The 144,179-nt window shown below is 34.8% G+C and overlaps 1 protein-coding gene across 1 annotated transcript; it reads right to left on the reverse strand.

The window, feature by feature from the left end:
* Positions 1 to 41,127: 41,127 nt before the first annotated feature.
* GABRG1 (gamma-aminobutyric acid type A receptor subunit gamma1) lies at positions 41,128 to 115,374 on the reverse strand. Its single transcript, XM_026508826.3, has 9 exons — positions 115,271 to 115,374; positions 102,169 to 102,317; positions 85,687 to 85,754; positions 67,049 to 67,269; positions 66,158 to 66,240; positions 62,287 to 62,424; positions 62,018 to 62,170; positions 51,854 to 52,065; positions 41,128 to 41,397 (listed from the first exon to the last, which is right to left on the reverse strand). The coding sequence occupies exons 1-9, from the start codon at positions 115,372 to 115,374 to the stop codon at positions 41,128 to 41,130; spliced, it is 1,398 nt and encodes a 465-aa protein (XP_026364611.1).
* Positions 115,375 to 144,179: the final 28,805 nt, after the last annotated feature.

Consider the following 144,179-nt stretch of genomic DNA (forward strand, 5'->3'; position numbering starts at 1 on the left):
AATGAATAGATATTATAATCAGATATTTTCACTCCTCTCTTACTGGTGGATTTCACTTGCATATTTAAGAGCTTATTCTTTCCTAGGGATTCAGTGGTCACTACTTCACCAATAACAAATGTAATCGCAATGCTTTATGATCTCTGTCTCTTCATGCCTATGCTGAGTTGCCAAATTAATGAAGCTTGACAGATGCCAATGTAGTTCCTTTCTGTCCCCAGGCAACTAACAATGACCCTGGTAGTGCATTAGAAGCCTTTGGATGCAACAGATAGAGTCAGCCTTTTGTTTTCTGTCTCAAGCCCATTATCTAAAATGGTTAAAGTGAGGCCCCAGGCTTGAATTGAATTGCTCCCCATTCCCTTCTCTCTGCCAAGTATACAAAATGGGCATGAAGAGATTTCTGTCACAGCATTTTGATTATGCCCTCATTTCATCCTGAACTTGTCAGGAGCTATAACAACTTGTTAAAATCCTCATCAGTATTTTCTCCATGGTTGAGAAGATTCTATTCACTATGATCTCAGTGAGACTTAGTCTCATTGCCTCCCTCCCCCCAATTTATACTTAGAGATGCCTGTGATGGATGGGTGTCCCCTGCCAGACCAGTACCCTCACATATTTAGTGGGTGTGAATCAGACCAAAGCTTATGTATTCCACATCTCTGGGTGCATGTTCTGGGTCCTTCTCTTGTCAGTTCCTCAAATCTTGGCTGTATCAATTCCCAAGCCACTTCCCTCTTCCTGCCTGCCTAATTCCCATGCTGATTTGTGGTTGGGCGTCCACATATTAACATGACAAATTGTCTGTGTAAATGTGTTTGCTATTTTCTTTTCAATTATCAAAGATTAGCAACCCCAACAGAACTCTGTTAATTAAAACAGAACATATGAAAATGAATATGCTTATGTCTTGAGTTGTAACTATAATAAGCAGCATTTTTTCCCTGATGAGAACATTTATTGTCGTTAGTATTTGAAGAACATAAAACTTCCACTTCTGGGGGCGCCTGGGTAGCACAGTCGTTAAGCGTCTGCCTTTGGCTCAGGGCGTGATCCCAGCGTTCTGGGATCGAGCCCCACATCAGGCTCCTCCGCCGGGAGCCTGCTTCTTCCTCTCCCACTCCCCCTGCTTGTGTCCCCTCTCTCGCTGGCTGTCTCTATGTCAGATAAATAAATAAAATCTTAAAAAAAAAAAAACAAAAAAACTTCCGCTTCTTACCTTTAAGTCACTTCAGTAATATATAATAATAAAATGTTGTTTTGTACTGTATAAAATATGTCATCATTAATAGTCCCTTTAGCTCCTCTTATTCTTCATATTTATTAAGAATTTAAAACACAGTTTTGAAATTTCCTCACTGCATAAATCTGACTTAGTAATTAAATTTATCATATGTGCCTTCAATATGTATCAATTACTAATTATGGAATGATGGGAAAGATGAAAACAAATACAGCAGTAATTATAGGTTTTAAAGTTGAAATATTATGTTTTAGGATCAACAAAAAGTCTTATTGGCATGTGTTAATTTCTCTCCAAGTAGATACTAGCACCACCTATCACTGAGGATTGCTGTAAGAATTAAATTTGGTATATATTAAGTGTTCAATACATGTTGTATATGATATCAATATATACAACGGTGCCATATAATGTATAAGAGAAAATAATCAGCACAGTTTTATATTAAAATATAATAGCAAAACAAGCCTAATATGTGGTAATAGTATTCATTTAGGAATTACATTACTGATAATAGTAGAGAAGAATATTTACCATTTCCTGTGGGTTTCCTTGAAGCTAGCCAATCTAAACAATTCATTGTATTTGTGAAGATGCTAATCGGGGCTTTAAAGATTTATTTATTTATCTTAGTGGCGGAGGGGGAGAGGGAGAGAAAGAATCTCAAGCAGACTCCCTGCTGAGCACAGAGCCCACTTGAACCCACAATCCTGAGATTGTGACACAAGCCGAAACCAAGAGTCCGTCACTTAAGTGACTCTGCCACCCAGGCACCCCACTAACCAGGGCTTTAGAGTTGGAATTTCATAACAAAATCTCCTTCTGACATCTCTTGTGGTAGACATTACCATTGGTCATAAAAAAAAAAAAAAAGCCCATCTCATCATGCTATGAAGGAAAATAACATGACAGATTCTTTTCCATGTTGTATTGCTTAATGCAGTTTGTCCTTTATATTCAAAACCAAGGTCAGAATTTTCAGTAATCAGGATGATTTTGTGCTTTTTTTCTTTTTCAGTGAGAGAGCTGTAAGTAGTATCTTTTATACTGATGTAGTTACATAGCCTTTGTTTCATGTACAAAAACTCAAGCTGCAAGGTTTATTTTATGCACTCACTTGTTTATTTAATGTGCGTTATAAATTATTCTGCCACTGTATTATCTAATAAATCAAATTATTTGATGTTTACGTAGTACTTGCTATCTCAGGATTGCAAATAATTTCTCAGGCAACTCATGGGAAGTCGGAGAATCTCTATGAAATGGTAAATCCAATATTTATGAATAATGACATTTCAAAAAATACATAGTTGATATTTTTGAATTCCACTCCTGAGAAAATAAAAGTCAAACAAGATTCCAGCAGACCATTTTAAGCAGGTATAGTTTCACTTTACCAAAGCCAGATCTGTATATCAAGTTGAAGTGCATGGTGAGTTTAGAAGAGATTCTTTTCTTCATGTTCCCCAAATCTGATGAAAATTCTTGCTTTTCTATAGTCTTTTAAGTGATTGCAGGCATGTGAATTCTTAGCAATTTCATATGGACATCTGGGACCTATAGAGTTCAGAATTTGGAATTTAAATATTTTTTATGTTATATAGCAATATATAACAATCCAAATTGGTGGAACCACATAGTTTACTACTCAAAAAAAAAAAAAAAAAAAGAATTGACAGTTTTCTGACTAACATCAAGAATGGTAGCAAATTGTAAGATGAAATAACTCTTTTTTAAAATAATCACTTTTTTTTTTAATTTGGATCTTGAGACAGGATGACATACTACCAAACAGTATAGTTTTGAAGCCACACCCCTTGGTGAGAATTCTAACTTATCACTGCAGATTATGCAATTTCTCTGTGCATTAGATTCTTGATATCTAAAGAAAAGAGTGATAACATACAATAAGCACTCAAAATAATTTTTAATATAAAAAGCCAACATGAAGAACAAACTAGGATAAATGTTTGCAATAAATATGATGGTTATACTAATTTTTCTCACAAATCTATTAGAAATAATTAAAATTGGTCGATGGAGAAAATACATAGATAAAGAAAAGAACATATATCATTTATGGGAAATACAAACTTCACTAGTAAGCAAAGAAATATATATTGAAAACAATAAAATATTTTTTGGTCTTCTAAAGTAGCATAGGTATAGGAAAATATAAGAATATATTATGCAGGAAGTTTACACTTAAAAACGGTCTTGCACAATACTAGTGGGAGTATAAATTTATATAGCTATTTTGGAAATCAATCTGGGAATATTTATCATGAACGTTAAAATGTTTTTATTATTTGACCTAAAAATTAAATTTTGTAATTTTGCTTTTAGGTTACAATAACTTCAGGCAAAAAAATAGTATAACGTAATTTGTAACTATGAATTTTTTGAAACAATATGAAAGTACACAAGTAACTGTTAAGTATGTTAGTTTAATTTCAATTATTAAAATGTATTTTAGAAAAATATGATCTCTTCTTATGGTGAATTATTAATTTAAAAAAGAAGAATATAATGTAGACTATGTGCTATGTTCATATAGATGCAAGGCTGAGAGAAACACATCAAAAGGTCTGAGTAATATTCCATCATGTATATACTGCCTCTTCTTTAATCATTTATCAGTTGATGGACATTTGGCTCGTTCCATAATCTGGCCATTGATGCTGTTATAAATAGCAAGGTGGATGTGCCCCTTCGAATCAGTATTTTTGTACTCTTTGTGATAAATACCTAGTAGTGCCCTTGTGGGCTGTAGGGTAACTCTATTTTTCTTAATATCTTTTTTTTTAAGATTTTATTTATTTATTTGAGAGAGAGTGAGAGAGAGAGCACGAGCAGGGTGAGGGGCAGAGGGAGAAGCAGACTTCCTACTGAGTGGGGAGCCTGATGTGGGGCTCGATCCCAGGACTCCAGGATCATGACCTGAGCTGAAGGCAGACACTCAATCTAACTGAGCCACTCAGGCGCCCCATAGGGTAACTCTATTTTTAATTTTTTGAGGAATCTCCATACTGTTTTCTAGAGTGGCTGACCAGTTTGCATTCCGACCAACAGTGTAAGAGGGTTCCCCTTTCTCCACATCCTCGCCAACATCTGTTATTTTCTGTATTGTTCGTTTTAGCCATTCTGACTGGTATAAGGTCATATCTCATTGTAGTTTTGATTTGTATTTCCCTGATGATGAGTGATGTTGAGCATCTTTTCATGTGTCTGTTAGCCATCTGGATGTCTTCTTTGGAAAAATGTCTATTCATTCTTCTGCCTATTTCTTAACTGGATTGTTTTTGGGGTGTTGAGTTTGATAAGTTCTTTATAGTTATTGGATACTAACCTTTTATCAGATATATTATTGGAAATACCTTCTCCCATTCCAAAGATTGTCTTTGGTTTTATTGATTGTTTCATTTGCTATGCATAAAGCTTTTTGTCTTGATGAAGTCCCAATAGTTCATTTTTGCTTTTGTTTCCTTTGCCTTTAGAGATGCATCTTGCAAGAGGTTGCTACAGCCAAGGTCAAAGAGGTCACTGCCTGTATTCTCCTCTAGGATTTTGATGGTTTCCTGTCTTACATTTAGGTCTTCATCAATTTGAATTTATTTTTCTGTATCATATAAAAGTGGTCCAGTTTCATTCTTTTGCATGTTGCTGTCCAGTTTTCCCAACACCATTTGTTGAAGTGACTCTCTTTTTTTTCCATTGGATATTCTTTTGTGTTTGTCAAAGATTAGTTGACCATATAGTTATAGATCCATTTCTGGGTTTTCTGTGCTGTTCCATTGATCTATGCATCTGTTTCTCTGCCAGTACCATACTATCCAGAGCACTGTAGCTTTGTAATATAACTTGAAGTCCAGAAATATGATGTCTCAAGCTTTGCTTTTCTTTTTCAAGATTGCTTTGGCTATTCGGGGTCTTTTGTGGTTCCATACAAAGTTTAGGATTGATTGTTCTAGCTCTGTGAAAAATGCTGGTGTTATTTTGATAGAGAGTGTATTAAATGTATAGATTGCTTTGGGTAGTATAGACATTTTAATGATTTATTCTTCTAATCCATGAGCATGGAATGTTTTTTCCATTTTTTAATGTCATCTTCAATTTATTTCATGAGTGTTGTAGAGTTTTCAGAGTACAAATCTTTTACCTCTTTGGTTAGGTGTATTCCTAGGTATCTTATGGTTTTTGGTGAAATTGTATATAGGATCAATTCCTTGATTTCTCTTTCTGCTGCTTCATTATTGGTGTACAGAAATGTAACAGGGGTACCCTGGGTGGCTTAGTTGGTTAAGCATGGGACTCTTGATCTTGTCTCGGGTCATGGTCTCAGGGTAATGAGATCGAGCCCTGTGTCAGGCTCCATGCTGGGCATAGAGCTTGCCTAAGATTCTGTGCTTCCCTCTCCTTCTGCCCCTTCCCCCACCTGCTTGTGCTCTCTTTCTCTTTCAGAAAAAAAAAAAAAGCAACAGATTTCTGTAGGTTGATATTGTATCCTGTGACTTTACAGAATTTCTGTATCAGTTCTAGCAATTTTTTGGTGGAGTCTTTTGGGTTTTCTATATAGAGTATCATGTCATCTACAAATAGTGAAAGTTTGACATGTTCCTTGCAGATTTGAATGCTTTTTATTTCTTTTTGTTTTCTGATTGCTGAGGCTAGGACTCCCAGTACTATGGTAAATAATAGTGGTGTGAGTGAACATCCTCGTCTTGTTCCTGACCATACAGGAAAAGCTTTCAGTTTTTCTCCATTGAGAATGATATTAGCTGTGGGTTTTTCGTATATGTCCCTTATTATGTTGAGGTATGTTCCCTCCAAGCCTGCTTTGCTGAGTGTTTTTATCATGGATGGATGTTGTACTTTGTCAAATGCTTTCCCTGGTTCTATTGAAAGGATCATATGGTTTTTATCCTTCTTTTTTTATTAGAGCGGTGTATCACATTGATTGATTTGCAAATATTGAACTACCCTTGCAACCCATGTATATATTCCACTTGATTGTGGTGAATGATTCTTTTAAGGTACTATTGGATTCAATTTGCTTGTATTCTATTTAGAATTTTTGCATCGGTGTTCATCAGAGATATTGGCCAGTAATTCTGTATTTTAGTGGAGTCTTTGGTTTTAGAATCAAGGTAATGCTGGCCTCATTGAGTGAGTTTGGAAGTTTTCCTTCCATTTCTATGTTTCAGAATAGTTTGAGAAGAATAGATATTAATTCTTCTTTAAATGTTTGGTAGACTTCCCCTGTGAAACCATCTGGCTCAGGACTTTTGTTTGTTGGGAGATTTTTGATTATTGATTCAGTTTCTTTGCTGGTTATTGGTTAGTTCAAGTTTTCTATTTCTTCCTGTTTCAGTTTTGGTAGCTTATACATTTCTAGGAATTTGTTCTTTTCTTCCAGAATGTCCAACTTGTTGATATATACTTTTTATATTATTGCATATAATTTTCATACAATTTCTTATAATTGTTTATATTTCAATGGTGTTGGTTGTGATTTCTCCTCTCTCATTTGTGATTTTATTTATTTGGGTCCTTTCTCTTTTCTTTTTGATAAGTCTTGCTAGGGGTTTATCATTTTTATGAATTTTTTCAAAGAACTAGTTCCTGGTTTCATTGATCTGTTTTGCTGGTTTTTTAGTTTCCATTTCATTTTTGCTCTAATTTTTATATTTCCCTTCTTCTGCTGGCCTTAGGATTCTTTTGTTGTTCTTTTTCTAGCTCCTTTAGTTGTAAGGTTAGGTTCTTTATTTGAGATTTTTCTCGTTTCTTGAGGTAGATCTGTACTGCTATGTACTTCCCTTTTATGACCACTTTTGCTGTATCCCAAGGTTTTAGGCCATTGTGTTTTCATTTCCATTTGTTTCCTTGTATTTTTTTAATTTCTTCTTTAATGTCCTGATTGACCCATTCATTCTTTAGTAGGATGTTCTTTAACCTCCATGTATTTGTGGTCTCTCCAATTTTTTTCCGCTGATGACTTCAAGTTTCATAATGTTGTAATCAGAAAAGATGCGTGGTATGATCTCAGTCTTTTTGTGCTTGTTGAGGCCTGATCTGTGACCTAATATTTAACATATTCTGGATAATGTCCCATATATACTTGAAAAGAATGTGTACTCTGCTGCTTTACAATTAAATGTTCTGAATGTATCTGTTAAGTTCATCTGAGCCAGTGTGTCAGTCAAAGCCATTGTTTCCTTGCTGATTTTCTGTTTAGGTGATCTGTCCATTGATGTAAATGGGGGTGTTAAGAACTCCCACTTTTATTGTATTATTCATGAATTCCTTTATGTTTGTTATTAATTGTTTTATATATTTAGTTGCTCCCAAGTTGGGGGCATTAGTACTTACAATTGTTAGATCTTCTTGTGGGATAGACCATTTTATTATAATATAGTGCCCTTCTTCATCTCTTGTTACAGTCTTTGGTTTAAAATCTAGTTTGTTTGATGTAAGGATTGCTACCCCACTGCGTCTGTATCTTTGGGGTAAATACCCACTAGTGCAATTGCTGGATCATAGGGTAGCTCAATTTTTAATTTTTTAAGGGACCTCCACACTGTTTTCCAAAGTGGCTGTACCAACTTGCATTCCCACCAACAGTGTAAGAGGGATCCCCTTTCTCCACATCCTCTCCAACATTTGTTGTTTCTTGCTTTGTCAATTTTTGCCATTCTAACTGGTGTAAGGTGGTATCTCAGGTGGTTTTGATTTGAATTTCCCTGATGGCTAATGATTTTGAACATTTTTTCATGTGTCTGTTAGCCATTTGTATGTCTTCATTGGAAATTGTCTGTTCATATCTTCTGCCCATTTTTTGATTTGATTATTTGTTTCACGTGTATTGAGTTTGATGTTCATAGCAGCATTGTCCACAATAGCTAAATTGTGGAAGGAGCTGAGATGCCCTTCAACAGATGACTGGATTGAGAAGATGTGGTCCATATATACAATGGAATATTACTCAGCCATCAGAAAGAACAATTACACAACATTTGCAGCAACATGGGTGGGACTGGGGGAGATTATGCTAAGTGAAATAAGACAAGCAGAGAAAGACAATTATCATATAGTTTCACTCATTTATGGAACATAAGAAATAGGAAGATCAGTAGAAGAAAGGGAAGAATGAAGGGAGGGTAAACAGAAGGGGGAATGAACATGAGAGACTGTGGACTCTGGGAAACAAACTGAGGGCTTGAGAGGGGCGGGAGGTGGGGGATTGGGATAGGCCGGTGATGGGTATTAAGGAGGGCACATATTGCATGGTGCACTGGGTGTTATACACAAATAGTGAATCATGGAGCATTGCATCAAAAGCTAGGGATGTACTGTATGGTGACTAATATAACAAAAAAAAATTATTTAAAAAAAAAAAAGGATTGCTACCCCAGCATTCTTTTGATGTGCATTTGCATGGTAAATATTCTCCTTTCCTTTACTTTCAATCTGCAAGTGTTTGTATGTCTGAAATGAGTCTCCTATAGGCAGCATATAGATGGAACATGTTCGCTTTTTTTTTCCCATTCCATTATGGCATGCTAAGTCTTTTGATTGGAGAATTTAGTCCATTTACATTCAGAGCAACTGTTCATACATATGTATTTACTGCCATTTTATTACCTGTTTTGTCATTGTTTTTGGAGATTTTTCTCTGTTCCTTTCTAGTCTTTGTCACTTTGGTCCTTCCTTCCCACTCAAAGAGTCTCCTTTAATATTTATTGCAGGGCTGGTTTAGTGGTTATTAACTCCTTTAATTTTTGTTTGTATGGGAAATTCTTTATCACTCCTCCTATTCTGAATGACAGCCTTACTGGATAGAGTATTCTTAGCTACATATTTTCCTATTTAAGACATTGAATATATTATGTCATTCTCTTCTGGCTTGCCAAGTTTCTGTGGATATATCTGCTGTTAACCAAATGGGTCTTCCCTTTTAAATTAGGGACTTCTATTGTCTTGCTGCTTTTAGGATTTTTTCTTTATCACTATATTTTGCAAATTTAACTACAATATGTTGTGGTGTTGGCCTGCTTTTGTTGATTTTGATGGGAGTTCTCTGTGACTCCTGGATTTGTCTGTTTCCTTCCCCAGATTAGCGAAGTTTTCAGCTATTATTTCCTCAAATAAATGTTCTGTCCCCTTTTCTCTCTCCTCTTCTTCTGGGACTCCTATGATACAAATGTTATTATATTTCATGGAGTCACTGAGTTCCCTAAGTCTGCTCTCATGAGCCACACTTTTTCTTTATCTCTTTTGCTCAGCTTCATTATTCTCCATAATTCTTTCTTCTATATCACTTATTCCATTCCTGACCTTCTTCCATCCTTGTGGTCATTACATCCAGTCAGTTTTAAATCTTGGTTATTGCATTTTCCATTTCTGCCTGATTGGTTTTTTAGCTCTTTTATCTCTGTGGTAAGGGCCTTCCTAAAGTCTTCCATGTTTTTCTCAAGCCCAACAAGTATCCTTATGACTATTTCTTTAAATTCTGCATTACGTGTATTTCTTATATCTGTTTCAATTATATCTCTGGCCATGACCTTTTCTTGTTCTTTCTTTTGGGATGAACTCCTCCATCTTGGTATTTTGTCTAGGTCTCTGTCTTATTCTGTGTGTTAGAAAATCCTGTTATGTTTTCTGCTCCAGAGAGTAATGCCTTTATGAAGAAGAGGTCATACAATGTTCAGGGCCTGGTGTTTCAGGAAGTGTCTTTGATGTTTGCTATGTGCACTCTGCTGCTGTGTTTTGGCTGCTCTGTCCCTCAGCTCAGTCACCTGCAGAGGTTCTCCTTACTTGCAGTGGGCCATATTTGGACCTTGGCCAGAGTGTGGTGAGTTTTAACTAGGTGTGCTCTGGTCTGCTTGTTTTTTTGTTTTTTGTGTGTTTTGTTTTTGTTTTTGTTTTTTTAGAGAAAATAAACATGCGTGTACAAGTTGGAGGGGGGTGGTGGTGGGGAGGGGCATACTGAGAGGGAGAAGCAGGCTCCCCCCTGAGCGGGGAGCCTAACATGGGGCTCAATCCCAGGACCCTGGGATCATGACCTGAGCCAAAGGTAGGTGCTTAACTGACTGAGCCACCCAGGCGTCCCTGGTCTGCTTATTAAATGAGACTTGATGCTATTTCCACTAGAATTGAAGTTTTGCAAAACTCTATGGTCAGTAGACATGGTGCATGTGGGGGTTTGTCCTGGTCTTCTGGGGACAGAGACGTTTGTGCTGGTCCTTAGGTACACTTGCCCAAGAAAAGCAGTACCAGCAGAGCACAAGGGAGGTGGGCTTGGTGTAAGGATGTTAGGCCACCACTGTTGGTGCTATGCTGTTTACTGAACTTGGTTTATGCCAGGGGTGGGGGAGGGTAATGATGCCAGCAGCTCCTTTGTCCCTGGAGAGGATAGTCCATGCTTGCTGCTCTCAGGGAAGCCCTCTCAGAAAAGCGAATAATTTTCCCCCAGGCATCTTAGGCATTTGTCAGATTACTGCTTTCACTCTGTGTCTCCAGGTTGCTTGCTTGCCTGGAGCATTGCTGTGCACTTTTGGCTCTTTCCAGCCAAGCCAGCAGATTTTTAAAACCCCAAACTCTAGGGACCTGGTGTGGCAGGGACCTGTGCTGGTCCTCTGGTGGAGGGGTTTCATCATGTGAAGACCGATGCAGGTTTGACACAGAAGGGCAGTTGTGCCAGAGTGCAGGGGTGTGGGATTTGGAGCAAAGCAAGCTAAATAGCCAGTTTCCAGGTTAGCCGCGCTCAGCAGGTGTTTCTATGCCTATACTGAGGGGCTGGGGAGGGAAATGATGCCTGCTGGCTACTTTGTCCTCAGAGAGGCAATGCTACCTCTCACGGATGCCCTCCAAGAAAAGTAAAGTCTCCAGACATGTGCCTTAGGAAATCCTCATATCTCCCCATCTGTCTGGGGTTGCTTATGTGCCTTCTCTTCAGAAATAGGGCTGCACTATCAGTTCTCCATCCCAGCCACGTCCAAGGACCTCTAAAACTCCAGTCTTTGAGCCCTACTGGTTGCAAAAATTCATGAGAATCATCCCCTTTCATTTTCCCACCTTCCCAGTGGCTTTAAGGAAGTCTTCTCCTTGTGTATATTCTCATGTGCTGCATTCTCTCTTACCTTTCTCTAGGATCAGGGTTCCCTCTCCTCTGCAGCATCCATGATCTCTTTCTCCCCCAAACCATGTCTCCACTATTCCTACCTTCCTCTAGTGGCTTCTTCTCTCCCTCTAGTTGTGCATTTGTTCTATCAGTCCTCAGGTCTATTTCTTGAGTATTCAGAATGATTTGATAGTTATCTAGCTGTGTTTGAGGGACAAGGCAAGCCTAGGGTCCTCCTACTACACCGCCATCTTAGCTTCTCCTTCGGATATCATTTTTAATCTGTGTATTTCTAATAATAACATTGGAATATCACATCACTGGTTAAAAAATTATATTTATTTTCATAATGGTCACTATGGATTCCCTATAAATATCTTAATTTTGAACTTTATTTACTTATTCAATTATTTATTTTCAACTCATTAATCAGGAAGTTGAAGTTCAGAAAAGTAAGATGAGTGTCCTCAGGTAACTTGAGCATACAAATGGTAAAACTGGAACCCTGGGGTATTCTGATATTAAATGTATGTGTCTTGCTTTATACTATGTGGGTGCTTTTCCTCTCTTATTTGTAAGAATTAAAAGGACAAGGAACAGGTAAAATATTATACCCATTTTGTTATTTATTCAACAAGTATTCACTGAGTATAACTAGCATCAGACCATGTGATAAATATCGACATTAAAAAATAAATCGTAATCCTAAATATATGAATTTTGAAGTTTTTACAGCAACAAGCAAATAGAAATGTAAAAAATGTCGTCATGGAAGTATGTGCCAAATACGTATAGGAAATGCCACCACGGAGGTGTGTGCCAAGTACAAAGAAAATATAGTAGATGCATAAGAATGTCAACCTGGGGAGTCAGGGAAGGCTTCATAGAAGTAGTGATCTATGAACGGGATTTCACCAGATTGAAGAGGAAGTAGAGGAACAAAGTCTCAAATCAGGTGGCACGTTAGAGGAACAGTAGGCAATCCTCTAAGCTGCAACCACAGTGCACTGAAGAGGTAGTACATAAAGCTGGAACATAAGCTCATTGTGGAATCATAGGTGATTCAAGTGAGATTAAAATATATGAAGTAGTGAAAAGACATTAGACTGAAAAGGAGAAAAATTCGTTTCCAATATTGCCTTTTTTTTATAAGCAGTTATTGTAGGTCTTTTATGTGCTAGACACTGTACTACTTGCCGAGCTTATGGTAGTTAGCAAGGATAAGTAAAAACCCTGCCCTAATGGAGTTCATTGTCTAGTGGATAAACACACATTTTTAAAAATATTTACAAAATACATATTATAGTTGCTAAGTGGTATCTGGGAAGGGGGTAGGTGTGTGCAGGGAACTAAGGCAGTATGCAGGAGGTATTAGCGACATTCAAGCTCTGACCTCTAATCTTTATGAGTTAGATTTAAAGGGAAGGTAGAAGTCCATTTAGAGCAAGAAAGTACCATTTATAAAGCCCAGAGGCATGCAAGAGCATGCCGAGGTCAGTCTGGGTAGAGAATAGCCCTTGAGAAGAGAGATGAGAAGAATTCAAGCAGAAAATCAGAACTGGTCAGATGAGTCACAGACTTGTACTGGAATTAGAGGTTATTTTAAGGCAACGGTAAACCTTAGAGACTTTATGACATCACTGTGAAGAACATATATTTGAATGATCACTCATTTATCAGTGTGGAGAGTGGATTGAAAAAGGCAAATCTAAAGACAATGGTATCACTTAAATAACGGTTGTAGTGAAGAAGGGAAGACATGGTGGCAGTTTCAAGTCACTAAGGTCATAGAAGTAGAGAAGCCAATTTCACTTAACCTTCCTGGGCCTCAGGTTCATCTTCTAGCAAGTAGAAATGTTGGCTTGGATGGATTCCCATCAGCTTTCCAATGGAAGAATTCACCCCAGAGTGTTCAGCTCATGTACTACAATGAAAGGAGCATCTTATCCCCACGAGGGGCATTCAGAGAGTGGTGCAATGAAAATTTGACTTACCACATAGCTATGAGGGTCTAGGCTGTAAGAGTTTGAAAGAGAAAAATAAAAAGCAGCCACAAGAGAAAGAGGGAAGCTAATAAAGTGGAATGTCTGCTGGGAACTGCTTCACACAGGCTCATTTGTGAAGATTCCTAGGGGAAAACAAACTAGAACAGTGTGAAATTTTTATCAGAAAACCCTGAACCATAGGAAAACTGCCTCCTTCCAGTTTATGCACAAATGTCACACCAAAGCGAATTCATTTAGATTTGGGGAATGTTTTCCCCTCAGCCCAGGAACCTTTCATCTAAGCAAAAAAGAGAGACCTGTTACCCTGTCCAGAGAGTGCTCTCTCCAGGTTGGTTGTCCAATTCTCCATTCTGTGCACTTACAGTCTAACAAGGAGTGGAAATGTTGATATAGGTGTTTGGCTTTTCTGTGTTACCACATGGAAAATCAGACAAGCATTTTTTAATAATACGTGATAGGAGAACCAGGTTCCCGCCATTCATGGTGGAAATGGAGAAAGAACTGGATAAGAGTCCTCACCTAGCCTTCTCATTCTTACATAACACTCCTCCAACTCTGTCACCACCCTCCCCATCATTTATGGCCTTTCCCCACAAGGGGTCCATACACTTTTCTTTCCACCTGGTTGTCAGAATTTCTTTGGTCTGGTGATCTACTGGGCCCACCTCCAGCTCTGATGTGCCTCTTTTGCATTCTGCCTTGTTCATATTTAATCTGTTATGACCAGATATATAAAATTGTAAACTTCCAAGACTCTTTAAGAATCGGATAATCCAACAGCTTCATCTTACTGCTATAACAACTGAGTTGGAAGTCTGTGCATCCTCTGCCTTCTCAACCCTGTTCTGAACCAGGACTGAATAAATAGGAAAAGGATGCTGCATGCTGAGTCACAATACTGATTAAGGCTTCTTCCTTCTATTACCATGAAGGCATCCTCTTTGCCATCATTCTGAATTTAATATAAGGAAATAAAATGGTATTTCTGTTTCCAAAATTTTCTAATTCACATATTAGTGTTTTTCCTGAATGTTAGAATTCATTCTTCCCGTCTTCACAGAATTTTACCCTGGTGATTAAGGTGAAGTTCTTGATGAAAATTAATTCAGAAAAGCATTAGTGTTTATAAACATTAGAGGTAGTTGATCTATTTATTCCCTACATCTCATAAAGTTTAATTCATTATATTTTTTTCATTCATTATTTTTTAGGGCTCCTCTGGCACTGTTCACTCAAATATCTCATTACATGCCTGTCTTCTTTTTAAATGTAAGCATCTTGATGGCAAAATCCATGTAGTCTTCATTTTTGTATTCTAAACCTCTAAAATTGTATCCAGCAAATAGGGCTGAGTGCATATTTGCAGAGTGAGTAAAAAATTTGGTTTTGAACTGAAGAGTTGTCACCTATATCAAATAAAGGCAGTGTAAAAACCATGCGAAAATACATATGTCAACGAATTTCATTTAAGAGATCTTAACTTTAGGGCTTTGGTGCTTATAGAGGCATGAGAGAAATTTGAAAAATTAATTTATGCTACTTTTCTTTATGCTCCCAATTTCTTCATATAAAACCAGGAGAAAAATAGTAAAACAAACAAACAAACAAAAAACCCCAACTAATTATTTAAATTGTGTATTCTCTCATTTATTAAAAGTAGTATGCAGTTTTAAGAATTAGTGGCTTGAACTGGTTCATCATCTCTACCAGAGAAATTATATATCTATCTAGGGTCTGCAGGTCAGTCTGAGTTTTAATTTGTATAAGATAATCATGAGCATAGTCTTTAGCAATTGTATTACATAACTAACTTCAGTTTCTACATTTCCAATTACTCTTTATTCATTCAAGGCTGACATAAATTTTTCAACAGTGGAGATAGATATGTAGTAAATGGAGATCTCACACATACAGTAACATTTCTCATATTGTAATTCCAAGTCTGCTAATGCTTAAATCATTGCTGTTACATAAGAAAGACAAATTCTTGAAGGTTGAGGAGGCAGCAATTTATTTGTTTCCTGGATTTGGTGTTAAAAAGAGGTTTTGTATAAATGATCCTTTAGTCACTGACTAGGATTGCCTAATACATATTGAACCATCACCTAAAAGCTATAATCTGGAGGTAGTGAAGACCCTCCTCGAGCGGCTGAATTTGCCTTTTGATCTTGTCAGAAGAATTTATCCTTGGATGTCTCCTTTCTCAAGGCAATAAAGAATCCTTCTGTGCAGTTTGCACGTGTGAAAATAGTATGTTTCCTCTAGCTTTGCCCCTGCTGCTTAAGGGCCACATGGACAAACTGGGAAATGTGTTTCTGTAGAAATGATCTAGAAGAGCATTCTTAAAATGTGTATTCTGTGTAATACTAGTTTGATTAGATTTCCCCTTTTCAAAAGGGGAAAAGAATTCTGTGATCAAATAGTTTAGGAAAACTGATTAGACAGGTTCCTTTGCTGATGGATTTCTTAGGAGTTTAAAATTCTGTTATGCATTATCTATCTCGTGTAAGGAGTTAGAGAACATGGTGTTTTCCAAACTTAATGACTACACAATCTTTATTCAACTCTAACACATATTGTGGGAATAGTGTTCTGTTAAAAAACACTTGCAAAAATTGAATTCATGTCAATAGGAATGAAAGTGCAAAGAACAATACTCCATTAGCTGAGAAAACTGAAATGAGTTCAAAAGTTAAAGGCTTCTTTAGAGAAATATAATACATTCAAATGACAAAAAATATATCATTTTATTAAATAATGCCAACCAAATACAGTAAGATTTTTTCTTTCTCTGTTCTGTATTTGTCTTTTCTTCCATAGTAAGAATTCTGGCTCCCAACAATACCATTGTGTTTGCTCATTTGCTCAGTCCTGTAATACAACATGGTTTAATTCCTGTTTCTATATTCCCAAAGAATATAGCAGCAGTGGAACTACAGTCACAGTGAGCACACCTCACAGCTTGTCTTGTAAATACTGTTCCTCATTAAATGCAAAACAGGAGTACTTAGAGTAATGGCTGATTACAAGATGATTCTGGAATATCTTACTGAGCCAGAAAATATGCAGTCACTCAAAAATGAGGTGTCATGTACAAATGACACAAGAACCAACTTGACAAATTTCCCACTGAACAAAGCTGGGGAAGGAAATCAAAATAAGTAATGACAGTTATGGATTAAAACCCATTGAGTATTTTTAACAAGTATTGCAGAGAGCAGAGATATGTAGGAGAACAAAATATATATACATTATACATATATACATATAACACACACACACACACATACATACAGTTGGCCCTTGAACACGTGGGTTTGACCTGGGCAGTGCACTCATACACAGATTTTTTTTTAAAGATTTTATTTGTTTATTTGACAGAGAGAGAGAGACAGCAAGAGAGGGAACACAAGCAAGAGCAGAGGCAGAGGGAGGAGCAGGCTTCCCGCTGAGCAGCGAGCCTGATGCGGGGCTCAATCCCAAGACCCTGGGATCATGACCTGAGCTGAAGGCAGACATTTAACGACTGAGCCACCTAGGCGCCCCCAGATTTTTTTTTAATATAAATACAGTACAGTACTTATTTAGAAAACAAGCTGTGAGGTGCACTCACTGTGACTGTAATTCCACTGCTTCTATATCCTTTCAGAATATAGAAACAGGAGAAGGGCCAGGCTGGCTCAGTCTATAGAGCATCCTGACCCTTGATCTCAGGGTCATGAGTTCAAGCCCCATGTTGGGTGTGGAACCTACTTTAAAAAAAAAAAAGAAAAGAATATAGAAACAGGAATTATGCCATGTGTATTGTAGGATTAAAGAAATGAGCAAATACATTGATATTGTTGGGAGCCAGGGTTCTTACTATGGAAGAAAAGACAAATAAATATAGGATGGGGAGAGAAAACCTTCTGTATTTACTTGGCATTATCAGCATAAAGGGATAATTTTTGTTATTTGAATGTATTTTCTCTTTTTATGATTTTCTTAATAACATTTTCTTTTCTCTAGCTTACTTTCTTGTACCAATGCATATAACATACAAAATATGTGTTAATTAACTTTGTTATCAGCAAAGCTTCAGGTCAAAAGTAAGCTATTGGTAGGTAAGTTTTTGGCGAGTCAAAAGTTTTATGTACATTTTCTGGTTCATAGGGTGTTGGCACCCCTAATTCCTGTGCTGTGGGGGGGGGGTTAAACTCAGGTTACACAGGGAGCATCTTCTTATAAAATTAAAAATAACTGAGAAGAATTACATTTGTTGTTATTTACTATATACTAAATATTTTGAGTGACTCACTCCTTTATAGTTTTCTAAATGATTAGTTTGCTACTACCCACGGATGCTATGAAAATAAATGAAAAGAGATTTGGTCAATGAAAAACAAAAAGGCCACAACAAGCACAAAAGAATTCATGAATCACATATTAACACTAAAGACAAAGCAAACAAATAAATTCAGGGAGAAGGGAAATCTCTTCTTTATAGTTGAATGCCAACTAATAATTGCCAAAAGAATGATGCAGTCAGAAAAGTCACTATTTTGCAACAAATATAGTAAGAATAAATTCAGGGAGAGCTTGGGTGGCTCAGTCAGTTAAGTATCTGATTCTTGATTTCGGCTCAGGTCATGATCTCAGGGTTGTGAGATCAAGCCCAGCATCAGGCTCTGTGCTGGACATGGAGCCTGCTTAAGATTCTCTCTCCCCTCCACCCCTCCCAGCACGCGCACTCTCTCTCTCTCTCTTCCAAAGGAAAAAAAAAGAATAAATTCAGATCAGGATGCTTTTTCATACAGTGTTTTTCTACATTACCTTTGGCTTAATTCTTTGTGAGTGAAACTATGAGCCATAATGGCTGAGTGTAGTCCACACAAATATAAAAGGAGGAGGTTTTATAGAAAAGGTATATTAAGAGTCTGGCTGCAGTGCTGATGGCTTTCTTTTTTCATAACTATTCTGAATGGCATGCTGTGAGTTAGAATTCTTAGCAGTATTTTGACCAATTATCTAAATTGAGTAGCTTATTCTCCAATTCTGTCTCTGATCTTCAGAATCATTAACTCTTTTCTTGATGAATTCTAATGTACCATATGTTCTTTCTCAATTTTTTTTTGTATCATTTCAGCGAACTACTGCTAACATTTAAGTATAAGATTGGGTATTTTACCTATAGATTCTATTTCTTTTCTTTTTTTAATAGTTGTTTTGTTTAGATAGTTCCTTCCTAACTGCCTGATGTATAGTACTTTTCCTCTGCTTTAATTTTTTAAAAATTGATTGTATTTGCTGAGTTGTTGAAAATTAAGGAAATGATAAGGAAGCAATAAGGAAACCTATCAGAAATAATATTACTCTTATAAGAAAAATTTGTAGTAGCTTTCTGAATTTATCCATGACTTTTCCCAAGTTGAACATTTTTATAATACTGATTAAAAACATCATGTAATTTTCACATTCTAAAGAAATTAATGATATGTAAGCTGACTTTGTCATAATAACTAACAAAATTGTAAGTTTTTATAATTAAGGGGCATCATTTCATTCTTTTCTATATCTCTTGTTTCCTTCTTCATTTCTGGGAAAATGCAAGTATGCACCATGAGCCTAGGAGATAATTTGACTTGAGATTAAAAACTAAAAGTTAGTTATAGAAACAAAAAGTCATTTGTTAATTTTTTGATATGATTCAAACTTTGCTGTAGGTAGGTATCCTGTCATAATGAACATTTGTTTCATCGCAACTTAAAAATTAACCGTGAGATATCTTTCGATGCTACAGTCATAAACTGACAAGTATTAAAAAAAAAACCCTTATTTCAGTATGGATAGTTTATTAAAATTGCTGGGTCATTCCTTGATCTACCAGATTTCCTTGTCTTTCCTGGAGTTGGGAAGTCAGACATCAAGGTATTTAAAAACAGATCTCTATAACTATAACTAGAACATATGTTATAAAAACAGCTAACCTACATGTTCTAATATCTAACTTCATATCCTTGTGGATCATAATAATTAATATCATGTGATAAGAGTTTTTAGGACTCATCATTGCTTTAAATAATGGAAAATCTGATTAATGAAGAAAATATAAACATTTTCTATTAGTGTATGTATATCCAAAGTCAACTGGATATGAATTTAGTCCTCCTTGGAAAACAAAAAACAGTGTTAAGCAGTTCTGTTCTTCGTAATTGAAGAATTACAGCAGATACTGGGTATCCATCTTGCAAAAGCTGTAGGTAGAAGAAAATTATGTCAATTAGCTTGGCAAGATATTGCAAGAACAAATTAGTCTTCTTTTAAATGGCCCCAAGGCAGTTTCTTGCAAGGGAGAAATATAAATGTTAATATCAAATTTCACTGATGTGGAATTAGGAAATGCTATCTGAATTGCTGAAAAATCAGTATCTTTGAAAAATTAAAGACAATCAGCTTCTACAAAGATCATAAAATATGAAGTCATTTTAAATGGTATTGACACATAAGGATAGTTTATCAGGACCTGCATTGTTGATTAGATCACAATTATGATTAGATTGGACATTTCACATTCTGAAAAAGATAAAGGCAAGAGTTATGCTTTATTTTTCTTTGCATATAGGAGGGTTGCCTAGAGCCTGATGTATTTACAGGGAACAGAGTAGAAGTTTCTGCCTATGTAAATGGTTAAGTAAATGGCAAACTGAATGACAATGTTTGAGGAGTTTGTTTCAATTGAACAAAATATCTCACAAATTACTTTTTCCCCTGTAATAATTCTTTTTTTTAAAATAATGGTACACTTTAGCCCCATATATTGACTTAAGAAAATTAGAAAGCGCTTCATCTTACTTAAAATGTAAATACTAAAAGAACGTACATTCAAAAGGATTTGTTGAACAACAGTCCTGTATTGTAACACAATAGTTTTATCCATTAAAATCCTACGTAAAAAATACTTAACCTTGGTAATACTTTAATAGAATATTTAGAAAAAACAATCAGGGAGTGATCATTTGATTTAATCCACAATTGTCACCAAAAGTCATTGAGAAAATTCAAGCAGAGTGAGGCATTATCAACTGCAGTGGAGAGGTGGAAAAGAGGTTTTTATTTTAGTTAGGGAAGGCCTATTTGATCAGGTGGTATTTGAACAGTAACCTGAAGAAAGTGAGGAGGCTAATCATGAAGATATCAGAAGGGCTTTTTAGGCAGAAGAACCAGCAAGTACAAAGTGTGGCCTGGAGTATGCATGTTGTATCTGAGCAAATTGCAAGGAAAATAGTGCAGCTGAGGTGGAAAGAATGAGGAAGGGAATGGAAATAGATAGTCTGGGATGTAGTACCACGGCAGTCCATGTAACTTCGTAGCTTATTTTAGCGATTTTCGATTTTTACTTGAAAAAGATGGGAAGCCATTAAAACATTTCAAGCAGAGGACTGGAATGATCTGATTTACTTTCAATTCAAAAGGATAACTCTGACTGTGATGTGGAGAATAGAGGAGGCAAATGAGTCTATTCAAGCCAGGCAAGATATGGTGGTAACTTGTCACCATGGAGAGAGTTTTGGAAGTGCTAGGAAGTAGCCATAAATGTGACAAATCTTTAGGAAGAACCAGCAAGATGTGTGCTTAAGCTTAATGTTTGGTCAGACAAAAACCCAAGGTGTTTAGCCCAAGTAACTAACCAGAAGGATGCAGTTATCTTTTATTAACATGGAGAAGACTAAAGGAGGAGCATGTTTAAAGAGACAGAAATCAAGAAACTGGGGCAGGATTATGATGTCTACTGGAGAACCAAGGAGAGATGATAATTTGGCAGCTGAGTATGGAGTTCAAGGAAGAGATATTAATTGGGGAGCCATTAGCATTTAGGCAGTGTTTCCTGGTTGGAATCACTTAGGAAGTGACTTAGTAAAGAAAATAATTTAACGGTTAACATCTAAGTGCACATTCCTATATCTTAAAAACAGAACTCAAGATTAAAGTTCCTTCATCAGACCTATCAAGTTCCATACTTCCAACAATTGAAAAATAAAGATATATCTTGAAAATAAAGGAATCATTGATTGTTTGCCCTCATTATGAATTGTCATGTGTTTTATTATTTTAGAATTAAAAAGAAATGGAATATATTTTGCCTCCACAGAAAGAAAAAGAGAACTATGCATGAGGAGTTTGGCTTCTGTTTACAAACCTAAGTTTGATTTTTTCAGGCCCAACCATGGGCAATTACAAAGGCTTTAAATGGCAGGCCTTATGGGGGAAGCTGCTGGCCCTAATACCAAATTTGGGGCACAGCCACTGCATTGCAGTTTCTGGGGGGAGTTGGAATCAAGAGTTCAGGGTCCCACTGGCTGGTCATACTCTTCTCATATTTGCATTCCTAACTCTAGGATCTTCTTTCCTTATGCCTATATCTTGAGGTCTTGGACAGAGGTCTTCTAGTGGCTCTGCTAAGGCCTCCTTATAGGGGAAGGAGGAAGGAAACCTAGTGGCACTCTTACTCAGATTAACCCAGTACTTTCCTCCCCTAAGCTTTCTCTTTGGTCTCCTCCCAACCCCAAAGTCCATAAAATTGCCAGTGCCTTTTGTTCAGGGCTTCCTCAACAGTGAGCCAACCCAACTCCTATGTCTTTGTCTTTATCTGCTCACCTGACATGGGACTGGTGTGCTGTTTGGAATGGGGAAATGTAATGGGGGATTGACACTTTTTCCAGTTTCAGACTCTCTTTTAAATTGTAGCAGTAAGTAATTAAAGGCTTAACACCTTTATTTTTGGTTTGTTGCTTGAATGGGCTACTGTAATACCAGTGGCTCTGTTCTCTTTCTCAGTTTAGCTGAGCTCTTGACAGTGTCAATCATCTGTTTACATTATTTTATCAGAATAAATTCAATATATTTTACTAACATTGTATAGATTAAATTTTATCAAGATATTTTTCTACATTTGAAATATGTTTTCAACATTTCTTGATGTTCAGGTAATTATTTCAAAAATCCTATAATCATTATTTTTGAAGGCAAATACTGCTCTGCCCTTATGTTAATGCTAGCATGTTCTCATTGATGCCTTGGCAAAAAAATTAATAAACAAATCATATTTTACTGCAAATTCTTTCTAACAGCTTTGTTAAATAATTATACCTCCAATGAATTAATGATAAGCCACAAACTTGGTTTTATACAAATTACTTGAGTATAACTACAATTAATCAATTTTCCCAAACTTATTTTTATTGCTTGTTTAGTACTGTACTTGATAAACAAAATTTGATCTACATGAATATCTGTCATTATTGAACATACAACATGCTCTAAGATTCTCTTGAAAAGACAAAATACTAAAATTCAGTCAAAGCCAAATCCATTTGATTCTAGATATGTAGAAAAAAAGATTACTTATGCATCATTATGAAAAGTGAAATGTGACTATTAAGATTACTTAGCTTTTACCCAATACTTCGTATTTCATAAGAATTATAGTGTTATTTAAATATTATTTTTAATTCTATTTTTAATTTTGTCATTAGGACTCAAAGGACCAAAATGTCTTACACATGACAAGTACAGTTCACTGAGATTTATGTAGAGAAAATTAAATGGGGATTGGTGTAAAAAGCTGGTTCTGTTTTCAACTCTGGAACTTGGTAGCTGAGGAGTCTATCGAAGTCACCAAACCTCTCTGAATTTCAGTTTTCTTAGATCTAAATTAAATGTCAAAACATTATTTTATTTCAGGAATCAAATTAGTTGGTATAGTTTAAAATGACATGTATTGTGACTACTCAGCCCTGCAGTATTTTTATTACAATATTAGATTTGTAGAGTTTCTTGGTAAAATGTATTAGATCTCCTATGTGGCAGTAGGTCGGCCATACCTAGGGAAGTTTGTAGTTTTCTTTTTTCACTTCTCAATGCCTTCAGCTCTTCTCCACTTTGCTTCCTTGCTGCCCACCAGGCCAAATGATCTCAGATAGTCCTTTATCCAAAGAATATTTGCTCTTGTGGACCCAGTCCCTTCTCTCAGACAGAACCCTCTGTCTCCTTCCTCACATCCCACAGGGCTAAATTATCTGGGCTGGTCAAAGTGCAAGGTCACTAGTCAGAAAGGAATGGTGTTGTGGTAGAAAGAATTCTGGAATTAGCCCTAAAATGAGCTCGAATCTTTGGCCTTCAGTGACTGCTTTTCTAACTTTCAGAAAATAACTAGTTCTTGTTTTCTTAACTGTGCAGTGGGGCTAGTGACAGTCTTTAGCTACTCTTCACATTTGAACATCAAATGAAATAAGGTTCCCTGTAAGGAGCCTTGTAAACAGTAAAACGTATAAAAAGCAAGTAGGTATTACAGTTCAGATAAACATATCCACACCAGTGGAAAGAGAACACCAACAAGTTTCTGGAAACCTTCTGTCATTATGAAGAGGTGTTTGAGTGTTTAAGAGAGGCCTTCCAGAGATAAGATCTCTTCTCTATTGTTGAATTGAAAGGAATGGCATAGAACACTGCCTAGGAATGAGATACATTTAGTCAAGAAGATGTATGGGTATCATTTACATACTACAAAACTGATATCCTTGAAGAAAACTGATAACCTAGGTGTAGAAATATACCATTTAATTACAATATATCCAAGTTTTATTTTTAAAAAATCATTCAAGATAGTGATGGTAATGGTAATTCCTCTGACATCACCCCCAATAAATCTCTTGCATAACTTATCCTATCATGGCTTTCTCCTTCCTCAAAAACCCAGCCATCCCTCCATACATTTACAGGGGCCACCCCACCATGTCACACACATTACTTCAAAAAGTTCACGTTAAAAAAATTAGATAAAATATTCCTGTAGTTTGGAACCAGTAATAGGAATAAAAATTATTGACTCTCTGGTGAGATGAGGCTGTCATGTTACTCTTAATAACATCGACTATATTTGAAATTGTTTGATGGTTCTTAATTTCTAAGGTTAGGTCCTATGACTTCAAGTGTTTCTACACTAATTCTCAATACTAATAGATTTCATGCTATATCTGGAAGAAGTTTCTGAAACAGAAATGAATAACAGATGGTTTTTCATAGATTGGAAGGACTTTTGATTCAGATATTCAAGATGAGATTCAAAACACTTGGGCTGTATCTAATTGTTCCGGAAATAGGAAATGGAAAACTCAAGTGGTTTATTTAATGTGATTGGATAATAGTAGATGGTTAGTGGTCTGTTTGACTCTAATTGCACATGTTTTCCCAGTGTATATGAAAGCACTATGTATAATATATGTCAAATGATTACCATTAGAAGTATAGTCAGCATTTCACCAAACAAACGTAACAGAAAACTTTTTCAAACTTGAAAGTTGTCTATATCCTCTTGGATAAATGTCCATCGAAATTCAATGTTGAATATTTAAAGAGGAATTTCTTATTTAGTTATTTTTCATTCTTATGGTTTTTAAAAGTCTTATTTCATTAATAGGTGCTCTCATCAATCCCTAGGGCAATTTGTCTTCACTTTATGAATTTTACTTCACTTTTATTACTTATTAATGCACTTTTGAAATGAGGATATGTTTGTATTTATGGTATTTCAGCAATCTGGAAATAAAATATTGTTCTAAAACAGTATCATTTGAGAAAATAATCCATGATGTTTATAATATTTCACATTGAGAGCCACTGTTCCTAATGTTTCTGTAACTTGATTGTCAATTTATTTTGCTTTTTGTGGACATAACCACATTTCTTTTATTTTTCTCTTTATAAAGCTGTGAAAGAAGGAAACACACAAACACATACTGTACTCTGCCATTTACCAACAACATGACCTGAACAGGTAATTCTACCAAAACCTTCACTACATCATTTTATTTTTAAAAATTTTTTAAAAGACTTTGTTTGTTTAAGAGAGAGAGGAGGAGGAGGAGGAGAGAGAGAGAGGGAGAGAGAGAATCCTGTTGAGGGAGGAGCCCAACGCGGGGCTCCATCTCAGGACCCTGACAGAGATCATGACCTGAGCCGAAATCGAGAGTTATCATGCTTAACAGACCGTGCCACCGAGGTGCCCCTTCACTACCTCATTTTAAAATAACGTAGGGAAAGAATGCCTGAGTGGCTCCATTGGTTAAGAATCTGCCTTTGGCTCAGGTCATGATCCCAGAGTCCTGGGATTGAGTCCCACATCGAGCAAGGAGCCTGCTTCTCCCTCTGCCTGCTACTCCCCCTGCTTGTGTTCTCTCTCTCTCTGCATCCCTAACAAATAAATAAATAAAATTTAAAAAGTAACGTAGGGAAACTCAAGAAATTAAATGAAATAATGTGTAATATATGTATATTATTTATATATATACACACACATATCTGTCGTAAGAATATATAAAGAATGTGTCTTAATGTATTTAATCCATGTCTTCATGATTTCTGTGAGGTATTAGCGATCACAACCCTCTTGTATTATCACCTCAGAAGATCTTAGTGACAGGTAGCCAGTAATATTCTGTCAGTCATGGAATTATGGTTGCTGAATTTTGTTTACTGGAATTTCATATAAAATATATTACTGTCACCTACACAACAGGCCTATAGTTTTCTTAGTTCCTCCTTTTTCCCAGATTTTAAATAAATTTTGTGTAGAAGTCAAATTGAGAAATTAAAAAATTTTATTTCTAGTTTTTTCCTTGAAATGTAAAATAACTCCTCGTTACATTTCTCTGGCTCCAGTGCCTTTCCTTCTTGATTCAATTGTTATTGCGATAGTTAATACTTCCATGTCAATCTTGGGCAGTTCTTATTGCCTTGTTATATTGTGTAATTGTACAAAGTACTGTAAGATGGCTCAAGTCTTTCTTTATCTGATGCTTTGTCTTGCTTACATTTCCAACATGGATTACATGAATTATCTTTTTATTCTCACTTGTTTTATCAGTGCTTTTTCTTCTTTACTTTTTAATTGCTTGCCTGTGTTAATCCATTCAATTCATGTCATGTTTATCAATTTATAATTTTCTGTTTTTGTCATTTTCCTCTCTTTTTTTGCATTTGTTATAGTATTTGATTGGATTTTTATTCAATCCATTTTCTTTTTTTCTAGTTGATAATGATACCATTGAATACTGTCCATTTGCTTGATTGACTGTATCTTGCATTCCATACTTTTTAAAGGAAATTTTTCACACATTTGTTGTCTTATAATCAGGGTATCATTATAGTTTTTCTGTCTTTGAACCATTATTTCAATATTTTTTTCAAGTAATAGTTATTAATTTCCTCTTATGTGGCAGCTATTTTGAACCCTGACTTTGTGAAGTTTACAACATAGAAAATAGACAATCAATTAATCTATAGATCAATATTTGTGTACATATATATAAAAGTTACTGCTTATAATAAGTGCATCAAAGTGAATAAATGGAACTCAGATCAGTCAGATATAGGGAACAGAGAATAATTGTGGGGTCCCACATTTATAGAGTAGTCAGAGGATGTCTCCTTTGGATTACAATTAAACTTAGATATAAAATATAAGAAAGGGCCAACAAAGCAAACTGTAGGAGAAAGAATAGTCTAAGCAAAAATAATAAATTACGACAAAGTTCTTAGTTATTAACAACCCAGGATCTTAGATTGCAATGAATAGGGGTGGAAGGGGAAACATCAGAGTATTGAACCAATTTAGGAGCACACAGTGGAACTAGAGACAAATAATTCATGAAGGTAGAAACAACAGATATGTAGTATATAGCATGTATGTTTTCCCAGAATATTGAAACGAATATTAATTTAAGTGCCTTACTTAGAATATATGCTTTTCAGTTTACAACTCTATCTAATACTAGTCTTGGGTAGGCTGTTTCAGAAATTGTATATTTAAATAACCCACCTGGCCTAGAAAGCATTTAAATTAAGAGATGCATATATATGCCTGCATTCATGAGGCTCACATTTATTCAGAATTGGAGAGATGATAGTATATATAGATTATAGCATTACTATCACTAAAGAATCCAGGTTCCATCACTTATAGCTCCTTCATTTCTAAAGAAGAAAAGTTATAGTAGTTATTATTACTGCCTAAAGTACCTCAAAACTTACTGCATGAAACACTCCTGTTGATATGTTCTCAGTTTTTGTAGATTAAGAATTCAGATATTGCACAATTGGGATGATATGTCCTCATTCCACTATGTCTGGGGCCTCAGGGAAGAAGATTAAATGGCTCGAAGCAATTCAATGCCTGAGGACTGGAATTAATCTGGGGACATCTTCACTTACTTGTTGAGTAGTTTGATACTGTCAGCTGGGACCTTAGTTGGCCTAAGGGCTAAGAACACCTACATATTATCTCTCCATGTGATTTCTCTGTGTAGGCTATTTTGGGCTTCCTCACAGCATACTTGCTAGGTTGTAGGACCGAGTATCCCAAGAGAACTAGGTAAAAGTTGTATTATTTTTTATGATCTAACATTGCAGTGCTTGTAAAATTACTTCCACTAGAATTATAAGCCTTTCCAGATTATAAAGAAATAACAAGTCCTACCTCTTAATCGGAGGGAGGTCAAAATCCCATTGTAAAAAGAACATGTGCATTGGACAATGTTATTGCAAACATTTCTGAAAAACACAATCTACCATGCAATTGATACAGTAAATAATGGAACTCTGGAAGTATAATTTGCTTTATATAGTACCTGCAAAGAACCAGCCACATCATTACTTTATTGCATGTTTCATCTTAGTTTAAATGTTATTTTAATTTTCCTCTTGATAGTTTAAGGAAAGCAGGTCATGGTTGAAAACCACACCATTTAAAGACCATTAGGAAACACATTTTTCAGAATAGTCAAAGAAGCATTTCAACTTATTAGCTTTCCTATGATGAATCACAAAATGAATCAGCTTTATACTAGGAAGTCAGCACGGCTCAATAAACTAATCAATGAACTAAGGCTTCAGCATATGGTATATACACTCTACTCCCCCCAAGATATTTTAAGCTCATTATAATGGTCCAAACCAGATGCACATCCAATTTTTTTTAATGCAACAGTGAAATCCTTACCAAAAATGATTTTTTTGCAAACCCTTTGAAAGTTCTCACAATATATTCACATGCATTCTTGAATGTCTACCTTCCTTACTGTTCAACTAATCAGTCAAAATATATTGGACAACAGCCCTGTAAAAAACTGAGGAAACTTGTAATATAGTTGTCCTCTTACAATTATGTATTTATTGGCAAAAGTTAAGGAAGTGATAAAAATATTGAATTATGTCTTACATGGAGACTGATACTAATGCATTCCCCTTCTAGCATATATTCTGTGTCATAGAGCACAAAACCGAAGGGTTGAGAGATGCATATTCAACTTGGCACACATGTCTGTCAATCTAATTTGCTGCAGGCAAGTCACCGTGTTAAGTGCTTTCCTTCCTTTGCTTCATTTAATGTTTACAATATGCCTGTACAGTGTCTTTAAAAATAGAGGCCTATTTTTTAACTCATAAAGAAAAGAAATCCTGGGATAAGCAGTCTAAGGCTTATTTGGCAGTGGTATGATCCCTGTTCTTCCTATACATCAACTTTTACACCTCCAGGTCTTGTGTCTAAATTCAAGGGAAGAAGAAGGGAAAGGCCAAAAGCTGACAGATCTAAGGACTGAATGTACACACCAACCTCATATAATTCTTAACAAGAAAAAGAAAAGTTTGCTGGAAGGAAGACTCAGGGACTTTCTTACATCTAATTAATGGGGATTGGATCACGTGGTCACCTTTAAATTACCAAAAAAAATTGTGAGGAGACAAATATTTATTTTCTTCTTCTGCTTCTATAGAAGAGTAAGGCTGGGGGAAGAAAGGAGCTGTGAATCATCTTTTCTGGCACTCACTTCACATTGTTTACTGCACATCCTGTGGAGTCATTGCATTTATTGTCATCCATGTTTTACAGTTGAGATGAGGGTGGCTTGGCTGGGTGAAGTAGTTTCCCCAGTGTCATATAGTCAGTAAGTAATGGAGCTGGGCTACAACCTGGGCATCTAAATTCAGAGTCACATTTTCAACTGCTGCACAATGCACACTTGTGCCTATTAGCACCCTGGATCAGAAAGTCATTATTTCAAGAAATCTCCTTTTCATAACTCTTTTCCCTCAGTAATCATCAGAGCAGATATTAATAATTTTGGATCATCTGAAAGATGCCAAAAGTTTATATAAAAGCTATCTTTATTAAATCAACTAAAACAAAACAGTAAGGCTTATAAGTTTAAGAAATTTGTGTATGGTCACACAAAAATAAGGGAGGGCTAGGATTTGTTTCCAATTCTACATAATTTCAAAGCCGTTTTTTGTTTTTGATTTTGTTTTTTACTACACAACAAGGGTTGCAATTTTCCTAAATCTAATGACTGTTCCAGATGCCACCCACTTATATCCATTCTGCAAATATTTTAGAAATGATTTATCTATCTATCCATCGTCTATCAATCTGTCTAACATCTACCTGTCTACTAACAGATATATATTTAATTATGGTGAAAAACATAGAATATAAAATTTATCAGTTTAACCATTTTTTAGTATACAGTTCAGATGTGTTAATTATATTTACATTATTTTGCAACAGATCTCTAGAACTTCTTCAGCTTGCAAAACTGAAACTCTGTACCCATTAAACAACTCCCTATTTTCCCCATCCCATGGCAACTACCATTCAATTTCATGTTTCTGTGAATTTGACCATCTTAGATACATCATATTAATGGTATCTACAGTATTTATTTTCTGGTGACTGCTTATTTCACTTGTATATAGTCCTCAAGTTTCATCCATATTGTAGCATGTCACATAATTTATTTCTTTTCAAAAGCTGAATCAGATTCCATTGTACGTATATACTATATTTTCTTTATCCATTCATCTCTCCATGGTCATTGGGTTACTTCCGTCTTTTAGCTATTGTGAATAATGCTGCAATGAACATGGGTGTGCAAATAATCCATTTGAGATCCTGCTTTTAATTCTTTTGGATATAGATAATATTGCTGGGTCATTATAGAAGTAATTTTAATTAATAAAATAATTTAAAACATTAAATATGTAGATTTCATTTGGAGATTGACCTTTTTATCTACCCTTGCATCCTTATAGTTTTATGTTAGAACAATTAACCTGTGGCCTTTGACTCTCCAGTTATACAGATCCATATAAATAATCTTGTTTCTCTAGATTGTTAGACCATTAATGAAATCTTCTGCTTTTAATCCCGTTCTGAACACGCATGTCCTGCTGATTCTATCATTCAATGTCAGTGATTACAAAAGAAATGCATTTATAGTATACTTTAGGGTTTAGGCTGGGTATGTGGAGCTTAAATGCCTAGAGAGGCAGTCTTGTAGTGTGATATAGAGGACAGGCTCCAGGCTGGCATGCCTGGGTTCAATCCCAGTTGTACCGCTCACTTTCTCTGTGTCCTTGGGCAAGTCCATTTATGTAAATTGGAGATAATAATACCTGATACTTCTTAGGATATTGTAAGGATTAGGCTAGTTATTATGAATAAAGCTCTTAGGACAATATCAAGTGAATATTATGTGCTAGCTATAATTACTTTCTTATTGTCATATTATTTGTTATTGCCCACTCATTTTTCATTCTCAGAAGCCATTCTGTTTTACAGGTCCTCATAGAAGAACATGGTTCTTAGTTTCACCATAGTTATTCAACATGTCACTTGCAATTTCCTTTATTAATTATTTGTCAAAGGTGGTTAAATTAGAATTGAACAATGGTGTGTTCATGTTGAGTCATAAATGTTCAATTGTGGGGCCAGCCGATACTACTGACGCCTTTTGAATTTGCACCCTCTTTCATGATTGAATTTTTGTAAATAATTCTGGGCACATAGTAAAAGCTGAGTGTATACTATTTTTTTTTTCTGGTTAAAATGGTAATTCATGCTCAGTGTATACTATTTTATTCTGCTTTATAACAATTATCAAACTCAGAAAGTATGTCATATTCATTGTAATCTTAACAAGAAAGGAAGAGCTAGGAAGATTCAAGTCTTGTCTTTCTTGGTCTAGCTTCTCTTTCTCCATTCAAACTGTCAAGAAAAAAATTGTACAATGGAGACAAAGAAAAAATAACATCACTAATATTAACTGGAACTTTGGCAACAAATATCAATTTTTAAAAAAAATCTAGCAAAGTAGTCCTTGGCTCTTAGAGCAAATATATACTTAGAAATTTACTGCAGCAATGTGCCAAAATTTTTACCTGCCAGTATCGGAGAAAATGGAGCTGGAGAGATAGAGAAGCTTCCTTGATGCGTGAGTCAAGCTTGCCAAGACATCTTGGCCCAGTTATGGCTATTGACCCTGCAGTGGGAAGCACAGAAATCAGAATTGCCTGGGGTGCTTCTAACTCTTATTTTCCAGGTAGAGAGAAAATAAATATATGACCTTAAGGTGCGTTAATTGTAATCAATTCTTCCCAGTAGTGTCCTCAAACATTATTCTGGGTATGTTCCATTTCCCCTCCAAATCCCTCTAGCCTTTTGCCCTCTGCTCTGTGTCCCAGAAAACTGACTGTAAGGATTAGATCAAAGTCCCCCTTGACCTCTGGCTTTCAGTAGGGTTTGCCAATGATAAGCACTAGCAGAAAATCAAAGGGAAGAAGGGAAGAGATGTCAGTGGGATATTTATTCTACAGATTCCCTCCAGCAGAGTTGCCATGAGATGCCCGTGTCCTTCAGTTAAAGGTTACCATGCCTGTCAAATGTCCTTTTGCCTACAGCTCTTTCTTTCTAGCTTCCTGCCTATTCCCTTCCCCTTGGTCCTTTAACACCCACTTCTGTAATTAGTTTTAGGACTCTAGAAGATGCCTGGGGGCTTTTCTAACTCTTATCTGTACTTTCAAAATTGTGCTTTTATTAAACCCTTCTCAAATTACACAATTCAAATATCCCATCATTCTCTTTCTGGGATCATGACTGTAAAACACATCAAAAACACTGAGGTGGAAATACATTTTCTTACGAAAAGGGAGACAGAGTTAGGGAAGATGGGAGGGATTATGCATGCTGTACAGATGGTTCAAATTCTTTTATAACATGCCTTAAAATCCAGAGTTTACGTTGTAAACACAGAATTTCTAAGAAAAAGGCTTGAGCTTGATGTGGGATGTTCACTAGGTCTCCCACACTGTCTAGTTCACTGTTGTCTTGTTTGCCAAATGGAGTGCTTACTATTGGTCCCTCACTTCCCATAGACTTTGCTAATGGTCAGCTGAGATCATTAATGTAAAGATACTTGTGTAGTAAAACAGTATGCTAATATTAATTATTTATATTTATGCAAAATGAGGTTTTCGAAATTTTTATTACGAGTGTAATCTTTTAAAAAGACAAGTCAGAATGAAGAATTGAAATGTTAGCACAATAATTTGAAGGTTAGAAGCTAAAAATAATTAAAAATCTAAATCTTGGTTTGAATATAAGAAAATTTTAGCAGTATACTTGAATCAATATTCAGAAATTTGATTTATGCTAAATGTTGAGTATGTCTTTACTAAGTTACTTCTCATATAGTATTTTCTTAAAGAAGCATTCCTATTTTTCCAGAGTGTACAATTTTTAACGAACTACTTTTGGTGACTATTTGAAATGTAAATTTTAATAATTAAAGTGCACATCCTGAAATGCAGAGGGAAAGTACATGAGTAATGTGCATAGTAAATTAAATATTTATTCTAGTGTAATTATTTGGAAAGGGCTGCTTAGATTTTAATACTGTGAAAAATGTTAAAAGCAAGATTTTATTTTGACACAAACAATTTTAATGAGGAAACATACTTCATGGTGTCTCAAGGGGGAAAATATTAAAATTACTTTAATATTTGCATTTATCACTTCTTTTACTTAAAGCATCTTGTGTCAATTTTAGTGGCAACAGCAATCTTCTCTCTAGATTAATCTACTTTTTCTGTTTCAAATAACAGTGAGATAATTATGAGGAAGCATGTATTTTCATTAATAAAACAGATTTACAACAATTTTTTTTACAAATTCTAAATGAGAACATAGCCTCAATTAATGTCTCTTCAGGAGGGGCTGAAATTATGAAGTACAGTGGAGAGCAATTAAGTGCATTATTTCACATAAAACTCTTTTTAACTAAGATCTTATTCTTCTAAATTAAAATTAAAAAGGGGCACCTGGGTAGCTCGGTTGGTTAAGTGTCTGCCTTTGGCTCAGGTCATGATCCCAGAGTTCTGGAATTGAGCCCCACATTGGGTTTCCTGCTCATCAGGGAGTCTACTTCTCCCTCTGCCTCTGCCTCTGCCCCTGCCTCTGCCTGTGCTTTCTCTCTCTCTCTCTCAAATAAATAAACAAAATGTTTTTTAAAAAATAAAATGAAATAATTAAGAAAATTAATTTTTTAAAATGTGGAAATTTTCTTGTTGGTTTTTAAACCCTTTATTACATTGATGTAGTGTTTTGGATACTGAGAAAATGAAACATTTCTGAAACTCACAAAACAGTGTAGCATGCAGACTACAACTAGTTATACTTTCATCTCTTTATGGAACAGCCACTGCAAGCAGTACAGTACATCATAAGAGCCTTTACTGCTGCTCTACAGCTTAAAGGAGACATTGAACACTTCCTTCATTCCTAATTCAAAATTTCAAGTTAACTACCTTTCTGTTAAACTGTCACTGTAATGTGGTACCTTATAAATGCCACAAGTAAAGTTATTCCAAAATATAAGTTGGCAAACTTTCTCTGTAAAGTGCCAGAGAAAAATATTTAGCCTTTATGGGCCACATGATTTCTGTTGTACCTACTCAGCTGTGCTATTGTAGTACAAAAGAAACCATGGACAATACATATATGAATGGGAGTGGCTGTGTTCACATCACCAGTGTGGTAGCCATAGTTTGCCAACTCCTTTTCCAGAAAGTCAGCAGTCTGTATTATATTTGATTGGATGGCAGGAGAATTTTTAGAACATTTTTAGTGTATATTTAAAATATTTCAGCTGAAATGAAGTCCGCATTGGAAATAACAAATAAGCTGGTAAAGATCATGCTCTTACTAAATATTAGAGTATTTTTGTGCTTTAAACAGAACTGAGTAGGTTGTGTTTTAGGTCTAAACTTCTCTTTTGTGAAGAAAACCTGTTCTAGTGTTAGAATATGAACAATCATTTCGTCATTGGAGTAGTTTCATGTAATTGAAAGGTAAGGGTCTCTAAATTTAATTTCAGGTTATAGGCATTTGAGCTTGGAGAATGAATCTAATATACCGAGCCTCAGTATTCCCATCTGTTAAGTAGAGCTCTTTGCTCTGGATACTACATTATTAATATAGAATGCTTAAAGTTCCAGACAATGACAGGTGCTCAATAAATATTAAATCTTCCTCCATCTTCTTCAGTATTTTATAGAAACAACATTGGACCTGAAGGAAAACTCATTAACTCTTTTTTTAAGTACTCTGCCATCATGGCAGAGAAGAGAGAACTGCAAGGGTGAAGCAGAAAATACCCTCTTTGCTGATTTTCTGACTTGAAATATTCCGTCACTATTTCCTCAAGTGAAATAAGACATTTTCATGACAGGGAGTATTTGGAATGGTCTGGGTACGAATTCATGTAACATATATTGCTCTCATTGACTCACCTGGGGAAGAGTATCTCACAGTTCATATTAGGATGAAATCACAGGTTGTTAGAATTATCCAGAAAATCATAGTCTTTGTAAAATCATGGATAAATATGAGCTATTCTTACCTACCTTTTTATAGTTCAGTTCATTTTCAGATCTCTCTATTAAAGAGAAACCCTTACATTTATTTTCTTCATTGGGAAAACGTGAAACAACACTGATCAAAAATTAACTTCAACACTAAAGTCATGATAATAGAGTATAAAACAATAAAGGGACATAGTTGTGTGAAAACTATTTTAAAAAACATGTTTTAAGAGAACATAACACTTTTTTTCATTAGAAGTTACTGACTTTATTTTGCACTTAGAATCATGAAAGTACAGAATACTTTGAAAAGTTGAGATACCTTTGCCACACACTCAGAAAATGCTCCCCAAAATGCTAAGGCAGAAGTAGACAACAAAAGCCATTACAATCATAAGCCATAAGACTTTATTATATGAAGTGACCGGATATACTTAATGGATGCAAATAGCTGTTATTACAGTAATTTATCGAGATCCAAACTATTTCCATTTAGGTCAGCCATGTCTTTAAAATCTGTTCATTAGCCCTTTGTGTTTAACTGCCTTACAGTTATCATAGGCTTATCTTACCCATTCACAGATTCAAACTATTCATGATCCAGGTACATTTCATGGTCCAACAATAAAAATTTATTTATTTATTTTAAAACAAATATTTCAGAAACTGAGAATATAAATCAACTTCCTGGATTTGTCTGGTCCCACAGCAACCTATTTCTATTGCCAGTTTTCCTTTCTTCATTGTCCAAATGCATTATTTTTTTCTTTCTCAGGAAGAAAGAAGAGAAAATTACTTGAAGAGAAAGCCCTTTCAATGAGAAACAGATTTAAATATACTACTACTACAAGGAAACATTATTACTACTAGTAATTATTACTACTAGTAATTATTACTAGTAATAATCTGGACAGACCTGCTTTATGATTTGTATGTTAGATTATTCTTTTCCTCATCCCTAATGTGGGAAAAACAGAGATCAATAGAAAAAAATAAGCATTTGATTAAAATGTTCAAAGTAACAGCAAACAAGATTGTAATGCATCCTTAACTTGCTTTTAATGTTTTAGTGTCTATTTACACACACGTCTGTACTGTTCACTACAGGACCCCTGCTCTCCTCACACACACCGTGTCACTCCGTTAATGCTGCCTGTTAATCACAGTTCCGTCTCCATTTTCCTTTCTTATTCCGGGGCTAGCTTTCCTTCTCCATCACTGAACTACTGTCACCGCAGTACTAACCTTCTTCCTCCCTCACCTCATGTTTTAGTTGCTCCCTAACTGGCTTTGGCTTTTCTTACTCCAAACATTGCACACCAATAAGAGGAAACATCTACAGTATTAATAATGGCTATATTCTACTTAAGTATCTTTGTGCACTCTCCGTGAATTTAGAATATCACCCAGCCCCCTGCAGTTTGTATTCTTGCCTCTTTACTATAGGGCCTGACCTATCTTTGTTTGTCTCATCTTTAATTGTCTCTATTTGCATCTTAACTTTCAATTAAAATGGAACTTTTATTTGTGCCCATGCTTCTGTTTCTTCATTCAAGCTGTTTACTCGACTAGAAGTGTGATCTCTATTTAACCTCACCTAGTGACATATTGAATTCTCAAGCTCCCATCTGTAGAAACTTTCCCAGTTATCCTCCCTCCCTTAAATTGTATAACTCATCCTCTCACTATATGTTTCTTGAGAGTTCATCATTATATATCCCCTGTTGTGCTTCATCCATAGAAAGTGCTGCATAAATATTTTGCATTAGGTTATGTCTCTTCCAAAATGCAAAGACAAAAAAAGGCAGAACTGACTTTATATTTACTAGAGCAATAATTATGGTCAATAGTGTTTGGAAACTCCATTTGGAATCTTTTTTTTTTAAGATTTTTTTATCCATTTTTAGAGAGAGATAGAGAGAGAGAAGGGAAGGCAGAGAAAGAGAGAATTCCAAGCAGACTCCATGCTGAGCACGGAGCCCCAGGGCCTGATCCTATACAGACCCCGAGATCACAACCTGAGCTGAAACCAAGAGTAGGATGCTTAACCCACTGTGCCACCTATGTGCCCCCATTTGGAGTGTTTTTGGCAGTGATTTGGTAATGGTTTCTGTGACTTTACTGTGACTTATCAAGGGCTTTATAACACTGAAAAAAAAAATGATGACCGAGAGAAACATGAGACCAAGTATGTCTGGACTTCATATGGCAAGACATTGAGAAATTAAGTAAATTTGATGATGTAAAGAAAAATAGCTTGGTCAGAAATTATTTTCAAAAATGTTTTTAGTGGGACAAATGTTAACTCATTAAATGTCCACTGAATCACTTCAATTCCAGTGCTAAGTAAGATCAATGAAATAATTGAAATGTGGTATCTTGCTATAGGAAATTTTCCAAGTGAAAATGGGCCCTGATATAGAAGTTTGATAATTTTATGTATGTACTTATTCATTTATTAGGTGCTTATTCAATTATTAGTTATTAATTTAAATTTTACTTGAGCAAATGATCATATCTAAAGCCCCATTTGTGTAATCAAAGTACAAAATGCATTTTGTTACAATATAATGACTTGGGGGAGCCCCTTAAGCTTCTGCCTTCAGCTCAGGTCCTGATCTGGAGTCCCAGGATCAAGCCCTGTGTCAGGGTCCCTGCTCAGTGGCAAGTCTGCTTCTCTGTCTCCCTCTGCCCCTCCCCTTGCTTGTACTCCTTCTCTCTCTCTCTCTCTCTCTCTCAAATAAATACATAAAATCTTAAAAACAAAACAAAACAAAACAAAAAACAACATATTGACTTGGAATACAATTTCCCATTTTACAGTTATGGGCCCCTTGAGAGTACTATCAATCATTCTTTTTGAAGCTAGATCATTGACAAGCATGCAGCCCTCAATTTTGGCCTTGCTATAAAGCAAAATTGCAGCATATTTTATGACTGTATATTAAAGTCAGATATGGGAATACTAAAGGAAAAAACAACCTGGTGATTTTATAGTTACACACAGTTACTGTGTTTTAACCTATATTTGATCAGTTTTAGTAAGTCCTTAATGAAATCTATGTCTTTAAAAACATCCAATAAATTGTCTGATTTCTATTTACATCAAAACTTTATACTTAGATTTACTGAGGAATTTTGCCCTTTCCCTACCAAATTCTCAAGGAGGCTAAGTTCTTTTTTTCTTTTCTTTTCTCTTGCTTTCCTTCCTTCTTTCTTTCTGTCTTTTTTTTTCCTCAGAAACTACCTGGCATTTTAGGAATTAATTTCAAGCGAGCCTAAGTTTTTCTGTGCAATTCAAGGATAAATAAAATATTATCATGCAATTCTGAACTCGAGAGAATAAAATTGTGCCAGTCACAATTTCCCTTCTCAGAACTTCAGATCCTGGTCACATATTTAAAGGATGGGTCTATATGAATTAATGTTTTCCCAAATGATTCTAAATCCTTCTGTTCCATTTATCCTTCCTAGCCTCTATACCCTCTTCTTTGGTCTATGTTAGTGTTAAAACCATTTAAAGCAGCTAAGAAGCGCAAATTCCAGTGACCAATAAATTCAGATATAACTCTGAAAGGAAGATTTTTTAGAAATTTGTTTCTCAAGATGGTAAAACTTCTTGAAAGAAGAGAGGGACAGGAATTAGACTGCATTCCCTTTGAAAATAAGTTCCGCATATTTCCTGTAAAGAGTCTAGCTGCATTTTCACCTTTTTGTTCTCATTTTTAGAAATACTAAGATTTGTGCACCTTTCTTTCTGATCTATATATTTGAATAAAGCTGCTCAAAATTCCACTTGTTTTGAAAACAAAGTGCTTGTTTCGATGATCTATACAATGAATGTATATAGTAAAGCATCTTTCATATTTTTATTAATTTAATTTCCACTTGTTAATATTGCCAACATTTAAAGCCAAGTTAATGGAACACCAATGAAAAAATCAAAGCTATTTATATTAAGCATTTTAAGTATTTTAAAATACAGTCATGCTCAGATAGAGTTGAAGAATCCCAGAATTAAAATTGCCTTCATGAAAATGAACAGATTATAGCTTAGAACATGGAAATAGCCATAATACATTTTAGTGAAGTGTTTTATTCTTCATGGATACTTCATTTTCCATTTATCCATAAATGAATGTTCACATTAAGAATATCCATCAATAGTTATAAAAATGAATGCATGAATAATTTGTAAGTGAATATATACATGGCCAAAGTTTAATTTGGCTCTCCATTCAAAAAAGGTAGTGTCGGTGGATATTGGGGCATTATCACTCAATTCATGCTTACATTTTTTCAGAGGTTTATAATCAAATTTAAAAAAATTCTGATTTAGTTGAGGAATGTACAATGAAATGTATTTAGATTAAAAAAAAAAAACCTCTATATTCTATAAAGATAAGCATACCCATGCCAGAGCCTTACTCATGTATTCACTGACCATGTGGGGGAATCACTGTATTAAAAACTAGTATCAAATGCTCAGGTATTATCTCCCTCCACATACCATAGGATAAGCTTTGATCACAAAACTCTTTATCCTCATACTTGCTCTTGGCAATGGAAACAATTTTTAAAGGTTTTCTCCAAGATCACCTTGGTGATTTCCTGAAAAATTAGGTGGTGGTGAATGAATGTGGAGTTCTTATAAACAATTGATATGCCAAACTATTTACAGGAATGTAATAATTAAGCCTAAATTTAACTCTCCTTTTAATGAAAGAGGCATTGGGGAAACTATTAACCAATAGGCTTTACACTATAGTGTGTCTTGCTCTGTTCCTATCTTAAGAATTTAGAGAGCTCCAACACTCATGTTCCTTAGAGGTACCTCTAAAGGAACTCCACTTTTAACATGATCTTTGAGCCTGCTCTCATTTTTTTAAAAAGAGAACATCATAACAATTTACAGCAAAGATATAAAACCGACAGTGTCCAAACATAGGACCTGGCAAAGACAATATACGACACACACCTAAAACTATATTTCTAGGATGTTTTTAGTCTGACAATTATTAATAGTACATATTTAAGACCATATCCTCAGTATGAACTGTTACTCAATTTGCTAGATAATAATTCTTTGCCCACAATGAGTAAATACAAGCACTGTTCTTCAGTGTTTTTGTCAATTTAGAGAATGTAACACTTTTGTAGAACATAAAGAAAAAATCAATTCTTCCTGTATTTAATTTCAGTGTTGGTATATCTAAACGTTTCAGTGTTAACTTCATACTTCATAAATGCTGTGAGGCAGAGAATAAAATGGTTACGTGTAACTTTTTTTTGGTCTGTATTTAAAAGAAATTACTTTGGCGGTTTCCATCCTAGTTTGTAAATCACCAAAACTAAAGTAACTACAGTTCTATTTAATATTGAATCAGGAAATGGACTTGATTAAAATACAGATAAAAATTGGCCTTTTAATAAGGTAAAAAAATTGGCCTTTTCTCCTAATTTGATTTGTTCTTGGGAGTAAAACATCTGGATAGAAATGCCGGGAAATCATCGCTTTCTGGTTTTAATTAGCTCTATTCCAAACTGGGCATACAAATAAAAAGTAAGAAAAAAAATCAAAATAACAATATTTTCTAAGCAAAAAATTACTATGTAAACATTAGACATGAGATTAGGTTCCCATTACAAACTATGATAGATTATATTTAAATAAAATATTATTAAAGTTATTAAAGTATTCCATCTTTAAAATATGAATGACAGAACTTATGAATTCAAAATCCTAATGGGATACACATAAAATAAATAAGATTAAAGTAAAAATATATAATAGTATTTTACTATACTGAATTTTGCAACTTACTTCTTTTACATACATTTAAGTAAATTAACATGAAGGCTGCTACTTTATTTACCTGTGAATCAATTGAATAGTTACAACGCTTTTACATTTTAACCATTGATTTCTCTGCATTTTAAATTTAAACTTCATATTATTGAAGTGCAATAGATTATATTGGATTTAGTTAAACTTCTTATGATTTTTGCCTGGTAAATAGAACTTACAAGTAAAGATAACCAACCCAATAAACCAGATTGAACAGGGCAAAAGCTGTTGGGAAAAATATTCGAGAATAGGAGTCAATTTTAGCAATGCGTATGTGTATCCTTCCTTCCCTCCATGACCCTGTTCTGCAGTCTTCAAAGCAACAGAAAAAGCTGGCACAATCTTTACCCTCCAAACACTGATACCCATAATCCTCTTCTCCATGTGGCAGAGAAATGCTATTCATTGGAATCAGAGTGGATCCAGGATGGAGTCCAGGAGACACCTGAGTAAAATAATAAATGAGTTTTTGAGAAAAAATACCGTAAAGAAAGATCAATTTGTCTCCTCAAGGCAAAGTCTAAAAGACTGATATGCAATAAAAATAATCTTAGTTTACAGAAATCAAAGAGGTGGTCAATCCTAATGTGTTTTTAGATTATAATTTACTTTGTAAGACATAACTTAGTATTATTTTACATTCCAAAGACCGTGCAGAAAATATACCCTTCAAATATGCAATATATCTTATAGCTTTAGAAAACTGACCCACTAAAATATTGTTAACCATGAATCTAATTCTAAAACAAAAATAAACTCTATATTTCTCTATTTTACACTAAAACATTCACAGTGCTATATGTATCTGTTTGCTATTATTATATTATGTAACTTATTTTAGTGATAATGAGAACAAATAGCAGAGATGACAATTTGATAATGCAGAAAAGCTTTGGGGAGCTGTGAATGAATAAAAAAGACATGGGTTGGGTTTGTAGCAGTGGAGAAGGCATCATATTTGGGAGACAGAATATGCAGGAGTTAAAAACTCAGGTTAGAGAACAACTGTGTCCAAAATTCCACTCATTCTACCAATATAGCTATCCTTACAGCTGGAATTATATTGGCACCTAATCTTTGTGATGGCTGCGATGAGTAAATGTCATGGTTTATTTAAATGATGAGTGCTCCATCTTGCCCAGTTATAATAGTTACTATTATCAGGATTATTTGAGACACATACCAGATTAACTTTTTATGATACCAGGTTCTGAATAATACTTACATAATAAAAAGATTTAAAAAAAAATGTTTAAAAAAATCAAGCAAATCTGGGATGCCATGAAACACTAAAGCAATCACTTTGGGGTCAGACAGGCTTGGACAGAAATTCCAGCTCTGCCCAGGAGAGTTAAGTCACTCTGAACAGAAAATGTTAGTGCTCTTCTTTCTATCTCTGTGTCTTCTCCTATACAAAAGTCACAATAATTCATAGATCCATTTGATAATTAAATGAGAAGATGTACATAAAGCACAAAGCAAAACATTTGAAACATAGTAAGTATTCATCATAGGTAATCTTATTGTTGTTTTCATTGTCATGCTAGTGTTGATGCTTGAAGAAGAAATACCACCATTTGGTATAAAATGCATGCTTAAACAAGGAACAGTAACAACAACAATATGGACCTCATAAAAAATGCTACTGGAAAATAAAACCCATTAATGGACTCTTGAATAAAATGGCAATTAAAACATTAATGAAGACTGCAGCTTTAATAACCCTTCCTTCAGAATTTCTGCGTATTTTAGGGGTTATCTTAAAATGTGAATCTTACAACTTATTATAATTGGTGGCTTTATCATCTAAATACTAAATATAATGCTGAGATTATAAAAATTACTTTAACCATATCTTAAATTCTTCCTAACGAAAATGTTTACATCATTTTTTCATCCTGCATTTTGAAATAAAGAAATTTCAAAGCCATGAAAATCAAACATTGTGTAGAAAAGCTTTTAAAAATTAAACGCAAAAGAGAATTTTTAAAAAGTTGGACCTATATTCAAATCCATTTTATTTTGAATCCAAACCACTAAATATTAAAATTCAGTAGATGTAAAAGTAGCAAATAATCATGTTTAGTGATATTTTAAAAAGATAAATGCATCACACAAGTCATAATATTAAAAACAAAATGTGCAGCCTGAAGATAAGGAGCAATGCCCTAAACACAAATAAATTCATGACTCCTCTTGCCTGGATATATCATAAAAAGCAGAAGCAGTATATTATTAAATGTTAATGACATATCTTTTGAGCTTGACCCTTGGGGATACTTGACTAGACTCCAAAATTTTAGTGGAACAGTAAAATTAAGTACAAAATGAGGCCAATTGGTATTCATTTCCTTGTCACTTAATACTTAAATAGCATATGTTCAAATGTTGATCAGAGTGAAAAGTGATTAAAATACAAGTTTGTTAGTTGGCAATTTCAAGGTTATATGGCACAAAATACATTCCATATATCACTCAGCACTGCCATAAATAGGAAGACGGTGTGTTTGTTGGAAGATATCAATTGTGCATGAGGGGGATAATTAAATATGAAAGTGCCCAAAAGTGGAGAAAAACTGTAAGTGGTTCATTTTAAAGCTGGACTAACCTCTGGTGGTCAAAATCATGGAGAGTTTCTACTACAGTGACACTGTCAACTGACAATTTTCCAGTTTCCTGCTGCCCCCTCAAAACACCACAAGTTCATATAGTGAAAGAAGCTACACTTTAATGAATGATGGATGTGACTAGACATAGCCTTTATAGATGCTCAGAAAAATATCCCAAGAGCTGACACAGTAGCAATAAAATAAACTATTTTGACACATAGATTGTGACCTGGAAACCACTAAAAGAGTAACCAGAAGAATATATACATTCCAAACCTTATTTATCTGAAGTGCAGCTGTTTTACCCATCTTATAATTTCTCAAATAAAACTTCTCTTGCCCCCCAAAATAGCAAGCATTGAAAAAAATAAAAAATAAATCAGTTTACGTAATATAAAAAGAAACTACATAACTGAATAGGAGTCTCTTTTACATTAAATAATATAGTTTTGAGAATATACCATTTTGTCGTTATTTGGAAAAGTCACTAAGAATATAGCTGAATTTAACATTATGAGAAATTGATCCCATTCTCATTATTAAAGATACGTTTGTCTGATTATTTATTAAATGTTACATTATTTATATATTAAAGGTTTATTTATTTATTATTTGAGGGGGGGTTAGGGGCAGAGGGAGACAGAGAAAGGGAGAGAGTCTCAAGCAGACTCCCTATACAGTGCGGAGCCCAACATGGGGCTTGGTCTCTAATATCATGACCTGAGCAGAAACCAAGTCCAATGCTCAACTGACTAAGCCACCCACATGCCCCCCACCTTTACTTTTTTAAGATTTATTTATTATTTGAGAGAGAGAGAGTAAATGCTACATTATTTATATATTAGTAATAGAGTAAAGTGTACAAAGTATATTTCAGGCACCAAGATACACTAATGCCAAAGAAATATTAAGTAGTAAAGAAAACATTTATGTACAAATTATATGTATGTGTTTGTATATTATAATTATTGTATCATATACTGATATCATCAATGTTATTAAATATTAGTAATATGAATATCAAACATTATTCGGTCATGTTACTGATATTATGAAATATTAACTAATATCACCATTATTAGTGTCCCATTTAAAACTTTGCATGCGAGAATACAAGCCTAGGCACGGGTTTTCTCCACTCCACTTTTATAAAATCCCATTTAAGTATCAGTCGGGATTTTAAAGACTATAAAATCCACATCGGTGTTAAAAACAGACATGAGGTGGATCTTGGTGATGCTGAGCAGCCAATCAGCATGTCAGAATTCGTACTAAGTTTTTGAAAGACAAAGAACAGGTGAAAATAGGCCGACAGGTAAGGTAGACCAAAGGAAGCCACACTTCAGAAGAGGCTCAGAAAATGGAAACCTGAGTGTGGGAGCTATTGTTCCCACCCAGGATGCCTCAGAAACACTTTAATGCAGGACGAATGGAAATGATAAGCAGGATGGAAAACATGGCGTTAATTAATGTCCATTTTTCAGAATAGCTACAGCTGTTTGAACCATTGCTCATCTGTGCATGTAAAGAAGTAGAGATGCTGACAGGTTGGTGTCTGCTCACGTTTAGAACTCTGTAACTTCCAAAAATAAATAGACAGATGAATTCATGCCATTCCAGGGACGATTATGACTCGTGGAGTTAGTATTGGAATGTTCTAGTGAGACCCTCATCATCATTTAGAATGTGTGTATTATGTCTGGAAGCAGTAAGATGTCATGCTCCCCATCCACACACATGAAAATGAAATGTGACAGTTGAACATTCAATAGTTACAGGCCAAGCTTGCAGGGCCTACTGGAGAAAAATCACCAAGAACTTTCAAGGTAAACTAACAGTATAAAGGAAAAACATGAAGACTGATTCTAATAATTCAGGAAACATAAAAGAATATTAAAATTTGAATTAGTTCACTCAGAAATACTTGAAGGTATGTTGTGTCCACTTAAGGAAAACAGGTGGGAGAACAGATAGAAAATGAGAGCTCTCAGAAATTCAAGAAGTTATTGTAAATTTAAGAAAAAAAAACTAAAGCATTGTTAAATAAAATCTTGAGGAAGGAAGTTGCCCACAATATACAAACAAAATATACCTCAATAAAAAATATGATAAAAAGAAAATCTGAAATATGTGGATAATTAACCAAAAGGTCTAAAATCCATCTAATAAGAATTTTAGAGGAGAAAACAGAAATAAATTGAATTAAAGAATTAAGAAAATTCCCAGAAATGAAAGCTAGGAATATTAAGCAATGAGGAAATGAATAAGGTAAAAAAAAAAAAACAGAAAGTGTACTGATCCGTAAGAAATTTTATCACCGTGGAAAAAGATATGAAGATAAATATTTTCAGGTAGGAAAAGAAAAAGCTTTACTGACAAAGAAATAATCAGATTGGCATTATAATTGGTGATAATAATGAATTAAGAAGTAGATATTCAAGTATATTATTTAAAATTCAAAAATTAACCAATAATTATTAAAGGTAAGATAAAATATTAAGGAAAGAATAAGAAGGAGACAGTGGGAAAGCTGTATTTTTTTTTTTTACACCAAAGAGTTATGACTATATTGAAGTCTGGTACCTCAAGAATCAGAACTATAGTGGAAATAATCATCAGAGGAAAGTAAGGGCAAAAATTGTTAAAATGTGGTTAATTCTGAAGACAAGAGAGCAGAGTTTCAAGGCAAATAATTTTATTCTTTACTTATACATTTTGCATTGCTCAATTTGTTCATGTGTTTCAACCATGCATGTATATAACTATTAAATTTAATTTTTTAAATGAGAATTTTTACTTGTGATTAATCTGGTCCCTTTCAGCTGTAATATGATGGTTTTAGTAGGAAGAGAAATATCAAGGAGTGTTATTTGGAAATCAAGGTTAAAAAAAAAAAAGAAGCTGTTGGTGGTGGTATTTATATACCTCTACAGAAGCATTATATGACCATTGTCACAACTGATCTTAAATGGCTATTCTATCCATTGAAAACATCCCACATCCACCAACTCTTTACAATTATTTAAATAACCTTGTTTTTCACATCTCATCAATATCAAATAATCCCTCCTGGAGGCTTTGCCAAATATCATTACAGGAAAGATTTATAATTTGTGAAACTTTATATTGATATGGCTTTTCATTATTTTAGTATTCTGAAAGGTAGACAAATGTTTATTCATATATATATATGAACTAACTGAAAATAAGATCTTTTCTTTGCAGAGAAGGGGCTGCAGGTTGGGGATTGTGGGCAAAACAAAAACTTTCCTACACATTATCTTCACTCTAATACCCTGGTTCCTGCTTCAGTAATATATTCTTGAACTATTGCAATAGTTTCCAAATTTATCTCCCTGCCTCTTTTGCCATTCAATTGTATATTCTATTCTGCTCCTACTTATCCTTCAGAAACATAGATATGAATATGCCATCTTTTTTTAAAAGATTTTATTTATTTATTTGACAGAGAGAGACAGGCAGTGAGAGAGGGAACACAAGCCAGGGGAGTGGGAGAGGAAGAAGCAGGCTCTTAGCAGAGGAACCTGATGTGGGGCTCAATCCCAGAACGCCGGGATCACGCCCTGAGCCGAAGGCAGACGCTTAATGACTGCGCCACCCAGACGCCCCCTGAATATGCCATCTTGCTTTTAAAAACATGCAAGGCTTAATAGTGCTGACAGGACAGAACGTAAAGTTTTACCATGATACTGGAGACTTTCCACAACTTGGCGATAAACACTTTTCTATCCTCAACCTAGGTTATTTTCTTTCTGAAGATTCCCATTTTCTAGACCACCACTGTCCAATACAACTCTCTAAGATGATAAAAATGTTCTACATCTGCACAGTCCAATATGGTAGCTACTGGTCACATGCAGCTATTGAGCACTTGAAATGTGACTAATGATACTAATATACTGAATTTTAAATTTTGGTTAATTTTAATTCATTTAAATCAACCTAGCCATATATGGCTAATGGCTGCTGCATTGGACAATACAGCTTGGAACAAATAACAGTCTATATTTTATTCTCATATGTAAGACTCAACTTGGCTCATGTGGTTCTTTCTATCTTAAATGCTCTTCCTTATTTGTTCTCCTGAAATTTGCAACTTATTCTTCAAGGAACTACTTCAATGATCTCTGTAATTTTCTGTCAAATCCCCTTTGAAAGAATTAGTTTACAGCTTTTTGAATGAATTATTTACACCTGAAATGAAAGGAAGCCCTCCCACTCCACTGTGGCTCACATTGACATAGCCTCTTCTCAGTGTTAAGTGCTTAAGTCAGTGTTTCACAGACTGCACCACATTGTGTCTGAAGGTCTCCTCAGTGCAAGGGATAGACCACATAGCTCAGGCTTTGTGGTACCTATCTCTATTTCAATATGAACATCTCCTTTAAAAATGTTTTTTACTGGAGCACCTGGGTAGCTCGGTTGGTCAAGCATCTGACTCAGTTTTGGTTCAGGTCATGATCTTGGGATCTTGAAACTGAGCCCTGTGTCAGGCTCCACACTCAGCAGGGAGTCTGCTTCCCTTCTCTCTCTCCCTCCACCTCTCCCCCCATGTTTCTTTTCTCTCTCTCTCTCAGATAAATAAATAAGTCTTTTAAAAAAGTAAAAAAATAAATAAGATGGTTTTTTAAAAATATTTTATTTATTTATTTGACAGAGAGAGAGTACACACAAGCAGGGGGAGCAGTAGGCAGAGGGAGAGGGAGAAGCAGGCTCCCACTGAATGGATAGCCTGACATGAGGCTTGATCCCAGGACCCTGGGATCATGACCTGAGCCAAAGGCAGATGCTTAACCCACTGAGTCACCCAGGTGCCCCTAATTTTTTTTTATTTATATTAATTTTAGAAAATATTCTGCTTCTGAAAAAGTATTTGAAACCAGTCATCTAATTGAGCTGATTCCCCTATAGTACCTTTGTTTACTTTTGATTTTAATTTGTATTGTACTTCGTGTATAGTATATTTTTCCATAACTAGATTTAAAGATTTATGAAGGCAAAAACACATGCTATTGCTGTGCCTTGTCATTGGTTGGTGAAATAAATTTCCATCATTGTACATTTTAACCAAATTGAGAGATTATATATGTCAGTCTGTCCTCAACTGGGCAAAACAGGACCCTGATATAGGTATGTATAACATAGTTTTCTGAAATTCCTAATCATCTATGGGAGGAATATTCTAGTTTTAACATGTCTACTGTTTAGTTAATAATGAGTGGCTTAGCACAATTACATTTTTATGACCTTTATCTGTTTCAGAGTCTTGATTCCATGCTCCAACATTCTTAACTTCTTAGATTTAAAAAAAAATAGATATTGACATAAACACACCTGAATCATATTCTTAATGAGTATAAATAAAAACACAATAATATGTATTAGATGGGATGGAAATATGGACCAAATTAAAATGTCATTGATATCCACAGTAAGAAAATAAAGAGGAAAGGAAGATATGGAAAGAAAGATCAAAGGAAGGAAGGAAGGTGGGAGGCAAGGGGGGGGGGACAGAGAAAGTGAGGGAGAGAGGGAGAGAAAGGGCCTAATATATCATGTGTAGATAAGGTAAAAAGCATTTTTATTCATTTATGTTTTTTAAGAGGATTCATGGAAGCTAAAAATCTAAATTTGGACACATCCAAATATTATCTCTTTTTAAAATAATTTGGAATATTCTGGGATTCTCAGTTAAGCAGTCAGACCTCGAGAAGGTGATTCTGATTTTGCTTAATAAGAGACATGTTGATCTTTCAGTGACTATAGTCAAGGTCTTTGTTTCTGACCTGACTACTGCTGTAAGTCATCTAGAGAACAAAAGGGGGAAATGCTAGATTTTCAACTACTCAGAATTTTGAGCTTATGAAAGAAAGGGTGGATATCAAAGGAAGAAAAAGAGAGAGGAGGAGAAGAGGAAGAAGAAGGAGGAAGTGGAGGGAAGGGGTTGGGGGTAAGGGAAAAAGAGGAAGAGGAAGAAGAAGAACAGAAAGAAGAACAACAACAAAGAAACATTGGAAAATGTGTAAGAGCAAAACTCTGCAAGAGTTCTAGGTCTAGGTTTGTGTTTGTCTTGGCTAGCAGAAGGAAAAGCAGACTCCACCAAACCATTAAATAGAGCACTTGAGACAACAAGCAGAGCTGTTTATTCTTCATAAAAGTGCATTCTGATTTACTTGATTAGCAAGACCAGATGGCTGAACACTGAACCAAGCAGGGAGTCAGATTTGATTACTGATCCCAGTTTTTCAATCAAAATGTCTTTTACTATTAAAAGAACTCATAAATCACATAACTGAGCAGAAAGGAAAGACTATAGAACATTATTTTGGCTCTAAAGAAAATATTTTTTTGTACCCCGGTAATCAGTTGTATATATCAATTTAACTTTTGATGCTTGAAATTGAGTGTTTCAAACCTCTTATTTAATTTTTATTCTGTAGTTTTCCATCTTTATTATTTGCCTCTTGGGCTTGATGCTTAATTTTGAATACTCAATATAGATTTTTTTTCTTAAATAATTATTGTAGAACATTGCTTAGGACATGGGTATCCTTAATAAATATTTGGTAAATGAAAGATTTAAAAACATCATAATTTTAAGGTATGCACTCCAGTGTTTAAGCTTACTGAGTAAATGTGACAGCCAAACTGATTAGATGTAGTCCCAGAGTAGATACTTGGTTGATGTCTTTGATAATATAATAATATTATGTACGTTATATATTCTTAGAATGAAATTAGAGAATCTATGTGAGATTATACATTTCCTGATTTTATTTACAATTTCCAGAAGTTAAATTTTCAAAGTAGTAATTGAACATAGCTACGGATGAGTAAATAATGAAATGGAAAATCCAGAAAGGATATTTGGCTTTGGTTAAAGGAAAATAGTAAAAAACCTGCATTTTTCTTTACCTAAAAATTTAGCAAACAGATATTGAAATTGACATCATTGCCTTCTGATGGTTTGTCCCTTCGGGGGCTACAATATGTCCCATCGATAAGCTAAAATAAGTCAAATTGAGAAAGTCACAGGCTAATTCTGTAATGTAAGTTATCTAATGTGTACTGCCAGCGATGTGCTCTGCTCTCTTGGAATACTATGGGAAACCGAAAGCAAATGCACATAGGGTTTGGTCCTTGGAGTATAACATGAACAGTAAAATGTAATTTAAAAATATGTCAAAGTTCTATAAAGAAATTAATGACAAATGGGAGGAGGGAGGAAAAGCCTTGCATCCTAGAACTTACTAAGTTAGGAGATAATATGGAGAACTCCATGCCTCATTGTATACACTCTGTGGTAGGCTTACAAGCTTGCCATTCAAGCATAGCTGTTGTATATAGTTCTCATTTTTTTAGGTATTTGGGAACAAATCTGCTTTGAAAACATTTACTAGAATCAGCAGTAAAGTGCCTTTTTGGTCAATATTGGAGAAACAAATGTTTGCTTTTCTGAGTCCTATGAGAACAGAAATTTAAAGGAAGGATTACAAGCTTCTGCTCTGGCACCAAAAAAGACCTGGGTATGAGTCTTGGATTTTTCACTTACACAGGCTGTCCTTGTGCAAACTACTGAACTTGTACTCATAGGAGCATAGATGAAATCATGCATGTAAAACACCTGGCATACTCAGTAAGTGCTGGATATTATTTTGAGGTTGTTGTAATTGCCATTATAATAAGAATTTATAGCCGATCATCTAACACTTAAGTATCTTAGAATTAATAGAACCAATTCTAATATATCAATTTGATGTTATATATGTTGAGGTAGATATATGACAGGGAAGGGAGAGTAAGAGCACACAAATATACACAAACCAAAACCGCTTTTTAGCTATGACTTTTAAACACAGCTGAATACTAACATTAAAGAGGGTTCTTTATCTCTAAAAATGAGGCAATTTTGTGGGCCACTTGTTGTTAGCACCCAAATCTTAACAACAACAACAAAAAGGAATCAAAGAGAGATCTTAAGTAATTTTTTAGGTACAAAGAATCTACCACTTGAGAAAAATTCACAGCATAAGAAACCGCTCTTTACAAGGGGGATCCAAGAGTCTTTTCTAAGGGGAACTATTAATATATTTTTCCTGGTGAGCAATGACCTAACAGTCATTGAAACCTCCAGTTTCATCTTAATGGTATTTGGCTTTTGTTAGAATACCTCAAGAATCCCTATTAGTCTAAGCAAGTATAACATGAGTATTCAAAACAGTATCTCTGATAGTAAGTTGCTGTTTATAACAATAGAAATTTTTAACATACCGAGCTTTTATTCTTTAGCTTTCTGTCTCTAGTTGTATTTCCTTTTTTGTTGCTGGTAAAATAATGCAAGGTGCCATATTCCATTAAGGCTGCAAAAACAAAAATGAAACAAACAGAAACAAAGAGATCCATCGCAGTCACATAAGAAACCTTAGGTAATGACTTCCTGGCGATTGTGCTCAGAGTTGTCATAGTCAGAACTGTAGTGATACCTGTGGAAGGGGAAAATACAAGATAATAAATAGCACCCCATTTTTATTCTTCCATATGATTTGGCAATGTTGGGAGCAGAAAGAAACAATAGAAATAAAAGGAGATGATTATTCGTGATTTACAGGAAAAAAATGACCGGTAACCATAGCTACATTACATTCAATGTACTCTTCGTGTCTGTAATGAATTTTAATCATCTAAATTTGTGGACTACAAATAGCTGACTCCCCACACCCATACTTCCATTCCTCCATAGCAAGAGACTATCCAGTTTTTAGCTGGCATGAGGCTCATGGAAGAACTTCTTTGCCACCTCTCTCAGCTATGTGTGGACACAGGCTGTGATCTAGCCAAGGAGTATTAAGTTAAGGGTGTAAACAATGTCCAGAGACAGCATTAACAATGCAAAAAGGGAATCAAAAGTTTCAAATTTCCAATTGTAAAATAAATAAGTCATAGGGATGTAATGCAAAAAGCATGTTGATTATAGTTAATAAGACTGTGTTGTATATTTAAAACTTGCTGAGAGTAGATCTCCAAGGTTCTCATCACAAGAAAATAAATTTTGTGATTATGTATGTTAACTGGACTTACGGTGGTGATCATTTTGCAATATATACAAATACTGAATCATTAAACTATACTCCTAGAACCAATATAATACCAATTGTATATCCATAAAAATAAAAGATGGCATTAAAGAGACAGAAAATGCCTGGGTTTCCTTCTTCCTCATAGCTTTCTGCTGGAACGTAATGGCCAGAGCACCAACAGCCATCATAGAACATTACATCACCATGAGAATTAAAATCATCCACAGCACAGCAGAGAACCAGAGGGAGCCTGAGCCCCTCACACTGCAGTCACCCTTTGACTACATACCTCTGGGATTCTCACATGAAAAACAAAATACTCTTCTACCTAATTTAAGCTACAGTGATTTGAGGTTTTCTGCCACACACAGTTAAAATTAATCCAAACTAGTACAGTGTTTTCTCATACAATAACTTGAATTGAGGCTATTTTTTAATCTCAAAGTTTAAGCAAAAAATATGGCAAAATTATGTCAATGGAATACTCAAAAAGCACAGAGAAAATCTTCATATTTTACAGAGTTCAACATATAAAATTAGGTATCTCCTGGGGCCTCAGCCTTGTGTATGTATCTCTGTGCATGTGTCTGTTTTTCTTTAGTCTTGATTTTCTTGTGGTTCTTAGAACTGCTAATCTTGACACCTCTACCTCACAGCTGTACATGCTGTATCTTTTCTTACCTAACCTGCTATAATTCTCATTCTATGTCCACCAAATATGGCCCCATGAGTGGAATTATGTCCTCTCCAAAGAGGACTTAATGTAATGCCAAACTCTTCTTAATTTGGCCAATTATTATACAGTGGCAACATCTCTGATGAAAAAAAAATAGAAAGGGTCTCTTTGATATACTAAGGGCAATACCACATTTACCCCTCATGTCTCCTTTGAAACATGCCCTAATGATTTCTCTTATACACGCCTCTTTTTACTTTTATCATCACTTAGGCTTGAAAAAAAAAGTAAAGAAAGGGGTATGATGGATTGGGAGTCATGGTGGCAAATTTAGGTTCAAATTCTGACTCTTCCATCTATTAGCCCTGTGACCTTAAAGAATTTTCTTAGGAAGGAGGAGAAAAGATGGCAGAGGAGTAGGGGACCCCTTTCTCAGCTGGTCCCCGAGTCAAGCTGGGTATCTACCAGACCATCCTGAAAACCCATGGAATCAGCCTGAGATGCAGGAAGATACATCTGATCTCTACAAGTGAACATCTCCAGCGATGAGTATTGAGGTACGAAGCAGGAAGCCATGAATCCACACACAGATATCAGAAGATAAACGGAAGGAGGAGGGAAACGCTGCGCTTGGGCACCAGAAAGCAGTAGCCACTTGCACTGGGGAGTGGGCTGGACTTACGGGCTGGCACCCATGAGTGAGCAGACTGAGACTGTGAGCCTGGGAACATGCATGCTACCAGACTGAAAACCGGAGCTCCGGAGCGCACACTCGAACTGGACTGATAATGGGAGCTTGGGAGCGCGTGCGTGACCAGACTAAAAACCAGCACTCAGGAGTTGTGCGTGAACCACACTGAAACAGAGAGCTTGGGAGCCCGCGCGGGAACTGGGGGTGGCTGGCGGCATTAGAAACACAAAGGACAGAGATGTGCCGGCCCTGGAAGTGAGGGCTGGGAGAGCAGCTGTGGGGCTCACAACCCAGATGCTACAGGGTTTTTAGCAGCACCGACAGAAACAGAGTTAAAGTGGTCAGGACAGCTCAGTGGAGAGCGGACTGCAATCTCTCTGTTCTGAGACAGAGGCTAGGATCCGGCCACTGCTGCTCTGACTCTCAGAAGAGTCACAGAAAACCACCAGGGAAAGCCACCAGAGAACAAAAGCCCAGAAATACCAGCTTACATTGTGCCCATCCCCATCCCCCCTTGCAGGGGACAGGGCGACTCTACTCAAACAGGATTGCCTGAGTATCAGCATGGCAGGCCCCCTCCCCCAGAAGGCAGGCTGAAAAATTAAGAAGCCCACATCCCTAAGGTCCCTATAAAACAAGTGCACACTGCCTGGGTCCTGGTCAATAATTTGGGCTCTGGGCATTCCCGCAACCTCTCCTCATCAGAATGACGAGAAGGAGAAATCCCCCCAGCAAAGAAAAAAGATAATGAGTCTGTGGCCGCTGCCACAGAACTGATGGATATGGATATAACCAAATTGTCAGAAATGGAGTTCAGAGTAAAAATGGTCAAGATGATGTGTAGGCTTGAAAAAAAATATTAAGGAAAATATTAACAAGAATATAGAATCTCTAAGGGAAGAAATGAGAGCGAATCTGGCAGAAATTAAAAATGCTATGAATCAAATGCATTCTAAACTAGATGCTCTGACGGCCAGGGTAAGTGAGGCAGAAGAACGAATTAGTGAATTAGAGGATGGGATGATAGAAGAGAAAATTAAAACAGAAACTTGGCTCAAAAAAATCCTACCTCAATAATGTAGATTACGGGAGATTTCTGACTCAATGAAACATTCCAATGTCAGAATCATCGGCATCCCTGAGGGGGTGGAGAAAAAGAGAGGTCTAGAAGAGATATTTGAACAAATTGTAGCTGAGAACTTCCCTAATCTGGCAAAGGAAACAAGCATTCATGTCCAAGAGGCAGGGAGGACCCGGAGGACACCTGCCAAGGTCAATGAGAACAGACCTACACCACGTCACATCATAGTGCATTTCGCAAATATTAGATCCAAGGTTACAGTCTTGAAAATGGCCAGGGGGAAGAAAATCCTCACGTATGGAGGGAAAAATATCAGAATAACGTCAGACCTGTCTGCACAGACCTGGCAGGCCAGGAAGGGTTGGCAGGGTATTTTCAAAGCTCTAGCTAGAAGAACATGCAGCCAAGGATCCTTTATCCAGCAAGGCTGTCACTCAGAATTGATGGAGAGATAAGGACCTTCCAGGATCGACAGAAACTGTAAGAATTCGTAACCACCAAACCAGCCGTACATGAGATATTAAAGGAGGTTCTATAAAAGTAAAAAGGCCCCAAGAATGATACAGAACAGAAAGTCACAATCTATAGAAACAAAGACTTCACAGGTAACATGACATCATTAAAATCATATCTCTCAATAATCACTCTCAATGTGAATGGCCTAAATGCTCCCATAAATGCCACAGGGCTGCAGATTGGATAAAAAGACATGACCCATCCATTTGCTGCCTACAAGGGAGTCATTTTGAAACTAAAGATACATCCAGACTGAAAGTGAAGGGATGGAAAACCATTTTTCATGCCAATGGACCTCAAAAGAAAGCTGGGGTAGCAATTGTCATATTGGACAGATTAGATTTTAAACTAAAGACTGTTGTTAGAGATACAGAAGGACACTATATTATTCTTAAAGGATGTATCCAACAAGTGGATATGACAATTATAAATATCTATACCCCCAACAGGGGAGCAGCTAGATACACAAGCCAACTCTTAACCAGAATAAAGAGACATATAGATAATACTACGTTAATAGTAGGAGACCTCAACACTCCACTCTCAATAATAGACAGATCACCTAAGCAAAAAATCACAAAGAAACAAGAGCATTGAATGACATACTGGATCAGATGGACCTCATTCATATATATAGAACACTACACCCCAGAACAACAGAAGATTCATTCTTTTTGCATGCACATGGAACTTTCTCCAGAATAGACCATATATTGGGTCACAAAACAGGTCTCAACCGATACCAAAAGACTGAGATTATTCCCTGCATATTCTCAGACCACAATGCTTTGAAACTGGAACTCAGTCACAAGGAAAAATTTGGAAGAAACTCAAACACTGGGAAACTAAGAACCATCCTGCTCAAGAATGATTGGGTAAACCAGGAAATTAAAAATCAGTTTAAACAATTTTTGGAGACCAATGAAAATGAAAACACATTGGTCCAAAACCTATGGGACACTGCAAAGCTGGTCCTAAGGGGAAAATACATAGCCATCCAAGCTTCACTCAAAAGAATAGAAAAACCTAAAATGCAGTTTTTATATTCTCACCTCAAAGAAGCTGGAGCTGGAACAGAAGAACAGGCCTAACCCACGCACGAGAAAGCAGGTAATCAAGTTTAGAGCAGAGATCAATGAATTAGAAACCAGGAGCACAGTAGAGCAGATCAATAAAACTAGAAGCTGGTTCTTTGAAAGAATAAATAAGATCGATAAGCCACTGGCCAGACTTATTCAAAAGAAAAGAGAAAGGACCCAAATTAATAAAATTATGAATGAAAGGGGAGAGATCACAACTAACACCGATGAAATAGGAAGGATCATTAGAAACTTTTATGAACAGCTTTATGCCAAAAAATGAAACAACCTGAAAGAAATGAGTGCCTTCCTGGAAACCTATAAACTACCAAGAATGAAACAGGAAGAAATTGATTATTTAAACAGACCTATTAATTATGAAGAGATTGAAGCAGTGATCAAAAACCTCCCCAAAAACAAGAGTCCAGGGCCTAACGGATTCCCCGGGGAATTCTACTAAACATTCAAAGAAGAAATAATACCTATTCTCCTGAAGCTGTTTCAAAAAATAGAAACAGAAGGAAAACTACCAAACTCATTCTATGAGGCCAGTCTTACCTTGATCCCCAAACCAGGCAAAGACCCCATCAAAAAGGAGAATTACAGACCAATTTCCCTGATGAATATGGACGCCAAAATTCTCAACAAGATCCTAGCAAATAGGATCCAAGAGTACATTAAAAGGATTATCCATCATGACCAAGTGGGATTCATCCCTGGGATGCAAAGGTGTTTCAACATTTGCAAATCGATCAGTGTGGTAGATCATATCAACAAGAAGAGTCAAGAACCATATGATCCTGTCAATTGATGAAGAAAAAGCCTTTTACAAAATACAGCATCCTTTCCTGATTATAACCCTCAGAGTGTAGGGATAGAGGATATATTCCTCAATTTCATAAAAACCATCTATGAAAAGCCTACAGCGAATATCATTCTCAACGGGGAAAAGCCTCAAGCCTTTCCCATAAGATCAGGAACATGACAAGGATGCCCACTCTCACCATTATTATTCAACATAGTACTAGAAGTCCTAGCAACAGCAATCAGACAACAAAAAGGGATAAAAGGTATCCAAATCAGCAAAGAAGAGGTCAAACTGTCTCTCTTCGCAGATGACATGATACTCTATATAGAAAACCAAGAGACTCCACCCCAAAACTACTAGAAGTTATAGAGCAATTCAGTAATGTGGCAGGATACAAAATCAAAGCTCAGAAATCAGTTGCATTTCTATACACGAACAATGAGACTGAAGAAAGAGAAATTAGCAAATCCATTCCAATTACAATAGCACCAAAAATCATACGTTATCTTGGAATTACTTAAGCAGAGACGTAAAGGATCTATATTCTAGAAACTACAAATCACTCTTGAAAGACATTGAAGAATACACAAAAAGATGGAAAAATATTCCATGCTCATGGATCAGAAGAATAAACATAGTTAAAATGTCTATGCTACCCAGAGCAATCTACACTTTCAATGCCATCCCAATCAAAATACCAATGACATTTTTCAAAGAACTGGAACAAACAGCCCTCAAATTTGTGTGGAACCAGAAGAGGCCCTGAATTGCCAAGAAATTGTTGAGAAGGAAAAACAAAGCTCGGGGCATCATGTTGCCGGATTTCAAGCTATACTACAAAGCTGTGATCACAAAGACAGCATGGTACTGGCAGAAAAACAGACACATAGACCAATGGAACAGAACAGAGAACCCAGAAATGGACCCTTGGCTCTTTGGGCAACTAATTTTTGACAAAGTAGGAAAAACATCCAGTGGAAAAAAGACAGTCTCTTCAATAAATGGTGCTGGGAAAATTGGACAGCTATATGCAAAAGAATGAAACTTGACCACTCTATCAAACCATATACAAAGATAAACTCCAAATGGTTGTAAAGACCTCGATGTGAGACAGGAATCCATCAAAATCCTAGAGGAGAACATAGGCTGCAACCTCTTTGACATCGGCCACAGCAACTTATTTCATGACACATCTCCAAAGGCAAGAGAAACAAAAGATAAAATGAACTTGTGGGAATCATCAAGATAAAGAGCTTCTGCACAGCCAAGGAAACAGTCAAAAAAACTAAGAGGCAGCCCACGGAATGGGAGACGATATTTTCAAATGACACTACAGATAAAAGAATAGTATCCAAGATCTATAAATAACCTCTCAAACTCAATACACGAGAAACAAATAATCAAATCAAAAAATGGGCAGAAGATATGAACAGACACTTTTCCAATGAAGACATACAAATGGCTCACAGACACATGAAAAAATGTTCAAAATCATTAGCCATCAGGGAAAGTCAAATCAAAACCACCTTGAGATACCACTTTACGCCAGTTAGAATGGCAAAAATGGACAAGGCAGGAAACAACAAATGTTGGAGAGGATGTGGAAAAAGGGGATCCCTCTTGCACTGTTGGTGGGAATGCATGTTGGTACAGCCACTTTGGAAAACAGTGTGGAGGTCCCTTAAAAAGTTAAAAATTGAGCTACCCTATGATCCAGCCATTGCACTACTGGGTATTTACCCCAAAGATACAGATGTAGTGAAGAGAAGGGCCATATGCACCCCAATGTTCATAGCAGCTTTGTCCACAATAGCTAAATCGTGGAAGGAGCTGAGATGCCCTTCAACAGATGATTGGATTAAGAAGTTGTGGTCCCTATATACAATGGAATATTACTCAGCTGTCAAAAAGAACGATTTCTCAAAATTTGCTGCAACATGGACAGCACTGGAGGAGATAATGCTTCAATTATTTTTAAGCCAAAACTATAAAGGCTAGGCATATGGTAAGCGCTAAATGATTTCCATGAATAAACAGATCTTTCTTCTTCCTCACCTTATGCATTTTTTTCTGGTAACTTACTAAGTCATTACATTGCCACACTCACACAAAGGCAGATTTCCAAATGTATTCCTGCCTTCCATACTTGAGTCCCAATTTACTAGAGAAACCCTTAAAGACAATGTGTGTTTTGATTTCAATATCAACGACTGCATTAAATTTCACTTTACTAAAATACTATTACATTTCTATTTGTAAAGCAATGAAAACTACAGAACTTAGCTTTCAGACAATTATTTCTTTAATTTAGTACATACCATCACAGTGTTTAGCTTAAAAATAAGTGGATTTCTTACTAAAATATCTTTGAATCCATGATAATAAGAAAATATTTGGGTTATTTAGCAGATGCATTGATATTTCCTGCTCAAAATCCTACAAGTCAGATTGAGAATAAAATCCAAAGTCTGTAAAGTGACCTACTAAACCTACATGATCTAACTATTAGCCATATCTCCAATCTCATTTTCTACCACTTTTCAGTCAGTTCTAGCCATAGTTGTCTTTTTTATGACCTTCAAGCATGATAGAAAAGAAGATCCCACTTTAGGATCTACTGGTTCTCCCTGTCTGTCCTATCTTTCTACCACATATCCACCAGGCTAGCTCCCAGGCTTCAGTGGGTCTCTGCTACCTCCTCAAAGAGGTATAGCCTGACTCCACAGGATAAAATAGCAAACATCATATTTACGCACATCCCCTGCAATTCTCTTGCCATTGATTTTGCTTTCTCTCCATAGCTTTTATTACTGACTGACATTATACACTCTTTATATTTGTACATTACCTGCACACCCCACTAAAACATAAATGCCATGAACATGGGGATTTTATAGCGACCGTTCACTATTAACACTTAAGCACTTAGAACAATACCTGTTTCACAGAAAAGCATTTGGTAAATGTTTGCTAAAGCACAACGTGAAATAAATAAGCTCAGGAAATTGTACTTCAATGACATGTATGTATGTACGTATGTATGTATATATGTATTTATGTGCATATACTTGTTTAAAAAAATCTTGAGCTCCAAATACATAGGGACCACAATTATAAGAGATATTCTTCAAGTTAGATCTAGCTATGGATTATCTTTATAGTTGATATGCTAATATTAAAAAATATGAATTCATGTAACAGCACAATTCCACAATTGGCTATATTCACTTTGATGACACTATGGCATGGTTTTTAAACAGCTTCATACAAATATCATGGTAGAAATAATCCATTCAAATTCTCTTTGGGAAAAATATGAGAATACTGTTTAAAAATAAAAATGTAATATTTAAGTCCTACTCATGGTAGCATACAAAGAATCTGAAATAGTTTGTTTACTTTAGAACATAAAATAATTTGAAATAATAATAATAGTTTAGATAGGAAACAAAACTCAGGTATTGAATACATTTTATCCACTGGCTCTATGTACATTTCTCTTTAGACTCCCAAGGGGACTACGTTTTCCAAGTATAGAGGTGGGTGCGTCAGGTTTTATCTTGCCATTTTTATGTGATTTGCATTTTACTGTATTTACTAAATGAGGTTATTCACCAGCTAGCATAGAAACCACATGAAATTAGACTGTCCCAACTTTATATTTTTTAAGACACAATTATCAGTAGTGTGATTCATGTCTTGCACTGATCTTGGGAATGAAATTGATCAATAAGTTGTCTTTGTATATCAATATATAAATGGATGTTATTTTCTTTTAAACAAATGTACAGTAATTAGACACATTTTCTTATGATTTTGATTATTGCAATTGATTGCTAAAGAAAGAAACCAAAAGTCTATTTTTTCAAGTATGAATTACAAATTACCCTTTTAATCAGGGTTATTGTACAGGCAACTCTCAAAATATTCATAGACTAATTACACATTTTATAGATTACAGAAGCCCAGAAGTTTCTTGTCCCTTTCAGTGACTTGCCCTTTAGAAAAGTTCACTGTTGATTAGCACCATTGTAAGAGCAGGGGATTTCAAAGCCTTCTAAACACACATAGGTCAATAAATGCTGGCTATCAGTGATTCAGCTAAAAAATAAAATAAAATCTTGATGAACAGTGATTAAAAATATAGACCAAATTGAGATTCAGGGATTATGTGATTTTCATTTATTAATTCCTGCTGAATATTTATGTTTCATTCGAACTTTATTAGCAGGAAAAATTTTTTAAATTCTGAAATTTTAAATTCTTTGTGATTCTGTTGCCTACTTGTTTGTCATATTCATTTCAACATTTTATAAAGTACTAGAGTAGTTTAAAATTTTATAAAGCACTAGAGTAGTTTAAAATTTTTGCTTGATTGTAATGTAGAGTAATAGTCTAATATATTCAACTATAAACTTCTAATATATTTAACTATAAAATACTATACATTATAAACTATAAAATTTTAACAGTCCTATGATACTATAGCATAATATTCATATCATACCAAGTGATGTTCTTGCAGGTACTGCATCTTTATTGATCCAAAAAGACACCCAAGAAAGAACAACTGTCAGAATACATGGAATGTAGGTTTGAATAGTGAAATATCCCATTCGTCTGCTCAGGTCAAAAAAAATGGTCATGATAATATAATCCCCTGGAAGAAAAAAGAGTTTTATTTTTGCTATTAAAATATATAAAAGTATGGATTCCAACCTATAGATTTAAATACAAAGTCATATGATGCTAGCATCATTCACTGTTCCTTATTACCAGAGATTGTGTGAGAAATTTCAGTTGAGTTCCGTAACCCGACAAATGCAAACTGATATAATCTCCAGTATTTAGGATCGGCCACTTCTACAGAAGGTTTTTTCCACTTATACTCAATTTCATTTTTAGGGTACCCATCTAGATAAAAATAAAAATAAATAGATTAGCAAGATTCAAATCTGTTACTATTTCAATACCAACATCATTCCAAGACAAGTTCTTTGAAATTCATTTTTGTATTATAGGTATGTCAAATATAGAAAACATGGCATAAAATATATGTGTATAGTTTAAAAGTAATCACATAATGATTAAATAATGATATCCAGTTAACTCCACTTAAATCAAGAAATAGAATCATGCTCGTGTCTAGGAAAACTCATGTGTCCACCCCGATATCATATTCCCTCTCACGATTAGAGGTAACCACTAACTTGATTTCTGTGATAATCCTTCCCTTATGTTTTTGTTATAGATTTTCTGATATGCATTTCTGAAACATATAGCTTATTTTAGGTTCTTTTTGAATTCTTCTTGATTGTTGCCATACTAGATCCATTACTGTATATTTTACTTCTTTTGATATTTGTAATAGTCATCCATGCTAATGTATGTAGCTTTAGTAAATTTGTTCCATTGTAAAGATGTACTGATATTTATCTATTTTACTGTTGTAGACACCTATAATGTTTTTTGTTGGTCATTAGTAACATTGCTACTAGTAACATTACTATACGTGCCTCACAAAATACATATATGCAAGTTTCTCTGGCATATATACCTAAGTGTGGAATAGCTGGGGTCATGGATTGCATATAATTTCTACTTTATGAGACAATGCCAATCTTCTTTTCATAAAGAGTATACCAATAAATTCTCTCACCAGCCAGAGTATGGAAATATACTTGGATCCATATTCTCATTTAACTTGATGTAGACAGTCTATTTTTATTGGTCTGTAAGCATATTTTATTTCACATTTTCCTGGTTATGAATGAAACCTAGTAATTTTTTCATATGTTTATTAGATTCTTAGGTTTCTTCTTTGGAGAATTGCTTGTTGAATCACCTGTTCCTTTATGGGTTTTTTTTTTTTCTCTCTCTCTCTCTCTTTTTTGGTCTGAATTAGTTATAAACCCTGAATACTAGATTTTGTTAGTTATTTGTGTTGAAAATGTCTTTTTTCATCTTGGAAGTTGCTTAATATTGAGGTGCATTCTTTCAAAAAAAATTTGTGTTTCTGCCACATGTCAGAAAAATCCACAAGGACTTTTGGGAGTAATCAAGTGAAGGAAATTTGGGCTGCAAATTCATGTGAGGGTGGGTTTGTAATTATATCCTCTCAAGGAGTTACTTCATCCTAGTATGCTGATTGCAGAGGCAACTTTTCTTTAAGACTTTAGTGGTTGTGTGTGTACATGTATATGTGTGTGTTTGTGTACGTGGGGGGAGGTGCTTCTTCATGATACCCTAAGCGTCCAGCCTTTGTAACCCAGGTGTGTGTAGAAATTATGTTCTATTAGAACTCTAATCCACAAGGCAAAGTCAAAGCTTAAATTTACCTTGTTTGGCAAATGTCCTTGGATCAAAGTGACTATAATAAACCTTCTGGCTTCATTTTTTTATGCTTTAATTCCTTCCTGGTGATTTCACTTACATGTTTTTGAGAAAATTTTTAATATCATAAAGTTTTAAATTGTTTTCAACAGAAGAATTGGTCTACTACATTCTAGGAACAGAATTCACTATCAACTTAAAAAATTTCCAAAATATTTTATCACTTTGTACCAGGATCTCCTCATCTGTCATTCAATGAAATAGCTCATTTTTCCATCAACCTATTAAAAATCTGTTCTCTCTTTTATTTTTTCATGTCTACTTTCTTGTTCTATAGGGCTCTAACCATCCTACTTTTCCATATTTTGTAATTTTTTAAATTATCATTATCATTGCCCTAGAATATAGTAATATTCTCAATATTTTCAATATAGAATATAGGAGTGTGGGCACAAATAAAAATAGTAAGCTCATTACTTAACTATTCTAGATTTTATGATATTGACTTTTAAAACGGGGATGTGCTGAAATCTTTTTAATATATTTGTTGTGAAATATTAGGTATAGAAACCTGTGGGAATTCACAGTGCCGGGATAGACAAATTCTGACTTGTATATGCCTCCCTGGATGAGACTAATTGAAAAGCAAAGGAGGAGTGCCTGGAACCCTGGACCTCCTTTGAAGTTTTTTGGCTGAAAATGGCCAGATTCTTACTGTGTCTCAAGGTTCTCATCTAAGGAGTAAATGTTTAAATTTTGAAGAAAAATTTACCACAGGCACCTGTGGTAGTCACGTACTTCACGAACTCCTTGCCTCCTTGCTCTTATCACACACTGCCCCATATATTATTATCCTGACCATTAAAGTTACACTTTCCTCCTTCCTTTGCTCTTGCGCCTGATATATTACTAAGACATCAATATACAAGTAGAGACAAAGCTTGGCTCAGGGCCTTTCCCCGATAGAACGTCTGGTCCCCAGGCCTCTCCTTTCTCCTACTAAGGTATCTGGAGTAATCTTTTCATTCACCGCCTCAGGGTTTGCTGGCCAAACCCAACAGAAACCTTAATTCTCTGTGGGACCCATGTAGAATACATGAAAAGTTAGCTAAGATTACATTGTTTATGTCAGCGATAACCAATTGCATTCACAGGGACAGATTATTAATTTCCAGCAATGACAATCAAAGCCAAAGAGATATCATACCAAGAATTTAGTCATGGTGTCTAGGAGGGAAGTACAATAATTGCTACATTTCAAATATTTGCATATCAACTATTCCTTGAGTGCTTGGATTAATCAAGTCTATGTTATGATTTGGCTGTTTTATTCATTGAGAAGTTAATGTTAGAAAATTAAAGCAGTGAGATAGATTATAAATTTAAAAGGACATTTTAATGAGACAAAGATCATTAAGAAAAGTCAAAATCATTAATAAAAGCAACAAGAGATATTTGGGAATTTTGTAAGTGAAGAAGCAGGATAATACCTGTGAATACATAAAATCTACAGTGAATAAACTTTAGAATGTGATATATAAAAAAGTCAGGTTTCAATAGAAGGAAAAGAGCACACGATTTGTGGATATAGGCAATAACATTTTTAAAACTCATTTTACATGTTTTCAAGACTTGTTCATTATATATTACCTAGAAAAATGTTTTTATAAAAATATATGTAAACATGTTAATAAATATGAAATAAAATTGATATTCATATAGAAAATAATTATTTTCTTGGAACAAAATAGTTTTTATATTCAAATTATTTAGCTCTAATCATTTCTCTGTGTTTCCATGTTTCTTTTGTATAAAATAAGCCTATTTCTACCTTGGCTTTTCTAATTCATTAAAGTCTTCTCAAAGATTTGCTATTCATGTAGTAAATATTATTCACCAAACCAATCTTTGAAACATACTTTAAAATCCAATGTAATAAAGTTAAATCTTGCCTCAGGGAGATGAATAAAATTTGAATCAATATTTTATTCATGGCACTGTTAAAACATTTGAACACAAACCTATCTTCAGGACTACTTTATTTAATCAAAATAGGAAAAAGGCACTTGGATAAACCCAAAATTTGTAAGCACTGATATAATTAAAAACATACACTTACTATGCATTTATTGTCACTTTTTAATTTAAAAGCAAGAAAAGTACAACATTTGTAATTATTTTGTCTGAGAGATGAACATAATCCACACTTCTGAAAATTATATAAATTATAGTTTCTCTCGTTTTATTTTACACTTTTAAATAAACAGAGTCTGAAGCTAAAATTCTTGAAATTATCACATATTTTGTCACTTACAGCTTGAAAATTCCAGTGGACAGGAATGTTCATCCATTGGAAAGTTATGAAGCTGAAGATAACATTCTGCATTAATTGTCAATCTATTTAAATGAAAAAATAAATATTAAATAATAAGAAATAATTTCAAGCATTAAAAATCCTTTGTCTAATTTTTAAGAATGATTTTGGCCTACAAGAACAGATAGTGATATATTAGAAAATAATAATAATTGTAATGTCTCAAAGTTTTAAGTGGTAATATAGCATTCACAAGTGAGTAAGAAAATTCTAACATTTTCCTCTCCAGCCAACAAAGCTGTCACTGTACAATTCAGTATAATTTGTTTACAGTTAAAAATTTACACTTCAGGATCAAAACACACACACACACACAACTAACAGAGTATATATGGTTAAGCATGGTGATTGTTTTCTCTTAAATTTTCATGAATTTCTTTCCATTAAGGATGATTCTTAATAAGATTGGTATGACTCTTGATATGTTATGTTCAAGACAATGAATTAAATAAACTTGAATCTTCATTTAATCCTTCTTAAGGATGTTTTGGTACATTATTGAATTATATAGCAGGATTGGCTCCTAGAGAAAATCTCAGTCAGCCATTTGCATTATGAGTTTAAACACATAATGGTCACACCACACCATCTTCCATTTCAGAGGAGGGGGATATCAAGAGGTTTTTTTTTTTTCTTTGCTTTTAGTCCCTTTCGTATACCAGTTACTCTGAACTTAAAAAAGAAAATTTCCGAAATATTCCACCATTTTAGTATATGAAAGGAACTCTATATTTCTTTCTTTGTAAAACTGAAAAAAGAAAATTTGTGAGTTGATTAAGTATTAGTATGGAAAATAAATTAGAACAGCTACATTTTTTAAAATAGTTTTACCTTAGAGTATATAAAACTCGTCCATCATTCCAAATTCGAAGCAGACGATTAGGAGTTGTTATCCAATGTGCATCAGATTTTCTTGAGTTTCTGAAGAACGTGTCAGGAATCCAAATTTTTCCTACCATATTACTGTTAAGCATAAGCACTTTCATGGTACTGTTGAATTTTAAACGACTGTCAAACCAGGTTTGGGCAAAAATTATATCTATTGTGTATTCCTGAAAGATAGAAAGAAGGGTAACAACCTATAATAGTAAAGTCACTATTTAGATGTTTCCTTCAGATGTTTACATTTTTATATTATAAAGTTTCTGTAAGTAAATAGCCCTTAAACTCAGTCCTTTCAAATAAAAAACTATGCCATTATCTTAACCTTCCTCTTTAATTGTTTACCTGAAATCATGTAAAATAAAATCCAAAATTTCTAGTAATAACTGCTTCCCAGTGTGGCTTTATAATTGTTTTGTAAATTTTACTCAAGATTTTGTAATATGTAAGATAGAGTCATTTAATATAAAAGCAAATTATCTTAATGTTAACAATTATATTAATTTTTGTAATATTTACATGTGGCTGAAGTTAAAAAAAAATCACAAATAGTACAAAAAAATCAAGATGCAAATACTCACCAAATTATCTAAAAGACCTTATATTGTCTTTTGTTCAAAAAATTAATTACAATTATGTAGATCCACCGTTTTCAAATGTTTCAAAGCAATCACACATGCAAATACCCCTATTAAGCAGGTATAACATGCCAAGCACTACATTGGGTTTTGAATGTATCCTGTCATTAAAGCTTTATTGCAACCCCGTGAAATAGGTACTGCTATAATCTTTATTTTTAAATCACATTTATTGAGCAATACAGAAGTAAAATAATTCTCCCCACATCACAGAGGTGAATAAGCAGATGATAAGGAGATTGAGTCACCACAGGCTGAATCCCAAATCCACATCCACAACAACCACATGTAATGGTGGTCCTGGTGGAGCCTGATGGGTGCTAGGATTAGAGCACAGGTTGTGCCCATTATCAGCAAGTGCCTGTAACTAAGAAAATGCATGGTTATGAGAGAAACTTCGAGGAAGTGATTAGGTATTATTTAACTTTGTATCCTGACAAAATGCCTGCCATATTATAAGCATTAAAATTGATTTAATAAAATTAAAGAATTAAAGAATGCAGTAATTATCAATGCTATTGAGGAAAGTGATTATATATATGTGTGGGTATAACTTTGATATTAAGAGAGAAATAAAAGAGTAAATTGAAAAATATGAGGTATTATATGAGTTACTTGTGGTGGGAGAGATTGGTTGCTCACTCCTGATTTAATGCCAGCAATTGGCCAATTTACCTGAATGGACATATTTAGTATAAGAAATGGAAGTGTATTGGGAGTTTAACAAATGAATGAAGATTTGAAAAAAGGTAAGGAGAATAATAAACAGACTGGAGTCAACTTGTTAATAGAGAAGTTATATCAAATCCTAGTTTCCAGGCAAAATATTTATAATTATAATTTACTTGACTAGAATATAGAGGAAACGGAATAGAGAAGGAATATAGACTAGAAAGGAAAACCTTCTTTTATGTATTTTGGGTTTTTTTTTTTTACTTTTTATTTATTGAATAAATTTGACATGTACCATTATATAATTTTAAGATGTACAACATACAGCATACATAAAGTTACTTTGATACATTTATATACTATAATCTGACATTGTAGCAATATCTATCAGATTACATAATTATGCTACATTACTGTCTATATTCATTATACTATGCACTAGATCTCTATGGCTTATTTACTACTTATAAGTAGTAAATACTAATTATAAGTTTGTATCCTTAAACACCATCATCTTATCTATTTCGGATGAACAGTGTTGCAATTTGGAAAAGGCACACACGTATTAATAATTATTTAAAATCCAACAAAGGCCTAGACATTATGCAGTTGAGTATGAGGTGTGCTTTCTGAAGGGATTAAGCAATATAAATAGATAAACTACTAGATAAACTACTATGAATAATTTGTCCATATTATAATGTAATATGTGATCATTCAATAATCTATCCATATAGTTAGCCTGTACTGTGTGTCACTGTTTTGCATGGAAGTGAAGACATGAAGTCCTTAAGCACAAACACACTTGCATCATGATCCCCTCCCGACGTAGTCTTGATCGCCGTGAGTTTGCCAGAGTAATTTAGAGAGAGACATGACTAAAATTTAGTTTTTTCCAACTTTGTTTGGAATGGCACAGAATCAAATTGTGCAGTGGAATAGAGGCTGAAGGTACTTTTGCAACCAGGTAAGCTCTATACATTCCGTAGCCACCAACTTGCCGATGTACTGTTCATAACTCAAGCTGAGTCATAATGCAAAATATATCTCATAACTCATAATAATGAATATATTTATTCTGTAGATGCTTAATCATCTTATTTAGTAATATTAATGGATTAGGCATGCATTTAGGTGGGCCAATGGGCCTTCATATAATATATCACTGGTGTACTTTCTCCCTTAATCTTGTGGAAAATCCTTGGATGGCTTTAAAACAGTTATCTTGAACCCTTATTCTGACCTCCTGCTTCTTAGGCCAGATGTCTTTTCTTTGGAATAAATTATGATTTATCTAAACAAACCCTTCAACTGACACAAATAATTAACCATTCAGAGTCTAGCAGTGTAACCTGTGTTAATGACATAGTTTCTGGTTTTAATAGTAAGTGCAAATAGAAGGAAGCCTTATACTCATTCTACGGTGGATCCTAAAAAAGAGTATTTAATAACATTATGTGGCAGAATTACTTTGTACTTTTGTATGGAATCAAACAGTAGAAACTTCTTAAGATAAAGGATGAGGCTTACATACCTGCCAGGATTATGGCTTGTCAAAGATCCAACATTGGTTGGTAAAGAGACCATCATGCTACCTGATGACACTTGGCTGCAGTGTTCCTAACTAATAGGGCATTAAAGACTGCACTTGAGAGAGAACTAACAATGTATAGAGGTGGGATTTAGCAAGCAGCTTTGAATCCGGCTTAGCAGCTGACAGGATCTTTTTTAGAATACCTATTGATAAAGTGTTAATCTCCATTGAAAGAGTTATGATTTCTTTTCTTTTTTTTTTTTTTTTTTTTTTTTTAAGATTTTACTTATTTATTTGACAGAGACACCGAGAGAGGGAACACAAGCAAGGGGAGTGTGAAAGGGAGAAGCAGGCTTCCTGCGGAGCAGGGAGCCTGATGTGGGGCTTGATCCCAGGATCCTGGGATCATGACCTGAGCCAAAGGCAGACGCTTAACGGCTGAGCCACCCAGGCGCCCCAAGAGTTATGATTTCTTAAGAGTAAGCTCTCTGAGCAGAAAGTCTTAGGGGAAATGGGAAAATTTTTCTACCCATAATTATTCCCTCAATCTAGGACCAAGAAGAGAAAGATATAGAGCATGTGTCTTGATAATCCAACCTTCCTAAACCCTTTGCAGATGCTAATACTTCCAAGCTCTTTTAAATTGCTAATCCTTAATAAGTGCTTCACTAAGATAAGAAGGTCATTAAAGTTTGCTGCGCTATTTTATATGTAATCCAAAGTTCCAATTTTGTTTACTCATTTATATTAGTATAACTTCCAGAAAATGATCAAATTGGTGTTATTGTTCTTCATGCTCTTATTTAGAGGTTTTAATTATCTGCATAAGAAATATGCAAAAGAAACATGAAAAGGAATGTCCATTCACTCAGGACAAGTACAATAGCTTCCAGTATAAGCATTTTGAAATAAGGAAGGAACAGTGCATTTAACAGTCAATTTCCAATGTACATTATGACACTTTTCTTGCAAGTTAGCTGAGAAAACAGCATTAGTGAATAAAAGTGAAGAAGTGAGTCATCTTGACTTCTAACTCAATCAAATCAAAACATAGTTGATGGAAGTGTGTGTCCCATAGTCTTCTTACAACATGGTCAGACTTGCAATAATGCACTGTGTCTCACATTTAATAGAACTAGTTCATTCAACATTATTGTCTTTCTACTGATGGAAGAAACTTCACACAAAATGCAGACCTACCTAAGTAATTAATATAGGTGCATAATTGCATCATGAAGTTTGTTTGATCCTGATCTGGTCTTCACACCTTGTCATTAATCTCTCCCTAAACTAGCTATTCCTGTGGCCGAAATAGCATGCTGGGCCAAATAATGGTTTACAGTACATTAGATACTAAGGCCATGGACGTGTAGAGAAAGGGTGCAGGCATAGCTAATCCACAGTACAAATCGCTTGAGTGGTAAAAGTGCATAGGTAGCTGCTCCACTTTGCTCAGTTATTATAAAAGCACCAGTTCTTGATACTATCACAATATGGTAAGTAAAATCTTGGTGTTATTCTATTTTTCAAATAGAAAAAGAGATAAGGAGCAAAGATGATATGTCAGGATAAACCATTGAATCAATCTAGAAAAACACTGAGAGATATTTAAAAAGTAGACATGAATCTTGGGTTCAGTTACCAAACTTTTGGGCTCTTACTTTTTTGTCTCTAAGTGTAAATTGCTAAAAGAACGTAAAATCGTGTGCACTCATCAATTAACTTTTCAACAAACATTTTTCAGTGTTTAAGTTACTTCTATGTTGTTCTGAGTTTACAAAGATGAAAATGGATCCTACCTGTTATGAATATACTATACATAAAATACAAATTAGAAATTAATAAAACTTAGGAAAGGTACAGTTGAAGAGAAATGGAAATAGTAGAGGTTATTTTCATCTAGAGAAGCTTAAGGAAGACTATATGACAGAAGTTGTATTTAGCCTGAGCCCCGAAGCATATGTGAAATTCAGATACATGCTGGGGTCAAATAATAAAAGTGGGGAGGAAGTAAAGGTAGTAAAATGTAGAGCATAATGGGAAAAAAGACTGTAAGTCATATAATGAAAAATGTCATGTATTTTCTGTCCACCAGGGAATGTGCATTCCTCAGATATACAAAAAATTCTATATCTGGAAGAGTTTTTGAAAACAATTATCTAAAATTACCAATTACCAATAATTGACTCTGGAACCTAGACACAGCTCCATCTCCATGCATTGCTGAACTGAGTATCATGAACTGAAAGTCCTAATACTTCATGTGTTAATTTTATGCACCATACTTAATCATACATTTCCTATTAGATATTATTCTATAATATTCAATATACAATTTCAAAGATAAAACATCAAACTTAAATAATCACAGAAAGCTAAACCCTACAAAGGATACAAATAAAAAAAATTTCCAGCCCTTAAAAAGTTTAAAATATACTAGAGAAGATAGAGTTAGATTCTAGATGTATATAATAAGTAACCTAAAATCTGGGGTGGGAACAATCCTTATGAACCTGTTTCAGTCAGGGTTCTCCAGAGAAACAGAAGCCATAAGATGGATGGATGGGTGGATGGATGGATGGATCGACAGACAGACAGACAGAGTAGATAGATTTATCTTAAAGTTTGACTCAGGAAATTGTGGGGACCTCAAAGGCAAAATCTTGGAGGGCAGGCCAGCAGACTGAAGAACAGAGAAGAATCGATGTTTCAGTCTTGAGTCAGAGGCCAGACTGGTGGCAGAAACTCTTCTTCCATGAGGGACCTCAGTCTTTTCTCATAAAGCCTTACCTGATTGAATGAAGCCCATCCACCTTATAAAGGATGAGCTGATTTACCCAAAGTCTGCTAATTCTCACATCTAAAAAATGTCTTTACAGCAACATCTAGACAAATACCTGGGTACCACAGCTTAGCCAAGTGGACACATAAAATAGACCATTACAGAGCTATAACAGTAGGAATGGCCATACATTGATTCAGGAAGCCTTAAAAAATTATGCATCTGTGTTTTTGCTAGACAAATTAAAATGACTAATTTTTGTGGTAGGAAGAATCATATTTCCCCAGCTCATGTTTCTATGTAAATCTATACTCTTCATTTTGTCCCATCTCTTACTTACTCTACCTCTCAGAGAAGTCTGTTCCATATTTCTCAATTGGCTAAATGTAATATATAAAAAAATCATTTCTTAATAAATTTTGTCTCTTTTTCATTCTCTGAACTCCAAACTTGATTCAAATAAACTTTCTCAAAGTCTTAATGGAAAGTTGGAGTCAGCAGGTGCACAGGAGTGCTGGCAAAGCTATGGGTCCACATCCCTAACCCTATTCTACATCCCCACTTCAATTACTAATTAGAAAGGTTTGTTTGCCTGTCTTCTATGCCTATTTGTCAGTGGATTCAGAATGCCTACAGAGGGATAAAAGTAGGAGATTTTTTGGTCCTTTCAATCATCAAATATGCTCCAGAACATATAGATTACCATTTTTTTCCCCATACAGATATCCGCTTGTTAAGAAGTTCTCGGATTCAACTTTGGCTTTGCCTAAAGGTAATAAAATTTGGAATTCTATTTTTCAACTGGAAGACTCCCAAATTAAGTCATACAATTTATGTTTTTTTATGTCATATGTTTTGCAAAGTAATTCCAGGATGTTACCTGCCTTAAGATTACTGTATGGGATCAAACATACAATATTGCCTATTCCCTGTACCATTCATAGGAGAATAAGAGGTGTGGCTGTCCTCTTCCAGGGCATCTACTGCTAGGATGAGAAAAATCTTGGACATGTCAATAATATCTCTTTCTATCAGTTTACCATGAAAATCTGTTACTTCAGATCTTGAAATTTTAAACAATAAGGTCTTCTAAGCATTTATAAATTTGTGAATTTAACCTTCCACATTTATGCGTGCCTTGAGAAGTTTCATCAAAATTATGGCCTATTGATACCAAATATCACTGGGAAGGACAATTTCTTGAAAAAATTCTAGGAACTTCCCAAATGCACAGGCATCAAAAGGATGTTTACTATCACCCCGCTTTTCTGAGATGGATATAAAAGAGGAATGGATATGCACATGAATTGTGTGGCATCTGCAACAGAGGGAGCTGAAGTGAGAAACAAAGACAATCTGGAAGGCAAAAGAAAGGCTTTCTAGATTCACCATAGCACTGCATCAAGCACAAAGACAGAAATATAAATGGCTGGAGAAAAGCACCCAAGTGAAGAAGCTGACATATAGTCAAGATAAATCCAAATTCTTCTCAGTATGGGTAGTTGGACTATTCTGAGCCCATGAGGTGAGACTGCATTTAAAGGGGGACAGTCTAGTGTAGTGATTAGGGGTGAATACTATTATTGGGAAGACTTCTGGGGTTTGAATTCTGACTATAACAATTTTCAGGTGACCTTGAGTAAATTTCTCAAGTCTATAGTACATAAGGTTCTTGCTTATATTTAATGTATATTTCTTAAAACAATGATTTCACACATAGTAAGCATTCTATAATATTATAGTTATAATAATGAAGGAAAGACTTCTCATTTTAAAAAGGGGGTAACAGGGCCTTTGCAAACATTCCAATTTACAAAGATTATAAGACACAGCCATGTAATGCCTCCTCCGGAAGACATGAACATTTTATGGACATAGTTTTATTTTTGAGGAAATTTCTTCATGTATAGAGACAGCCAGTTCCAATACCAAGATTCTAAGTCATAAAAATTCTCTAGCTTCTGGAAAGCTACAAATATTCATATTATTAGCTCATTTGCAGAATTTGAATCAGTTAATCAATTTCTGTTTCATGAAATATTTGGCCCACTCAAAACTTGGGATACCAACTGAGTCTTGTTTTCCTTCTCCCTCAGTGTCCACTCCTTCTCAGTGTCCTTTGCTAGTTCCCCTGCATCTTTCACGTGCCTTGGCAAAGCAGTGCTCCCGTTTAATAACACTCAGTTCCCTTCTCTTCACTCCCAAGATAATCTCATCCAATCTTATGACTAAGTATCATGTATAGAGCCTGAAGAATGCAAAAGCTATATTCCAAGTGCAAATACTTCCCCTGAAATCCCAACTTGGGTGTGTAACTGCCTCCTTAAAGTTTTCATTTGGATAGCTAATAGACACCTCAACCTTAAAATTTCAAAACAGAACTCTTGATCTCATTAAATAACAACTTTATCCTTCCAAGTTTTTGGTGAAAAAAATCTTGGAGTCATTCTTGATTCCTCTTTTTCTCTTAATTCCACATCTGGTCTTCAAAATATCTTGGCCTCACCACTTTCAAGTTACTTACAGATTCTGATAAATTCTCATTTGTTTCACCATCATCAACTTTTTCTTTGTTTATTCCAATTACTTGTAACTAGTTTCCCTGCTTCCACAATTGACTTCCTATAGTTAATTCTTCACTCAGAAGGATAACAGTCTCACTGAAAATATTAAGTCATATCTTATCACTCCACTAATCAACACTGTTCTATCACATTCTCATATTCATTCAGACAAAAAAACCCAATATCCTTTCAATGTATTAAGGACTCCAGATGATTTGAACCCTAATTAAACCAGCTTCTCCTACCTCTTTAACCCTTGTTAATTTTATTACGAACATTACTGTTCTTGTTGCTGTTCCATGCACATTCTTATCTCAGAGACTTTGCTCCTGCTATTTCCTCTGGCAAATCACTCTCCAGGTGTCTGCCTGACTTTCTCCTTTAACACTGCTGATTTCTATTCAAATGTCACCTAATGAGTGATGCTTTGCTACTACATACGCTAAAACATCACCACCATCCTGACCCTTCCTATCATGTGCTTTCCCTCATTTCTCTTTATTTCATTCATTAACACTTCATATATTATATATTTACTTATTTTATAGTGCCTACCAACTAGAATGTAAGCTCCATAAGGGAAAATTATTGTATTGATTATTCAATACTATAATCTGAACTTTTTTTAATCAAGCATTCTTCTTTTATTATTTATTTTTTTAATTGAGTATAACTGACACACGATGTTACATTAGTTTCAAGCATATAACATAGTGATTCAACAACTCTATGTGTTATACTCAAATCACCTCAAGAGTAGCTACCTTCTGTCACCACACAACACTATTACAATACTGTGGACTATATTCCCTATGCTGTACCTTGTATTCCTATATCTTATTCATCCCATAGTTGGAAGACAATCTCCCATTGCGCCCTTTACCCATTTCTACATCCCTCCCCTCTGGCAACCCTTGTGCACTATTGGTGGGAATTTCTATAGCCGCTGAAGAAATGTTATGGCACTTCCTCAAAAAATTAAAAATAGAAATACAGTATGATCCAATAATTCCACTACTGGGTATTTACTAAAAAAAAAAAAACAAAGCAAAACAAAACAACCAAAAACACTAATTTGAAAAAATATGTGCACCCCTACATTTATTGCAGCATTATTTACAATAGCCAAGATATAGAAGCAGCTCAAGTATCCATTGATAGATGAATGGATAAAGAAGATGTGAGATATGTGTGTATATCACACAACACACTATGGAATGTTACTCATAAAAAGGATGAAATCTTGCCATTTGTGACAATATGGATGGACCTAGAAGTATGCTAAGTGAAATAAGCCAGACAGAGAAAGACAAATACCATATGATTTCACTTACATGTGGAATCTAAAAAACAGAACAAATGAATAAACAAACAAAAAGCAGAATCAGACCTGTAACCTCAACTCTTAAAAATAGGGTCTGGCATATAAAAGACAATAAATAGTTGTTTATGGGATAAATGGACTATACATATATTTTAATCCCTGCCATCTATAATGCATTTGAATTAATCTTCAAGAATTAGCCAAAATTTCATAAATTCATGGCTGAGTTCATAGTTACACACACCTATGATCTAAACTAAGTTCATAGTTACAGGTCTATGATCTAAACTAGAGTTATACAAATACAGGTCAAATACTGTTACCTCTGTAATATATTAGAGAAGATTACATTCTAAATGGGGAACCTATAAATACACAGCATGACATCTGGAAAGAAATAATATTCATGGTTACTATTAAAAGCATGGTAAAGAATTCTCTGCAACAGATGATTGATACTCAAGTGAAGACTGCTTTCTAGAGAAGCCCTATCACCGATGAACCATCTGTGTTCTATCTACATGGGCAACATTTTCCATTGATTGGTTCAGTGCTAGATAGCTAGATTCTTTGCTCTGTGGTCTGAATGTGACAAGTATTCCTGCATCTGAAGTTACACTGTATTAAAAATATATTCCTCAATATTTGTATACTTGAAATTTGTTAAAAGGATAGATCTCAGAATGCCTAGGTGGCTCAGTCGGTTAAGCATCTGACTCTTGGTTCAGCTCAGGTCATGTTCTTGCAGTTGTGGGATCAAGCCCCACATTGGGCTCCTTATTCAGAGTGGATCCTGCTTCAGATTCTCTCCCCCACCAAATAAATAAATGAATAAAATCTAAAAAAAAAAAAAAAAAGGATAGATCTTAAGAGCTCTCACCACACACAAACACACACACACACACACACACACACATACACACGCGCGTGCGCACGTATACACACACACAAAGAAAAAGAGAAAAGGTAACTATGTGAGGTGAAGGATATGTTAATTAGCTCGATTATGGTAATCACTTCTGAAGGTGTATGTATATCAAAACATCAAGTGATACACCTTAAATATATACAATTTTTATTTGTCAATTTTACCTCAATAAGACTGAAAAAACATTTCTTGCTGTTAAAATTTGTCTTTCTATCTAAGCAAGATGGAACATTATATTTGGAAATGATATATTTAGAGAGAATCTGCATGTCTCGTGTTTTAAATTATTTATACTAATTACCACCTTGTAGATTCTTTCTATTGTCCATATTCTTAATGCAGAAAATGAATTTTCTGACAGTCAGTCTGCTGTTTGAATGGCATTGTTTGTACTGCTTTAGAAGCACTGACTTTCAGTGTTTAACTCAGTAGCTTGGATATAATTGTGCATATCACAAAGCTTAGTGGTCTTATGAGAAAATCCAAGGTTTAGCACACAATTTGCAGAATTTCCATCATAGAAATTTGTCATAATTTCCATAATAGCAAAACATCAAATGTCAAGACATTTCAACAAGTTTTTTTCTCCTTCACATTTTAATTAAATTGCAGAGCAATTGATGTTAGTTCAGATTCACTGCCAACCTAAGACCTAAAACTTTAATATTTTGTTAAAATCCTTTTCACTAAAAAATATAAAAATAACACATTGAATAAGAGATAAGGCATTGTCTTCTAATTATATGAACAATTTTAAATACATGTCAGATAATCAACAAAATGATTACCGATACATTGAAAGAGAGTATTGTAGTGAGTTGTGATGTAGTGTGAAAAACACTGGTTGGATGGAATCTGGAAATCGTACTATAGTTCCAAATCTGTGACATTCTAGAATATAATGCTGATCAAGTCACTTATTCTGTCTCACTGGAAAAATGAAGGCACTAGGCAAGATCATTACTATGATCATCCTGAGCTCTAAAGCCCAGTGATCATGAGAACATTGTTGATCATGAGAATGTTATAAAATGTTAGAAATTAATTTTAAAGATGTTTTAAACATAAACAAGGATAAAGACTAAATGGACATGATGTCCTTCAGTGACCTTTCCTCATAAAAATACTTCTGAGCTATAGGTGTTTTTGTTACTTTCATTTAATCCCACTTAATTTCCACTAAATTGGTTATTGAAAATGGCTTCAGGCAATGGCCGCCAAACTTGGTTGACCAGAAGTCTTTGAAGAGCATTTCAGCATTCTAATTCCAAGACCCTGACATGAATTACTGAATCAAAATCAGAAGAAAAAAAAAGCATAGGGTCACCATTTGTAACTTAAAACAAATATGGGTTCATACATGGCATTCTTCCTGGCATTTCCCCTGCTGTTTTGATCTGATTTGCATTTTTTAGCCATCTTCCCTATTAGGTGTTATGCTTCTCTGAAGGAAGGAGGTCGTATCTTTTATAACTTAGCAACCAGTGCACCAACTGTCACAATACAGGTAGCAAATAAATGTAAGACAAACAAAACCACAAAATAAAAATTAAAATTATTTGTTTACATCAATAAATAATAAAATTATTTTAATAAGTTTTAGAGATTCAGAGGTTAAATTAATTTCCTAATCTTGGAACTTTAACTTCCTATTTATGGGGTAAATGAACATACTGGATCAAAGAAGCATAGAGATGAAAATAACACTCATCCATTTAAAATTTTTAATTTTATCTCTGCTAGTGTTAAATCAAAAAGTACCTAAATTTTATGGCTGTTTTAAGATGAAGCTTGCAAAAAGAAATAGATTTTAGAGTATCTAATGCCAAGAAAATTAACATAATATGCAGAAATAAAAAAATTAAATCCATGGAAACAAGCCTTAAAATATTGTACAAACCAAGCAAATAAAATCGTTAAATATAAATGCATTTCTTCAAGTACTTTAATTCATCACAGCCAAGAAAACAAAAACTCTTTGTCTTCCCTCCATTAGCATATTCAGGTCAATTATCCAGATACAAAAGTATATATATATAATTTTTTTCCCTATATATATATATTTTTTTCCCATGCTTTTGCTGTTTCATTAATTCCTTAACTTAATGTACTTGGCAAGGAATGACTAATTCCTGTTAATATAGTAAAAGGAATAAACAGCGTTTCTTTGATATGTAGAAGCTATGCCTAAGGCATTATCTCCTTGAATCTAGAAGCAGCAGGGATAAAAAAGAGAGAGAATGACAGAGAGAGAGAGGGAGAGAAACCAGTTGAACATTTACACCAATTGCATGAGATACTGAAAAAACGTGTTCCTTGCAATGTAAGAAATTCTTGAAGAAAAATCTCTGTGTGGGCGCCAGCTTTCTCAATATATCTAGAATGTTTAAACACAAGTTATATACCTGAGGAGTTTATTATCAAAAATGAGTGATAAGATAAAGTAAAAAAAGACTTAAAAGTCGGCCCTCACCATTTTCACGCAGATTATTAACTATACCCCCCTCACCCCCCTACACACACACTTGATACATGGCCGATCCACTTAAATGAATGGAACAAAATTTGATTGCTGGGAAAATCCTTCATTTCCAGTCCATAATAAACATGTTTATGACTTTTGTATTTCTACATATACTTTTGTTTAAGAGTGTTTTGTTTTGGGATGCCTCAGTGGATCAGTCCTTTAGCATCTGCCTTCAGCTCAAGTGATGGTCCCAGGACCCTGGAATCAAGCCCCACATGGGGTTCCTTGCTTGGCAGGGAGCCTGCTTCTCCTTCTGCCTGCCCCTCCCCCTGCTTGTGCTTACACTCTCTCTCTGGTTTTTGCTAAGTTTACTTAATTGTTTGTGTACTGCTGACCCTCTTGTAGTCATCTCCAGCCAGTAGTTGTTTTGGAGTCCAGCCCAGCTGGTGCCCCAGCTACTTTCTAAGTTGTGCTCCTCATAACTGGTGCTCTGATTCCTCTGTTTTGCCTCCATTACCAAGATAAATTGTAATTTAATGCAGGAAGAATCTATGCAGTTCTATACTCTAGGACTGTGTGATGTATCACTCTGGCAGTTAGAATGATATAAAGTTCTTCAGACATGAACTGGGACCTCATTCTTTTTTTTAGTTTTTATTCCAACTAGTTAACCTACAGTGTAATATTTGTTTCAAGCGTACAACAGAGTGATTCATTATTTCCATACAACACCTGCTGCCCGTCACCCATTTCCCCCATCCCTCCTCCCCCTCCTCTCTGATAACCATCAGTTTGTTCCCTCTAGCTAAGAGTCTGTGTCTTGGTTTGCCTTTCTGTCTCTTTTATTGCCCTTTGCTCATTGGTTTTGTTTCTTAAATTCCACATGAGTGAAATCATGTGGTATTTATCTTTCTCTGAATGACACTTTGCTTAGCATAACATCCTCAGATCCATCCATGTCGTTGAGTTTGCTTCCCTCTCTGGGTCCATGCTTTCCAAGTGCTCATATCAGTAATCTCTTAATATTGAACTATATAAGGGTGTACCAGTTTCTATAAGTAAACCCATGTTCAAATTATACCTATAATTTTCTTTCTTTTTTTTTATTGCCAGAAATATTAAGAAAGGTTGGGTTTTTTAAAAAGTTTTATTTAAATGTTTTGTGTTCCCTTTTAACCAACACCAAAAAGAGAAAAATAATTTCATCTTTCCACACAGGAGTGTTACTTCAGAGAGGAGTGGGCATGCATACTGAAAGCTAGGAAGTGTCTGCTTCTCCAGGCTGCTCTTCCCAGCCCTGCCACCCTGGGGTTGGATGGCCAGTCCAGGGAGTTTACTTTCTGGGAGCCCTAGGAGGCCTTGGAATGAGTGAGGGAGCAAACCCCCACCCTGCAGAGAAGGACTTGGTCTCCTCTGCAGGTAGAGACATGAGCATGTGGGGCCCGATGGTTCCAGAGGGGAAGGGAGTGGAAAGGTTAGATCCGGAATGTTCCATGGAAGCTCCAGGACCTCCAGGTCTGGAAAATATGTTTGCTAGAAAAATAAGATGCTTTGAGAATTTCTGCAGTCTGTGTTTTCCACCTACCCATGAGAAAGCTACTCTGTTGGCCAAAGGAGCAGCAGGGAGGGAGCAGCGGCTAGAGGCCAGGAACTGGTCTGTCCTCAGTGGAGGATTCCAGAGGGGAGTGAGACAGGCAGCAGTCTTTGGTTTCCTGGGTCCTCTTTCTGGCAGCTTTCTGGCAGCTGTACAGGGGTCCGTGAAGACCCCTCACCTATCTGGTGCTTGAGGTGTGGGCTCCCAAATTGTGGGCAGTGCTCAAAGAGGAAGGCTGGCCATCTGTCATAGGTTGGTGGGTGCCCAGGCCGTGGGTCCTCAGAATAGCATGCCCAAGGGGAGCAGAGCTAGCTGGAGAAATAGGGGGCCTGGGGAAGGGCTAGCTGCCAAGCTGGCCAAGGCACAGTGGTCATGGTTGGCACTGATGCAGGCCACATGAGCTATCACATGAAGGAATGTAGTTCTGCTCTGGATGCCACGCAGCAAGTATGCCATGGGACCCTTGGTGAAGACTGCTGCGTCCTTCCTGTCATAGGTCTCATGGCTCAGAGGCACGGGAGACTGAACCTGGTAATTGCTGTGAGCATAGCCCACCATGGAGACATTCTCTTGCTAATGACCTACCACCTTATAGCCAGGCCCATTGCCATACAGGATGGCAGTGAAGGGCTTCTTGTCTGTATCACTCACTGTGGGGGCCAGACCAAAGATAGAGTTGCCAGGGGGGTGTACCTGCCAAAGATGAAGACATGGGAGTGGTCTGCAGTGACAATGGTCAGTGTGTCTTCTAGGGAGGTCATGGTGCATGCCTACGCAATTGCCCAGTCCATTTCTACCACCTCGTGCAGAGCCTGCTTGGCCTTTCGCTCCAAGTTATACCAGGAATTTTCATCTATCACTGTTTCTGTACTTACTCCCCTATGTGTTTTTTATATATAAGGATTTTTATTTATTTGAGGGAGAGACAGAGGGAGGGAGAGAGAGAGCACGAGGCAGGAGGCACAGAGGGAGAGGGAGAAGCAGACTCCCTGCTGAGCAGGGAGCCTGCCTTGGGGCTCAATCTCAGGACCCCAAGATCATGACCTGAGCTGAAGTCAGACTCTTAACCAGCTGAGCCACCCAGGTGCCCCCTTATTCCCCTTATCTTTAGCTTCCTGTAGGTTACCCATAATTTCATCTTGGATTCCCTAGATGTGTTATTGATTTTGACTTGATTCAGAGAATTGCTATGCCCCTTGAATGTTGTAGTAGCTAGTCAGAGGGTAAGCTGCTATTGTTTTATTATCCTGAGACGCTTACCCAAAAGAGTAAAATCATAAAACTTCTCGAAAGCCCCCAAAATTAAGAGGTTAAAAAACATTTTAATCCCAGACTAATAACCTCTATTAACATTTTTTTTTGCCTTCAGTTCTGATTATATATTTTTGTTCTGTTTATATTTAAGATTTTTTTTATCATTAAGTTTTTTAAAGTTTTAATTCCAGTATAGTTAAGATACAGTGTTATATTACTTTCAGGTGTATAATCTAGTGATTCAGCAATTCTATACATTACTCAGTGCTCATATGTAACTCAGAGTTTTAATTATAGCATACATAGTTGAACAGCCTTTATCTAAATTATTTTGTTCAGTCTTCATTAGTGCATCTCTTACTCATTTTGAATTTAAATTCTCAAAATGTAAACTATAGAATTAATCTATTTATTGACTAAATTATACATTTATTCAGTGTTCAATAATTGAACATCCTATTTTTTGGTAGTGACACCAAGATTGAAGTCATTAATCTGACCCTGAAAAAAAGCGAGGAAAAACATATCTTATTATAAAATAACGTTGTTTTAGGTCTTATCAGTAATCTAAAGAGATATTACTTTACGTAGCCAAGCTTAAAAATAAATAACCATTTTTCATGAAGCCAGATTTTGGCTAATTAAAAAAAAATAAAACCATTAAGCTAATATATTAATTTTGTTCCTTACCAGTAACTTAAATTGTATGAATCATTAAGGGGGGAAAAAACCTATCCTCTTGGTTGCTTAATTACACTCAAATCTGCTTGCTTGATTACACTCATATTCAAAGCAATTTTGTTCATTTTATGAAAACTGAAATCTAATTTTCCTGCATTGTTTAGTTAAAAGTCGTCTATGTAAACTGCTCCTTATTAATCCCCAGTATGACAATGTTTCTCTTTTAATGAACACTATCAAGTATTCTATGTCTTTTTCTCTTGTATATGCTTTAGTATCACCAGTTTTAATAGCAATTTCATTTAATTAGCTTTTTAAAAAACTATCACTGGCCAAGGTTACAAGTGTGTAGTTTGTCCTACTGGGAAAACTAAATCCTTAATACCATGAAACTTTTATGCAGGAAGATCATCATGGAAGCTTCTCAGTAGCCATCCTTGTCAAAGTATCTCTGGAATACTAATACAGCCTTGAATGCTATTTCTCTTTAATGACCACATTTTTTAAAATGAATTCATTCAAATTAAAAACAAGAGCCCAAGACAAAATATATGCAATTCAGAAAATGTAGATGTCCATAAGCTCTAACGGGCTTATCTTCTTTAAGCATTGGTTAATTGGAAACTAAGCATTTTAAGAATCTCCTTAGGAGAAAATTAGCATTTTAGTAATGTATCACTTTATAAAATTTTATACTTGCATAATGTTAAATTAATACACACAGGTATATAGAATATTTATCTTTACAAAAATCAGTGGTTTGTTTAGGAATTCAATTGGGGCAGAGCCAATACTCAAAAACGTATTGGAACTCTCTTTTTCCTTGGTTTCTTTGCCATTGTTTTACCTCCATTTTCTTGCCAACCTTGCTGATTCTTTTACCACCTCAGCTTTATCTTTGAGGTCCTTAAATGTATGTGTTCCTTAAGGTCTGATATTTACTCCTTTTTTATTCTCTTTAAGACTATTGTTCCCATCTCTAAGAGGTTTAGCTAATTTCTGACAAATATTTGCTCTGGCTCTAACTCTCCTGAGAGCTCCTCATTTCAGATTCTCATACTCAACTTATTTCCACAGCCAATTCATATTCATTTGCAATGAGACAAAGATGTCAGTTATGGTGTGGCCAAAATGCTGTCAGTACAGTAGTCAATGCAGGCAGCTGTGAAAGTTAATGACAATCATGTGAACGTCATATTAAGTAAGAGAAAAACAGAGGCTGACAGTAATACTGTAGGAATCAGCAGACACAGGCAATTGTTAGGCATGATAGCTGTTCATAAAAAAGTGGTTAAGGCATGTAATAAGGGGGTGATTTGACAGTTGTGCTAATGAATAAATGAGGTAAGAGAGAAAATCAGCAAAATTTCGAGAATTATCTTTCGATGGTGTTATGGGCTGAATCGTGTCCCCCTAAAATTCATATGTTGAAGCCCTGAACTCCAGTACCTCAGAACATGAATTTGGGATTACCTCAGAATAGAAGATCTATTACCCAGACTACAGCAACTTCTTAACTGTTATCTCTAACCCTCTTAATGGTCTTGTCTATCTACATTGTTGAAAGAGTGATCTATTAAAAATATAAATTCACCTGTGAAAACCTCCTGATGAAAAGCTTCCAGTCATTTCTCTAATATAAGGGGATACAGTTCATACAACACACAGCTTCCTATTATGACTGGGAAGACCCTCCTTAATAAGGGCCATAAGCATTCTGTCAGCCTTACTTCCTTACTTGCACTTTATGTTCCAATGTCATGAAACCGCTAGAAGTTCCTCTGATCTTATCAGGTTGAGCATGCTCCCCCTCTGCCAATAAGTCCTTTTCCTTCTCTATTTTCCCCTCAGTCCTTCTGGTTATCTCTCTCTAGATTTCTTCAGGGATCTACTCTTGATGAATCAGGTGATAATTTTTCATGCCCTAGCATAGTTCCTACCAACCACAGCACATTGGAGTAAGGGGCAACACATTCTTAGATATGGGATATTTTAGCTTTAGTCCCTGAACCTGGCACACCGTCATTTCACAGTTGCCCTGAACTCTTTCATGATAAGCTATCAGAATTTGTCACATAACCATTCTATTATTGAGGTATATACACAAGAACTCTATGGCAGACAATTATTTTTAATATTCATTACTCACCATATTTATGGGATCAACTGGTCCAATGCTGTTTACATAAACATCAGTTTCAATTACTGTGGGCCTTACTGCAAAATACCAACACAAAGAATGGTCAAAGATATGATCATAGGTTGTGTTAAATAAATCTTAGCTTTAAATAAATCTTCACAAATAACATTTACCATTTAAATAATAAAATATTCCTCATTAGGAAATGAAGAAACATCACCATTACAAAAACACAAATGTCTTTTCAGTTCACAAATCAATTACGTGTGTAAAAGTTAGCATTTTTAACTGAAAACATTTTTTTTTAATTATAGAGGGAGAGAGAGAGAGAGAGCATGAGCAAGAGAAGGGGCAGAGGGAGAGGGATAATTCCAAGCAGACTGCATGCTGAGTATGGAGACTGACTCGAGGCTTGATCCCAGGACCCTAAGATCATGACCTGAGCTGAAATCAAGAGTTGGATGCTTAACCAACTGAGTCACCCAGGCATCCCTAAAAACGTTTTAATGTACAACCTAAAAATGTTATAAATATTTAAATCCTTCATTAAAATTAAGGAAGTTAATTCAATAAAATTTGCTAGATAGTTTGCTCTCTGCAATATGATAGGATTTTAGAATCTGAATGGATATTAGAACCTAAATATCATGCAATTCTACCTAATGCCTATCAGTGGTGTGCTGGTAACTGTTTAACAGCCTTACTCCCATAGTGGGTCAGGGGGAAGCCATGATTTGTAGCTTTTGTCGATATCCAATATTCCCACAATGACTGGTTTAAGGATACAAATGTGAAGTTACTGAATGCAGAGTTGGGACAGTATCTAAGTAGCTATTGTGAACCAGTATAAGTATGTTTAGCACACAATGGGACTTGAAGCCTGGTTATGAGGATTAAAGGAGATAATATCTATAAAACATCCACCTTCAGGTCTGATTCTTATGAGGAGCGTCATAAATGTTTGTTCTTACTTCTTTCTCCCCTGTTAACAACATTCCTTTAGGTTGTTTTTGTTGGCCCCAGACTTGGGTGTATTTTTATCTAAATTCCACAGAGTATATTGTATAGATGTCACTATGGATTTCGTCTGTTGTGTTTTGCACAGTGAGTCTTAAATGGTGTATACTGTATATCAGTATTTTTATAGTCTATCAAAAGGTGTAGCGCATATCAGCCTTTTACATGTTTATCAAATGACACGATTTATGAATACTTGAAATACCACCATATTGGATTATGATTTTTTGTTTGCTATGAAAAATATTTTCACATAGTTCATTTTATTCCCCCTGTCCCACCAAATAAAATACAAAGGTTTCTTTTATTAATTTAGCAAATACTTGTTGAAGAGTGAATGTAAAGAGTTCACAACATAGACAAGAAGAAAACCATTTCAAGAAGAAAACCTATCATATCTCACAGAGATTTATATAGAGATGATGCAAACAAAATAAACCAGAAAAACCTCCTTGTGGATTGAAAGTGTCTATACTAAAGTGGCATGTTTAGTAACACTCAGTTCTCTTTTCTAAATTTTATCTGACTTCCCATTTCTGGCCAAATATTTATCATTCTTGCAATGCAGACATTATGCTCAACCTGGTAGGACCACCTCCCTCTCTAACACATAGCTAAGCCTGCCTGTCAAAGTCTCTATCCAGCCCCAGGTCCCCTTGGAAACTTCCAATCTGGCAGATTTCCCATGCTAGCAAGAATTCAGTGGAAAACTTGAGGTATTTTGAAAAACAGTGCTTATATAATTTTAAAACAATATTTAATTTTACCTTTTGCAATTAAAAAACAAATTACACTTAGAAAAGCATAATAATATTTACACAGTTTGGTTTTCTTCAAGTAAAGATTTTATTACATGGTATATATACATTTTTTAGCTAGAAAAGTAAATAAGATTTGTTAAAAATAGTTTTAGTATGCAAAAGCATAGGTCTCTAGACCTATGCAGTGCATGACAATGTAATTCAATCTGCTAACCAACAATTAGATTCCTTAAATAAAAGTAGGTCACATGATTTATAGAAGGCTTTATAATTTAACTTAGGCTGATGACTTCTGAGATGATTTGCTTTAATTATTTGCTATTTATTTTTGACAATGAATTGAAGCCAATAAATATCATATAATTAAGCTAGTTTTAGCTAGATTTACAGAATGGATTTTATGAAAGCCAATTAATTTAAAAAAATAGGTTTATTAGTTCCATATGTAAGTATACTTATTGCCAGTTATAAGCAATTAAGTGCAACTTACCAAACTTATTTAATTAGTTTTTTTTCAGTTCATCTGATAAATCAACAAACACTGAACACCTCTTTATTGCATGATAGTTAGGGCTGAACATTGTCTATGCTGAGAAATAAATGATTCATGGGGGCTTTTTTATTTATAGGACATACTTTTCACATTTATAGTAGAGAAAGTTTTAGATATGAGTCATCTATCTTGATTTCCTGATATCAGTATTTCCTTAACCAATCATGAAACAAATATATAATATTAGAAAAGTATTAACTCTTGCATTAGGGCATAAGCCACACTGAAATATTTCATGAGCAACAGAAATCAAGTTCATCTGGGATAGGACAAAAAAAGAATCACATTAGTGAGTCCAATGTAGAACATTGCTATTGATGAAGATATTCAATAAATAACTTAATAAATATATATTTGCAAACTATGAGTATTTCCTTAGTTATTATGTACCCCATTTTATAACTTAGGACTGCTGATATTTTATCTAGTTCTTTAAACATCAGCTCTAAAACACAAGGAAGAATAAATAATCCTGAAAGTGAACTAAAATATTTCAGATTAATTTTAAAACACCAGCTAGAGATTATATGCTTCAAAATATACAATAAAGAGGAAAACAACAGAAAGCTGTCATTGTTCCTTAGTAATGACTCATCACCACTTTTATCGATTCACACTGTGAACAATACTTGTGGCTGAAATCACTTAAAATATGGGCTTCTTGGTAGAGTAAGTACATTTTCTTAGCTCTATGATTTTCTCAGTACAGAGTTTGTTCAATGGGAGGATTTGAGTGATATTTAAAAAAGAAAACATCAGATTTCATTCAAAAATAAAAAAAGAGACTGAAAGGGAATTGTCATTTCGGGCTCATTAAATGATATTTAGGAAGTGGGCACAGACTACGTTTAATTTTTCAATGCACATGGAGAAAAAAGATCGCCTTTTTTGTAACAGCATAACAGTGGCGGATAAAAACGTACTATCATAGCAAATTATATTTTTGATAGATGAAAGGCAGGTAGAGAGGACACTGGATTATATTTGCAAGGCCTCTTTCTGCATTGTGGTTCTAAGTACTTTGCTTTAAGTATCTCAGCAGAATATAAGATAAACTCTCAGTGGGAATGAATATAAGAAGAATGGACATTCCGAGCAACTTAAAGAAAATGCAGGGAACAGTAAGAAGAAGCAAAAAAGAATTTAAAAAGAAGAAAGCAGTGTGATCAGTGAAGTTTCCACACTCAGCTTCCACATAGCTAAGGCAAAACTGAAGACAGCCAACTGTAGAAATGGGTAATCAGTTTTTAATCAGAAGATATAAAATAAAACTGATTTTTAAAATACTTTCTTCATAATTATTTTTAACCATGCTTTCTTAGATGACACATTCAAATTACTCTAAGATACCTTTAGCAGATTATGTAGCTTCTGGGTTACTTTTGTATATTAATTCAGATTAATTAATTAAGGCTAATTAAAAATTAACTCAGGTCAATTAAAATCTCTAATCCTGGAATATAAGTTTAACAGTCTTTTCTGTTGTAACAGAATAAGCATTAAATAAAGAAATAACCCCACTGATTTATATGTTACCATTATAATACACAGAATTTGAAAAAAAGCATAACTAATATGTTTTTCTTGCCCGAGAATAGACAGCAGGGTTTTTCATCCCAAAGAGATCACATTTGGGTACAGATACTTCTTCCCAGGCCTTGCTAACAGGGGAATGTCAACTAGTACCATCTCCTTCTACAGGTTACACATGGACACATAGATATTTGGATACATATGGATGAAAAGGTACATATGGATATAAGTTCTTAAGTGTAGTCTAATACTTTAGCCAATAGATACTAACACAGAAAGCCAGAAACGATACTAACACAAGTTTTGGATAGAAAAAAATGCCTACAAAGAGCTCTTCAACAGTTAAGTCATTTATTACGTATGCTCTGAGATGAACAGATAAAATGCTACTATGCATGGTACATATGCCTACTGAAATTTAAATAGAAATTAATTAAGTTAAAGTAAAAATGTATTCTCTTAGCCATACTAACCATATTTCAAATAATCAGTAACCAATAACCAATTTCAAGTATTTAATACACATACATACGACAATTTTAATATATATATTTATCTATTTTAATATAACTTAATTTATACATATATTTAATTAAGTTATTGGAAATATCTTCTTAGAAAAATGGAAGTTGGGCCTCTTGTTCTATAGTTAAACATTTCTTTAGGCAGCAGACTTAACCTATTCCTGCTGCTGTATCTGATCGGGGGTATAAGAAAGTTAGAAAGGAACGATGAGATCTAAAGAAAGAAAAGCAGTGTAGTATCTGCATGCCCACTCTTTAGTGTGTTTAGGATATTTTAATTTCTCGTGGGAATAACTCACATCAAAAAAAAAAACTGACTGGGCTAGAGGGATCTCACCAGTTTTTTGATGCAAGAAAGTTGTACACCAGGAGCATGATCTTGTTGATGAAAGGAGCTAAGGAGGATGGAAGATAGAACCATTTCGATTTCCTATGTCAAGGAAGTAAACAGTACAAAATGCCTATGAACAAACAACAAAAAACAATCCTACCCTCCTACCCATAAAACTTGTTATTTATACAACTGCCTCTCAAAGTATGTCAAGGGCCGGTTCATGTGTGCTGGAAATGAAGTGAAAACTAACAAAACAAATGTTTTAACTGCACCCAACTAAATGAACATAAAGACCATTCCTCTTCGTATCTCCTGCATATTCCCATCACTAGGAATCTAGAAGAGTTAAACAGAATAAAAGAGCAGATCACACCTCCCTTCCTCACACCACCAAGTCCCTCTCTAATGGCATTTGTCTGCCCTGTGTCTTGGGAGAGTGATAGCATTAATTCTGTTAAGATATTAATTCCTGGATTAGATCAAACTATATGAATTACTAAAATTGCTTGGAAAGCCATAGACTCTACCTGAAAAGTTGTTAAGAAATAGAAAAAGACTCAATATATAGTAGTTGAAAATTTACTGGAATTATACAACGTTAATATCAATTTGCCATTAAATTTAGAAGTCCTCAGTAAGTTGATTGTATAAGTTTTCATAGCATCAATGAAGAGTAAAGATGCTAATGAAATTTTGGACAGAAAGGAATGCCTGCAAAGAGCACCTCAACAAGTAAGACATTCACTATGTATACTCTGAGGTGCACAGATAAAATGCTACTATGCACAGTATGATTATCACGGTTCTTAGGACATGTTTAATCTATACTATTAAACAAAGTGATGATTTTCACAGATGTACATGGAATTTGAAAGTCCATATCTTGATCTGTAATAATGTACTTAAAATGCTAAATTGATGAAGTAGAACTGTCAAAATACCTACACATGGAATAAAGAAATATTATATACACTGGCTTTTATTCAGCAAATATTCACTCAGCAAACAGTAAGTGAAACTTTAAGTTTATGCTTCAGGCATTGTTTTAGTGACCAGGGATATGGTGCTGTCTACTTTCAGGAAACTTATTTACAGGAAGAAAAGAGAGTATCAACGAATAATAGTGAAGTATGATGAGTAAAATGGAAGTACAGATTTCTGCTTCTTACGATGAATAATTGGTATCAAATTAACCATCTCAATGAACATGACTATATGATTTACTTAAAATTTTTTTAAAAATTATTGAAAATCTCACAGCAGCTAACAAAATCAGGATTTGATGCAATAATTTCCTGGAAGGAATGTAGACGCAGTAATGTAAGCTTTGCATTATACTGGCTACTTTTCCCCTTTGGTGAATTTGCTGTTCTACGGCATAAGAATTGAAAAAGGACAGTGGCTTAGAACTTGCATCTGTCTCATTGGGCTGGAGAGACAAAATTGGAGTTAAGGGCTGTCAAGACAGCCAAGACTTCCCTGCAATAAAATGAACAACAGAGGCTTCAATCAGACATTCTACATGCAATTTCCCCTCAAGGTATTTACTAATTCTTAAATTGTGCATATGCACAGTGTGATGCTAAGAAACCAAATATAAATCAGCTGCTAAGTGTCTAAAATAATATGGAGAGATTTCAGCTATTTCCGGCATCTCTGGGGCCATTAAGGAGAGGGGTTCCTAGTACAAACCTCAGGATATCTGTTGAGAGACTTCAAATGGCTATGCCCTGGGAAAAAGGAAAGTTTTACAAAAGGAAATACACCGGTTTGAGCCAAATGAAGGCGATTTCCTTTACTTGACCCTACTATCGAAACTTAATTAAAATCCTCTCTGGAAAGAAATAACACATCTAAATCTCCATTATTTTTAATATAATCTACATTCAATAAAAAATTAACATACAGTAAATGAAACTGAGACAAATCACCTTAAAGCAGGAGATAAAATGAAAAAGAAAAATTTCTTAAAAGATTTATTTATTTATTTATTTGACACAGAGAGAGACAGATAGAAAGAGAGCACAAGTCGGGGGAGCAGCAAAGGAAGAGAAACAGGCTCTTTGCTGAGCAGGGAGCCAGATACGGGCTCGATCCAAGACCTCAAGATCATGACCTGAGTGGCAGGCAGATGCTTAACTGACTGAGCCACACAGGTGCCCTGATAAAGAAATTTTTTAAAAAGTCACACAAGTGATCTAGATATTGTGATTATCAGACTTTAAAATAATTACAGTTAATATATATAAGAAAATGATGAAAAGATGGCAAATTTGATAAAATACTTGAAATACTTTAAAAATCAGATGCAAATACTACAAGTAAGAATTATGAAACTAGAAAAGGGGTCAGTAATAAGAAAGAGAATAAATGCAGAGAGAATCAATGAAAATTATATAAAAGTGTATGAGACATACTGGACATAGGGAAGTGTCAAAGGTGGGCAATTGGAGTCACAGAGAAATTGAGACACAAAAAATATTTGAAGAAATATTGGCCAAGAATTTTCCAGAAGCAGGGGCGCCTGGGTGGCACAGAGGTTAAGCGTCTGCCTTCGGCTCAGGGCGTGATCCCAGGGGCGTTATGGGATCGAGCCCCACATCAGGCTCCTCCGCTATGAGCCTGCTTCTTCCTCTCCCACTCCCCCTGCTTGTGTTCCCTCTCTAGCTGGCTGTCTCTATCCTGTTGAATAAATAAATAAAATCTTTAAAAAAAAAAAAAAGAATTTCCAGAAGCAATCAGAGATTCCAACAAATAGATTCAAGAAATCCTGCAAATACCAAAAACACAACAAAAAAGTATGGCAACTTATATGAAACTGCAGAAAACCGAAGACAAAGAAAACCTACAAACAGAGATAAAAAATAGTTTATTTCTAAAACAGCAACATTGTTGTTGAAAAGTGATTTTTTTCAACAGAAATAATAGAATTGAGAAGAAAATGGAGTGAGATTTATAAAGTTTGGAAAGGAAACAGCAGCTATCATGGGTTTAAATATTCATTGAAAATATCATTCAATGAAGGTGATATAAAAATATTTTCAATAAAAACTGAAATAATTTTTGCCATGAGATTTACACTGAAAGAAATACTGAAAGGAATATTTTTCTAAATGGAAACACAGTATGAAGAAAGAAAAGACTATCAAAGGGAGTAATCTCTTGGTAAATGTAATTGTTTTTAAACACCTTAAAATAATTTTGTTATTTCAAAGTACAGCATAAAAATACGTGGATATAATATCATAAAAAGACTAGAATTTCTGTGGTAAATGGCTTGAAATGTCCTTGAATTGTGATAAAGTTATTGGCTTATGATTAAATCTAATAAAGTAAGAATACCCATTTTAATCACTAAACATGATAAATCATATTATATTTAATAAGATAATATAAAGAGAAAATAAAACTATAACTACATGATGAATTCAAATGAGGGAAAGAATAGAGGAAAAATAAAAACTGGTGTAGAGCAAATTAAGCAGATTAGAAAAACAAAACAAATATAAAAGCAGTAGATTTTAAAATATATATACAATAATTATCTTAAATTTATCTGTACTAGCCACTTTGTTTAAAAGAAAAAGATTGTATTACTTAAGTAAACAAAATCCAAATATAAAACTTCTATTCAATAAAAAATCATAAAAATCCTAAATTTGTATGTATCTAAACAGTTTCATTATGTATTAAGCAAAAACTGAATGACTTAAGAAAAATAGAAAAATTAATAGTTTCAGTTAGATATTTTTAATATAAAAATATAAAAAAACACAAAAAAGCTGATATATAGGTCATTTGAGTAACAAGAATAATAAACTTGACTTGAGTATGTTCTTGGTGGAAAAATCACATTAAGTTAGGTATCAATAACAAAAATATATCCAGAACACAACCCAGTTTTTTTTTTTTTTAAGATTTTCTTTATTTATTTGACAGAGATAGAGACAGCCAGCGAGAGAGGGAACACAAGCAGGGGGAGTGGGAGAGGAAGAAGCAGGCTCATAGCAGAAGAGCCTGATGTGGGGCTCGATCCCATAATGCCGGGATCACGCCCTGAGCCAAAGGCAGACGCCCAACCGCTGTGCCACCCAGGCGCCCCAACACAACCCAGTTTTTTAAATTAAGCATTATTCACTTAAACTAGTCAATGTGTCCAAGAAGTAATTATAAAGGAATAAATTGAAAAGCTAAAGCAAGGTTTAGAGGTAACTTGTATAAGTTTGTTATGTTTTCAATTCCTAATATTTCCTCCAAAAACATGTAGAACAACAAAAAGGGAAAAATACAAGTACACAAAAACTGTGGCCTCAGCATAACTTGAAGACAGAGAATGCCCAAATTCTAAAACAACCGTAAAAGAAAAATAAAAAACAAAAATGACCAAATCCTGGCAAAAATCTCTCTCAAGCTCTTTCTCATCTCTGTTCTAATGCAAGAATTTGTGGTAAGCAAAGCAGACTAAGATAAACAGGGGAAGAGAGGAGAGAGTTATAGATGTAAGAGGACAAGTAGAGAGAATGAGTGCCATAATTCTGAAATAGTTTAAAATGTGTCCTATGACCAGAACCAGAACTAACAGGAAAGCTATCTACAAATATATGTGATGTGAAAGAGCAGTCTCCAAAATAAGTAGTTTTGGGTGGAAAAAATGTCAAAAAGGAAAAAAGAAGTGGGCTTTAAAAATTAGGTGGTGAGCAGGAAAAGAAGCAAAGGGGGGAATTTCATGTTCCTACAAGAAAAGAGAACCAGTGAATTGGAAATCATAACATCCATCTCCTAGCATGAAACAAATATGCACCACCTACAATGCAAATTCATTTAAAGTATCTGGCTTTGCTATAATGACATAAGAGAACATCAATGAATTAGCAATCTTAAAAAACACTTACAAACTAGAAACACAGTAGGGAAAAAAAGGAAGAGATCCATACAAAATTGTTGCAGAAATAAGAAATCAAGACCCAGGACAAATCAACTATGGAAAATCTCTTCAAAAAATACTAACCAAAAAAAAAAAAAAAAAAAAAGTTGTAAGACAATACTCTAAACGGTCAAATGTATTCAAACAACAATTTGAGGATAAGGAAAAAAACCCTTGAGTCAGAAATTCAGAAAATGAGTAAAGAAATGTCCTCCTTCCATCACACACATGAAACAAAAAAAGGAAGAAATGACCAGAGAATTGACTGAACTTAAGAAAGAAATACAAAAAGACAAAATTACGAGATGATCAAGAATGATTACACTAAAACAACAAATAATAGGCAGGGCAGGGGGAATCAAGAGAATATAAGTGAGATAAAGAGAGAATTCAGAGAAAGAGCGGCAAACAGAAGGCAGGCAGAGTATGATTGATTAGCATATGCATAATTGAGACCCGTGCAAAAGAAACTAAAGCAACGAAGAGAACCAATACTCAACACTAGAGTGGGGAAGGAAGGAAGGAAGGAAGGAAGGAAGGAAGGAAGGAAGGAAGGAAGGAAGGAAGGAAGGAAGGAAGGAAAAGAAAGAAAGAAAGAAAGAAAGAAAGAAAGAAAGAAAGAAAGAAAGAAAGAAAGAAAGAAAGAAAGAAAGAGACAAAGAGGAAGAAAGGAAAGGAAAGGAAAGGAAAGGAAAGGAAAGGAAAGGAAAGGAAAGGAAAGGAAAGGAAAGGAAGAGAGAGAAAGAAAGAAATTGCACTTTTAAAAGACACATCAGTAACCTAGAAGAAAAGTTACTCAAAAGGAACAACTCTAAGAAAATTCCTAGTATAAGTATTCAATTGTAATAAAGAAAATTCAAAAGGCCTTCAGGAACAAAAAGATGAAATAAGTTATGAGGGCAAAAGAATTGGATTGGCATCAGATTTCTCAAAAATGATACACAAAGCAAGCAACTTTGAAATAGCCTGATAAAAGGAAAACAGTGAAAGGAAGCTTAAGCCATATGCAGCCAGTCTGTCCCACAAGCATCAATTCAATGGAAAAAAAGGTTTTGGCATATAAAAACTTCTTGAAAAAGCTACTAGTGTAAGACAGGACTAGAAAAACTTCAGAAAAAAGGCTGATGGTGAGTATTTTAACATATGTCAAGACAGATTAAATACTAAAACAAAAATCAAAACAAGAGACTAAAACTAATTTACAACTGTTATAATTCTTGCAAAGCAGAAAATATGTTGACTAAAAATAATAGAGCAAAGGAGAGGAAAAAATAGAAAAAGCTCACTGTTCTATGCACAGTAGGTGGGATTTAAAGGATACCAATGACAACTGATAATCGAAAGAGCAAAAGGTTAAAAAAAAAAAAAAACAGGGACTAATGCCATTGGGAAAGTTAAAAATATGAAGGTAAACTACAACAAAAACATAGAACTTCCAAAATAGTAAACTAAAAGTATTATCAGTTGAAGTGCAAGTAATCTACATCTCACACAGAAACACAGCAAATATAACTAAAATATTATGGAAGTGTTGAGAACAAACTTATCAGTCATATCCACAAATGAAATGGAATTAATTTATCTATGAAAAGAAAAAGATCTTTTCATTTTAGCTCACAAAGCAAGACCTAATGAGATGCTGTGTACAGGAGGCACAGCTAAAATGAAGTGATTCGCGAAGGCAAAAATTAATGGGGAAGGCAAAAAGATACCAGGCATTTAGAAACAATAAGAAGCAACAGGAAATTATACTTCCAATGAAGCATAATTTAAGTCAAAAAGCTTTAAATGTGACAATTAAGGTCTCCTTTTAATGTTTAAAGCCGTAAGTCATTATGAAGATATCACACAAGATACTTATAAACCGAATAACAAAACAGCTACTGTTGAGGCAAAACCTACAAAAGAAGTAAGAAAACATGGATAGTAATATGCCAAAAACTTAGAGTGAAAGTAAATCATTCCCATATTAGATTACTCAGTATTATGAAGATGTTAGTTCTTCCAAAGTTAATTTACAAATTTAACACAATCCCAATAAACATACAAACAAGTTTTGTGGGGTTTTTTTTAATGGAGCTAAATTTATTGATAATAAAGCCCATATATTTTATTTAAAAATGCAAAAATAGGGTGCCTGGGTGGCTCAGTCAGTTAAGCATTCCACTCGATTTTGGCTCTGGTCATGATCTCAGGGTTGTGAGATCGAGCCCCATGTGGGACTCAGCCCTGGGTGTGGAGCCTGCTTAAGATCCTCTCTCTCTCTCTCTCTGCCCCTCCCACCCCCTCTCTCCCTCTCAAAAACAAACAAACAAAAACAGCAAAAATAGCCAGAAAAACTGAAAGGAAAAACAAAACAAAATGAAAATATGAGGTGAAACTAGCCTTACAAGACACTAATACAAAATGTTTTAGTCTTGGGGTGGCTCAGTCGGTTAAGCGGCCGCCTTGTCTCAGGTCACCATCCCAGGGTCCTAGGATCAAGTCCCGCATCTGGCTCTCTGCTCAGCGGGGAGCCTGCTTCTCCCTCTGCCTGCTGCTCCCCCTACTCATGCTCTCTCTGACAAATAAATAAATAAAATCTTTTAAAAAAATGTTTTAGCCTAAATATACTGTTGAATCTCTACTATTAATATAGTGTGGTGGCAAAAAAACAGATGAGAGAATGGAACAGAAAGATCAGAAATAACCAAAGTTCATAAGAAAATGTAATATATGAGAAAGTGGGTGTCTCAAATAACAGAAGCGAAGATTGATTTCTTTCATAAATGATGCTTAGCCAACAGAAAAGGCATTCGGTAAAGAGAAAAATTAGATTCATACTTGGTACCATGCCATAAACTCCAAACGGATTAGGGAATTAAATATAAACAAAAAACCATGAAAGTACTAAAAGTAGATATGGATGAATTCCACTCAAAGTGAATATAACCAGAAAATACTTGAGCCGAACTGTATTAAAAATGAATAAAATAACCATTGAAGGGAATAGGAAAGATAAGAACCTAAGTTAACTTTGTTGAGCAATATTTTAATTATACTCTGTAAAGCTAAAGATGAAAACAATTGTACTTGAGCGTTTAATCTAGGTAATTTGTTTTCATAGACAAGTGACATATCAAAATTTTAGAACTACATTTTGTATTTACTGGAACTGAAAAAATAAGAAAATATACTATGGATAATCAGAGCCACGTGTCTCACTGTTGGAAAAAGGAATTACAAATAAAGAGGAAACACTAGAATGAACCCCATGGTGTTTAGTTCGGAAGCAGAAATATCAATATGAACTCTTGGTTTATAATACATGTCAAAAGGGATAGATATAGAAATATAGATGCCTGTGAATGTGTTTGTAGAACGTATATTTTCTACTTCTACTCACTGAAATGGTTAAGTAGCAGTAACATCCAATATTAATGAATATACCTACTGCCCTGATCTTGATTTCTAATACCTTGGAGAAGTGGTGAATTTTATTGCTTGGATCAAGATGAGCCTGGAATATCTTATGTACTAAAGTGTAAGGATGTGATCAGAAAATGATGGGGACATATGAAGGGACACAGAAGCCAAACTGTAGGAAATACCAGTGCCAAATTTATTTTCAGCAACAAAATAATAATAGTAATGGGTTAGAGCTATAAAATAAAACATGTGTAAGTCCATACTGAGTATAAATGAATAGATAAATAAATGAGGATAAGCCACAGCTCTTCCTTATGGTAGAATTACAAATAATATGCATAGAAGGAGTGATAATAATAGTGAGTCACCATTTGGCAAAGAGCACGGTAATAAATACTGTTACAGATAAGAATCATTGATGGATACTAGCTTAATGGACAAACGTGCTGAGAAATTTTTGCATAGTTGACTGTCCTCCTGACAGTATCTCCTCACAACATATGTATTAATCTAGAAGGGGAAAAATAATAACTTTACAATGAAGAAACCTGGAAGAAACTACACTACACCAAGTGATTTAAATTAATTTTGCCAATAATAAGATATACTATCATGTACCTCCTGATATAACACACTGAAAGGGCACAACATCACTTCTATGTTATCCTTAGTAAAAAGGTGCAAACTCAGTGGAATAACGAAAATGTCAAACTGACAGACATTCCACTGGCCAGCTCTCTTGAAATTTATCAAGTTCATGAAACAAACAGAAAAACAGAAATTACATCAGATTGGAGGAAAATAAGGACACATGAGAACAAAATGTATTGTGTGATCTTTGTTGTTGTTCTGAAACAGATAAAAAGACATTAATGAGGCACCTGCCATAACTTGAAGGTTTGTAGAGTATTTAATGGTATTCTTGATATTATTTTCTTGATTTAGGCTTTTTATGGTTATATAAAATGTTAATATTATAGTTAAAGGGTTTGTGGAAATTCCATGTATGGATACTATTTTATTAAGTCTAAGTTTTACCTTAAAATTAAATAATTAAAACAATCTAAGAAAACAGCAAATTGGATATGAGGAAATTAGGTTAACATAGTAAACGAAATGTCATAAACCAATGAAATTTAAGAAAATTTTTCAGGGCCCATGGGCAGCTCAGTCAGTTAAGCTGCCGACTCTTGGTTTCCACTCAGGTCATGATCCCAGGGCCTTGGGATTGAGCCCACCCGCCCCACTCCCACGCTCAATAGCCTACTTGTGGATTCTTTCTCTCTCCCTCCCTCTGCCCCTCCCCCTGCATATGTGTGCACACACTCTCTCTCTCAAATAAATAAGTCTTTAAAAAAAAAAAGAAAGAAAAGAAAAATTTTCAACAGAGAAAATTGACAAAACCAAATTTTGATTTTATAACAATACTAATAGAACTGAAAAAGTCTTTCAAAATTGATTCATAAATGAAAGAACAGATTACTAATATCAGAAATGATAAAGAGGAAAAAAAACCTCAGATACTAAAAACATTAAAAATATCACAAATGTCACAAATGTTAATATGAAACAATTTAACACTAGTAAATTTGAAAATTTATATTCCTTAAGAGGTTCAGCTTACTAAAACTGACTATGGAAGTAATTGAATTATTAAAAATTCCTCCCAAATTAAATGCTAGGCTAGCATGACTTCACCAAATAATTCTCCCAAATATTTAAGGAAGTAATAGCATTCATTTTAGATAAACTCTTTCAAAGGTGCAAAGTGAGGGAAAACAGAACTCATTTGTAGATGTTAGCATGATCTTGGTTCTAAAACTGAAAGAGACATTACAGGAAGTAAAATAAATGGCTAATGTCCTTCATGAACATAGATGTAAAATTCCAAAACAAAATATTATTAAACTAAATCTAGTGATATTTTTTTAAAGTTACCATATCACAACCAAGTACCAGTTATTACAGAAATGCAAATTTTGTTTAAGGTTTAAAAATCAGACAGTTACTTGCAGAGCAAATGGTAAGTAGAATAGAGGGCAATATACAATAGATATGATTATTTCAATAGAGGTACAGAAATTATTTGAAACATTAAGGAGGAAAAAAAATCTAGCAAAATAAGACGAGAAAGGATTTACAAAGAGTGGCTTTAAAAAAGAAGCCCTAATGGGGTGCCTGGGTGGTACAGTCATTTAGCGTCTACCTTCGTCTCAGGGCGTGATCCCAGATTTCTGGAATCAAGCCCCACATCAGGCTCCTAGCAGAGGAGCCTGCTTCTTCCTCTCCCACTCCCCCTGCTTGTGTTCCCTCTCTCGCTGGCTGTCTCTGTCAAATAAATAAATAAATAAATAAATAAATAAATAAATAAATAAAATCTTAAAAAAAAAAAGAAGCCTACAGCAATCATACCTAATAGTGAAAGATGAATTGCTCTTCCCGATATCAGGAACAACCCAAAACTATTCAAAATTTACTCTAGTCTTAGCCAATGCAACAGGGCATGAAAAAAGTATAATTTTGGAAATAAAATAAAATACTCATTATTTGCAAATAGACACTATTTGCAATGCAGTCATTATTTGTAAGTCATTACCCTATCTTTGTAGAAAACCTACAAGAATATAAAAATAAGTAATTAAAATTGATAAATTTCAGAAGGCTTCTGTAGACAAAATAAATATGCAAAATAACTATTTTTTCTATATACTGCTAATACAAAATTAGAAAATAAATTTTTAAAAGTCTATTTACACTTGCAAAAAAAATTCCAAATATATAGAATTAAATCTAGTAAAATATATTCAACACTTCTTCACAAGAAACAATAAAAATATGTATAAATAGAGAAATGCACGATGCTCATGAATTTAGTATAGTAAAAATTCAATATGGTAATGATTTCAATTTCCCCATATTGACCATAGATTTAATGCAATCCCAATGAAAATGTTGGCTGGTTTACAATTTTTATTTGTTTTTAATAAGTCATGGGGGGGGGCTTAGAAGTTAATTACTGTAAAACTTATACATAAATCCAAATGACTAAGAAAAACAAAGTAGGATTACCTGCACCATTACCGGCTTATAATTAATTAAAACAGGGCTGCATCGGCACAAAATTAGAACACTGCTTACCTTTTAAATATTCTCTATTATGAAATACCTCTCAGCTTTTCAGGCAGTTTTATCAAAACTTCGCTGTTATTCCCTTTATGGTAGCAGTTGTAAAATAATTACATCAAAAATATTTATATGCCTTTCTTCCCACATTAGACTGTGAATTTCTCAAAACAGTGCCAATTTAATAATTATCAAACCTAGCAGTCTCTGGCATACATCAGATACTCAAGGAATATGAGCTATATGATTAAAATAATGTCAGTAAATAAGCTTTTCATAGTCACCAAAATCCAAAACAGATAACTCTAACTTACCTCCTATATCTGGGCGAAGTTTATTGTCATAGCCTTGAAGCAATGAGTTGAGAATTTGTGTTATATCTCCTTCATGAATCTTTGGTGCCAAGACCCAGGTTTTGTTCACTGTTAAATCCTCATCATCTTCATCATCTACTTTATCAACGCTAAATAATTAAAAAAAAAAGATAGGAAATTCAACCAAATTTTGTATTGACAAACACAGTTTAAGGTAATCATAATTTTTATGGTCATAGATTTGTGCAGTACACAATCTGCACAACTGTATGTGGTGACTCTAAACCACCACACCCAAAAATACAAAATTAAAAGGTGAATAAATACAGGAAAAGTTGTAATAACTAGTGAGATATTTAAAAATGCATGTGTAGAAAAGGAGAATAAAGGAAAAAGTATTGAACACATCTATCTTTCTTCCTTTCAATTCAGAAGAACTCAGGCATCATATTGTAATAACTTTGTCAGAGATCGTCTTGTCATCAAATCATGAATGGGTGACTCAGCTGCCCCATATATGGAGGAGGACATGACTCTCAAGTTTTATGACTAGAACTGCGACTTTAGAAATCAAATAACACCATTGCCCTTATTTTATAAATGAGAAAACTAAAGACAGTAGGGAACTAGCCAATCCACAAACTCACTTATTAGCAAAACCGAGAATCAACTCTCCAGTTAATGCTTCTCACTATATCCCTGTGTTTAACAAGCATATGGATTCACCTTAATTCTGCACCATGGTAGAAAATGCAGCAATATAGATATTCATCTACAATTCATCAAAAGTAACAGACTACACTTTTCTTTATTACTCATAAAGAATGCCATCTTCAAATGAGTATGATCATCCTTGACTTAACAGCTACTCTAGTAAATCTCAGTCCGCCAGTGAAAAAGTGTTCAAAGACTAAACACTTACATTGGTGAAATCAGATAAATCCAAAATACATGAGTTATTTACATATGTTTCAGAGATAGGCTTCCCCCTAGCAGTAAACATGCAAATTTAATTCAGTATCTTGAGCTGATTTTTCTACAGTATCCTTTTAGATTTCTTTTGCTTTGGACCTAAAACTATTAGCTAATGCAGCCCTCACCATCTTTATCTTTTAAAAAAAAATTTTTCCAGGGGCACCTGGGTGGCTCAGTCAGTTAAGTGACCCACTCTTGATTTTGACTCAGGTCATGATCTAGGGTCCTGAGATCAAGCCCTGCTTCAGGCTCCCAGCTTAGCAGAGAGTCTGGTTAAGGATTCTCTCCCTCTCTTTCTGCACCCCCCCCCATTCACATGCACTCTCTCTATCTCTCTCTCAAATATATACACAAATCTTTTTTAAAAATTTCCAGGTTTATTGAGATATAATTGACATATATTATACCATAAATTTAAGGTATACAACAGAATGATTTGATATATATATATATAGCAAAATGATTACCACAATAAGTTTGTTAACATCCACGCTTTTTATCCTTAATGAGTACAAATTAACATTATAAATTAAAACCACCTTTAAGATATCTGCTACCTCATTTCTTCTCCATAGTAATTCTATTGATAATTATTACCAACAGATAATGGGGTGGACTATTATTCTCAACATTTCTTCTCTCCTTTCTGTCAGAGAATTATCCTTTTCACTCCACTGACTTCTAACTTGGTCATGTGACCTGAAATGCTCCTTCCTGCCGGAGGATTATACTTCCCTGTTCATTGAACTCAGGCGTGGCCTTGTGATTTGCTTTGGCTAATGGAATATATGTGACATGCATCACTACCAAGCAGCAGATTTAATACTGGGGCACAGTTCACCATATCTCTCTTGTCCTTCTGCCAAAAGACCAGCCATACACAGAGGCTATCTCATTACTTCACCCCCAGAGTGAAGACACCATGGACAGAGCCACAGTTGCCCTACAATGGACATGTAGCCTGAGTGAGAAATCAACGTTTAGTGTCGTAAGCCACTGAGATGTGAGGGTAGTTTACTACCCAGGACGCAATTTAAATTCATATGTGGACCCCTACCGTACATTTAGTTAACAGGTTTTTAATGAAGAGCTTATTTATATTAATTGTTCTGTTGTATTTAACTTTAAAATGTATATACTACTGAAATATAGTTATATGATTTATTTAAAATAATTTATTTCCTTCAGTAAAATATATGCATACACACACACACACAAATTCATTCATAAACTAAAGCACTGAAAATACTGAGGTATTAAGAATCCCTGCTGGTGTGTCCTCCAGGAAAGTTATCCTATCTAATTAGAATTGCTAAGATATTGGCAACAACCCAAATTTTAGAGCATCCATTTAGCTTTAAATCCCAGTTTTATAGAATGAAACATCTGGTGGTTAGAGGCAGGCCACTGCACATATAAGCAGTTGATCTTTCTTTGAAACATGATTGTAGTCAAATGGAAGTTTCCAGGAAAAAAAAATAAAAAGCTTTTTCTATTTTTTAACAGTAGCAACATCCTGATAATCCAAAAGCACATGCTCACAGTGATTTATATTCCCCTCTTCCCAGCTAGCTCGGAGGTAATACGAGAACCTCAGTGCTACCACAAAGCTAACTGCCCTCATTTTTGGCAATAATAGAAGGAAAATTTCATTATAGTTAATTTTTCTACATCTTCCCTCCAAGCTTTCTAAATTACCTTCAGAATATTCATTAATTACATTAAGGTCTTACTGGTATTATTTTGGTGATTAAAAAGTACTTGTCATAATTTAAAAAATAGTTCACATAATTTATCTGATGTCTCAATATCTTTCCAGTCTGCGGGATTTTTGTAATGTTAATATACATTGAGTGACTTCATTTTGGGGAAAGAAGTATGATTTTCTTAGGTAACACTGTGACTTTCTTGACTCGTGCTCAAGCACTTCTTTTAAATAATTTGAATAAGTATAATTTTATAATTAATGGAAATACATTTAGACCCCTGAGTATAAAATTTTAGTAACTGTTATTTTAAAGATTAATGTTTTTATTGTTACTGTCAACCACTGAGTGCCTATAGAGCACCATTAAGTTCTTACCATGTTTCAGGAATTGTGTGCTATGTTCTCTCCACATTTCATGTCATTTAATCCAGAGAAATCCCCTGAAATAAATATTAACATTTCTACTTTACAGATGAGAAAAAATAGACTTATAGAGTTTCTAGGACATACCCTATGAAATAATAGAACCAGGAAGATTAACTTAATTTGAAGACTGTTCTCTCTCTCTCTCTCTCTCTTTTTTTTTTTTGGAAGTTTCCATAGCATCATCTCATTTTATCTTTATTAAAATATCCAGGGTGGTTGGACTGTGAGTTTTCTAATTCATAAGAATGCAGCAACACTTACGGTAGGTAATTAGTACATTTGGATTGTGCATGGGTAGGTTGCTAATCTCCATCCTTGAATTCTGAAAGGTTAGAATAATAATTTCAGGGAATCACACACACGTTCTCTGATGAAAAAGACTTTCTAACATGTGTGATTAACTTCCAATCCAACACTTTAATTCATTTATAGAGGAAATATCATGTAGTACAAATGTGCTAACTTCTGAAAATGCAGACAAAGTTGTATTCCTGATCTAAATTATCTTATTTTCTAATAAAAGAGAAAACTACTTAAACAAATGGTATAGAAAGCCATCATATGCAAAGATGTTTATTACAATATTACCTATGATAGCACAAATTTTAAATACTATAAATAATTATATAACCCTATGATGTAATGGATATATCCTCTTGACTGATTTTGTGAGTAGTCTGTAAAAAATAGAAAAATATTTTCATATTTTAATGTTATATGGAAAATAACATACAACAATTTGTTTTTACCAAAACCTATATACAAAACGGCTGAAGATTTAATGGGAAAGTGGCATAATAAGTACACTGAGCATTCTACACTAGTGGGGCAATAGAAAATTGAATTTTGTTGGTGTATTAATAGTATGCTACAGTCTTTCTGTAGAATTTTGTAATATAAATACATGAAAAGGAGGTAATTTGTCATTAATGCCTACCTAAAAATGAGCTGCCTTTTCCTATAAATCAGATAATGTTTTGAAATAAATTTCTAATCATAAAATTAAATAATTAAACAGAGACTTTTATGGAGAGAAGCAGAACTTTATGTTCTGCCAAGAAAACAACAGTGGCAGCCCTGAAAATCTGCTACTTGGTTCTTCCATGGGAACAGAGTTGACCGACACCCAGCTGCCAGCCCTCCAGACCAGACCTGCATCCGCACCAGACCCAAGCTTCCCCGGGCTTCCCGCAATAACTGAACATAGAGGCAGTCCTAGTACGCACCCATTTCTGCAGGACTAGGGACTCCTCTAAAGGGCATCTCATGTTGGACAACTCTCACTGGCCTGGTCAAAACTTTATTAGAAGGGCTATATGGTCTGAGACTCTTTTGACACAAACTCCCCACCACCACCACCACCACCATGGAGGTGTCAGACCTCCATTATCATCTGAGGCTCCTCTCAGCTTACTTCCTCTTCCTCCTGTTTATCTTACACTGGCATTTCTTTAAAAAATCTCTTACATGTCTAATCTCATCTTGGCATCTGATTCTCCAACGCTTCTGCTTCTCACATTTTTTAATTGACAGTGCTAATTATTTACTTAGGAAAATTTTTGAGTCACCTACATCAGTGTTGGTATGTCTTTTTTTTGTCTAAGCTATTTTAAGACATTATACAAATCAATATGTTTATACAATAAGTTATTGTATGTGAAAAAGTACTTTAATGAGTGTATTACTATTCCTAATAAAACAAGCAAAAGTTTTGAACTAGTAATAACTAAGACAGGCTAAGTAAAACAAGGTATGTTACACCATACAATTATAAAGAGAATTCATCTTTATAGCTAGAGAAAAATAATATAAGTCTACAGCAAGTCAATTAATATAAACTGTCTTTTATAAAAAGGCTAAACATTCATCAGGGTTTACCCAGGATGGCTTTGATTTACACCTGTTGTCCTACAATAATAATAGCACCCTCTTTCACTCACAAAATGGCCTAATTTGGATGATAAATTATATAGTCATCCTTTATATAGTTCATATAAAGGTGACTGCAAATGTCCTGGTTCTGACACCTGCGGAAAATTCTTCCATTAATCTGTTTAGACGATGGAAATGAAACTCCAAAGCCAGGCCTCATCTGTGAGCTGTTGCTCATGACAGATTAGCATTTGTTTATAAACATCAGATATGTTTCTGTAAGCATAAGTCAAGTGACAAGTTCCAGGAAAGAAATAGACCTGTTCTAATGTTTCTGAGTAGAAGATATCCTAATGCCAAAGTCCACAGGAGCTAGCTTTTAAAGAGTAGATATAGCTATTGATTTTAGATCTGAAATTAAAAGACGAGAAAGTAAAGTAAAAAATTAAAAAATGAATTTTCTTGTTTTCTTTTTTCCTTTATAGTCTAGCTGCTAAATTCTTTTGTACAGAGCTCCTTTCTACAATTGTAGCTCTGAATCATTTTTATTATTTGTAAAAGTTAGTAGGGAAGCAAAAGAAGTAAAAGCATGACAGGATTATAGATCTGAACATTCAGTTTTAGAGAGGTGAAATGATAGTCCACTCAATTCAATGTTTTTTTTTTTTTTTTTTTTTTTTTGCACAATGGAATATGGGAGCCATCATTTAACACACATAGAGAAGAATACTTAGGAAATTTGAGGAAGGAGAAGGGAGCCTAGCCTAGAATATTAAGTAAGTGTGTTCCACTTTGTGTTTCTAAAAAGTCCAGGGCTTAACTCTCCCAAAAAATTGATCACATTGCATCTTAATTAACTACCTTATTTATTTATGACCTTCTCTAAGCTCATTGAAGGTAAGGGTTAAGGTTTTCAATGTGGTATCTTTGGCACATAGCCCAATGCCTAACACATGGTAGGTGTCTAATAAAAATATTCACTGAATAAATGGAAAGAATATTAAAACTCATTTTGCTATTTGCAGGTAAAATTACAGTGAATCAAGAAAATAAATAACTAAAAACTATCACTATTGGCCTAATAGGAGAATTTATTATTATAGCTAACTTAATATAAAATTAATTTTAAAAAAACCAAGTAACTTTATGATACTAGCACTAACCCCTCATAAATAAAAACAAAAATATTTCTTTCACAATAACAGTATGACTTATAAAATTATTAAGAGGAAACATAATAGGGAAGGTATAAGTCTTATGTGAAAAAAAATGAAGAATGTAAAAACAGAAAAGAAATAAAGGCAAAATAAACATTTTGGCTATGAAACAACATTGTTAATATATTATCCCCAAATTAGCTTATAGGTTTAATGAAGTTTTAATCAGAATCCCATAATTCAGATGTAAGAGGTTAAAATCATAACTAAGTTGAAGAATCAATATGGGAGTTTACAAGAAATTATGGAAAAAGAGAATTGTTAGATGAAACTTGCCCTGCCAAAATAAAAAGAAAACATATTTTTTAGAGGAGGGAAAATAAACCATAATTTTCATTAAGTCTATTAAAAATGACCATTGGGTTGAAAGTATATTAAACACCAAATTCTCTATTGTTCCAACTTATATACATAGGTCCTGACAGAATATAAATTAGTCTTAGAAACAATATAATTCTTTATGACATTTGCATTCTCTAAGCCTTCAATGCTCTTATGCATCAGATAAATTCTATAAGTCTGCTTAAATTTTGCAAAGTGGAGGCTTATTAAATTAGAAAGCATATTGAAAGATCCTAAAATTAAACTGAAGAAAGAAATGGCAATTAGTTCCTCTGAATGCAGAAAAATATACCTCTTTTCCTAAGTCTTGGGATCACAAAATGAGAGATTAAAATATTTTCACTGACACAAGGATACCTTCAGACCCATTCACTTAAAAAGGAGAGAATACAAATGCATAGAACAGAAACAGCAAAACTATCTTTCTAGTCATTCCAGGTGTGACAGTTTGAAGGTTTTTCAAAAAGAACTGTTACTAAGGAAATGACAACCCAAACATACACTCATAAGCCACCTGCACAGAACCACAAAATAGTTTATAGAACATACATGTCTGAGTAACACTTAAATTTAATCTCGCCAATATGGTTACTTTGTTCTAGTCAATATGGCTATTCTGTGGAAAAGGCAATCATTACCCAAAACACTCTTCTCCATGTGTTGAAGATTATTCTGGTAATTATACATATCTAGGATGACTGAGAGGTGAGTAATGGCCCTGTATTTAAGCAATTCACAAATTGTGCAACTGCAAGTAATGCTCCTAGAAATCTACTCGAATATTAACTTGTCCAGAATCCTTGATTCTGGCAGTCTTAAAGCTACCTAGAGAACCAAATCACACCCTGATCACACCAGTATTAAACTATTTATATTAGGCTAACTATATCCTAATCATAGCCTTTCTGATATGCCCATGTAGTTGCAAGTTAGAGTGGAGGGTCTTTATCAACATTACTTCTCTGTCCTTAATGCCTAGTGCAATCTCTACTACTGTGTTACTCAATGTATTTGTTACTCAATGTATTTGTCCAAAAATAAGGAGAAATTTAAAATCCCCAAATACATTGTATTTGGGAGAAAAGGATTCCTACATTTCAGAAGTTCACTATTAAACTAAATGATACAGGTTATAACAGAATGTTGCCATTTTAATGCCACAGGTTAGAGGACCAGAGTCAAGGATCTCCCAGAAGATATAGGAATAGTTCTCAATTTCAAAAGGCCTACTAAACTCTGAGACCATTACACTGGCCACGGACTAGTAATGTTATCTCTCTCTCTCTCAATCTCAATCTCTCTCTCCTTCACTAATACTGATCCAAACATACACCCATCACAGCTGAGAACATTCAGTCTTTCCCCAGAGTTGCAACTATGCCAGCTTCCTTGATGTCTACATTATAGCTCCTCTAGAATTCTGAATAGTGAATATAGCATTTTATCATCAACATAAACTACTAGTGTTCAGGTTCACTGGGGACAGGGACTCGGCTTTCTTTGTCCTGCTCATCTAGCATATATTCTGTTACATATATGCCCTATATACAGGATACAAACACTATTAGGGCAAGGATTCTGTCTTACATACCACTGCATCCCCAATTGCTAGAACTCTGCTTAACACACAGTAGGCACTGAGTAAGTATTTGTTGAATGAATGCTAATGCTCAATAAATGTTTACTGAGTGAATTAATAGCTAAGACTATTTCCTGAAACATGAGGCTTCAGTTGGTTAAACTATTTTAGTACAAATAGAATTAGATTCTGAGATATTTAAAAATAGAAAGAGACATAAATTTCATCTGCCTCCCACAGAGTACAAGAACTCTAACAAGCTTCTGCTTGAAGAAGTCTAGTGATAAGGCATCCATTATTTTGTTAGACCTTTTGTGTTGGAAGAAAATCAGCTTTCACATAGCTTTCACTACTCGGTTATGGTTTGTCTGCTCTACCTATGTGTCGTAATTTCAACCATGATTTTATATAGCATTCTTAAAAATATGTTGCTATCTGAGTCCTCAAAAAAACTTATCTGAATTCCAAATTCTTGCTTTTAACTCTTTATCCTATGATATTTTTTCTAGATCAAGGACTCCACGTTGTTGAAGTTTTTCCTAAAATAATTAATCTAGCACTGCACATAATATTCCAGATTATGTGATAGGTACAGAGTAGACTTTTATACCTACCGTGCTTCTATCAGTTGCATTGTCTGTTCTTTCCCTTCCTCATTCCTTCCATCCCTCTTTTCCTTTCCTTCCCATTCATCCATAGTCATGTTATTTGCTTTGACTTAGTTTGCATTTGTCATCTGGAAAGTGTGGTGGTTAAGAATGTAGGCTCTGGGCATAGAACACATGGACTTGTGTCTTGGATTCAGCATTTATCAGCAAGAAGATGTTTAGCAAGTTCCTAAAAATTGCTGTGCTACAGTTTTCCCATCTGCAAGATGGGGAGAAAAACAGTATCTAAGCAGTATTATCCCTTCATACTTGATTGGTTACTTGGCTAAGTGTAACATTCTAGACTGAACATTTGTCTTTATATAATTTTGGAGACATTTCCCCCATAGTCTTCTGGTATTGTGATGGGAAATCTCATGGCTCTCTAATTCTCTTTCCTTGATTGAGATCTGTTCTAATAGCAGACCGTTCTGTTCATCCTTGGAGTTCTGAATGTTATGTTTCCTTATTGTGACTACAAGATGTTTTGCTTTGATAAATACCATAAATCTTGGCCTTAGCAGTGAGGATAAACTGCAAATAAGTAGTACTCATGTCTAGTCTATTTGCCACTGTAAACCCAGCGTGTTGTACTGTGTATGGCACACAACAGGCATTCGAGAAATATTTGTTGAATAAAAGAATGAATGATCTCTCCGGAATCCAAAACATATCTGATAATGCTTAAGGGTTCAAGGACTTTACTGTGCTTGAGACAACTTTAACCAGTATAAATAATACTAGAATCACTGTAATTCTCAGAATATCTGTTTTTATATCTTTTCAGTTAAAATTTTAAGTGCTATGTACTTTGTACAGATTTTCTGTCTTGGTCTTGAAACAAGTGGAAAGGAGAACGTCATTTCCATTTTCACAAATGAGGACTCTCTGCCTCAGAGATTTTCCTGAAATCACCCTAGTGGGAAGTGGTGGAGCTAAAACTAGAATTTACATTCTAATGGCCAAGTCCAGGATTCTCAATTGGTACCTTGTGTATATGTGAATTATTCCCCTGAGGCCCATACATTTAATTTATGCCCACCTTTCCTCTTGCCCTTGTGGCAGTTATTTATCATATTTTGGTAATATCTCAAGAGCTTTTTTTCCCCCACTTTTCCACCCTGCCTTGTCTCCTCTCCTTTGGGACCCTCCTTCATTAATATTTTCTTAGACAAATTTTAATCACCTTTATATAACTCTAAAATATTAGATTAGCCTATTTAATGATTGAATGAAAAGTCGAACATTTCCTTTTGTTGCTTAGGCAAAAGAATGTCTCATAGTATATAATGGAACAAAATAGAAGAAGAATATACCTAAAAGACTATAGACAGAGGATTTATCTATTTCAGTATTTGCATTTTAGTTTCAAAAACATTTTGTCTCTTGTTCCTTCTTTGAATATTTTATTATCATGGAACATCATTACTCAATAGTTTTGTCCTCAAGTTTACATCAGTATTTTATTAGAAAATTAAGTCAAAACTCTAAATGCCTCAAGAAAAATCATTCACTACCACCTCCACAAAATACATTACTGAAATTACTTGAAAATAACATATTTTATAAAGGAAGTATATTTGAATATTTTTATTTGGGAAACTGCTAAATTGTATGATTATTGACTCATGAAATTGGAAAAAACAAAACAAGTTATTTTCTTTGGGCTCTTCCAAATCTCATCACAAATTACTTTTTAGAACAACTAAAACCTCCAAGCACTTTTTTCAACTCTTCTTAAAATCTGATTATAACCAGGTTTTTTCAACATTATAAATAAGTCAAATCAAGCTTTAGAGTTTAACCAACTTGTCAAGATGCCATAGAGCCTCACAGAGAACGAAACACAGGAACCTTGACTACAGCTTTTAGTTACAACAATAGCATAGGCTTTCATAGTTCAGCAATATAAAAATCAATAGTGTCTCTCCTTTATCCATTTGATGGAAACAAATGAGGAAACGAGCTATTGTCTCTGATTAAATATAAGAAATAACAACTTCCAGTTTGGTAAATCCCCACATAGGTGACTTTGAAGATTTATTTTAGAAACCAGCATAAGACAATAAAATTCTTATAAACAGAACGATTTGTGATGAGTTTTAAAAGAAAGGTCCCTCAAAAGAAGGAGAAAGGGAGAAGGAAATATGAATGTAACTGGTTTATACATGTTGACACCCATTATCTCCAGCTAAATATTAAAAGGGTGAAAACTTTACCACAACTGTAGCTACTTTAAAGTGAAGACATAAACTCTCATCATGGAGGCCCTGACAGCTAATTATAACAGCAACATAAAGCCTTATTTTTTAATATTCTTTTATTGATTGGCCAGAATAATCCAAATTGTCTATACCATTATGATAAAATGAATAATTTATCTATTTTAACTGCGTAACACTTCTCTCTCACTCACTCTTACATATGGTGAAAAAAAAAAAAAGTACGTGGAATTCCAATTAGAATTTCACTCTTGAAAACTGCAAAGAAAAGCCAATAAAGCAACCACTGAGTTGTTTTATGTTTCAGTTCAAATCTAAAACACATAGAATATGAAAAATTGTAGAAATCATAAATGATCTCTTACTGCTCTTCATTTCCTACCTGAATTAACTGTTCAAAGAGGGTAAGAACTCTTGACACAGATCATGTCTCCAGACTTCTAGAACCCATCTCCGTCCACTATACTACATAACTCTTTAACTCTGAGGAGCTTGAAGAGAGTTCTGGAGCCAATTACGATAATTGTAATGTAAATATCCTCAAAAACAAAAGCTATTATTTCTTTACTATCTCTTTAGATGTTTTGTTTTAGATATCTCAATAATCAGCTTGTCTATTAGGTTCCAAGGGAAACTTGCACTTATAATGGCAAAGGAGCATACAGGTTGTTATTTCAGAAAATCACTGGGTAAATCTGTTTTTACTTATGAGAATACAGATTCATTTATAATATTATGAAGATGCATGAAAACACTGATACATGATTGACCAAAATGTCTTCTATAATTTTACAATATATTCAAAGAAATAAGCGATTATATTACAATCTGTATACAAGAAATAATTAGTCAGTTGTATGTGCCCATGCAGAATGAATTTAAGTTTCTAAGCTGAAAGGGTAAATAAATTAAAACTGTAATACTTTAAAAAAAAAAATCATGTCAAACCTTTTCTGACAAGTCTAATATTACTTAGCATAGCTTAATCCATTCTCTGTTTTTGGAGAGAAAATACAGTTGTTCTATCTGCTGGCAATGACAAAAATATTCATTCTAGCTATATAGTAAAATTAATCATCATCATTTTTTTTTAGTAATGATGCAAGTAGTTATAAAGATATGTATCCACCTGCATAATGATTGCATTTTACTCTTGAGTTCTAAACATGATCACATAATACAATAATATAATGTTAAATGTGCATTTATATAAAACACAATTACATGATATGAACAGTATGTCCAAGACCTTAATAGTGCCTGTCTCTTAACATATTTTAACTCCATTCAGCCACTACTCCTATATACAGGTACAATACCTGAGCATTTTATTTTTCTGTCAGAATGATTTCAAAGTTTTATTGGAAGATATTACAGCCCAAGGAGCCCAAATCCTGTTCCTGTTAAATTGGAGGCTTGGAGTTGTTAATGTCTCTGTCTCTCTTTCTCTGTCACACACACACATTCATATCCATACAATTTTTTACTTCCTTGTAGACAACCAATTAAAATTAAAATTATTCAGATAGCTCAATAAAATATACATGGTTATCTCTAACTTAAATATAACACACTCTCGACCCTGATTTTTAAGCCATATTTATAATCTCTCTCCATATGTAACTTTGGGTTTTTCCAGAATAGAAAACAAAAAAAATAAATAAATAAGAGAAAAAGCAATATTTGTTTATAGAAAAGCATCATACATACCATGTTGTGTAACAAGTTTCTAAAATAACTTTCTCTTTAAAATGCAGAATTATCCAGAAAGTTCATCAATGACATTCATTCACTAAATTTAGTAGCAAAATCATTTCTACTCCCCCTCCCAGGAACTGAACCTTTACTAGTTTCCACTGTGCCAAGTCAAACAAGCCAAAACAAAACAAAACAAATCCAAAACTGAACTGCCTTCCATGCTTTCACACTTAGGTTCATCTCATCCTATCTGAAAATAAGTATATCTAATCAGAAAATAAAATGATGGTAAAATATCGGGCTTGTGCCCAGAGAAATGCAAATTACTTAACTTACAATGGTTTTCTAAAGAAAAAGAAATGAGGGAGAAGGGGGTTGACCCCAAAGAGTAGTTTTAAGTCCTTGAATTTACTCACCAGTTTCCCAGATGCAGGGTCAATAACAAGAACATCAGCCTCACCACTCTACTTTGACTCCACAGAAGAAAGGGGGAGAAGAGAAAAGCCTTCCAAGAACCCATCAGGATCGCTTTTTCCGTTCAATTCTCCAAGCTAGGACTTTTTCTCCCACCTCAGCAGCAGCCAGGAGAGTACCGCGGGGGAGAGTGTAGCAAGGCTGTACACCTCCCAACCAGGTAGGATGCGACTCCCGGCGGAACTGAGCCGGGGAGCCAATCAGACCCAGAGGATGCTGGCATAAATTATCTGAAAAAGAGTTGGGCCAATCTACGGCCCAAAGAGGCGGGGCTTCTCCTACTAGAAATCGAGCCCAGTGGGGAAAAGGGCTCCGTCTTTCCAAAAGAAAAACAAACCTCTTCTCTCTCGAAGCCTCGGAGAAACGTTTGAGTGGCCTTGACAGATTCCCTCCCTAGGGAAAGAAGCCTCCCTCTTCCCCCTGGCCTTCCCTCCTGCCTGACACTATTTCGGGGGCCACTGCCTCTTTCTCTCCCGCGTTTGAATTCTGAATCTGCCTTCCCAGAGAGACCCGTGGCAAGCTTACAGTACCTAATCAGTTTTCCCCAGGCTCACGAAGGTTCTGCTAATTTTTGTTAATTATCGTTGTTAATTTTGAGTGTTGGGCGGTGTCTCATTTCGCTTTGCAGTCCCAGCACCTGGCACAGTGCCCGGCACAAATGAGCTCTCGGGAGATGCTGAATATCTAATTGAATAAATGAATGAGCGGGCTCGGTGCATTCCTGGTAATCACGTTTCCAACCCCCCTTCCGCTGCCTTTATGAGTGAGAGGATTGGCAGTCTCCTCTCTCAGGGCACCAAATGATGCTCATGAATAATGTCTGGCAAGAACTATCTCATTTTACAGAAACATTAACAAAAATTCTATTTTAGAATGGTCCTCTTAGCTATAGGAATTGGAGCCCTAGTACCTGGGTAATCCTTGGTCTCTGCTCCCTCCCCAGTTGCCTTCCTGTTTGTTGAGCTCCGGTGTTTGGTACCTAACTTCAGAGGCTCTGCTTTGAGTTTGCAGCAGAGCCCAACAGTTGCCATGGCAACCAGAAGCCTCTGGCAGCTTGAACAACTGTACAGGCGAAGACAGTGGTGGTGGTGGTGGTGGTGGTGGTAGAAGCAGGCTGTCTCTGCCCAGCCATCTTCTGCCTTTATGCCTTCTTCAATCCCTGCTTCCCACTGAAGCCACCTGGAGCTGGGGTCTTTGGCTATCTCATTAATCACCCACCCCACAACCACCTGAAATTGACCAGATTCAGGGGTGAACAGCAGGTAAAACCCACCGAGTTACTTGAGAGTATTTGTCTCCGGGCAAACAATTCAAGGCAGAAGTAACAGTGTTTGTGCATAAGCATAAGGTAACTGTTGCTACCTTATCTTCTGAAATCCCTTAAAGGAACTGGATGGGGTAACAAGGTTACAGATATTTCCTGGCCCAGAATAACAGATGGTGCAGTGCTGGGCTTTTCTCTTCTCTCTGATTCTCCGTTTTTTAGTCTCCTCTGAAAATAGTATTGACCTCCTTGTTTTTCTTCTCCTACTAAACGTTAATTAGGCAGCATTATTCTCTTCAACAAAGCATGTTAGTCAAGCTAGCTCAAACCAAATAATTTATTTAACAATAAAGTTTCATTATAATAGATTTCGAGGTGAATAAATTTAGTTAAAAGTTGAAGTCAATATAAATCTGAGTAGATTTTTTTTTCTGCTTTAAATAAGAATGTGCTTTGAATAGCTATTTAACTGTTTCATTGGTTGCCCACACTAATTCACTGATCTGATTAGCCAGTGAACTGGGAATTAATTCACCAGAAGTATATAGTGAATAGCAAATACTTACCTGGTTACTCTTTGCATTATGCTAAAATTAGGTAAGATTTTTGCATACATTAATGGGAATATGATACTGCATAGTGTTATACAATAGTAGTTGATACTTCTTCCATCAAAATTCTTAACAAGGTTTCACTCTTACTGTTCTCATATAATAACTGAAAGATGCTGAGAACAGTCAAGAGAAATTAATGGAGAGGAAAGGTGAAGGATATACCCCTGGGTAATTGCATGTTGTCTGTTTAATCTTATGGAAGATAAAGGACTGGAGTAATTTCCAGACTGGGAAATTTCCTGTATTTTCCAAACTAGATTTTTGACAATTTTGTGCTGAAATATTTTCAAATGTATCTCACTCCTTTCTTTCAAGCAATTTTATCTATTTCTCTCTCTTTGATTTTTTTCCTTTCTATAATATATATCTTCTGGAAAATTGATCCTATTCCGCTGTCATAGTTAATTATAATTCCCTGTAAACTGAGTAAAAGGGATCTGAGCCCTCCGGAAACTGAAGAAGGAGTAATTATTTTGGATATCAGCCATGTCTTGACCCTGATAGTCTGTCTCATTTGATTTAATAAACCATATTGGGAGGGGGATGACACATATTGCGTCCTAGAAAAAGCCAAGTAAGTATACTATACTTACGAAAGAAAACATAGTGTCTCACAGAGTAATACTCAAGAGAAAACAGATCAGATGTCACGCATGATTCCAGTTTAGAAGGCCAGAAATTGCTATAGCTAAGGGACTGGAGAAAGCTCTCTGTCTTCCATTGTGGCAGTCATTTCCAACTCGAGGCATCTGACCCCATGAGATATTTATCAATATCTGGAGATGTTTTCAGTTGTCACAAATTAGGGGGTGGGGGTAAGCTACTGGCATCTAGGGGTAGAGTCCAGAGTTGCTGCTACACATTCTAAAATTCAAAAGAAAGCTGTCCTACAGCAAAGAATTATGAAGTTCAAATTGCCAATAATACTGAAGTTGAGAAGCCCTGCAATATGGATGAAGGAGATGAAGGTAACCAGATTCCACTGCAGTTGATGATTTCCTTATACTGTCATTGAAGTCACCATGCCCCTCCTCCTTCCTTTGATAGGCTGAGCCACAACCACCATCTTGTATCGAGCTGCAGTGAGTATCAACTCATTGTGTACAGCAAATTCCTGTTTTCCAGAATTTGTTCAGATATCATCTTAGAATAAAACGTTTGAGATCCCTATTAAAAATGCAGATTCATGGACTTCTTTCCATACCTAATGATTATATTAAGAAGAACCTCTGGAAATAATCATGCATCAGAAAGTTTGTAAACCATTGCCCTATAATCATCTCACAATATAACCAGTGAGACAGTGACCTGATTATGTATGTGCAACCCTGGCCCCAACAAAGCCAGGTTTTGACATGATTCATCTGGCCATTATTGATTTATTCATTAAAAAATATGTATTGAGAAGTTCTGATGTCAGACGCTGTGCCTGACCTTAAGAATACAATGCTGAACAAGACTTATAATTATTTGTGCCTCAGTTTCTTCACTTATAAAAAGGAGGTAAGAATTCTATTTAACTGACAGAGTTGCTTTAAGGATTAAACGGATGGATATATGGGGATCACTTTAAACAGTACGTGTATATTAGAAATTACTCAAAAAAATGTCATTGTTGTTAACTCATTGAAAGTAGGTTTCAGATCTAATTTGTTTACTCCAGCCCTAAGTATAATACCTGGCACCAGATAGTTATTTCTAGTAGCTATAGTCTAGTTGAGAGAGTGGAGAGGATTAGGGGACACTGCTGTTCTCACCCCACCCTCAACATTATCATGATTCCTGGTTTCTCCAGAGCCAGTAAAGACATTGGAGTACTGTTTTAGTTCTCCCTTCTCTTCAGATGGCCACAAACTGTGCTTCAGTCACAACAATAACAGGTTCCTAAATATCCCTCAGTATCATCCTTGTTTTGTCTTGTCAGATCCTCCTCCCTCAGCTTAGGAGGACTTTTTCCTCCTCTTCATTTGCCTGCTCTCTTCATTTTCCTAGTTAGGTTTAGGGCTCATTTTTTCCCCAAAAACCCTATCGATTATTCACTCCATGCTCGTCTGTTTTATAGTCTTTCCTGTTGTATAGTAATAGTTAAAACCTACTGAATGTTTACTGTGTGTCACCAGGCATTATATATAACAGTTCTAAATTATAGGTGCATATAATCCTCTGTTCACTTCAAGCAACCACTTCATATTTGTATCATAGAATATATCACCATTTTTGGAAACTATCTGTATTGCTACCCAAACTGTCGGTTTTGTGTTTTAAGTTTTACACTAAAGAGTCATAGTGCTTATCAGACCTCTGATTATAATATGCATATATTTAATGTTATGATAGTATGTGTATCTTTACATTTCTCTCTAGAACGTAGCACAATGAAGCCAGAGATTTCATTTATTTTCATCACCCCCTTTGTTCAAAGCAGTGGCTAGCAAGTAATAGACACTCAATACATATCTGCAGAATAGTTAAGTATTTAATGCATAATCAAATGAATAAACACATTAATGGCTTTAATCCTTTTATATATTTCTGGAGCCCTTAAGGGATCTCTCTTCAACGGTATAAGTCTCAAGTGCCCATTGCTAAGTAGACAAAATCTAGATTCTGTTGCTTAACTTATTCCTTCCCATGGGAGCATGAGAATTAATTACTTCTATTTACAGGTCAATATGATCAAAATTAACAAACCAAGTCATGTTATATAATCAAGTTATTACTTAAATCAAACAGAAGGGAGGGCCAGCACAAAGAGATTTCAAGACTGAAGGCATAGACTCTTTCTTTGTCAATCTGTCCAACCTCCTGAATCCTATAGGTGGCCTCTGGAATGCAGCCAAGAGAGGGAGTTCAAAAGCTGATCCTTGGTGGCAGACAGCAATGGATCTATAGCTTCTAACCCTAAGTTCATCCCATTTTTTTGGTTTGGTTCTGTATTGTAATTTCTTAATATGGCATTCTGCTGCTGGTTATTTCTACTTTTTCTTGTTTCTTCCATATTTTTCTTTCTGATTTCCCCACCAATATGCAAATATGCTCATGTATAACATTAAAATATGCATATACACATATTAACCTCGTTTCCCACTCTGTCTTCCAAGCTTATTGCTTACTCTCATTAATAGCCATCCTTCCCTAGTTCTCCATCACTCAACAAACTCTATGGTTTGCCTTCAGCCCCCATGACACCAATGCCTCTATGTTGCTAACTCCAGTAGATGTTCCGCTTAGTCACCTTGTATGATCTTTCATCAGCATTTGATCCAGTCGGCAGTTTCCTCTTTCTCAAAACACTCCTACGTGTCATGATACCATGCTTTCTTGGTTTTTCTCATGCATCTTTAGCTGACTCTTTTTAAGTTTCTTTACATGTTTATCTGGCCCCAACATTGTGAAATTGCTCAAATATCAGTTCAACTTCTTTTTGCATCACACTCTCACATTAGGCAACCTCATCTATTTCCCAAGCTCTTTATCTATATCATCTATATCTATATCTATATATAACTTTTAAAAAAAGGAAAGGGGCACCTGGATGGCTCAGTTGGTTAAGTATCTGACTCTTGATCTCAGCTCAGGTCATGATCTCTGGGTTGTGAGATCGAGTCCCACATCAGGCTCTGCACTCATCTGGGAGTCTGCTTGAGATTCTCTTTCCCTCTCTGTCTGCTCCTCCTCCCTCTCTCTAAAATAAATAAATAAATAAATAAATAAATAAATAAATAAATAAATAAATTCTTTAAAAAAATTAAAAAGGAAATGATTCCCTTCAAATCACATTGCAAATCTGGAATTTCTACTGGGCTTCAGACACATATGCCCAACCAGCTTAGTCAAACCAAAACCTCACAGTTTTTCTAGATATACACATCATCTAATCTATCATGAACTCTTCAATATTCCCAGATCTTATCTCCAGTCTATCCAGTATAAATAGATTTCAGAAACCACGGTCTCATAAATAAGACAGCCCTTGTTCAAACTTAAGATTGTCTACTACTAACTGTGTAAGAATAAGAAGCTTACTTATTTTTTTTTAAGATTTTATTTATTTATTTGACAGAGAGAGAGACAGCCAGCGAGAGAAGGAACACAAGCAGGGGGAGTGGGAGAGGAAGAAGCAGGCTTATAGCGGAGGAGCCTGATGTGGGGCTCTATCCCATAACGGCAGGATCACGCCCTGAGCCGAAGGCAGACACCCAACCGCTGTGCCACCCAGGCGCCCCAGAAGCTTACTTATTTTTTAATACCTTAATTCCCATATGATTACTGCAAAAATGAAATTAGTCAATTTATATAAAGCTCTTAGAACAGTAGATGGCACATAGTAAGTGCTCAGTTAATCTTAATTATTACTATTATTATTATAATTCCAACTTCTTTCTATTTCTACTGCCCATTAATCCAAGCAGCCATCCTCGTTTACTTGGACTACCACAATACCTTCCTTTTCCAATCATACCTACCTCTGATTTATTTTTTTTATATAACTACTAGACAGTAAAAAATTGACTATGTTCTGTGCAAATCATTCAATGATTTCCTATTGTAGGATAAAACTGTAATATTATTACGTCCTTTGAGACCCTCTAGCTTCTGGTCCTTCCCTCTCTCCCCTACTCCCTCTTAGCACCTCTTTCCTTCCTTCAACGTGTTCCAGCCAGAATGATCCTCCTTTGGTTTTTTCATTGTTGTGACTCATTGGTACCTTTGGGCTTGGCAGGTGATTTCCCCATACCTGGATCACTTCGTTCACCCTTCACCCTTCATCTGGCTATTGTCCTCTTTTCAGTCTCAGCTTAACTGGCACATTTTCAAGCAAGCCCCAGTTCCTCAATTTAAATTAAATTCTCCATTATTCCATCCAATAGCACTCAGTACTTTTCCTTCCTTTCTTTCCTTCCCTCGGTACTTTTCCTTTCCTTCTTCAGTACTTTTCCTTCCTTCCTTCCACTTGCTATATTTTATAATTCACTGATTTATTTGATTTAAGAAGTAGTCACTAAGCACTAGGGTTTCAAGCATTCTTCTATATACTAAAGATATCATAATAAACAAAAGTTTCATACTCTCATGGAGCTAGCGTTTTATTGAGCTCTCTATAATATAAATTACATATATCTTCATTCTTAAACATATTTTTCATAAACATTTGTTTAATTTTTGTCTCTTATTTAGGCTATCACTCTTTGATAACAAAAGATTTTATCTCTTCCTTTTGCACAGTGTCCCCAGTGTCTGGTATACTGCCCCATCAGAGCCATTTCCTGAGTGAATAAATGAATGAAGGAATGAAAGTGCACGAAGTTGGAATTACATAAGTAAACCCTTGTATGCATCATGAATCATATAATTAAGTTACATTTGGAAAAAGATGGAATGTAGAATTAGGTCACATAAATTTAAATCCTGTCTACATTAATTATTTTTGGTGATTTTTAGCAAGCCATGACATCTCTCAATTATCTCAGTAACCTCAGATTTTTCAATTAGAAAATAGAGATAATTACTCCTACCAAAACAAATATGAAGATTAAAAAAATAACTTTAGTATTACTCTTTATAAATCATTAAATGATATAGAAATATTCACTGTTGATATTATTATTATTATTGATCAATACAAAATCATGGTAATTAAATGACAAAGAAATACAAAATATCAAGAACTAACAATGATATAGTCCTGCAGTTTTCTAAACATTGGCTGTCTTAATTTATTTAGATAACTTACTGAAAGCCTATAACAATCCTGGGAGACATTTACTATTACAATTCCTTTATTTTACAGATGGCAAAACTGAACAGCAGAGATTTACTTCCCCATATCACATAGCAAGTAAGTGGTAGAGCTGGGATTTGAACCTAGGGATTCAGGTTCCAGAGCCCATGTTTTGACCTGCTATGTGATATTGTCTTTTAGATGACCAATAAGTCATGATCTCAGCTTTAAAGGAAATTGTCCATATGTCTGCCAAAACACCTTTCCCCTCTCAGGTTAACCAACACTGTTATTTCAGTGACTACATACTAAGGCATCATTATTTTGAAAACCTTTCATATTTTATTTTAAAGGGCCATCCTATAAAAATGTCAAAGGTGGGAAAGAGTTTTGAAGAATGACCCTTAAGCAGCCATGTTTCAAAAGAATATAGTCCTGTTTAGGATATGAGACACTTACAGGAAAGAGATCCAGCAGTTGGAGATTCATCAAAGCCTGACATTTAATGAAAAGCCTAAAGGTCTTGATGGAGCTTTATTATATCAATTACTCACTTAGTTTAATATATTTTATTTAAAAAAATGCCCTGCTGGCAGGACTGGCATTGAAATAGTAGCAGCAGAGCATCTTTGAATGGGCCCTGTCCAATACCTAACTCCCTTAAAATCTAGTTTATAGCCTGCAATGTGTCTACTTGTGTGGTTTTGACTAGCAGCTAAAAAATAATATAGTTTCCTATGGCCATTAAGGTCCAGAGGTCCTTCAACTTGCTTATTTCCTCCCTCTATTGTCTCACTATAGCCCTTGTTCCAGCAAAGAACACAGCAACTACAGGTAAATACTGGGAAACCTTGTATAGTCTTCAAGTCTCTTAGCTCTGTAACGAGGTGCCATGCACACCAAAAGAATTATTTTTATTGACAGAAATCTGGGGAGCCCTTATAAGTATAAATTCTAAGTTTGTTCGATCAGGAAGAAGGATTATAATGCTGGATTGTCAAAATGTGTTAAATGACCACAGTACTAAGCAAAGATTTTGGATTCAATATATTTAATCAAGGGGCTAAGAGTATTTGTAGCAGTTTGCTGTAATGGTTGATTAAGCCTTTTACCCAAAGGTAACAAATAATGGAGTTAAAACATGTGTGGTACTGAAAAGTAGGTATCCAAAGTTTTAGGAAGAAATGGTTGTTAGCATAGATTTATCCCACTCACCAACTCTAATCTATGCACCTAAATTTGTCCAGGGACACTTCTTTAACCTTAAAGTATTCCTCAGGGAAGCTCCAGCAGCTTTGAAGAATTCTGGGGTGGCTATTACCTTTAGGCCAGGGGTGACAGTGGCAAATGCTGCCATCAAACTGGATTCCCAAAATCCAATGGAGATAATGGGATCCCAGGGATTCCCTATATTCAGTGAGTGTGATAAAACCCCAAAACAGCAGGAGCTGAGTGGCAGCACTTAATCACCAGAATTAAAGTGGTTTAAAGAAATGGAAAGTATAGGCAACACAGTGATCAGTAGAGTTTGATCTGTAGAGGTCCTCGGTGTTAGTCAACTGATCATGGTATCCTTAGAACTAAAATAGATGGTCAGTCTATAGAATCATATTGACATGTATAGTCAGAAAAACACTAGGTCTGGTGGAGAGATGTGATTTGAATTGCCACAAGGTAGTCCAAGCCCTTCAACCAACTTTTACTCTTGAGACAGTTTCTGGACCCAGAGTCTCTTAATAAAGAGGATACTGGATTCCCTTGAAAAAGGTTGTGGCCACACAGACGAGAATTTATTCTGTAATTCTACCTTCTAGCCTTCCTCCAAGAAACCCTGCTAACATTTATCAGAGTGACTGTGTATTATAGAAGTTGAATATCTAGGCTGTGAGGCTCTACCGCCTTGGTTCTGACAAGCAATTCCTGGAGATCCAAAAGGCAACTGTAGTCCAGTAGCCATAGTAGATGTCTATACAGACAACTGGATGTAGGCCACAGTGTGCACCTAAACTCATCATGTAATTTTATCCCCGCAATAAAATACATGGTTGTGAGGCACAAACTCAGCAACTTGCAGAAAGCCAGATTAATACCTTGACTTGTGGAGAAAAACCCAAGTAAAAGCCACAGAACTACCTTTATCTACCAATATAATAAGCAAAATATAATACTCACTTGTGCCACATCAAGGACTTAAGAGGTGAAGTAGTGCTTCTTATGACGTACATCCGCAGATTGCCTAGTTCACTGATGCTGAAGGCAGATGTATATGAAAGAATAACAGTGGATTATAAAGTATCTAAGTAGGTGATCATTCCAATTAGAGTTTTTATCATGTGTTTTCATTGCTGGAGTTTCCACAATCCCCTGACACATGGTATTTAGCAGATTTTTTATTGGTGAAAACCATTAGAAGTTGACTTTTAGCTGAAAGGGTCAGCAATACACTGTTGCTGAGTTACCTCAGGGCTAAATCTAACATCCGTCCTGAGGACATCGTCTAGTCTAAAGGCACTTCAGTTGCCTTTCTATTGTATAGGACATCATACTGCTCCGTTATATTGATGACACCATAGTGATTGGACCTGGTAAAAAAGAACAAGGAACTATTCTAAACACCTTGATAAGACACATGCTAACTGAAGGTGGTAAAGAATTCCACAAAAATTCAGGGCCTTAAAACCTTGATGAAATTTCTAGGGGTTCAATGGCCTGCACATGTCCCAATATCCCTGCAAAGGTGAAAGGAAATTTGCTTTATCAGGTCTTTTCTATTATTAAGGAAGGTACACAATGTCTCTGGATTTCAGAGGCAACAGATTCCTTATTTGGGTTTATTACTCCAACCCATTTGCCAGGTAAACTTAAAGTCTGTTCTTTATTAGGGCTTTTATTATTTTTATCAGGGCTGCAGAAAAGAGAAAATTCAGCCATAAGTTTAGATTATTGCATAAACTGCTCTACCACTTGGGCCATAGGATACTGCAAATCCAATTATGTTCGAAATGATGGTAGCAGATAGGGATACTGTATGGCACTGATGGACAAACTCCTGTTGGTAAATCACAAAGCAGACTTTTAAGATTTTAGAGCAAAGCAATGGCATTCTCTTGGGATTATTATCTTCTTTTAAGAAATAGATTCTGTTACCAAGTTACCATACAACCTGGGCTACCCTTCACCAATTGGTGCTGTTGGGCATGAACAGAAGTCTATCACCAAATGAAAGCAACACACATGAGGTCAGGCTTGAGTGAAACCTGAAGGCGTAGATTAAGTCACATGAGCAAATGGTTCAGATGCCTATGGCCCATAATCCAGCTCTATTGCCCATCTCTCTCAATCATTATTCTTAGAACCCCATTAGGAGTTTCCTATGACTAGTAACTGAGGAAGGAAAAATCAGGCCTTATTTACAAGTGGCTCTGAAGGATTGACTAGAACCACCCCAAACAGACAACAGTAGCTTTATGGTTTCACTCCATGACGCCTCCAAATAAAGTGGGGAAGAAAAGTCCTCCCAATAGGCAGAACTTGTGAGTAGTATACCTGCTTTGTTGAGGTTTTTTTTGGTTTTTGGTTTTTTGTTTTTTCCCTGAAATGAGAGATGGTCAGAGGAAGGATCCACACTGATTCATAGGTTGTGACTGAAGATCAGAGATTAGAAGAAACACACTGGAAAAATAGCGAAAAGAAGAAATGGGAAGAGATATCTGGACAAATGTCTCTGAATGAGCACAGAATATCAAAATTTTTTTTGATCCATCTGTGAATGCTCACCAAGGAGTAGTTTCAGCAGAATAAGAAGTTTATAATCACATGAACAAGATGATGTCTTATCTGACTATCAGTTAGCCTCTTTCTCCAGCCACCTTTGTCCTTACAGACTGTCTCTTACATAAAGTGGACACGGCAGCAGGGATGAATGTTATGCATAGTAACAACAACATAGATTCAACAAATACAGTCTGACTTACAATTTCCCAGCTTTTTTTTTTCTTTTAAAGATTTTACTTATTTATTTGAGAGAGAATGGGAGCACAAGCTGGGGGAGGGGCAGAGGGAGAAGCAGACTCCCCACTGAGCAGGGAGTCTGATGCAGGGCTCCATTGATCCCACATCCCTGGGATTATGATCTGAGCCAAAGGCAGACACTTAACTGATTGAGCCACCCAGGCACCCAAACAATATCCCAGCTTTTTAATAACAGATACTAATACTTAGCTCCCAATATGGTATCATACCCCAGGGGTGTCAACTTGCTGCCTGGGAATAGGTTGATTAAATGGGATCCTTCCAAGGATGCCATTTTCTTCTGCAAGTTAGCTGAGTTGTCAGGATGGGAAGTTGTGAAAAACACCCCAGTTTCCAGTTTTTCCTCACTCTCTATCCTTTCACTTCTTCCGCAATTCCTATCCCTGATGACCTAGTCATTTTGGTCCTACCCACAAAATTCTACAGAAGTCTGACTCATTTTTAGCAAAAGTAAAAGGTCCAAATTACAAAAGTCTCCAAGAATATTTGAAAATAAATGAGGTCTAATGTGTTGACTCACAGTATTGAAGTATTTTTACATTAAAATCTATATGGACAGGTCTCACATGACACAGCAATCATTGTCAGATATCTACATCTATTTTTTCTGTACTTTTACACTGTATTTGTATTCCATTGATAGCAGTTTCTATTTTATATTATGGTGTTTGTCACTATATGGAAAACTCTCTATGACAGAGACTCTCCTTTTTGTCTTTGTGTTCCTAATATCTGGCTATAGTTGACACAGTGTAACTGTTGAATGAAAAAGAGTAAATTTTTAAATTATCTGTCAGTCACTATGTCTATCTATAGTAATGAGAACAACATTTAAGTCATAAAAACATAATTAAGAATTGGAAACTTGTTACAGACTTGGGTGCACAGGATAGGATATGTAAGGGTTAATATGAGGAGAGCTTTCTCATCAGAAATAGAGACGGTACAAACATTTGGTACAAGTTGAGCCCTTCAGAATTGTGTGTACTACATTTTTGTTGATCAAAACAAGACTTGAAAGCTAAATTGTGTCAGATTCCATGGGTAAAAAAGAGGAATATATTTGTCTGGATATACAGAGTGGTGGCATAGACCAGGAGTATGGACAATTAATCTCTAAGGCAAATTATGAGGCAATAAGTATAGAAACAAATTTATATTAAAATATTTATGAGTAGATGGGAAGGAAAAAATTTACAAAACATATATGCATAATATTTTAAAGATTTCTCCAATATTGAATATTTGATTAATAGTGCTGATTCTTAGAGGTCTTTGTAGTATTAATTTCAGTGATCCTTTCCCATCAAAAATTATGAACATCTGTGTTATTCTTTGAAAATTATATTTTATTTTATTATTACATTATTAGTTCTCTGAAGTCAGTATTTCACTTGGTAATGGCTTCTTCCTTATTGCTACAGGCATCTAAAAATTATTTTGCCCAGAACAAATGTTTAAAATGGTTATGAAGGCATGGAATTTTCTGCCGTGTTCTTTAGAAATATATTTCTCATCAGCAATTTTTTGCATTGAAAAGAAGTTTAACATAAAGAACATGTTAGATAATCTCATGCCTTTATAAACATTGAAAAGTAACACAGGACTTACTAATTTTGAACCATATTTCCAAACCTGCCTTTTTAACAGAAGAACCTAGCAGAGCATTTAAAAATAGAAATTCTGTACAATCTGATTCAGAGTTTCAGTAGGTAAAATCCTGAAATTTGTAAGAAACTTCTCAGTAGATATGTAAGTAAAGGATATGAGAACCTGCATAAAAATCAGTAAATACAATGTCAAAATGAAATTGGTACATATTTGTTCAGTGAATATACAAGTAAACTACTGCTTTGCTAAATTTATCACCTTCCTAAGAATGTTAAAATAGTTCCAAGAACTTAGCAAGTATTTATAAGCCATTATAATAGTGATCCTTCTCTTAGGGTTTGGTGACCTCATAATGAAAGGATGGATGGGATTCACAGTCTTTGAACTCCTTTTTACACAAAATACATGCTTTTTTTCCACCCTGGGAAGAAGTTCCATCTAATTCTCATTGGTTCAGCAAATATGTGACTACCTACAGGGATCCTTATTTCCTTCCCTCAAAGGTTAAGAGCTATTGGCCTAAAGTACTCATAACAGCTGTTGATTTGCATATATGCTGATCTTTCCTCTAGGCCTACCACCAACCTCATTTAAATTTTAAGCATAGTGCAATTACCATGAACTCATATACCCTTAGAATAAAAAGGATAAGTGTGATCGAAAAACAAAGTCAGACAATAAGACTTATCCACATTAATTTACACATGGAATAGCCACAGAAGTTTTAGGTTTTTGTTTTTTTTCATAAAGAAATTCAAGATAGAAATTAGTACTTTGAGATAACTTCATCAACATCAACCTTCTTCTATAATTCAGTTGCCTGCATTGCAAGAACTTTCTGCCAACAGGGTGGAAGGTCATAGTTTTGAAGTCCTTGTAGTCCATGTTACTTCAATCTGTCTAGTAGCTGCAGTCTTTGTGGGTTTAAAGTTGTTTAGTCAACCAAACAAGGACGGTATAGGTTGAATTGATCAATGTCACCTTGAAGGGAGATTAAAAGGCCTTTTTTGCAAGACAGTGAAATACACGAGCTAGGAGAGAAAGTTTACTAATATGCTGAATGACAGAATTAAGTTTTGAAAAACCTTGATGCAGAGATGAACATAAAGAACACCATTTAAGTTATTTTAAATCATGGTAATTGAAATGTAATTTACAAATGGTAAAATTTTCTATTTAGGTGTACAATTATATAGGTTTTTAACAAATGGATACAGTTGTGTAACCACTGTTGCTATGAAGATATAGAATATTTCCATTATTACAAAGTTTCCCCATGCACCTTTGTAGTTAGTCCGTGTCACGCCCAGCCCTGGAAATTATTGACTTGATTTCTACCTCTATACTTTGCCATTTCCAGAATGTAATATAAATAGAACCTTAAAGTGTGCAATCTTGTGTGTCTGTGCCTTTCATTTTGCATAATCAATTTAACATTCTGCTTTATTAGGTGTTATCAATATTATGTTCCTTTATTGCTGAACAATATTTAATTGTGTGGCTGTATCAAGATTTATTTATTCATTCACCAGTTGATGAATATTTTTCTTAACACATATAGTTGCTGCTATAAACATTTGTGTGTAGGTCTTTTTCCAGATATATGTCTTCATTCTCTTAGCTAGATGCCTGGGAGGGGGATTGCTGGCTACATATTATATTATACTATATTAGTTATATTATCTATATTATTTTCATATTACATCTATATTATGTTATATACATAATATGTGCATCTTAAATATTATATGTGAAGTGCTAAATTGCTCTCCAAAGTGGCTGTACCATTTTGCTTTCCTGAATGCAATGTATAAGAGTGGCTCTGCATCCTTGTCAACACTAGGCATTGCCATTTTTTTAGCCATGCTAATATGTGTGTAATGAATCTCATTCAGGTTTTCATTTGCATTTCCCCAATTAATAATGATACTGAACTTCCTGAATGTGTTTGTTGGCCATCCATATTTCTTGTAAGGAAGAGTCTGTTCAATTCTTTTCTACTTTTAGTGGATATAATATTGTTATTATTATTGAATTGTGAGAGTTCATACAAGCCTTTTAATGGCTATAGGCATATTGTGCTTCATAGATACTGTGTATTTTGCAAATTGAAGTTTTGTGACAACTCTGCCAGTCCATTTGTGCCATTTTCCCAACATTTGTTCCCTTTATGTCTCTGTGTCACATTTTGGTAACGCTTGCAATATTTCAAATTTTTTTCATTATTATTGTATTTGTTATGGCGATGTTACTATTGTAACTGTTTCAGGGCAGTAGAAACCATGCCCATTTAAGATGGCAAATTTAATTGATAAATGTTGTGTGGGTTCTGACTGCTCCACCAACTAGCCATTCCCCCTCCTTTCTCCTCTCCTCAGGACTCCCTATTCCCTGAGATATAGCAGTATTAAAATTAGGCCAGTTAATAACCCTATAATTGTCTCTAAGTGTTTATATGAAAGAAAGAGCTGCAGGTATCTCACTTTAAATCAAAAGGTACAAATGATTAAACTTGGTGAGGAAGGCACGTCGAAAGGCAAGATAGGTGGAAAGCTAAGCCTCTTGTGCCAGTTAGCCAAGTTGTGAATGCAAAGGAAAAGTTCTTGAAGGAAATGAAAAGTTCTATTCCAGTGAACACATGAATGATAAGAAAGAGAAACAGCCTTACTGCTGATATGGAGAAAGTTTGAGTGGTTTGAATGGAAGATCACCAGTCACAACATTCCCTTAAGCCAAAGGCTAATCCAGAGCAAGGCCCTAACTCTTCTCAACTCTATGAAGGCTGAGAGAGGTGAGGAAGCTGCAGAAGAAAACTCTGAAACTAGCAGAGGTTGGTTCATGAGGTTTAAGAAAAGAAGCCCAGACCATAAAGGTGCAAGGTAGAGCAGCAAGTGCTAATGTAAAAGCTGTAGCAAATTATTCAGAAGATCAAGCTAAAATAGTTAACGAAGGGGGTGGCACTAAACAACAGATTTTCAATAGAGATGAAACAGCCTTATATTGGAAGAAGATGCCATCTCAGCTCAGACTTTCAGAGCTAGAGAGGAGAAGTCAATGGTGGCTTCAAAGTTTCAAAGGATAGGTCGACTCTCCTGTTCAGGGGCCTAATGCAGCTGGTAACTTTAAGTTGAAGCCAAGGCTCATTTACCATTCCGAAAATTCGAGGGCCCTTAAGAATTATGCTAAGTCTGCTCTGCCTGTGCTCTATAAATGGAACAAAGCCGGGATGACAGCACATCTGTTTACAACATGGTTTACTGAATATTTTATGCCCACTATCGAGATCTACTGCTCAGAAATAAGATTTATTTCAAAATATTACTGCTCAGGGGTACCTGGATGTCTCAGTTGATAGAGCATGTGACTCAGGGTTGTGAGTTCAAGCTGCACATTGGGTGTGGAGATTACTTAAAAATGATACCTAAAATATAACTATATATATATAAAACTATATATATATAGTTATATAGTTTTATATATATAGTTTTATATATATATAGTTATATATATAGTTTTATATATATATAGTTATATATATAGTTTTATATATATATAGTTATATATATAGTTTTATATATATATAGTTATATATATAGTTATATATATATAGTTATATATATATAGTTATATAGTTTTATATATATAGTTTTATATATATATAGTTATATATATAGTTTTATATATATATAGTTATATATATAGTTATATATATAGTTATATATATAGTTTTATATATATAGTTATATATATAGTTTTATATATATATAGTTATATATATAGTTTTATATATATAGTTATATATATATAGTTATATATATATAGTTTTATATATATATAGTTATATATATAGTTTTATATATATAGTTATATATATATAGTTATATAGTTTTATATATATAGTTTTATATATATATAGTTATATATATAGTTTTATATATATATAGTTATATATATAGTTTTATATATATATAGTTATATATATATAGTTTTATATATAGTTTTATATATATAGTTTTATATATATAGTTATATATATAGTTATATATATAGTTTTATATATATAGTTATATATAGTTTTATATAGTTATATATATAGTTTTATATATAGTTTTATATATATGTTATATATATATAGTTATATATATAGTTTTTATATATATATATATATATTACTGCTTGTTGACAGTGAACCTAGTTACCCCAGAGCTCGGATGGAGATGTATAACGAGATTAATGTTGTTTTCCTGCCTGCTAACACAGCATCCATTTTGCAGCCCATGAAACAAAGTAATTTCAACATTAAAGGCTTATTATTTAAGAAATATATATTTTGTAAGGCTATAGCTGCCCAAGGTAGTGATTCCTCTGATGGTGAGTAAATTGAAAATCTTCTGGAAGTACTCAGCATTCTAGATGTCAGTTAAGAACATTTGTGATTCGTGGGAGAAGGTCAAAATATCAACATGAACAGGAGTTTAAAAGAAGTGGATTCCAATCCTCATGGAGGACTTTGAGGGGTTCAAGACTCAGTGGAGGAAGTAACTGCAGATGTGGTAGATGTAACAAGAGAACTAGAATGAGAAGTGGGGCCTGAAGATGGGACTGAATTGCTGCAATCTCATGATAAAACTTTAATGGGTGAGGGGTTCCTTCTTAGGGATGAGCAAAGAAAGTGGCTTCTCAAGATGGCATCTACTCCTGGGGCACCTGGGTGGCTCAGTCAGTTAAGTGCCCAACTCTTCATTTTGGTTCAGGTCAGGATCTCAGGGTCCTGAGATGGAGCTCGCATCCGGGTCTGCACTCAGCACGGAGTCTGGCACGGAGTCTGCTTGAGATTCTCTCTCTCCTGGTGAAAATGCTGTGAAGATTGTTAAAATCACAACAAAACAATTAGAATATCACATAAACGTGGTTGATAAAAGTGACAGGATTTGAGAGGATTCCAATTTTGAAAGTTCTACTGTGGGTAAAATGTAATCAAAGCAGCATTGTATGCTACAGAGAAATTGGTCACAAAAGAATCAATAGATGTAGCAGCCTTCATCGTCTTTTTTTTCCATTGCTGTCTTATTTTAAGAAATTACCACAGCCACCCAAGCATCAGCGGTCACCGCCATGATGTCAGCAGCCGTCAACATTGAGGCAAAAAGATTACAACTCACTGAAAGCTCAGATGATGGTTAGTGTTTTTTAGCAGCATAGCATTTTTTAATTAAGGTACGTATATTGTGTTTTTAAACATAATGATATTGCACAGTTAATAGACTACAGTATACTATAAACATAACTTTTTTATGCACTAGGAAACCAAAAAACTCATTCGACTCACTTTATTGTGATGTTTACTTTATTGAGGTGGTCTGGAAGCAAACCTGCAGTCTCTGAAGTATGCCTGTATATGATTTATAAATATTTTCTCCAAGTATGTAGTTTATCTTTTTATTTTCTTTAGTTCTTTGAAGACCAAAAATTTTTGTTTGATGAAGTACAGTTGAAAATTGGTTCTTCTATGGTTTCTGCTGTGTGTGTCCTGTCTAAAAACACTTTGCTTTTTCCAAAGTCAAAAAGATTTTCTCATATGACTTCTCTAGAAGTAGTTGTGGGTTTTGTGTTTAATTTTATGATTTGAGTTAAATTTAAATTTTCTTTATTTTGCTAATTATGCATCAAATCTTCTTTTTTGTGTGTAGGTACCAAATTACTGCATCACCATTTATTGGAAAGACTATCCTTTTCCCATTGAATTACTTTGCCATCTTCTGGTGGAAATTTCTAACATATATGTAGTCCTATTTCTGGACTCTCTATTCTGGTCCAGTGATCTACATGTCTATCCTTTTGCCAATATCAAAGTATTTGGATTACTATAGATTTAAATCTTGAAATCAAGTTTTGGAAGTTCTTCTACTTTATTCTTTGTTTTCAAAAATCTTTGACTATATTAGGTTTTTTACATGCCTATAAATATTTTAGAATAAACTTTTCAATCTATAACAAAACCAAACTCTCCCCTGCTGGTATATTGTTTGAAATTGCATTGGATTCACAAATCAATTTGGGATCATTGATATTTTAACAATACCGGAAGATATATTTTTACGTACAATTCTGCTTTCCTTGTTTTTTTTTTTTTCTTCCAGTGGTGTAATGATGTAAATCAATTTTCTTCTGGCTTGTATCATTTCTAGTCAATATGTTTAAGACAATTTCTGTATTGTTCTTGGTATATAAAGTTTCCTTTTTTTCCCCTTCATTCCATTCAAGATTTTCTTTTTCTCTTTTCCCCCCCATATTTTGAAATAGATGTGTCTAGGTAGGTGGGTTTTGGTTTGTTTTCTTAGTATATATGCTGATGGGGATTCTATGATCTTCTTGGCCATTATCTCTTCAAATATTTTCTCTGTACCCCAATTCTCTCTCCTCCTTCTGGTCCTCCAATTACATATATGTTTGCCTGTTTCCTATTGTTTTTCTACTCTGGGATTCTCTCTTTTTTCTTTTCTCTCTTCTTTTGTGTCCAATCTAATAATAAACCCATCAAAGGAATTCTTCATCTCTGAAAGTGTTTTTTAAAAATTCTAGCATTTTTATTTTACTCTCTTAAATTATCCTACATTTTGTTAAATTTCCTCATACCATTATATTGTCTACCTTTTCTAATAGATCCTGTAATATTTTTAGTTATTTAAAAGTCCTGATCTCATAGTAAAGTATCAGGCCATTCCTGAGTCTGATTTCATTGATTGCTTTATCTCTTGACAATAATTTTAATTTTTTGTCTTACATTTTTGGTTGTCTCAATTTTTTAAGTAAATATCAGGCATTGTATAGACAATGATAAAGACTAAAAATAATATTTATTATTGGAAATAGGTATGCTGTTAGTGTAGGGGATGTGCTTATTTAGTTTGTAATTGAACTCAATTTGGGTTTTGTTATTGCTATTGTTATCTTTAGGGATACTAGGATGGTTAACGTTATATGTCAGCTTGACTGGGCTAAGAGATGCCCACATAGTTGATAAAACATTTTCCCAGATGTGTCTGTGAGGATCGTTCCAGAAGAGATTAGTGTTTGAATTGGTGGACTGAGTAAAGATGATCTTCACCAAAGCAGGTAGGCATCATCTAATCTGTTCAGGACCTGAATAAAACAAAAAGGCAGAGTAAGGCAAGGCAAGATTCATCTGCTTTCTCTGCTTGAGCTGGGACATCCCTCTTCTCCTGACCTAGGACATCAGTTCTTCTGATTCTTGAACTTCTGGGCTGAAAGTGAGACTTTGGGCCTCTGGACTCAGATTAGGATTTACACCATTGGTTCTCCTGGTACTCAGGCTTTTGGGTTTGAACTGAAACTCCACCAGCTTGGGCCTCCAGCTTGGAGATGACAGATCATGGGACTTCTCAATCTCCATAATAGCATGAGACAATTTCTCATAGTAACTCTTCCTACACATCTATCTATCTATCTATCTATCTATCTATCTATCTATATATATATATATATATATATATTAATTCTATTTCTATTAATTCTGTTTCTCTAAGAATCCTGACTAATACAGATACATAGTCTTCAAATTCCTCCAGTACTGGGCTGCTGTTACCACGCATATAAAGCAAGGAGTAGAGCGCTAGACGTTTTTTTGGTGTTTCTGTTCCCTTTTCAACTTTAGTCAGTTTTGCACACCTGCACCCCAAGTAGGATCTTTCTACACATTTTTCCCCTTTCTCAGTGCCGGATTGTTGCTGCATGTTTGGTGCTTAAACTGTGTGAGGTGCACAGATGGTGGTTTGCTATTTCCTTAGTCCAGTCTCAGTCTTGATTAACCCTATGTTACTAGACTTTGGAGTAGACTTTCTGTGCATTTATTCTCTTCCTCCTTGTGGCAGCCAAACTCTTCCTTCTATAGATGGTTGGTCTTGGGGGAGCGTTCCCTGTCTTTTCCCAGTAGTACCAAATGTATGCTTCATAATACATACAATTTTGATCACCAGTCTCCTATTCCTCTCTTAAGGGGTAGAAGGTTTTGCTTCTACTCCTCCCCCAGAAGCAATAAGTCTTTTTCTGCATCTTGATGTGAAACTGTTTGCTGCCTCTTTCCCAGTGGTGTAAGTCTTTTAGTTTGCAGGAAAGTAGGGTCCAGGAAGACAGGCAGGGAGCCTGTCACCACCATGTCACCCTCTGGTTTCCTATCACTTCATGTACCCTGGCACCACAAAGTACAACTTCCTTCAGTATTTTTTTAATCTTGTCCGCAACCTTCCTTGTGAAAATAAGGTGAAGTGCTGTTAAGAAGAGCTTTCTAGTTAAGATGGACTCCCATTTTATCTGGGGCCCCAGCTATTCCAAACTGGTATGTTGGCCCAAGTTTACCTGTAATTATTATTTTTTTAATTTCTTCTTACTCAATTGTATGGTGATCTCTTTCTTCCAAGCTTTGTCAAAAGTGACACAGTTCTGTGTCCTGTCTATCCTCTTTAGGAATTGGTTTACATAGTTGCCTTTAACCTTAGCAATCTGATGGGCTCAAAGAAAGTATTGATTTTCTAGATTAATAATCTTTTTCTTGTTTTTACAGTAACAGGGACATTCACTGCACCTTCCTGCATCCTAAGCAGAAAAGAAAGTCTACTACTTAGCTATACAAAAATAATCATACAATGACAGAAAAAGTAAGGATTGGAATGACTATAATCCATGTGAAAAAGAAGTCAAAACACCACAGATTTTATGTAAATACATATCAAAATTTAAATTAATAAAAGCCTATTTGAAGAGCAAGGAAAATAAAGTTTAAACTGAACGGTGAAGTAATGAAAACTACATTTGTACGTTTTAATTCTGGTTGTTCTAAATAAAGAGGAACATTAACAAATGAAAAGTTATGACATTTGAGAACAATCTAAGAGACCAAAGAATTAGTGTAGTTTTAGATAAATATTTTATTTATTCATTTTATTTATTTTTTCTCAGTTACTGTGCTTTTCTAAATATGTAAGTGTAAACAAATTACTTAACCTCTCAGAGTTCAATATGCAGATTTGTAAAATGGGGACAAAAATATCAAATTTACACATTGGTTTGCAAATGCATTTTTCAGTTTAAGGCATACTTTGAAATTGTTGGTTATCATCATTACCAAAATTGAGGATAACAACAATGAATGTATATATCATTTAGTATATGCCTACTATATGCTAGGCATATTCTTATGTACTTTACAGAAATTATTCCATTTAAAATAAATGTTTCAAGTGTTTGCATTTTAACAAATCTATCATCTGGTCTCTTAGATTCTTGATCTCTGCCTCCACTCATTCAGAGACCCATCACCATTTCTGCACCTAACTGCTCCATCTCCAAAACTATAAATCTGGTATTTAATACTCAGATCAGAAATATACTTTGTGCTCCCTGTCTCCTTTTCTTTGAGTTTGTCATTAGTTTATTCTTCTTGCCATTAAAATATTAAGAATTAAGATTGAAATTTGTGAGTCCCTAAGAAAAGAGCCAAGGATGTAACTCAATATACTTAATGAAGACCATAGAAAAAGAATACATAGAGTCTCATTGATACAAATATGTATAATCCAACCCTGTTGATCAGAGCTCAATGTTCTTCGTAAAGGTGTGGTGTCAAAGCCATGTGACAGGATTTACCAGTGTGTTTTGCACACAAACACTAATTCCATAGGATTTTGTTTATTTTCAAAAATTTATTAAAAAAATAGTTATAGTGACTCTTGAAAGATGTAGGAGGTAGGACCACCAACCCTTGTGAAGTGGACCCATGCAGCTCAAATCCATGTTGTTTAAGGGTCAACAGCATTTGATAAAAATAAATGAAAATACTACTGGACTCAAGAAACTTGAGGTTCCTATCTTGTAGGGATTCTCAAAGGCTTATGTGTTCTATGAATTTCCAAGAAGGGTCATTAATATTTATTATTATCTATAAGATCTCCATGTTCATTTTTTGTTTTGTTTTGTTTGTTTTCTTAGATTAGCTCACAGCTTATGATTCTATAGAATGTTCTACAAAACACTTTATTGTAATAAAAAATGACTTTGCTGTACTGTCTTCTCTGCCTGTTTCCTTCACAAACGTGGTAGTTTTGGGACACTAGTTTAGCATTTAGTGAATTGACTTCCTAGTCAAATATCTTTCATCTGGAGAGAAGGAGTAGATTTCACAATTGAGAAAGAAGATTGAGACATAGGAAAAAAAAAAACTATATCAGAAGAACTAATTGAAAGCTTCTAGAACATTTTAAATAAAAATTAGTTGAAATTAGATAGTATTCTAAAATATTTGTATACGAAAAGTAAATTATTAAAATTATGTCAGTATATAAAATTAATAATACGTACCATTAAAGGAACAATTACTTTTTAGTAGGATTTGTATTAAATCTCTTTGGATAGATTTTTCATTTCTTTTAATCCCTAGAAGAAATCTTCCACTTTAATATTATTATATTTATTTTATAGACAAAATAAAGGAAACTCAGAGAAGTTAAATAACTTGCCCAGGGTTACACAGCTACTTAATGGCAGAGCTGGTATTTAAATCTCAGATCTTCCTAACTCCAGAACCCTGCTGTTTTCTACTCTACTTCAAAAAGATTTAAGTAGCTGCTTAAAGCTAAGAGCATATTTGCTTCATTTAAGTAACATGATGCCAGCAAAACATCAAAGAAGGAAATTGCAAATTAGATACCAGTGGTAAAAAAGCACTGGTCTCTTTAATCATAAGAGGAACTTGGGACTTGAATACCCAAAATAACTAAAACCATGTTTCCCACCTAAATTTAAAGATACCTTCTCAATCTTTTCTTTGTTCACTCTAATTTATTAGATGCATGGGTTCATTGGCAATACTTCATGATTGCAAATTAAACTGAAGATATCAGAATCTGCTAATGAAGAAAATCAGTCTCACAACATCAGCTCAAGTGTCTTTATTATAGCATCTCATTAAAGAGATCCTAGGCTTACTCAAAGACGAGATTAAATAATCATGATGTTACAGAGGCGAACATAATTTATCAGGTATAGAAGTACAAGCAGTAAAGGTGACTACAGAGTAATACTAGAAAATAAAAATCATTCATATAAGCAACATGAACCATGGTCTCTGAATCTTTAAGTCACTAGTAATAAAATAGATGCTTGGTAATATCTCAAAGATATTTGAAGCTAGTATTATATATAACTCAAAGCAAAGAAGAGTTCTCTCAGGTTACAATATTTCCTCGTAAGACAGTTTCCAATGAAGTCTGCAGCAAATTCTGATAAATTAAGCTTACACTGAGCTTCATCTTATGCATTACATGTGATATTGACTAGTACACGATTAAAAACTCAGGTCCTGAGATATTGTTGATGATGATTCATTGGGAATGTCATCTGTGCAAATGGAAGCTTTGTTTTATGTTGAACAGAAGAACTCTTTTAGCCAAAGGGATTTAAAGTACAACCCATCTCTAGCTACCAGACAGAAGAACATTGATACCTTTGGGAACTCATAGATTCAATGGAGACTCGAGAGACAATTATTCAGATCAGAGATAGAGATCAGTCATTACAGTGACAGGGAGAAAACACTTTAGTAACAACAGTCTTGAAGTGAAATGTAAACATTTCAGAAATGACTGGAAGATGTGGAAAAGAACATGGTGAATGCCAGAAAAAAAAAAAAAAAAAAAAACACGCCAGACTGGATGACAGCTTCTTTTTTATAAAAAAAAAAGTGTAAATGTTATTTGTAACTTAATGCAGAAAAACTGGGAATCAATTTAAAAAGCCTTTCTCCTTTAGAGAATGTGGATAATAACGGTATAGTAAATCCCATACAGTTTTCATAAATGAGTGTAGACTTGGTTATGCCTAATAAATCCTTTTGTCAACTTCAGAAATTTCTGAGTTACAGATGAAAACACCCCAATACTGTTTCATATAGATATATGAAATGTGTGGATATTTTCTGAATGTTAGAATTAAGATTTTTGTTCCCAAAATGAAGAAAATCAGAAATAAAGTCCCTTTCTCAAATATTTCTGCCATAACGAGCTTTAATTCTATTTGAGTATGATGCCCCTCACAGTAACATTTACTTGTGTATTCTGAAAAATCTATATTCACTGCTTGTCTTCTCAATAAACTGAGATTTTGGAGGGGAGGAAATAGTGTATTATCCATCTTCATGTCTCTAGAGCTTAATATATGCATGGAATACAGGAGTAGCACAATAGTTTCATTGAAGTAAGCAATTAAGTAGGATGAATAAAGACTAACATAAAGAGAAGCAGTATGTCATTGCATAAGTAAGATTGGAGCATGGATTAGGAATTGGTCTTAGATGGTGATTCTGGCATTAATGTAAGCATGTTTTAAGGCTTAAGTTCCTTCATCTGACATTGTAGAGCTTGAACTAGATCAGTTGTTTTTAAACATTTGGTTTATTTTTTTAAATTTTTTTTGTTTGTTTTTAGTTATAGAGTCCTGTTATCAGAGGAAAACTTAACAAATCCCAGTACATCAAAAAGGTAAAGATAGAGCTGAAGTGGATAAAATAAGGGGCATAGATAATGGAACCCTGCCTGCTTCTTCCATTGCTGTTTGTTCTTACCATGTACCATTCAACAACAATCCTTGATCTCTTTTTTTTTTTTTTAAGATTTTATTCATTTATTTGACAGAGATAGAGACTGGCTAGCCAGCGAGAGAGGGGACACAAGCAGGGGGAGTGGGAGAGGAAGAAGCAGGCTCATAGCGGAGGAGCCTGATGTGGGGCTCGATCCCAGAACGCTGGGATCACGCCCTGAGCCGAAGGCAGACGCTTAACCGCTGTGCCACCCAGGCGCCCCAATCCTTGATCTCTTAAATGAGAATTACAAGGAGACTAGTCGAAAACCATCATCCTACTACATGATCTTTAAGCAATGGGTAGATAAAAAATACTGTATTTATAAGTGTGTGTGTAAATAATAAAATATATAATATATAATATATAAATCATATAACATTTTGAATGTAAATAAATAAAATATAAATATAAAGGCTAAATAAAACATACAAAATAGAATAATATAGTTTTTATAATTAAAATAACATACCATCACCCAACCCTGTTCTTGGCATGCCTATCTTACTGTGATTGAGCGATTGTCAGGATTTCCTATATAAACCATTGAAATGATCAGTGCAGTATTAGGAATGATATATTTCTCTACTTACTTTTAAACAAATTTGTTCTCAATCTTAGAATTGTGTGTGACCTCTTTTAATAGACCTTCTATTTAATGTCTAACCGAGTTGTAGCTACTAAACCAGTATATAGAACAAGTAAGTTAATTCAGTATTGAAGATTCTTTCCCAAGTGTGGTTCGTTTTCAATTCCACAGTTTACTCTTCAACTACTTTGTAAGGTAGTTTTCTTAATCTAATTAAATCATTGCCATACTCATGAATTTAATGGGTATACTGTTCCATAGTAAGTATTTTCTCTAAAAAATCTTTAAAATATTAACAAAAAATGATTTTTTAATTGCTATTACAGGTTTGTCATTATTTAAAAATGGTGTAGGTTGTGTTTTACTTGATAATTACTTTGCAATCTTGGCTTGAATGTGATCTCACATATTTAGTTCCTCTCTATTATTCTTTATATTAGTAGTATGTCCTGATGAATACACTTAAAAGTACTATTTGACTTTTATGAAAATGGAAGATTAACATTCTTCTGAAGTTATTCACTGATAAGGAAATAGAATAAAATCTCTGTTGTATGTTTCAGATGTATAATTTAAACCTAACATAGGTTTTATAGTTTACATTTGTGAATTAAAAATATTATTTTGAATAAGTTTCATATATTCCTTTTGTACTTATATATTTAGGAAAAGAAAATTAGTGTAAAAGATTCAGGTAAACACAGCCCTTGTTTTTATGGAAGCTATATAGTAAGCAGAAAGTAAAATTTAAATTCATAATAATACCAAAAGTTTTTTCGAGTGTGTTTAACTTGTGCCTGACACTGTTCTAATACTTTTAAAGATGTTAAACAGAAAGGAATTAGCAGACTCAAGGCTAAGCCTCTTGGGAAGGACTCCCTAAACCACTATCATGACCAGGAAATTGTTAAGATCAGAAAGTCACCACTGCAGTTATTAGCTCCAAGAGCAACTGGCTTGCACTTATAACCTGGAATTAGGAATTGCCCTCTAGAATATTGGCTTCAGAGCCATTTCACTAATCTCCTAGCAGAAAAAAATAATTCTTTGGACACCTCGTGCCCCACTTAGCTCATTTCCAAATTCAGATCTCACACTATATCATCTGGTTGGCAAAACTAAAATCAGATCCAAGGTCCTAACTCCTAGGAAACTGGGAAAGATAGTTTCAGCACACTTAAAGGAAATTGGAATAGTGTTTCAAGTGGGCCAATCTAACCCAATTACTACTTTTGTATGTTAGGACAGTGCATTATTTTACAAGTCAAGTTTGCTTGGTTCAAAAATTGGATCAAGGCAGAGGATCAAGAAAACCTATATATCTCTTCCAAGCCTATGTATCATGAATTGGCATAAATGCTATTTTTGTTAAAGGAAAACTCCTAAAAGCCCTGGAAAACAAAAGTACACCATAAATTGGCCATGTATTTTTTAAAACTTTTAGGAGATAGATAATCTTTAGGATCATAATGATGAAGAAACAAGATCGAAGAAAACCCACCACAATGTGAAATACAAAGCAAGCCACTGCAGAGGTTATTTAATTCCATGATACTCCACAATTAGCATAAAGAAACAAGGGATCAAGAGGGACTCCCTAGTCAATTCTCAGAGTTACTATTTTATTAGTAATACACCTTCCCTTGAAGTTAAATTTGTTACAACAGCATAACTGTCTAAAGAGTTTTATTAGTGTGTATGTTGACAAGGGTCTGGGGGAGGTGGTGAGTAAAAGAAAAAGTATAAGAAAGCCTAGAAATTTGGGACTCCTCAAAAAGTCAATATCCAAAGAATAAAATTGTCTTTATTTTGGCAGTTAAGAAGGCACATAAGTAAGCTTTCTATGCTTCACCCATATAGTCTCGAGTGAAACCTACCAGGTAACACTTTACTTACTTATACAGAGTATGAAGACAGCGTCCTCTTTCTGCCTCAATTCTGGGATGAGACTTGTTTGCAAAATCAACACATACTACTTGAATGGAAACCTACATTAAGTACCTATATAAATAAATCTGCATTTTCTTTCCTTAATATAATAATTTTTCTAGAATTTTGAGGTAATTAATAGACCTAAAGAAAAGGACAAAAGTGAGTGACCAAAATAACTGAAGCCAGAAAAAGCAAAATAAGCCAAAGAAAATCCTGAGTCCTAGAAATCCTCAGAGAAGTTTTTTAAAAAGATTTTATTTATTAATTAATTTATTTAGAGAATGCACTTGTGCATATGAGCTTGGGGGAGGGGCAGAGGGAGAGGTAGAGAGAATCTCAAGCAGGGCCTGATTTCACCACGCTGAGATCATGACCTGAGCCGAAATCAGGAGTCGGAAGCTTAACTGACTGAGCCACCCAGGTGTCCCTCCGAGAAGA

The sequence above is a fragment of the Ursus arctos genome, unplaced genomic scaffold, assembly GCF_023065955.2.
Source record: "Ursus arctos isolate Adak ecotype North America unplaced genomic scaffold, UrsArc2.0 scaffold_9, whole genome shotgun sequence".
Classification (NCBI taxonomy): domain Eukaryota; kingdom Metazoa; phylum Chordata; class Mammalia; order Carnivora; family Ursidae; genus Ursus; species Ursus arctos.

What these genes read in the sequence shown, in the direction of transcription:
- GABRG1 (XM_026508826.3), bottom strand. Translation starts at nt 115,374, where the DNA reads ATGGGTTCTTGGAAGGCTTTTCTCTTCTCCCCCTTTCTTCTGTGGAGT. An exon ending in ACCCTGCATCTGGGAAACTG is followed by an intron (nt 102,318 to 115,270) that starts GTGAGTAAATTC and finishes TTAATTATTTAG; the next exon opens with CGTTGATAAAGTAGATGATG. An exon ending in TCCACTGGAATTTTCAAGCT is followed by an intron (nt 62,425 to 66,157) that starts GTAAGTGACAAA and finishes ATTTTTATCTAG; the next exon opens with ATGGGTACCCTAAAAATGAA.